The sequence below is a fragment of the Bactrocera neohumeralis genome, chromosome 4 (genome assembly GCF_024586455.1).
Source record: "Bactrocera neohumeralis isolate Rockhampton chromosome 4, APGP_CSIRO_Bneo_wtdbg2-racon-allhic-juicebox.fasta_v2, whole genome shotgun sequence".
NCBI classification, from domain to species: Eukaryota; Metazoa; Arthropoda; class Insecta; order Diptera; family Tephritidae; genus Bactrocera; species Bactrocera neohumeralis.
The window spans coordinates 38,068,719-38,212,897 of record NC_065921.1 but is presented as its reverse complement, the minus strand read 5'-3'; the positions used below and the strand labels follow the sequence as shown (position 1 = coordinate 38,212,897).

At 38.1% G+C, this 144,179-nt stretch overlaps 2 protein-coding genes and 1 long non-coding RNA gene across 4 annotated transcripts in view; 1 reads left to right on the top strand and 2 right to left on the bottom strand.

Annotated features, from left to right (window-relative positions):
• Positions 1-38,815: 38,815 nt before the first annotated feature.
• Positions 38,816-40,475, bottom strand: LOC126757152 (uncharacterized). The gene is made up of 4 exons (XR_007666697.1): positions 39,694-40,475; positions 39,447-39,519; positions 38,993-39,156; positions 38,816-38,920 (listed from the first exon to the last, which is right to left on the bottom strand). It is a non-coding gene; the product is annotated as an uncharacterized LOC126757152 (long non-coding RNA).
• Positions 40,476-73,356: 32,881 nt separating this feature from the next.
• On the top strand, positions 73,357-107,856 carry LOC126757149 (uncharacterized). Of its 2 annotated transcripts, none has more exons than XM_050470808.1 (7): positions 73,357-73,791; positions 93,239-93,360; positions 93,429-94,184; positions 94,308-94,520; positions 94,638-95,048; positions 95,113-95,275; positions 107,496-107,856. In XM_050470808.1, exons 1-7 carry the CDS (start codon positions 73,503-73,505, stop codon positions 107,507-107,509), a joined length of 1,968 nt encoding a protein of 655 aa, XP_050326765.1. In that variant the 5' UTR covers positions 73,357-73,502; the 3' UTR covers positions 107,510-107,856. The 2 variants fall into 2 exon arrangements, with proteins under 2 accessions (XP_050326765.1, XP_050326764.1); XM_050470807.1 differs by lacking the exon at positions 107,496-107,856 and adding an exon at positions 96,209-96,785.
• Positions 107,857-143,636: 35,780 nt separating this feature from the next.
• Positions 143,637-144,179, bottom strand: part of LOC126757150 (odorant receptor 59a-like) — a 4,267-nt gene continuing 3,724 nt past the window's right edge. The window contains exon 2 of the mRNA XM_050470810.1: positions 143,637-144,179. This exon is cut by the window's right edge and continues 47 nt beyond it. Within this exon, the coding sequence (XP_050326767.1) occupies positions 143,812-144,179 (368 nt within the window). The 3' untranslated portion in view covers positions 143,637-143,811.

Below are 144,179 nucleotides of genomic sequence, written 5' to 3'. Positions count from 1 at the left end.
TTCAACTGCTTCCGAATAGTTTTTTTCGGTTTCTATAAATTCGGAATGATATAGAAAAGTTATAGGAAAGTTGTTTGGATGGTCTTGTACATAAAAGTCCTCCCAGAGAATGCCATGCTGATTTTATCCATATTTTTTAAGTCATACCTTACTTTTGAAAAAGAATGGACAGATGGAAAGCATTATATTCAATGTTTGGGACAGTTGGTAGAAATTCATTGAAACTTTGAATACTACTTTATCTATGCTAAGTAGTGAAATTATCTCATTTTCCTCTTTCACGATATCAAATAGCTTCACACCCTTATTAGAAATGCTCACCTAAATCCACTTATATTTTAATAAGCACATTTTTATAACACGTCTGGACTTCAATGAGAAAATATATTTTTCGGAGTTGATCTTCTTGATAGTTGTAACTTGACGTATACTTAGCTTGCTTTGCCATTTCAAAACAAACAGACTTACTTCGAAAATTGTGCAACTTTATTATAAACACCATAGTTCGGTTCGGGAGATACTTCGACAGCTGCGTTCAATAAGCGGTAGTTCGACCATCCATGGATCGGTTTCGCCCCACTGTTTACTAGTGTGGTTAATGCGCATTCTCAGAGATGTAGTGCGTACTGAAGACGCTATTGCTCCTTTGGCCATCAAGTCGCTCTTTGGTTCCATTCCAGCACGACAGCGTTACAGGCCATAAAGCCAACGAAATAATAAATTTATTGACGAAAACTATTGATGAACGCATTACGCCGTGTCGTGGGTCTGTGGTGTGGCATCCATGATCGTTTGTATTAACAGCGCTGCAAAAGTGGTAAAAAATTTGGCCTCCTGATTGGAATTTATTCGAGCCAGCCGCGATGATCACTTGTCCGAAACATTCGTGTAATTTCTTCTTGAAAACCACCCTCTATGTATATTCTACCATGTTATAAAATATTAACAGAAGAAACTATGAATCATCAAAAAAAAATGGTTATTAAGCAAATACTCGAACAATACTCTGGGTAAAAGCAATTCGAGAGTTTTATAACCAAAAAAATCTTTTTCAACTACAAAAAGTGTGATAGGAATTTCAGGAACACATATGAGGTTATAATTTTAAACATAATATATATATTTATGTTAATTTCTAATGCAAAAATACGATTTCTCCACATTTAATTGAACTTAAAGGTATAACAGCATTTCTTAAATCTAATAGAGAAAACACTTTTGGTAACTTCTTAAAAATTTGATACAGAAAAACTTTTTCTTTCCAAAGGCGTTCACAATAAACAATAGCATTTCGAATCAATATGCAAAAAAAATAAATTTGAAGAAAGCGAGAGAATGGGACCAGCATCAAAAGAGCAAACACCCAACAAAGTTGGAAAATAACTTTTTCCCCACACCACATGTCAGATGCCAATTGTCACGGGACACGGTGGTGGGAGGGGTGTGAGAGAAAATGAATGCGCTGCAAAATGCGCGAGTGAGGTCGACGGCAGGTCCAAAAATTCAGCTGCAGCAGCTGAACTGAGCTAAGCGTTTTGCGCGCTATTGAATTGTCGAGTGCAGAGTACTTAGCGCCCAAGTGCTGTCAAAAAGCTGCAAGAGTGTGAATTTCGAAAAGCGAAGGGAAAAAAATTTCGAAAATTAGAAATGGCAGCAGAAGCAGCAGCTGAAATAAGCAGGCAGCGGTGAAATGTTCGCAAAGAAAACTTTCACAAATCGGGAAGTGGCAACAAAGTGGCAACAATAACAGCAAAACAAATAAATCAGTGCCAAAAAATAAAATAAACAACTTTTCACCGAAACCTACAGCAAGTTGAAATATTTTGCGGCAGCAAACGCGGTAGATTAGGTGGCTTTGGTGGTGGCACGAGTGGCAAGCTAAATTCATATTTCATGCACTCTCCTGCCGATGGCTGTCGCTTGCGGCAGCGCCATTGAAACCTGCAGCAGACACCAGCGCTTCGGGCGCGTGTGTTTGCGTTGAGTGCGCTCAGGGGGGTCACAGTGCTGCTCGCGTGTCAGGCTGCTGTCGCTGTTTTTGACGTACGCATTTCGGAGCTCTCGCTGAGCTCTGCAACGACAGGGGCCGTGATGAGGTGCTACGCTACTTCACGGCCAAAAAGGCGTACGGGGCAAATCAGTTACTGCCGTTGGCATTACTTAAATCGAAGCACACTTAAATGGGCTGTACGTGGGTGCTTCAAAAAAGATCTTAATTGGCTATACAATGGTGAGAGTAGGGTATACTAAGTCTTCTATGAAGTTTACAACACCAGGAAAAAACCTCGGAGACCTTACAAAACATATAAATAAATAATAATATATTAGTCAATATAAACTTGAAAAGTTTTTTTATTTAACGAGATATTTTCACGAAATTTGGATCGAATTATTAACCAATATATGTTAGCGCTTAAGTCTCCGAAGAAATTATTCAGATCGAACCACTATTGCGTTATATTATTTGCGCATCCTCCGAGGCATCGAACAGACCTTGGGTAATAGTTGCGATTCTTTTCCTACGAAAAGCCTTGTCTTCACATTTGAGATGTTCTACCCTTCTTTTTATACTTCTTGACAGCTTCTGCAATCGTCATTGGATGGTGTTCGCAGTCAAATGGTATGTCGGCCAATTAGACAGTGATCTGTTAACACTCCAACTAGAATTCTTATGTCATTCCTTTCGAATTTCAATATTGGCGCAGCCCATATTCTATTCGTGCCACGTTTGTCTGCTTGTTGACCAATTTACGGATTGATTCCTCCGATAATCAGCTTTATCTATAATAGGTTTGTTAATTAAATATCTACATATGGCATAGCCAGAAGCATATAAATCTCTTTTTTCGGAGGCTAATTGTGCCTGATACGGCTAGTTCGCCTGCTTCACAGTTGCTAAGAATATTACTACGGCCTGGAACCCATAGCAGGTTTATCATGAAAAAACATTATATTCTACAACATTATTAGATCCCTCAAGAACACTAAAGAAATTTTCACTATGCCCGACGAAGCTATAAGAGACTTTACTGATTTTAAAGCTACTTGACTATCTGTGTAGTATATATAATTCCTTGTTGTGAGCACACTCCTTGTCAGAACCACAAGGCTTTATTTATTTGCTGTGATCATCGCTTGGTCTAGAGTCGGAAAGCGTTTCTGATATCTGAATATCTCCTCATAGATGCTTATCCCTGTATCCCTGTCCGCCTCACCTCAAATCCACTATTTTCTGAAAAAGGAGGGAATATTATGAACCGAATTTAAGTTTAATTCTATAAGGTTTCGAAAATTTGTGATAAAAGGTAGAAAAGAGACTTACTATGTATCTTAGAATGCCTCTTATAACAGACGACTAATTTCTCATTCTAAGGGCTAACTTTCCTGGCAGTTTTTACAGAGCAAGTTTGTTTTCTGGTGCAGCCGAAGTAGAAATTTGTTCTGGTTAATGTTTTGAATGTTTGAAATCACAAATTACTGTTTCCGTTTATCGTGTGCGAAACGGTAGATCGGTAGTACACAAAACTCCTATTGGTGCCCGATAAAAGAGACTGTAGGAACATGATGGGTGTACTAACTGGTCTCTGTCTGGTTTCGACACACGGTCGCAGGATGAGGCTGACAGAACGAGAAGACTGCAAGAAATGTCTAGAGCAGGGCACTATGGGAAACATTGGAGCATCTCTTGTGCACTTGTCCCGCATTGGTAAGACTATGCTGTAAGCATCTGGATTTCCCACGGTAAGATACACTGGAGGAGGTATCGATAGGGAAACCGCAGAGTCTGTTAAAATTCGCTAAACGATGACTACTCCTCTTGGACTTAGAAACTGAACTGGTATCGCAAAGAATCAAAACTGGTCTCGGCGTGGCTCATTGGACTACCAGATTAACCTAACCTAACCCATCTATATAGGACAGGGTAAGAGCTTCTAAGGCAAAGTTCTTGCTTTGGGTATACAAGTTATAATAAGCACCTGCAGAGCGAATGACATTATTATTTAGACGTGACCTTGATAGTCTGGTCAGTATTACCCTCGTTGCCTCGTTTTATATACATATGTATGCATAATAACGGTACGAGTTGTTTGAGAACTCCAGCGGTTCTTGGCCCTCACAACTTAAGAAGGAAACCAATTAAATAGCATAGTTTAACCACTAAGTTCAAAAAAAATATTACCATCCCATATATTATAAGCTTTGTCTTAGGAAGAGTGCGTCGTGCGTGCCTGCGTAAAAGCTAAAGACTGCCCTCACTTGACCTTCACACATTTAAACCACATTTTCGCTTGTTCGCAAAATTTACGAGTCTAAATTCTATTGCGTTTATTTTTAATTTATTATATGCTTTTCGGTATACTACATATATTACATACAAAATATATGCATGTGTGTACGTGTGTTTGTATATATGGAAGCGTAGCTCTTCAAAAAGGCTTTGCTTTGGGTTTAAGAACTTTTTTCGTGTCCCTTTTTATTTGTGTTTGCTAAGCACTCTTAATATTCGCTTACACTTCTCAGAAGGCGATATAAAGCTCACGCACCCACACACTCCCACAATTACGCACGCACACTCACACTTAGCGGGGCATAATCGCACGTGCTATATTCATAGAAATGGCCATAAATATAGTTAAACCTTTGCGTTTGGCTTTTGTTGACGGCCTGCTAAAAAGTTACTTGCTTAACTGCTTCCTGCCGCCGCTAGTAAAAACCCCCGCCGCCGTTCGCTTGGCCCCGTTGTTTGCGTTTTTGTTTTGTTTGCGCTTTTGCGTCGAGAGATTTATGTGCCGTGGCTTATTGTCAGCAAATTTTACGCAATAATAAATAAACGACTTTTATTGTTGCAATGATAATATCGTTATTGTTGTTGTTATTGTTATGCTTGTCATTATTATAATTGTTAAGGAGCCATTTTGGCCGCTTTGAATGGCCATTTCTTAAACCGTGCGTGTTTGCAGTTTACAGAGCATTAAAAATAAATCTGTCATTTTCGCGTTATTAATGAAGTTTCGATGGAGTTTGGGATTTGTAAGGGACTTAAGGATGACAGGGAGAGTGATATGTACGAAGCATTTGCGAAGTAAAAAATTTTAAGAAAAAGGGAAGGATACTCTTGTCATATGGCATAATTGAGAATAATTGAGAATTATTGTATAATGTGCCTCTGATTGACCCTCTAAATTGAACACACAATTTTTGGGTTACATCAAAACAAATCGGAAGAAAATGCGTGAAAAAAATGTTGGCGAATATTGGTTTCAGCAAGATAAAAAATCTAAAAAATAACTATTTTACAGATACTTGTAGTATTGAGCTTGTGAGATATATTTTTCAAGTCCAGAAAAAATCTTGTGCAAACATGGGTAACATCGCGTCAATGACTCTTATAGCTTCGGCGTAACTATGACCCTGGCCTGGCCTTATTGTTTGTGGCTTCGGAATATTTGACCGCTTCAGTTGTCTAGTTGAGGATGCCGGTCTTGAGCTTTTCGACGGCTGAATCTTTAGTGCCAACCGCTGTGCTGGTTTTTGATCCGTTTTATCTACTTGGGGACTCGGCAATTTGTGAACCCACACCCTTTTCCAGACTCCTGAGGTATCTTACGATTCCTGCTCCACTCAGTTCCTGTCTTCCTGGGTCCTCTCTTGCACCAGAACGTCCCAGTTCAGAAACTTTTAGTCCTCTATGCCTCCTGTGTTTATTGTCATATCATTTACTTAAAGGCGGGGCTTGTTGCCCTCTATTTGCCTCAGCTGGCTCTTCTTCAATTTTCAGGCGGAGAGTGTTTTCACTCGAGCCGTCCAGATCGTCTACTCTGAGAGTGGTTCCTTCTTTCTTTGGATTGTTCCTTACTTCCAGGTGCGTTCCGTTCATTGCGTGACGTACGGTGGTATTTACGGTGAGATACCCAGGTCCATCGTTCTTCATTCTGACGGTGCTTTCTCGGTGAATTTCATTTTTGCGAAGATCTAAGGTCCTCAACGCTGGAAGATTCTTGCTCAGTATTGCGCTTCCTTGGGTCATTTGTTCTGTAACTTCTCGTTTGCGATATGTTCCTTAGTAGAGGTCTGAGGCCCCCAACACTGGTGATTGATCGTTCCGTTTTTGATCGGTTGTTGCCTGGAGAGTAATGTATATGTTTTGCTTCTTCATTCTCTCCGAGTTGTTTAGTTCTGAGTTATTTAGTTCGCTCCTGTCTTCGAGGTTCCCTCTTCGTCTTTTTAGTGCGAAATTGTGGAGGATAAGACACTCTTTGTGTCTTTCTCGTGTCTATATTTGCTCTAATGTTGTTCCGATTCGTGTTGGTTTGTATCGGGATATGTCCTTTTAACAGCGGCTTCCTATGACATCTCAGTCTTGAGTGTTGGTTTGTTTTTAGTGTTTCTCTTCCGAGAAAGCTCGGCAAAAGAAGGACTATTTTCTATTCTTTGTTCGGCAGACCCTTTTCTAATCGTTGTTCCTCGTATATTCAGCGAAGAGGGCTGTGGTTTCTTAGATTGTCCAGCCTGGCCGTTTCTCTGTTGGTCGTTCTTATTGGCTTGTTTTTTGTTGTTATTTTTCTTCATCTTGTTCGTACGACCATTAGCATGCCGTAGCTCACTGGTGGTCAAAAATCTCTTTAGAGGTAGTAGTACTTAGTTCTACTCGCGCTATATCACATTCCAATCAATTCAGAATTTAACAAACTAGGTTTATACTTCGCCTCTCAACTTAATCTCTTTGGATAGTACTAATGAGTTAGTGGTTAAAAATAAGCAGACTCCATCTTACGGACAGAGGAAAATAAAATAGATTTCATTTCGTCGTTTGAGCATTTCATACCTAACTTAACTATTTCAATATATGTAGAGACCCTTAGTAACAATAAAGAAAACTTTACTCTAAGCAGCACTTGAACTGATGAGTTCGAAAGCATGATACGAGATTGGCAGTGTTACCTCAGATTTGAATACTGCAACGAGATGAACGATATTTAGACGAAACAAACTAGACCAAATTAATAATACCGACGCCTGGGTTCTCTTCATACAACTAAAATAAGATTAACACAACACAGTATTCCCACGCAACAGCCTTGAGGACCGCATTCTTCATACCAGCGGAAATCGCCGATCCATGAAAAACAGATTTACTGATATAAAGAAGATTCTTTTGAGTGTTCTTTATTAAATGAAACTGGTAAAAAATGTGTGCTAAATGGTGGGTCAAAACGTAGGAGTCTAAATTGGGGTCAGATTCATATCAGACCCCAACGATTAACGTTCGTTAGTTTTTGACGGTGCTGAGATTTCTGTGGACTTACCATACACGCTAACAAAATAATTAATAGATAACTAAATATAAGCAACATTCAAAAATAAAACAGAAGCGCTACTGGCTATCTCGCCGAGGTAAAATAACCCATTAAATATAAAATCGCAGTTATTTATTTGACTTGAAATTTTCATTTCTCTCTCTCTCTCTCGGTCACATGTTTTATTTCATCAGAAAAAAATTTTAAAGTGCGCTGTCAAGCAGTTTCCATTTAAAACCTTTTAAATATTCCATAATAATACACTCGAAAGCACGCTCCACTAACTAAATACTGGTCCACTTACCAAATTACTCGCTTCTCCTCCACCCACCTCACCGCGCACTCGGCACCACACACGAGTTGTCAACGAAAACGCATTCAGTCATTCAGCAGCGCACCGCCGTCACCCTGGCAACCCGCACGACACTGTGTCGTTGCAGTTGTCGTTGTTGTTGTCGTTGTGGGTAGAGTTCGTGTGCTCATATTTTGTGCGAAAGCCACATTGATGCAGTTGGTTGAACTTTTGGTTAAATTAAAACTCCGCCATGGTGCAACTTTTGTTTAACTCTAATGAATTTTCCGACAAACAAGCGACAGTGCAACAAACGATGCGACCCGGGCACGCAACATAAAAAGGGTGTAACAATATGGCACTCATTATGTGGATTGGCATGCAGCGGAAAGCGGCGGCAAGTGTACGTGCAACATTGTGGCGGCAGTGAGGGGCCGCAACCGTTTTAAGTCTGCACTCGATTGCTGGAAAAATTAAGAATGCACGTACATATGTGTCTGTGTGTGTGTGTAGATGCATGAATTACAGCTTGTTTGTGTGTGTGTGTGAGTGTGGCTGTGCAAACACACATTTTCATTTCAAAATTAAATTTTGTTTTCTTTTTTCCTGTTTTTTTCAAGCGATTGTTGGCACAAGCAAATCATTGCAAGCGATACAAGAGCCACGCACACACTTACTAGCGCATGGCAACGCATGAATGGCAGAATGCATATGCAAGCTGTCAAAAATGCAAAAAAGGCACACACACACATACAGGCGAGCGCAAACACACTCACTTATGCGTCTGTGCAAATATACCCTTGCACTTTTCAAATTCATTTAATTGCCACTCTCCGTCCAACAATCGCTCGTCATCCCCACTTTGGCCGCCGGCGTTTTCAGCAATTCTGTTTATAAATGTGTAAGCCCGTGTCTCTGCTGGCACTTACAACCGCAGTCTGCACTCCAGTTTCGGACGGCTTGTATCGTTGTTTGCTTGCTGCTCGTTGACCCCTCGTCCGCTCGGCTGTTTGCCCGCACCGCCTATTGGCCCCTGTCTGGCTGGCTGCACGGCTCGGTCATTGCAACATTTGCAACATTTTATGCGCAACAACAGTGGTAGGTCCCGACTAGCCAGTTTACACAAATGATATACATGTCCATGGCTGCATAGAAAACATATTTACTCTTACTCATTCATCAAAAGTTGTTTGCCACACTCCGGCCGAAAGTGTTGTTGCTTTTTTGTTGACTATCATGTGCAAGGCACACACGGTGCCATATGTGTGTTTTGGTGGGGGGTTCCGGTCCGTTGCTGATCAACTCGCACTTCCACCGGAAATGGGTTCTTTGTGGCGGCGAATTGTGTGTGAGCGGTAGTAGCTTGGCATTTTTGCTATGAGTCCACACTTTTCAGAAGTCTGTAAGAGTTTATTTGCAACTAATGTAAATACTATTCAATGCAATTGGTAAAGGTCAGTGCGGCATGGAACACTGCTTACTCGGGCTTTGTAAAAGTGCTGATGAGAAATACTTCCGAAATGGCCACAGTGAGTTTAGCCGTAGCTCGTAGGGTCTGCTTACAGTTTCCATAAAAAACAAATAAATATATGTATATATTGACTCGCCACAGCAAGAATAAAGAGGCAAATAGAATGGCTCAACTACAAAGTCTTCATATTATAAAACATTATCTTGTCTTCGAACACTTTTCACCAGAAACAGCACCAAGCTGATGGATGAACATCAGTTTCCTTTAGGCGCATAGCAGAATCGCTGGTAATTGAAAAAACGGCGAGCCTCGCTCACATCTGAATGAGAACGAGTTGAATCTTCATTGTCATCATACGTTCTGGCACTGGGCCAATGGACCTTGCGGGTGCTTCGCATGCGTTAGTCGACGACCAGGCTCTGCGCGACTGCAAGATCCTTACTGTTCCTACTGGACATTATACTATAGACATTTATATTTTATGGTGTTCAAGTGAGATTCCTGTTTCGCTTTATACGTTTCGGGCTATTTGCTTCTCTTCTACTCTCTACTAGATATGCTTAATTTCAAAGTCGTATAAAGTTCTGTTTCGGGATCAAATGTTATATAATATAATAAATGGTTTCTACCACCAACCTTCTAATGGTATTTGATAAATAGAGGGACCTTTAGGTTTCAAGCCGGTTCTGAAAAGTTTTTCTGTTTTATGAAAAAGTTCTCTAAATCCAACAATTGCTTGCCGAAGGGTGGCCATAATTAAATACTTATATTGAATCTTAAGTTGAATTGCTGTACTAAATCTTTTAAGTGAACCTTGAGATTTGAAGTCCTTCGTAAAGGTTCTAACATAAGACAGTGTTTCAGCTTTATTAATTTTCTGTATAAAACAGAATTAAGATCGGAATTATTCGCTTGCTTAATGCTTTCGGATAGATTAGAACATAGATGTTAAATTTACTTATGAATACAAGGAGTTTACTTTCGGTAATCTACTGCTCCTATTATCCTTCTCGAAGGAAATATCGTTTGTAAATCTTCTTCTTAAAGCAAATAATGTCGGTTCTACGTACCTAGCCCAATGCAGCTACTGAGCTCTAAGTATTGAACTTTAGTGGAATGGACTAATATATGATTATCATTGCGAAAGCCTACTGGCCCAGAGTGGAATGGAAAAGGTCAATAGAACAACTAGCTTTTAGTAAGGTTCACATTGCCGCAATGATAGGTGTCCTAACTGGACATTGTCCCATTGACACTAAAGGTTTTGAAGGACGGAAACGGACGGACCAAAATTGAGGGGAGAAACTCCTTCACTGCCCAGCTTTTGCCACCTTAAGGATGAAGCATATTTTCTATGAACCCGGCGAATTAGCTGGTGTAGAAACATATAAACCTGCTCTATAAATTTGTGGCTGAACCTAGGGTGTTTGTAGATATATGAAGGCCTTTTCGATTCGTACTGAGGAGTTCACAATGGATAAGCGTTTCTAGAAGTCTAAGTGGGATTATCGTGGTCTGACGAATATCAGCCCATTTATCTAACGTAACCTAACTTATCAGAGTTGCCAAAATTTTTGTTTTAGATCCCAGCTTTTCCCAATAAGCTTTTTGTGTTTACACTGCAATAGAAATAAAATGGGAAACAATTTGGTAATGTACGATTTTGTATGTTATTGTTCTTCTCGAATATATTATATATGGATGATAATACTTGACATTTGAACCGTTCTCTTTTAAAAAATAATTTTTTAAATTTTCTTGGGAAATAAGTAAAACCTAGATCTTGTTACATATTTAAAGAAAATGGAAGGCTTTAAAAGTTGAAGGTTTTTTTTTAACTGCTGTTCCTAAAAGTTTTGGTAACCTACAATACTATGTTCTATCAATTCGTGTAACGGAGAACCGATTTTAGTATATTGCTTTTTAAACCTGTTAAAGAATTCGTACAAAAGAGAAATGAGAGAATTATCTGGACTCTAGACCCTGTCAAAAACTAAAACCGACTTATGTGGAACAAAATCAGCTGTAGAAGCATACGTTGTATGGTTCGGGGCGGACCCCAGAGCGAAGATCAGGGTCCATTAATCAGAACTCAGCTCTGCACCTGCTCACGTAAAATAGTTATCTGGTTCCTATTGGGCTTTAAAATGTCGTTTTCGCATGAACATTTGTATTTGCACAGAAATATGAAAATACACATTTCCGAAATAGATTCCGTGTTTGCTTTTCACTTATTCACATTTAAACATATTTACAATGCGTTGGTATTTGAATAACCGACGACATAGATTGATTCAATTTCCATTAAAACTTCAGTGCCCTCAAGCCATATGTGAATTGGTATAGAATTGACAGCGTCGAAAGCAGGGCCAGTGCGGGGGACTGCAATGCCGGCATGCTCTGGACACCAATCGAGCTATTTATTGGCCTGTAGCGTGATGGAGACAGGAGATGTGCAACGTTGCTATCGACAACGCTGCCACAACATGCTTCAGCAAATAGAATTAATAACATTTGCTGGCTGTGTGCAGCCAAGGTGAAACGTGTCCGCTTTGGACTAACAGAAATTCGCTCTGCTAATAACAACATTTTGAACACGACTGCCTGCGCCACAATAAATTTCAGCTTGCTCAGCATTTTCCTGCGGAATTTTGTCTTTGCTTTTGCCACACACATTTCTGTTCGCCTTCTCCGTTATATTTATTTCCTGTCTTTATATTGTCGTCAGTTTCCTTTGCTTTCCCTTTGTCGGTTTGTTGTGGTCGCCAACAGCGTCCACAGTTATTAGTAGGAGCGTTTGCTAGAAAGCACGCCAGCGACCACAATAGTCAGCTATAGAGCCGTTGCCAGAACTTGCTGCGAGCAAAGTCTTCTTTCGGGTGTGTTTAACGAAGTGTGCATTGCGTGCTAGCCAAAGTAGTCGAAAATAAAAGAAAGTTATACAAAAAACTTGAAAAAGAACCAAGAAATGGCAAAGTTCGTTTACAACCGAACGTTTCATTTTCAGTTTTCGGGAGAATTTTGAAAGTCTAAATTAACTATTCTGGCGATATTGAGGGAAGGCACCTCATTTGATTTATTATTATTTTTTCATTAATTTCACGGAAGCTTGAGAAAATTGTGTTTCGCAATTTCATTAAAATAGCTCACATATTGATAAAGAGAATCCACATTAAATCGATCAGAATAATGCAAATCGTTACATGTAATCCATGGGGTTGAGATATTTCAAGAGTCGGTTTCATGAGGTCTCAGCACCACACTTGCTGCAGAACGAACCACAGAAAATATGGCGCTCAATGCCTAGCTGAATACAACCGCTGCAAAGCTGCTCTCAGTCTCAATGATTTTGGGTACTTAGCTGACGCGTCTTCCAAACGTCTTCCAAACGGATATGGTTTCCTTAAAGGTAGTATTAGATCCACTGCCATAGAGCGTAGCCTCCTTCAAAGTTGTGACAATTCTCTCTAATACTAGGACAACGATGTTAACCTTGATCTCGCTAACTTTGCGCCCAAGACTAGTTAAGGATTGTCTAGATTTTTATCTCTATCATCGAATCATTACACGTTTAGACTGGTGTCGATATAGCGTCACAGAGCTACTGCAGGATACTGCAAGCTTGATGAGCTCGCAAAGACGGGTACTTCAGTCTCAAAAACTACGAAATGGGAACGGGTGGAAGCTCCGTTAACTCCTTATGGTCCGCTTCTTTAATGTTGGGTCTTCGACTAGCTCAGCAAGCGTTGGTCAACTACTAGTTGCTGTGCGAGCGCAAGGTCCTTGTGGCATAGAGAAAATCGTAAGAGGTCTAAGTCCGGATGTCAGTTATATCAGAAGTTTGGTAAATGATATAGAAAAAAACTCTCTCCTCGAACGTCTCGCCTTTGCCAGATCCTCGGATCTCATACTGTTATTCATCGAGGTCAAATAGCGGAAATAGAAATAAAGCAGCTAAGCAGATTTGTGATAGGTTCAAAGCGCTTGACCAAAGCTGATATGCCACTGCTTTCATCTGGCTTCTCAAAAGACTGGACATAACAGTCTAAGTGTGATCCCTTGCGATGCAGAGTGATCAGCCATCAAACCTAACCTAAGGCATGTCTAATATGTTATGTTCATAAAATTTTGTTAAGCTATTGTATATACCAACCGATGTATAAGGTATACCGTCAACTGCATGTAAGAACAAAGTATATGCGTTAAGAAAAAATTTTAACACCAGATTATTATCACCAAGAGTTAGTGACTTTATTTCAATAAGATGTTTCAGAAAGTTCTTAATGTTTTGTGAGTAAAGAATGACGTAGCCATTGAAGTAAACATACACGGTATTTTGTGGCTTCATTATCTTAATTGGTGATTGATTTATAAATGGTAAAAAGGAAGAATTTGTTGAAATTTATTGTTGTTTTTTTAATTTTTTTGTTTATTTTTTGAAAGTGTGGCATAAGGAGGGCAGGATGATAAATATTATCTTCCAAATTTAATCCCATGTTATGAAGAAGTTCTTGAGGTTTCCTCTAAAAGTATACGGGCCCCATCCACCAATTGACATAAAACCCGGCGTATGATCTTTCCGGATAAATGTAATGCTTCTGACACTCTCTGCTAAACAGTTTTCACACTTATAAGGAGAATTTAAAACATATGTTTCAAACTTCTTAAGGATATCTCAATTTCGTTCTAGGCATTAGATATGTATCCAGAAACCAATTATTCTCTTTCATATTTCTAAGCAAACCCCTTTATCTAGCGCGATTAGTTTAAGGCCTCACAAACAACAGTAAAATGAACAAAACTAAAGTACTCTGATGCAGCAGCCTGCGAAAGTATAAAAAGACACATTTTCGTAAAAATATAGATGTACTATATATTCATAGATCATGTATGTGTGTAAATGCGCATCTGTTTGTGATTTTGTGGTTAATACCCCCACTTTGTGGCACGCTGTTTGGTTACTGAAACCGAAATGGCCACATAAGTCGCTTTAACTCTCGTTTTTGCTCTACTCATATGATTGACTTACTTTACCACTCCCTCTGCTTCTCTTTGCTGCAGCGTTTAGCTCGTAATCTACGGACGTCGACTGTGTTGTACTGTGTTTTTAATGATTACTCGGACTGCTCGTATTTGCTCCGTCAGCTCGCTCGTAAACTGCCAATGGACATTCTTAATTTTACGTTTCAACATTACTAACTAAATAATTTAATTGCTTGGTTTGTGCTTTTCTCCTGTCGGTCTTAATTCCATTTTTAGCTTTTATTAGGTTGACTACGATTTCATTTTACCGATTTTGTTTTCTCCTCTTTGTTGACTTCTAATTGTGGCTTACATTTACACAGTGGGATTGTCTTTAAATTTATTATATGTATATTTTTAGGAGTGTGTCTCATTCATTACAGATTTAAGAAGATATTATTTAGGGAAATTAGGGGATCTTTTAGTGAAGATCAAATCTTTTTGGGAGAGAATTTATATTATTTTAATTATTGAAATTAGCTTCAATACAGGTTGACATTATGTACAGCATTGGTAAGTGTTTATACTTTAAAGATTTCTAACCTACATTGTTCCTTTAAAAATGTAAGACGTGTCCAAAAAATAACGAAGCTTTATATTTAAATCAATCAACAAGCTGAAATATCTATTGAAAACTTGCAGAATTAAATAATAGATTTATCCTCTTTCAAACGCACCTACACTACTATACACGCTATTAAATAGTTGTCCGATGTAAGTAATTTCTGCGGCTATATACTAAATTTTGTTTAGTATATGGGATTGAGTAGAATCGGTAAGTTTCTATGTCAGCTTTCCGCTATAGTTGTCCGATATCGGTGGTTCCGACAAAAGCAGTTCCTTCGTAAGAAAAGATCGTGTTTGCACACGGGCCGATAGACGGACATGGCAAAATCGACTCAGCTCGCTGATATTTTTTATTTATAAACTTTACAAAGTCTCCGACGACCTAAAAATAGTGGCGAACTTAATAGACATTGTTCAGGGTATAAAAATTGCTTAAGCATACAAGTCCCGAAGCGACTCATTGTGTTGAATTGGTGTAAAAAGTCTGTGAAATATTGGTATTGATGCAAATTTTGCTACGAAATGTTGGCTGTGGGATTAAATATGAGAAAAAACATTATATTGGTAACTTATAATAAAGCTTTGGATAAAAAAAGGCCGGCTAACGTTCTGTTTCAAATTGATTGAACGAAGACTAAACATCAATCATCCTCCAATAAAATGCTTTTGTGACTTTAAAGAAAACGTGATTATTTAATTTCATTAAAATATCTCACATTTTGAACAACCTAAATGGCTTGAAGTCAAGTCATATATAGTCATATCATTATATAGGAAAAATTAGAGGCAAAGAATTTTAAACTTTCGGCTCAAATATACACTGTTATTCAAAAAATATGCTATCTCAATTTCATTAAATAAATTCCCACATTGGTTGAGATATGTGATACAAAGTCACCTGGAATCTTTGTGTTATGTTCAAGGGAGTTTTGGGAAGTATTGACCCGAGTCAACTCACTATTGACATAAGAATATATTATTATCAAGTAAATGTTTTCCAGCAATTTCAATAATATATCTCGCAGATTGATTTTGACAACGGCTATTATAAACCCCTCTTGTATCATCTTGAATCTAAAAAATATTGCCTCTGATGGTTTTACAAGGAGCGTTCCAAAGTAAACAGGACTTTAGAAAAAATCAGAACAAAGGGGTTTTCGACAAAATCAATTTATTTTATTCAAAATAGTCTCCCTCTGCTCAATACAGCTTTTTGCACGGTCCAAAAGCATGCCGAACGAGTGTTTTAGCTCGTTGGCCGGTATGGACGCCAGTATGCCGGTGCAAGCCTTTTGAATGGCCTCTACGTCTGCATAACGCTTTCTTTTCATGGGAAAATGCATTTTTCCGAAAAGGAAGAAGTCGCACGGTGCCATATGAGCGGAATACGGGGAGTGGTTAATGCTTAAAATGTGATTTTTGGTCAAATAATCGTCCTTCGAATGTTGGATTCTAAGCAATTTTAGGTCGTCAGTCAATTTGTGCGGAACAAACCGTGCACACACCTTTCGTAAGTCCAAATGTTCGGTCAAAATGCGATAAATCGATGTTCTGGAGATGTTCAATTCCTTTTCCAGGAAATTCAGAGATGATTTCGGCTGATTTTTGATGAATTTAGGCACAGTTTCGATGGAGTTTCCGGTGATCACGGATTTTGATTGGCCCACATGTTGATTGTCATTTATGTCCTCACGAAAACGCCCCTTTGAAAACGTTGAAACCACTCGTGCACTCTGTTACGTAATAGATAATCATCGCCATAAACTTGTTTCATCAATTGAAATCTTAAAACAAAATTTAATGTTGAGTATTTGTTCGAAGCTCATATACGCACCGATAACACAAACATACTGACACTTAAAACGCAATAACTTCATTTCCAATCAATGAAGTGTCATGAAATTCTCTAGCCATTAGTGGGCGCTAGATTCCTGTTTACTTTAAAGCCCTCATTTTTTTTACCAAGAAAATCTAAAATCAAGCGTTTTGATTTTTGGGATAATCTGAACTTTAACCTCGGTGTCAAATTCCAACCCTCTGCTGCCATACTCAATCAAAATTTATTTCTGATATCTCAGGTTGAAGGAACAGAAACATTAATCGCTTAATTTTAGGGCACATCCCTACTGGCAGTATTTTTGGCGGAAATTGATATGCACACACACATGCACACCCTATAGAGCATTTAAGTACACCAAATGTAATCGCTGCACATTCATGTAGCAGATACCGACGTACCGCCGTGATTATAAAGCTCTGCATGCCATAAATTAAACGCTGGATGGACGAAATTCGCGTGCTTAATGCCGAAAATATGTACGCACGTGTGTGTCTCTCTGTGATTGAGTGCGTTAAGAGTACACCATATGCATATTAATAAAAACTATGCATATCTAAGCACTTCAGCGACTTAATATATGCAAATATAAATATTTATGTGGACTATGTGCAAGTGTACGTGGCGTTAAGCGCCGTTTTAGCGTAATTTCCTAAAGTTGAAGTTTTTGCTGCAGCTTAATTAGCCTAAATACCATTTTCTAACGTGCGTGTGTGTGTCTATGTATACGGTTGTGTGCGTGGCTTGAAAAATCAAACCAGCTAACACATAAATTCAGCATAGGAGCGGACACATCAACATCAAGTAATCAGTGCATCAGCTGTTGCAGCGCCAGCGTAGCATCTTTTTCACAAGCCTTTGCGCTGGGACCCACACACTCTCTTATGTTTGTGTGTCTGCGCGTTCGCTTGCGTGATGTTGATGAAGCCGGTGATAGTGTTGTTGTGACGACATTAGTGCAGCGATAAAATCCACTCGGTTGGAAACACTTACTCCCGCATAGCAGCGGCACACGCTTACCTCACACACACGCGAGGTAAAAAAAAAAATATCAGCCCCGGCGAATTTGCATAGTGAAAATACAGTGTGGACGGCGCAATGAAAGCACGTATACTTTTGAGATATTAGAAAGTCATTAAGAGACCTTTATGGTTAGTGGAAGTAAATGTGATGTAACAGAGTCTAAGGGTGGTGTATTATACAGTCTGCGTAGTCTTTAGTACAACCTTTACGCGTGATTCAGATATTTCACGAGTCCTTTAATCCCAAGAAGTTAAGCTCTTGAGGGCATGCATAGGACCTAACAGCAAACCTATTATTTGCAGTAAACTTCACGCATATTTACATACATATATTTTTATGTGTATGTTAGGTATGCTCTCAGAAGTTATCTCAAGATATCGTCCAATTATTCCTGCAGATTCCGTTCCTCTTATGTCAGGGTGTTTTTTTTAGACGTGTGAATTTCAGTGGACATTATATTTTTCGGAGTTGGTTGTTTTGATTGCTTTTATTATTAGGTTTATACTCAGTTTAGCTTGTAATTTCATAATGAACAGACGGAATGACCAACAAATGCGTCGCACGTTCGGTAAATGGACCCAAAATGATTTGGTTACCAATCCCGTGTTTCACAAGAAAAATTTGTTCAGCGACGAATGTTATCACATGCTTTTATCAGTGGCGGATTCCCCCATTCCGAATTTTCCAACATAATAGCCATCAAATATGATAGATGCGCTGCTTGTAACCTCTGAAATCGAAAACAAAAAGCTGAGAAACATTTTTGATCCATTTATTGACACAAAAAAATGGCGGCAGAACTAAAAGTTGACGTATGGGATCTGCGGACTATAAACAAAACGCGAAAATTACTGCATGAGAACTTGCGAAGAATACTGCAGGGTCTCAGTGTACATTCCTCTGTTGGATACAATCGGTGGAGATTTGATTTGGGTGGATTTCAACTAAGTTTGCAGTTTCTAGAATAAACATAGAAATGGAAAATCTTATCGCACGACTTAATAAAGACTACTTTATTTAATATAATATTCTACATGTGCCAAGTAAATGTTTATTTAAATAAACCCACCCACCACCCCCCTACCAAAAACTATTTCTGCATCGGCCCCTGTTTTTATCGAGACGCCGTTACATGCTCAAAAAGTCACTCTTTGGTTTGCTCCACGGGTAGAGGGAAAATAATTAGATTCATATTTCTTTAAAAATGATGCCAGTCGTAATGTTGCAGTCAATATGGATCGCTATAGAACCATTATTAACAATTTTTTCGGGCCTTTAATACCAGCAAGACGATGCCTTGTAAGATCGTGAGTTTTCGACACCGCTGGACAATCTTTTGTGTGGCTATGTGAAGTCGCTTTTCTATGCAGATATATCCGACGCAATTGACGCTTTGGAAGTGAATATTTGGGGCGTTAATTTTGTGATTCGACACCAATTGTTGTAAAAAGTGGTCGAAAATTGGACCTATCGGCTGGAATTGATTCGACTCAGCTGAGACGGTTACTTGCCCGAAATCATTTTTAAAACAAAATAGCAAATCCTTATAATTATTAGAAAGTTAAATTACTGGCCATAACATTATGTTTTATTTCGTCATGGAAACCACTTGTCTAGAGCAAATTTTCTTTGTGTAAGTCTCATTGGGTTATAGTTTTTAACGAAAATTATTATGTGAAGAAAGCTGGGATAATAATTTCTGCGAGAGTAGCAAATTTATTCAAACTTTTTCTGAATTGGATCTCTGTGCTTGTCTTTGTAAATGTTTACTGCAGCAGCCACTAATTCTAGTATTTAGTAGTGTTGGTGTGTTGAGAGGATTATATCATATGTTCAGATTAGAATAAAAAGCCAAATTCTAGCGCAGCTGGCTGCTGGAACTGAACTGACTAGCACTCATCTCTGCACATGCTTTAATGCATACATATATATACATATATCAATACGTATTTTCTAAGTTTCTCATATATATAAAAGCTCTTGGATTTCATTGAGATTAATCGAAGAATAGATTAAATGTCAAATCCTATGAATAATTTGTTTAGGAGCAAGTAATGTTGAAATATATATTTCATCATTTATAATACCAGTCAGTGCGCACATTTGGGAACATGTTCTGAGTCTTAAATTTGAACTAAGTTCTACAAAAGAGAATTCCAACCAGGGAAGAGGATAATTATAAGCAAGTAAAAATAAGTTTCCAAAAAGAGTACTGCTAGCAACCATACCGTAATTTTGAATAGAGTGTGCACAAACGTCGCGGGCTGAAAATCCGGGGTCCGGGGTATACCCAAATAATAATGATGGTAATGCTGCTTTGCAAATGGAAATTTTTCAATCATTCGGAAATATCAAAGGAACAAACATTCGTACTATATTCATTCCATTTTGAAATTTATTTTTACACTTGATTGATTTGTATTATACAGCAATTGAAATAAAATACGAATAATATGTCTATTTCACCGTGCTCTCCGTTGGAAAAGTTGATCTCACTTGGTCCTCGATTTATCTTTCTACCATAAATGCGGGATATTGAATTCTTGGCACTCTCACAATATGAGATCGATGAAAATTAAGAGCAGTATAACTTTGAAAAGCACATTTAGTACGTACTCTAACCTAATGAAGAAACGAGGAATATGAAATTTTTGAAAAACGGTCATTCCTCTATCACAGTTTGAGATTAATGAATTACTTGAGGCACTTCCTCCAACCTACACCTTACTTATCGAAATTAAATAGTATTTTCTTTAAAATTATGAAAATGGCTTTAAGTCAATAACCAACCATGAGCGGAACCAAAAGTGAGGTTAAATATGGCTATTATATTGAGGTGAAACATCATACATATATTTACTCTGATTTGAATCAAATTACGCACACTTCGGTGGCAGTTGAATAAAGAAGTAAAAAAACACAACAAAGCTTAGATGCATTACTTTGGCCAGTCTTTATATAATCTGACCTAGGGATATGGGCTTTTGAAAGCTCTTTTATATTATTACATATATAGTCTGCGGGCAAAGATCGTGTGGTTTGGGTATTCGCCTTGTCCCAATATATGTCTAAGGAAAGTTCCTAATCAACCCGGTTTTCTGGAAAGTAAGCTGCATCTTAGCAGAAACTAAACAGACTAGGTTAAGTTAATCTGGAAGGCTCGTTAGTCACGCATAGTTCAGTTTTGTTCTTTAAACACGCCGGATGGAGTGTCGTTACGAAGTTAATGAGATGTAATTATCGCTCAGGATGTCATCGCTTGATGCAAATTTCTAAAGGTTCTGCGGTCTTACTATCGTCACCTGGGGACGCCAAATGTGTGAAGTGTTGCTTTGCTAGGGAGGGACAAGTGCACAATCCATGATCAATTGTTTCCCAGATGTCTTGGTTTTGACATTTTCTGCCGCCTCCAGACTGTTACCAATGAGTGCTCTAATAATGCTCTTATAGTCTCTCCTATCAAGAGTGCCAGTGAAGCAAATCCTGATGGATCCCTCCATGTAATTATACTCTCGCAACAAAGTTGCTAAGGAGAGTATTATAGTTTTGTTCACATAACGGTTGTTTGTAAGTCCTAAAACTAAAAGAGTCAGATATAGGGTTATATATACCAAAGTGATCAGGCTGACGAGTAGAGTTGAAATCCGGATGTCTGTCTGTCCGTCCGTCCGTCTGTCCGTCCGTGCAAGCTGTAACTTGAGTAAAAATTGAGATATCATGATGAAACTTGATACACGTATTTTCTGGCTCCATAAGAAGATTAAGTTCAAAGATGGGAAAAATCGACCCACTGCCACGCCCACAAAATGGCGAAAACCTAAAACTTATAAAGGGTCATAACTAAGCCATAAATAAAGATATTAATGTGAATTTTGGCAAAAAGGATTGCATTAGGGAGAAGCATATTCGAACGTAATTTTTTTGGAAAAGTGGGCGTGGCCCCGCCCCCTGCTAATTTTTTTGTACATATCTCGGAAACTACTATAGCTATGTCAACCAAACTCTACAGAGTCGTTTTCTTCAGGTATTTCTATATACAGTTCAAAAATGGAAGAAATCGGATAATAACCACGCCCACCTCCCATACAAAGGTTATGTTGAAAATCACTAAAAGTGCGTTAACCGACTAAAAAAAAAAACGTCAGAAACATTAGATTTTACGGAAGAAATGGCAAAAGGAAGCTGCACCCAGGCTTTTTTTTAAAAATTGAAAATGGGCGTGGCCTCGCCCACTTATGGACCAAAAACCATATCTCAGGAACTACTAGACCGATTTCAATGAAATTCGGTATATAATATTTTCTTAATACCTTGATGACATGTACGAAATATGGGTGAAATCGTTTCACAACCACGCCTTCTTCCAATATAAAGCTATTTTGAATTTCATCTGATGCCTTCTCTGTATAATATGAGTATGTACATTAGGAACCAATGATGATAGCGGAATAAAACTGTACACAAATACAGTATTTAAAAAATATGTAAATGACGGATAATGAAATCTCGATTATCACTTTATCATGCGAGAGTATAAAATGTTCGGTGACACCCGAACTTAGCCCTTCCTTACTTGTTTTTACCTCACTTGCTGTGCTCTTGTTCAGGTCGTCGTAAAAAATACGTCGGTTTACTAATGTCGATAACGGATGATAACCATACACCACTCTTGACAATATCGCCTACTATCTCATTGTCGCTTATTCCTGGTGACCCTCTCCACTGCTGAACTGTTTCCCCAGACACTTCGGGCTGATATGCGACACGAGGTAATTGCCTTGATGCTTGGTTGTCCGAGTATATGTCAAATATAGGCTTGCTGATACAATAGAAGCCATATTCGCGACATTTCCCAATAGCAATAACTTTTCCGCACCGACTCTATCGTCCAGAGACCAGATATAGATTAATACAAATCACAGAAAAAATGGCAAATTTCACCGAGTCAGAAAAACTGTGAACCTCAAACAAATAATATAAAATAAATGATAATAAAATGCAGCAGTTTTTCCATAAATTTAAATTGCCATAAATATTGCAGACTTGCGAATAAAGTTCAGTGTCAATAAGCCATATTAATAATTTATTGTTATGTTTGCCAATGAGCCATCAGGCATCACCATGGCGATTGAAAAAAATAAAGTGAATTCTTGCCATATTTTCCACAGAAGTTCAGTCACTCACAACGCGAACTGGTTGACGGTGGCAATGAGAATGCAAAAGATAATAGTCCAAATGCAAAGTGACAAAAAGGAATTACTTCAATGCTGCCACATGCCACCGATTTGCCGGCAATGCCACACATACCGCGATGTTGCCAATAAGCTTACATGCTCACAACAGGTGAGTTGGCAATGGCAGTCATAACGGTGACTTTAATGTCATTGATGCTTAAAATTGCGCACGCGATGCTCTGCTCTTCCACTTTTTCCACACAATATTTTATTGCGTTTATTTTATTTTATTTGTGTGCTACTTATATTTTACCGTTATATATGATACATGCTAGGTGGCACGTAAACAATAACTTCTTTGCTGAAATGTGACACATTCGGCGATTTATTTCCTTTGCCATTTGCCGCTCCATATTTATCTCCCTTATGACAGTTGTGCTCTCTAAATGTCTGTCATTAATCACGGCGGATTTCAATAGCTCTACGCTAAGTGAATGAAAATGTCCGTGTAATGGCACAGAACGAAACAAAATGCAGACACGTTGGCAAATGTCAATGTGACACAGAACATTGTTTATTTGTTGCTCTTGCCAGCTTCTATGCCGTTATACTGGCACATCCACACATCTTCCACAGAATAGATAAATACAAATGTATGTGTTTGCCATGAAAGTCATGGAAACGCGGTTTTATTAATGATGCATACATTGAGGCGTTTAAGCGCGCATAAAGGTTTATTTTATCGATTGTGATGAAGTGATTTCATTCGGAACATTTCTTTTTCATTTATTCGCCGATAAAATTTGTTCATTGGCCATATAAATAAATTGACGAATGATGAATATCTGGACAATGGAGGTAGGTTTAAGGCCACAAAGAAGGATGGAGCCTGAGCTTTCGCACAATAAAGTCAATAGAAATTCGTTTGAAATGTCAATAAATAAGAAAGAAGAAAAAAACAAGCAGAAATATATTTCACAAATAGAAAATTCTTTACAGTAACGTGATTTCGATCGCTCAGTTTGTACCGCAGTTATATGCTATAGTGACTCGATCGGAACAATTTCTTCGGAGATTGCACAATTGCCTTAGACAGTAACTCCTGCTAAATTTGATGAAAATATCTCATCAAAAGAAAAACTCTACCATACAAGCACTTTATTCCGATCGCTCAGTTTGTATGGTAATTATATGCTATAGACCTCCGATAAATGAACAGCTTCTAAATATTCAAAGAGAGTTGAGAACGCGTTGACGCGAACTACGTCCAGGACAGCCATCAACATCAACTGATGATAAACACGTCAATAAAATAAAGGCTTGGAGCTTAAAACTCGACGACTAACAGTCAGAGATCTTACTGATATCGTTGGAATATCGAAAGGATTCGTGAAAAACATGTTGAAAGATCATATGGGCCTAAGAAAAGTAAAACCACAAATGATTCCAAAATCACTAAATTTTTTCGAAAAACAGCGTCGCGTCAACGTCGGTGAAGCGATGCTTTCTGACTACCAAGATGTCACGAAACGTATTAATACTGCCATGGGTCTTAGATTTATGCCTACAACCCGGAAACAGACGATCAATCGGCCGAATATCGTGAAAAGGTGAACTGAAGCCGAAAAAACCACGACAAAACTGATCAAAACTCAAGATTATTTTGACACTTTTCTTCGAATATCGAGGTTGTTGTGAGCATGTAAGCTCCGAATTCTTTCGAACCGGCCAAGCTTTCAACAAGGAGAACTATTGGCGTGTTGTGCGACATTTGTGCGAAGATATTCGTAGAAAGAGGCCGAAATTATGGACCGGTAGGTTTATTTTGACTTAGTTATAGTTGTGCCGTCGAGTCTTTCTACATCCATGCGAAGAGTCTACAATTATTGACGGATGTCAATTGTCGAAGTTAGAAATAGAAAAGGTAGACTTACTTTCTTCCGGGCTGTCCAGTATTTGCAAAATTTGTGCTAGGCTTTTCATGTAAAAAATCCTTATTTTGCGTTTTCATTTCTCAGCGTGGTTGGATTAGGAAATAAGAGCGGCTTAGCTGTAAATTTAAGTAAAACCAATAATGTTATTTCTTCCAGTAAATTTCTGTCCCCTTATTCGGAAGTTCAGTTAGTAAACCTGTTGAAATGGTGAAATACCTCTCGCTTATCGTTGAAAGAAATCTTTCATGAATATATTAATATTATGAAAAGAGTACAGAGAAGACTCTCTCGTCATAGCTGGTATTAACCTTAGTCAAGCCAATAATATTCTATAGTGTAATCGTCTGGTTTGCACGTGTTCTCATCAGCATGGCGTACTACACCAATAACAGAACTTCTACACATATTTCACGTAGATATTGCCAGGAGGTGTATTACTGGCCATTGCGTCGTAGAAGATACTTTTAGTATGTTTCTCCGCTCATTTACCGAAGACATAAATGTGAACCGGTGATAGGTCGCTGAAGGAGAGACGCAGTGAGTTTTTTTCGGTCAAATCAAAGCTACGATGGAAGTTGGGGAGGGATTCCTCTGTTAGGAGATCTGGGTCAAATTTGGTTTTTGGCTCTCGGATAACTATAGTGGCTCTCAGGCAGAAGAGTATCAAAGTAGAAGCGGACTCACTGGTCTGAAGTGCAGCTTCTTTCAGTAAGTTGAACATTCAATCCAACAGCAGAGCGGCAAACTGTGCGCTCAAAGTTAGTTAAACTATGCCGAACCTTATTATATATAGAGTCAAGGTAGTTTGTACTCCGCTTGCATCGGAATGGGAACAAATCGGATCTCCGTTTTTTTTTATGTTGCATTCCAGTACTGGACCTACGAAATTCGTGGACTCTTAGTAGGCGTTGGTTGATGGCCAGTCTCTCCAGAAATCCAAGATCCTTTAGGCCTAGATTATAACAAAAGTTGTCTACTGAACTACTGTCTCTTACCAAAGTTTAATCAATTGGCATTCTTGCTGTAAGGCAAAAATTCAGTCTGCCGCAAACTGTTAAAGTTCTATGGAAGAAGGTGAGGTGGAAACATATTAGCACTTCCTCCTAACGACCGGCAGAGTCAGTACCCTGTTAGATCGTTCTTCTAACCTAACCTGACCTAATCTACATAGGTATTGGTCAACTTTTTCTTACATGAACAAACCAACCACGCGTTAGTGCCACCAATTTAAGTATTCTAATACCTTTCTGATTGCTTAACCAAGTTAAAACAAATGTGCCAATTTTCGTGTATTGACTACCATATTTCCCACAAGGTATTCACAGCGGTCAGAAACTTCAAATTCTAAATCCCTGACACTGTATGGTCAAATCTTTGTTTTATAAAAAAAATATTTTTATTATTTTATAGATTTTTAAGAGCTTTGGTTCTCTTCATATGTTTGGTGCCAAAAAATAAAAATTAATACTCGAGACTTCGAAATAGGCTTACTTTGTGAAGATTACGCATCTTTTTGGACTTAAAAAGTTTTCATTTCAGCTTTGTGACTGCTTATTTAGATGCTAATACCGAGAAAAAACTCACCATGTCAACCCGTGCACCATTCTACCTGTTTCTACGTATCTCTCCTACTTATATTGGATTCCGGTCAACGGGACCGCTGCAAACTTGGCTAGGCAATTTAATTTTATTTGTTTGCAATTTTTGATGTCATAATTCAAATTTCATAAAACTTACACGAGAGGAATCTGCCTCCGGGGCTTTGGCTTTGGTTCACACCTGCTATGGCAACAAAAGTTCTGCGAAGCTGGATATTGCATCCTCAGGAGCGAAATAGAAGATTCGCTATAATCCACACAAGCTCAACTGTATGCGTGTGTGTGTGTTTTGTCTTAAATAGATAACTTTTGCCTTGCAAGCCGCAATTTGTTGGCGGTGCACCGGCGGTTATGGTTATGACTGTCACACACGTCAATGAAACGAGCAAAAATGTCAAAAGTTCAGGAGATGAAGCGATGAAGATGCTCGTTTCGGAAACTTTGCATGTAAGGCATTTATTAAATATTCAACGGTGGCGCTCCGGTGAGCTTTAACGACTTGTGCAAGGAACATACACACCCACACACTTGACGACCCAAAAGTCACCTCAACTCCCCCTCGTGCACATACGAACATTTATGCAGCAATCACATAAAGCATACCAAATTGCCAGTTGTGTGTGTCTGTGTGTGGGTTGTGGCTAATGTGGTCAAGTTCTTAATTTGTTATGCCATTCAGGTTTTATTGCAAAACTTTCCGTTCTTCATGCCATTCGCTCAGCCACCAGCCGCATTTGCTAAGGTTTTTGTTTGCTTTTGACAGACATACACGCACATACATATGCAAGAGAATATATGCTCATATTGCACGAGGCTATGAATATAAGTAACGATAGTTTGGCGACAGACCGACTCATTCCAAGTATGTACGGTTGCAGGGAGCGAGTTTTTTATGCGAAATATTAATAAAATTTTTATTGCCTCTTAATGTGGCAAGTCGGCAGCAGAAGTGACAATCCGTTATTGTAACGGCAGCTGGCCGTTGAGAACAGTTGAATTCATTTCCATTATTTATTTATGGCTTTCATCATTTCCAGTGATTAGATATTTCTCTATGTTGTGTGGGTGGAGAGAATTTATGGCCTGCTTACTATTCCAATTTGTCTCAATTCGGCGCTTCGGAAAGCAATTAACCGATGTTAAAATTAATTAAATTCAAGTCTGAATAGAGTCAAAAGTTGTTTCAAGCCAGTCATTTATCTTACAAAACGGAAATTGAATAGCTGCTTATATGACAAGTCTCATAATATAATTTATCATTTTCACGTCCCGCATGACGAATACTTCAGCTCGAATGAAAATGAACCTCCATCAATGTAAGACGTGACAGCCAGCCATTGTAACTTAACAAAACCTAATTTCGAACGTAAATGTTGGGAAAAGTTCGCGGTTATTGCGCTCCAATTAGATGAAGTGTTAAAGTGAATAAAGCTTTTATACTCTATGCAAAATTTTTCGAGAGTATAAATAGTGATGGAATTGTGTTTTTAATCGCTGAATAGAAATTCTAATACACCGCTTTAGAGTTAAAGCTGTTTCTTCCATCCGGACAACATGACATAGCCAGCGCAGCCACTTGATTCGCTCGACTATATCAATTTCGCCGTATATCTGATACAGTTCAACGTTTCATCGAATGCGGTATTCGCCGTTGCCTATGAGCAAAGGACTATATATCAGGACGGGAATAATGAGTGACTTAAAGGGTTTGGTCTTTGTTTGTCAAAAGATGACTTCACTTCTCAACTCCCTACTCAGTCCGAAGTAGCACCTCTTGGCTAGAGTGATTCTGTGTTAGACTTCGAGGGTGTTGTTCTTGTTAGTGTTAGTCCTGGTTCCAACGAAAAGATGGTGTGGGTCGATCTTCCCTTCACGAGTCTTTTTTAAGATTCCAAGATCGTCAACGATTGGGAAATCGGGTTCGCCATTTCCAAATGTTTCACTGTGTTCCTTCCATTACTTCGTGGTGTTCTGAACTTCTGATAGTACGTAAAACGAATATGACATTCAAATCGTTCTCATTCCGATGTGAGCGGGGTAAGGGTGGCCTCTCTTGCTAACTCGACTTTGCAGTTGCCAGCGATTCCGATCGAGCACCCAATCGAGTCTGATAATGAAGTACCTTGATGCTATTTCTAGTGAGAATAGACAATTCTTGATTAGTTTTGAGCACAGAGATAACGAGCTGAGCGATAATATTGCCGCTCTACTGTCAGAGTGTATGCTCATCTCCCTGAAAGAGGCCGAAAAAAACTAAACTGGTGTGGTAGCCTAAAGCTAAGATTGACGGAGTTCTGATGCAGAAAGCAAGATCTACTATACACTTGAAGCTTCAGAAAAGTTAAAATCCAATTTTTTTGAATTACTGCATATCACCATACCTAACCAAATAATTGCATAGCATTACCACGCGGTAATCAAGAACGGTGGGGCCTGCTGTGCCATTAACTTATCTAAATAGCTCTGTTTTTTTTCAAAAATAACTCTTCATAGAGGTATCCCAACGAAATAATTCAATGTGGGCTACATTTAATTCACAATATTTCTTAATTTTCCGAATAAATTTCAGACTCGCTAACCATTGCGAGACCCTAGGTATTAAACTTTTTCCTACCTGACCGGAAATTATTTTTTGTTTGTTATACAAATAATGCATTTTTTATTACATTACCTACTCGTACACAGTACCATTACCAATACAATAAGCTTAATGTTGCATAAGCGAAGAACTGCAGGAAATGCAACGAAAAAGTTGCGTGCGAGGGCGCCGTTCTGCGCCGATATGAAACGGGAAATGAAATAAAAATAAAGTAAAGCCGCTTTAAGCCACAGAAATGTTGAATTAATTTTATAATAAAGTAAGTGAGCGAGCAACAAAAACAAAGCACGCGCTCCTGTATGCTACTCACATCCCGGCCACTTCATTGTGGGGCAACAGTTGTCGGCGGTTGCCGATGGTTTGCTGCCATATGCTCCATTTAAATATTGCTACGCAACTACTATGGCTTTGTGGGCGCTTTTACGGTATTTATTTTTTAAGTTCTACTTTTTATGTTCGCATTTTTTTGATTTGGTTTTGCAAATTCTCATCTCGTTCATTTGTACAGCGTTCGGTTTAAGCAAATTTTTTCGAGAGTCGTCAAAAATTTGGAATGTAAATTGGCAATGTTGGCAATGAATGCAGCTTTACGCTCTTCGTTTTTATTACGATTGCGTAAACAAAGGGAATTAAGTAAATTAAAAAATGCACTCAGCCGTTTGCTGGACTTAACTACGACGCTTCCCAGAACATAAATATGTGCCAAGAGCATATACTAGGTACATTAATACATGCTACGTTCTTCCTCTCTGTGCTACGGTTGCGACTAGCAAATTTATGCAATGTTTGACCTTGAGATTTCAAATGGATAGGTCTGAACTACTCACTTCCGTTGCAAAACTTCAAGCATCGTTCGCTCATAGAAATGATTCGTGCATAACGGTGTAGAATGTTTGACGAGTCCAGAAGATTAAATCATAGTTTCGGTGGGGGTAGATTAAAGACGTGAAGTTCTAAACTGTTGATGTAATTTAGTTTAAATTTGTTTTATTAGTTGAATACAAGTATTGATTTGGTTATAAGAGTTCTAGGGACGTTTCAAAAGTAACTCCTTCTTTCTTCATTATTGACGTAAGCACCGGTAACGCGATTATAGCCGAGTTTACAACAGCAAGCGAGCCGTTTTTCCTGTTTGCTTTTTGGCGCCAAATGGAGTTTTCAAATGTAGTCAGGTCCTTTTCGACCTGTTCTTTCCAACGGAGTGGAGTTTTCCTTCTTCTTCCTCTGCAGCAGAACCTTTCTCTCGAAAAGTCGTAACATCGACTCATCAGATATTGTCATCGTCCATGACTCAGCACCATCTAGCAGAACGGGAATTATGAGAGACTTGTTCGGTCTTTGTTCGTCGGGAGAGGAGTTTACTTCTCTATTGCCTACTCAGTTCGAAGTAGCGCCTGTTGGCAAGAGTTATTCTGTGTTGGATTTCTAGGCTGACATTGTTGTTTGTGTTAATATTGGTTCTAAGATAAACAGAATTATCTACGACTTCAAAGTTATGACTGTCAACAGTATCTGAAGTGTAGGTCAAGCAATATCAAAGTTACATACTCTCACTGTTCTAAAACGGATCTGTACCCAATATATCCACAAAGTCCACTGTTTATGTAGAATCATAAAATATCTCTTATAGGAACTTGGTTTGATAGGTTAGTTTGTGCGGCAGGGACATGCTATAATGACACGATATAAACAATTCCTGTGGAGATTGCCTTGCAAAATAACCTATACAAAGTTTTTTTCAGAGATTTCACTTATGCCTTAGACAAACCATAACAAATTTCTTGAAGAAATCTCGTCAAAAGAAAAAGGTTTTTTACACGCACTTGATTCAGATCGTTCGGTCTGTATGACAGCCATATGTTACAGCGGTCCAATGTCGGCAACTCAAATGAGAACCTATTGCGGAGAAAAGGACGTGTGCAAAATTTCAGAACAATATCTTAGAAACTTAGTTAGCGTATATGTTTATAGACAAACGGACGGACAGAAAGACAAATATTTCTAAAATAACTTTACTCGTCATACTGATCATGTATACTTCGGAGCGACGAAGCAGTCGAGGCATGTTTAATTTCGAAACATAACCTCACAATTGATTTTGCTTAATCCAACGCATAGACACTAGCTATTCTAGAAAAATGTTCGATTTTTCGTTCAGCGAACCGCAGCTTTAAAAAAAAAATTATTGAAGTTGCTATATTTGTAAAGCGCTTAGTTGGAACAGTTATTTAAAAAACACCGGTTTAAACTTTTGAGTCTACTTGACAAAAGTTCACAAACTCGCATCTATAGATCATTGAAGATCCGCGAGATAGCTGAGATATCAGGTGTCTTCAAAAACCGCGTCTGTCATACCCCTTCATATATTATGTGACAAAGCTTTCGACTCGATATGTGGAACACCTATTCCCTCCATTCAGCAAGTGAAGATCTCTTCACAGGAGTGTTTGATGTATTTTAAGGGCAATGAGTAGGAATTTATGAATCGTTTTTAGACTGTCGCAGAAGCAAAGATCCACTGGCACTGGTACCAAAGTCCAAGGAACAGGCTTTCAACAAGCGATCCTACTCCAAAGAGAGCAATGACTATCCTAACGGACTCTAGCGCAACTATCATCGTATTGCTATGTGAAGAAGTGCGTAAAACAGCTTAATAGCAAATCTATCAGTAACCGAGTTTACCCCATTTAAATACCGGGGCACAAATCTGTAACTGGAAATGTAATGAATGATAAGCTTGCCCGATCCAGAATCCTTCGGCTGAATCAGTGGTTCGTTGGCAACACCAATAGAGAAAAAATACAAGCAACCCTCACAGCTGTAATTAATATAATATCAATAAAACTTCTATGTTATGATGCAGTTTTAAAATAATGTGTTGATATGCTTTTGTAATAAAAAATGGTTTGGTAAAAATTGGTCGGCTAACGAATGGCCTCTCAATTTTCCATCTGTTTACGACATTGCAACGACTTACCAGTTAATCCATTAACGCTTGGCTATTACATACAAATTGGTCGAACAAAGTTGAGTCGAGAATCCGCTCTCTATACTTCCTTTTGTTTCAAATCTTGGTAAAGGCGCTCGTCGAGCTGAAATTTGAGTTGAATAGACGCCACGAAGCCATTTATACTAAGGACTAAGTACTAAGACCAGATCATGTGACATCGCTGGAGCAGTGGTATTGAGCTACAAAGATTTTAAGAAATAAATGCCATTTTCCAAAACAACCGTCACCTTTCATATAGTAATATTATATTGAGTAATTATTACATGGCACCGCCCTTGTTTATAAACATATACTATATAAGTTAAGAATTTTTGAAAATTTATATACAAAATTATAGACTTCCACCCCATTAAGGTTTTAATTACACATGCAGATGCCGGATAATACGATTATGGTTGACCTCATCCCTCAGTTATCCTGACTCAAACAAACCTCATTCGTTTCGCTTCGAAACCTGCAGCCAAAACATACACTCGTAATCGCAAAAAACGTCAGAAAAAGCTCCATCTAGCACATCGTAAATACTAAGTGCGTAAATTTGCTCGCTCGCATGCATCCATAAATTTAATGGAAATGCATTTACAGAATTTATGCTATTTAATTACTGCAGCCCACCCTTAAAATCAGCAACAGCAACAACAATAATAACGGCATTGAGCAACATGTGCTCACGCATAAATTTTCTTCGACCGATCAGCAAACACAATCTAATCGATAGCAACACACATCGAACGCCCATTTAAAGGACTCGAAAAATGCAGCTTGGACACCTCGATGACGGTTGGCGGTTTTTGCGCACCGACCAGCTACTGTGCACCTTTTTACGATGCACTTGAATGCGCGCCATGCATCGGCCCAGCCCTGGCATAATGTATGGCCAGAGAACTGTTCGGTGAGTGGTCACGAATTGGCAATAACTGTCTGTTGCAGTCGGGGTACAGATACTGCTTACACAGACATGCATATATGTTTGCGGGTAGATATAGATGCCTGATAGTTGTTGCTGCTGATAGCTGTTACACGCGAGCTGACTCCTTCTGACCGGCTGTACTAGCTTCGCAGGATATTAACTAATTTCCAGTTGTAGTCTCATTAGCGGCAAAACAGCCATTCTCCCCAATACAAACATGTGCGTGCCTGTGTGTGTGTATGCGCTTCGATGAAGCCGTTTAATTGCAGCTGCCTGCCAAACTCTCCGGACACACACGTCTGCACAGTCAAAGGGTTAAGTCATAGTCGAAACGCACCGAAGCGAAGTCAAGTCAATGAAATGACGGGCCGAGGCTCCGCGGCTATAAACAATTGCAAATGGCTGAAGATGATTAGCCGTCCGTTTTTGATGAGGGGTTCGATATCGTGCGTGTAAATTATGCAAATTTGCATGTATAAAAATTAAATGTTGCAAGGCGTGGCGCAGCGTCATTAGTTTAGCGTGCTGAGGAGGGAAATTTGGTGGCATAAACACATAGGTCTCCATACAATGTCTTTGCGGTGTGGCATGCAAATTCATATGGGCTCACGAAAAAGGGTTGCAACTGGCCACAAAGTGCACCTGTTTGTCACGAAAGGGGCACAACGCTCTATTGACTGCTAATGAAATAATGAAATGCAAATTAATCCTGGAATAAGAGTTGAGTTTGAAGAAAACACTATTTGCATACCACATATTTATAAGGTTGCTTATTTATTTTGTAACGTATTTTCTTAGAAAATAATAAATATAATACCATAAAAGTTATAAAAGCCCGGCTTGTGTGTACGAGTACAATAGGAACTTATATGAATAGAGGGATATAACGGGTGATTCAAGTAGAGGATCTTTTTAATTAGCGTTTTTTTTTACAGATCACACGTGAGCCGTGTCAAGCTGTCATGTTATTTTGTTCTATTTGTTGTCTGAAATTGAAGCTCGTGATCTCGGTAACATTTAGTTTCAAAAAGACGGCGCCACTTCCAACACATCGCATCAACCAAAGGATTTATTGAGAGAACATTTCGGTGAGTAGATAATATCACGATTGGGGCCGGTCGATTGGCAAACAAGATCTTGTGATATCACACCGTTAGACTTTTTGCGGTGGGGATATGTAAAGCCTATACGGACAAACCCGCTTTTATTCAGGCCTTGGAGCATAACATCACGTGTATCATTCGCTTGTTACCAGTCGAAATGCTCGAACGTTTCATCGAAAGTTGGACTAACGATTGGACTATCTGAGTCTTAGCGGCGGCCAACATTTGAAAGATATAATCTTCAAAAAATAAATGCCAAAAAATGTTCTTTCTAATAATAATATTCATTTCCTCACTAAGATGGAAGTTTCTATGTTTTTTCTTTGGAAAAGTAGGGAACCTCGAAATGGATCACCCTTTGCAAAGTGCATAAGGCTTATTGAGAATGTCGCTTCAGGCGCAATGTTCGCATTGTTTAGCATATTACCGTATACCAGTTAGAGCAGTTGTTTGGAAGAAGAAGAAATATTATTCTCAAGTTTTTTCCTTGACCGCCCCGTGTTTGCAACATGAATGCGAAAACATGGCGGATCTCGTATCTTCAGGCATTCACTACCTTGGGAATATGAATAAAATGCCTTATCACGAGTCAAATGACAGGAGGTTTCTGGTTTCTCAAAGGTTAGTCTTTAGCAGATCCAGTGTGGTCCCTGCCTTTTGGTGTATAACAATTAATAGAAAGATTAAATATTTGCGGGTAACGCAGCGAACAACTTTCGTAGAATTGAGAAGTAATTTCTTTCTTATAATATAGACCGGAGCTTTGGAAGAAAAGTATACTGTTTGCTATAGCAACGTACACAACAATCCGACTTGCAAGATGGAGATTGAAAGCAGTTGAAAATGTAGAGCAGGAGCGCCAAACCGCAAGTGGCTGCACTTAGACCATCATCGGGCCTATCGAGCCACAGAGTGGTAACCAAATAAGTCTTATCTAGCAAATCAATGCATAAGATAAAACAGTTTTTCCAAGTTATCTTAGCAATCCCGTCTCATTCGATTATTCGGATAATAATGTTCCAGCGTTTCATTCTCCACGAATGCTCATTCATTACCACCACTTTTCCAATTTTGTGAAATTAGGATCTTAAGGGGGGTGCCCTGTTATGACCCCTACAATATTAATAAGTTTCATATTGCCTAGAAGTAGAAGCTTGATACCATCTGTTATGCCAACAATTTCGAACTGAATTGTAATTATGTAGTTTGAAGCTACGTTCTGCGATGAATTATTACATATGAAGTCCGCTCCAATCTATATTTTTCTATTTGATCCGTCTGTAGATTTTGCCGTTGGAACTGTCAGTTACAGAACTATTGGTCCATTCTTCCCCACTGGAGAATGAAACTTCAAATTAAACGTTGTGTTTAATTCCTCTTGGATTTAATTTTCTCGGCCTCATTGCAAATTTAGCCCGACTTCAATAAGAAGATCGAGTGTAATGTGACACCAAGTCTGGTTCCAAAGGTCTAAAATCATGAGCCGGCTGGCCATAAGCAATGTATCATGCTTCACTTCAATAAGCCATGGCCGGATATCGAGGAAAACCTATAGAGCTTGTGTTGATTATTTTCATTGCGCACGTAATGCCGTTGTTTCAGATAACTAATGCCGCACTTTTACGATAATGCTATCCACCACACCATATGTTAGAATGGAATGGATGAGACTTGTATAGAGCCAATAAGCCGGGCGGGGTCGTAAAGTCCAATTTTGCGAAGTTTTCTCCTGCAAAAGTTCCAGATTCGAAGGGCTTTGGAAGCCCTGCTATCAAAGTATTCACTTCAGCTCAGTTTTTTTATCTAAGTTAATTTCGAAATATTTGACAGAGCTCGAGGGTACAATAGTTCTTGTCCTTTTTGTGAAAATACAGTTGGACCGTGTTGGCGGAGATGTCAAGGGCCTTCCAATGAGCCGAGATAGACGATGAATATTCATCCCTGAACAAAGGAAAGCGAGGTCATCCACGTAGCAGACTACCTTCAAGTTCTCTCTGTCGAGTAGAAGTCATTAAGATAACCCAAAGCTACAGCCGATTGCAGTGTAGCCATACTAGCGTTGTAGTTCTTTTTCTGAAGAAATTTATCCTGTCAAATATCTTATGGCGTTGTCTTTGATGTGGTGGTCGTGGATCATATTAAGCTAATCGGTCAGCAAGGTTTTAGCTAAGAGTAGTTTTCCTTTTGTTTTCAGAGAATAACAAATTGACAACTGACAGTTCAGACTACGACAACGTGACTCAATATATAACAATACTTATTTCAAAAATAGTGAAAAATTGGCGGCCGCAGTTCGAAAATGAATGAGCCATAGTTAACCACCGTTCTGTGGAAGTGCGGGAAACTTACCATCTATACCGGCAGCTTGGAAAGGTTTGAAACTACTCAAATCTATATAAACTACCGATTTTTCTCACACACATACATTTTTAAACTGGCGGACATGATTCCGGTCGAACTACTCTAACGATTTGCTTAATTTTTTTTTATGTTCGCAAAACGCCTGGCTATCGTCCCTACTAGATTCAAAATTTTTTTATAATTTATTGACAATGTTCTGACAAAATTTATGCAAAAAATATGGGGAAAAATTAAAAAAAAAAAGTTAATTACTTTTATATTTATCAACAATTTTTCATGATTCTAGTAGGGACAATAACCATTCACGTACGTTTTAAGAATAAATTGGGTTTTTGTGTTTCAGATGATCCAAACATGAGAAATCGTGTCCGCCAGTGAAACAACGCATCTCATTCACCCAGCCATTTCTCCAACAGATGTCATCAAAAAATTCCGAAAAAAAATTGTTTACACACTCCACGATATACCTCATGATATATGAAAAAAGTTTTATTGCAGAATAAAAATTTTTATGAAAAAAGTGTCAAAAAACAGGCCAGATTACCGGGGTCAGTAAAGGGTTATATGCAGTTAGAAGCACGAAAAAGAAGAATTTTCTAGATTTTTTCTCGAAAAACGTTTAAATTTATTGATCAAAAATGTATACACATATTATGGTATCTTTTAACTGTATTTTAAGAGCAAAACAATTTATTTGGAAAGGAACTACAGCTGATCTCCGGGAGCTCCTATGAAAAAAGACGTTTTGCGGTGATATATATATATCTGAACTGAATTCTCAGAAATTAAAATCCAAATATATTTCGTTAAAATAATGTTAAATCTACTAATTTATGGAAGGAATAAGCAAAACTAAATTTTTTGACAAAAAAGCGGTTTCTCAAGAAATAATGGATTTTTGATCAAACTTTCGGCCTTAAATTGTTTATAAAAAAAAAAATACTTATTTGTGAAAAATCTTCGCTTAATTACTAAAAAATATATAAAAATATATTTTAACAAGAGCTTCTTAACTCGTGTTAAAATTTTGTACTGATCGGTTTAGCCAATATTGAGTAATGGTGCTCACCTACTTTGAAAACACCATTTTGAGAAAAACGCGTTTAAAGTTTTACCTTGCTAAAATTTACGTGTAACTTCGAAAATGTTCACCTGAACGATATTAAATTTTCTGTGTGTTAAGAAAATACAATAAAAAAATCGGTTGTTTTAAAATTTTAACTGTATATAACTGCTTAAGCGTTTACAAGATATTAATCGTTAAACATCAATGCCCATCAAAATGGGAGGACCTCCCGTTACAATTTAGAGCTCACACTTGAAGAGTGCCTTCCTTGCAGGCGTCTGTCAACCAATTTTTCAGAGTACCAAGCGAAAAAAAACATTTGATTTTTAAGACCCATCCTAATATATTGTATACTATATATACATAGATGGGCTAATATTTCCCCTAACTTATTTCTGCATCCTATCAAGAGTAGTCTGTGGGCTTATGTGCCACACACTTCATACAAAATTCCGTCCAATAAATATAACACACCGTTGTACAAGAACTGGGCGGTCGCCATACTCAAAACAAAATAAATTACATATATTTTAATATACATATGTATACGTATTCATGTAAAACTGTCACAGTGAAAGTTCTCAGAAAGGCAAATTTGTTTTCATCACACGCTAATTGAGCCAGATTTTTTCGCATAATAATGCTTACAACAATGCAACTTGATACTCGTTGCAAATTCAGGTGTGTAATTGAGCGTGAGAGTTTTAAAAACTGGAATGTCGCAGTGATTTTTACAACATGGTGAAATATGAGATCCGTTACAATAAAAAAGGCACATAATTTTGGCTGCGTTGAAAGAATTTTCACATGCTTCACTGTGAATGCTACGCACGCTCACATTACATTCACATATATGTATGTATGTATATGTACTACCCACTAGCAAAAGGTAATAGGTAGTGTATGAGTTGGTAAGAGCCAAAGTGAGGGTCTTACTGCTGAATTCATTACTGAATTTTAACACAGCGATGTCCTAGGAATTTCAGAACAGATCAACTCACATACCCAGGGATACAAATCGATCAGCTGTACGCATTGCCAAGGTATATATCTGAAGACATGAATTAGTCAATTGTAAGCATTACCGGCTCACATACCTGGGTATACGAATATATGAATCGACCGGCAGTTGTGCGCATTTCCTACTAAAACGAATCCAAAATAAATATCTTATAGTTTTATATTTTTTAATTCAATTTGAAATAATAAAGAAATCCATTTCAGTGCAAATTACTATAATTATGATTTTACATTTAAAAATAATGTCAATGTTACTTAAATTAATTGTTTTCATACTTTAATTTATTATATTTTTTTATCTTTTTGCTTTTTCAAAGAGCCCGCTTTGTGATATCGGTTTTTACCCATCTTGAAAGCTCTTTTGAGCTCCCGCTCATAATCGCCTTTAGTGAAACCTTCCACTTGCATTGCTTCTAAAAAAAATAAACAAAGTGTATCAAAACAAAGACGTATTAATTACGGAAAAGTGAAATTTACCATATACATATGGCATTATTTAGGCACTCAAACTTCTTGAATGCCACCTTGTCTTGCAGTCCATCATAATTTAACTGCACCATGAAGCTATCGCTGAGAATTTTTTTCATTCCGTTTGTAACTCCAATTGATCCAATAATGTTTTTTATAATAGACACCTGAAACACCGACTTAGTTGCTGATAATGAATATATATACATACATATATGTTGGTAAGACTTTAGACTTACGTATATATCTTTATTTTTGGAAACATCATCTTCAATTTCCGTGAGTTGCATTACGTCGCAAACTGGGAATCTTGTTTTCTTCTCCACTTTATTAAGCACTTGCTTCATCATCGAATTGTTCTGTGCCTGGCTGCTTATTAAGGTTGCAATAGATTTTGCCAGCTCTAAAATAAAAATGTTTATGTAGAAAATTATGTGCAGTCACTAACAAATTTAAGTATAAATTTGTTTTCTTATGATATTCACTCCGTTTTTCATTCTTAATTTAAAACTATTTTTATATATGTTAAAATAGTTCTACAACAACAACAAATTCAAACTTTTTACAAAATATAGAAAAATTCACAAATTTGTTTAACAAAAATTTTTAAAAATTTACGAAAATAGTTTAGCATGAATGTCGTAAGGAAAACACTTTATACTTAATCAATACTAATGGTAATATTGATTCTACCCATCCAATTTTGTTATAAGTTCGTCTATTTTTTGCTTGATTTTATTTAGTTCATTTTGAGTATTTTCCGGAACTGCAAATATACAAAAAACAATAGTGAATTAAATTACTTGTTTGGGCTGAGATTAACTTTTTTGGTTTCCGGGGTTGGAGTTTTTGGCTCGAAAAAGTGAAAAAATTTCAGTCAAAAAGTTCTACACCAAAAAGTTAATTAAATTTGTTGAAAATTTATTTAATATTAACATACCTGGACTAATGTTTTCATCGCTTAATGTAGCATTGCATCTGAATACCGGAGTTGAAGTAAATAAGTTTTGTGACATCTTTGTGTATCGACATTTACTTAAATTGAATGCAGTATAAGAATGAATAAATATTCGTTGGCATTAATTGGAAAGTAAAAAAGTTTGTAGTTAACCTGCTTTATATTAAACGTTTCTTCGTTTGCAGTGGGAGTTTTGTTCGCAGTAAAAATTCCTAAATCTGTTAGCGAATTCAAAGGTTTTTCGAAATATGCTTTACAATTTGTAAACCTTCTGCCTATAATGAAAACCTCATTTTCTTCATTCGAAAATCGAAAAATTTGGAAAGGACTATCATTAGCAAAACAAATATTGTCAGGTGGTTTGGCTTTTAGAGTGATACAATTAGAAACAAAAGATGTAATGTCACCAAATCTATTAATTTTTGAACCACTAAATTTATTTTTCCTAATAAGTTCAGAGTTTTGATCTTTGTTTTTTATTTGCTCTAAAATGTTCGTTGGCTTTTGGCAAATTTCACTTGTTCGTAATGAAAAACCTTCGTCAGTGCGTGGTAATGCCTTTGATGTGCTGTAAACTGTTCTGTTGTTTATGCGTTCTCCTTGCTGGCAACATCTAGTACAACCTTCTAATGCATTATGTCCCATAGTCTGACATAAAAATGCCTTTGCGGGTGAATCACATATGAACGCTCTGATTTTGATTTGAAATATCTTTCCACTTATGTTTATACCATTTTTAAGTAAATTGCATATTTCAGACGCAAATTCCTGTAAATAACTATTCACGCTGGATGGTTTTTTTGTGCCTAAATAAACGCCAAATTACAATACATCAGTATTTAATTGTGGAAAAAGCTTTCCCATAATAGGCCATAACGTTTGCTGTGAGCTTTTATATAGTAGAAGACCGTCAATACCGATATCTAACACTACAATTTCCATTTGTTTTATAATGTCACTTATTCTACGCAGCTTATTTTCCACTCCTAAATGCAAATATGTTCCAGGCGAAACACTTCTTATAATTGAATCCTGCCTAATAATCAGAGACTCTGCGCAAGTTGGGACATTTAAATGCCATTTATTTAAAAGTTTCAATAAACCATCAAAAGCCACACGAGTTACGTTATTTTTCACTGCCCATTGTTTTAAGTCAACTACCAAACTACTTTCATTCACATTTTCAGTTCTAGAATTTTCATTATTAATTTCAACCACATTTTCATTATCATTGTCACATTCACTAAGATTATAATTATTGTCATTTGAATTATTTATATTTAGAATTTCATTTATTTCGGCATTAATTAATCTTCTTTGATGACGTTTGCTCTACATACTTAAATAACTTTTAATACTTCACACGCGACCGCTTTCAACCGATACTTAAAATTTACTAAAAACCACAATCATTAAAATTGAAAGACAACAATTGTCGGCGTCGTGGCAGGACTAACGGTTACCAATTATTTTCAGAAAAGAACAACAACAAAAAAGCATCGGTTTTGTCAAACAACCTATTTCCTATGAAATTTAGTACTGAAGCGCTCACATACCCAGAGAGCTGGGTCGATCAGTTGTGCGGATGACCAACTCATATGAATAAAATTCGCACATTTCTTGAAGATAACAACAACGATTTTAAAGCGAAATTTTTCTCGTTTCTTGCCCCGCAACCCATTACCAACTCGCTTACTTTTTTCAGTAGTGAATTATTTTGCTACTGGGTATGTATGGGTGAGTATTTTATTCTCCTGCTGCGCGAATCAACTCAACTTAGCTACAATAATTTATTAATTTGTATTTGTTACTGATATTCAAATAAAATTGATACTTGCTCTTAATTACTTTCTACGTAAATCTTGCAATATTCAGAACTGGCAATTGCATTGAAGTTTTAGAATTAAAAGCCATTTAAAATAATTAGTTATTCTATTACTGGAAAATTGGAATATATGTCATCATAAAAAAATAATATATGTACGTTTTTTTATTTCTTATTATTTTGTTTCTCCAAAATCGCGTATGCGTGAAATGTTCGACGGATCATTCTGAACAAACTTGCCTAAGGGACTATAGATATAAAACCGTTTTTGAGCCAGCAAATTTTAAGGTGAAGTTTAAAAAAACTGAAAAATCGGTTGTATGGAGGGTATGTGATATAGTTGTGCGATCTGTCTGATTCCGGCTAATGATCAATAGAACATTAGAATACTCCCACGTATCGATATCTCAAAAAACTGACGAAAAAATTTGTACAATCCCTAAAAAAATTCGCGTTAAAAACCACAGAGCATTCAAGGAGGAGTGATGATAACGTTGAAAGAGATTGCCGATAAATTGTAGATGGCACACGAGAGCGTACGTACGATTATGCATGAAAAATTGGGCATGCAACGCGTTGCTGCAAGACTTGGTCCTATAGAGCTGAATTTCCTTCAAAAAAGGTATCGAGAGCAGGTAGTTGCAGACATGCTGGATCGAGCCAATTCGGATCCCACCTTCATGGAACGCATAATTACTGGTGACGAGACATGGGTCTATGAATATGACACACTTACGAACCAGCAATCATCCGAATGGCGGCCCAAAGGAGCGCCAAGGGTGAAAACACCACGCCAAAGCCGATCGAAAATGAAGGTAATTCTCATTGTTTTCTTCGATATTCGTGGCGTCGTCCACTATGAATACGTTCCAACTGGTGAAACCATCAACAAAGAGTATTATCTTGGTGCTATGAAGCGCTTAACTGAAATATCTACTACGGAACACGCTTCGACTCAATTGAAGACATCAAAACAAATTCGACGCGAGAGCTGAAAGCCATCCCGGAAAGTGTTTATAAAAAATGTTTTGACGATTGAAAGAAGCGTTGGCATGTGCATTCAAATGGATATTACTTTGAAGGCGATAAAATATACTTGGATGATGATTGAAAAATTTTCGTTTTATTTATAAATTCCCGATACTTTCTTGATAGGGTGTATTAACTTTGTCTCGAAATGTGTAGCAGCCAGAAGAAAACGTCGGATACCCGTCGGATTTAGCTATGTCTGTCGGTCTGTACGTGAGTATATACCCTAATTAGTCCCTTAGTTTTCGAGATATCAGTCTAAACTTTTGCACATGCCCTTTCCTTTTCAAGAAACTGTTAACTTGTCAGAACCTGTGATATCGAAAATCTGTAGCTTATAGCTATTATCCTAAAGGATAACATCTCCTCATGGGCTAAGAACCAGACTGACATAACCTAGCCTTCAACGGGTAACAGCCATTCAACAGAATACCGATTGAACTCTGGATTTTTCTTTTTTATGATTACTATCCATATTGATTATCTGTGGAATATCCTCAAGAAAATGTAATAAAAATGGTTTAAGAAGTTTAAAATAGAAATTTGACATCGTCTTACCTAGAGGAGTAGAATTAACTATTAAGAAGCGTACCAAGTATATGGGAATAATTATGGATGCGTGGCAAAGTGATGTGAAAAATCAATGGGGAGAAGAGTGGAAAAGATCCTTGGTCAACATGTAAGAAGATGCTAAAATCTAAAGTACGGGAAATGCATATGTCTTTGAAACGATACGTAATGAATTTTCCGAAAGGGCTTACAGTTGATCACATGGGAGCCGGATGGGTATTAGAAACGGCAATGTATGCAGAAAGTGAAGATAAATAGACACGAGAGAGACTTCTGTCTAGTCTCATCTAAAACTCATCTTAGATATCTAAGAGCTCCGCAGTTTAGGGAATGAGCAACTTGCTCTTAAAGTTCAGAAAAAGCGTTTGCGTCCTGTATGACATATACTTGAGCTTAAATTAAACTAAACCTCCATCTGGAGGACTTACTAGGGACCACAAGATCTATTTATGGCATAACAGCCGACCGGTATAATATAACCTAACATCCACATCGAAATCAACCAATTTTTAACAAGACCTTTTTACGGTAATTCCCACGTCCAGTTATTTTTTATTTACCATGTATATGTGCCCACTGTTGTCTTTTAATTAAAAAATAATAAGCTTCTAACCGTAAACACATTATCCTCCGTTGAAATGCCTGCGATATTTTACATAAATATATGACCGTTATTAGCATTTGATAATGCTAAAAATAATATGAAACTTGAGCTTTAACCTCATCGTGAAAATATTTAACTCACGCGCAAGTGAGTGGGCCTTTACCACGTGCAGCACTCGACCCCATTAAATATTTATAAAATTCGCAATAACTTCATAAACAATGTGTGTACGACCTTGCGAGTATATCGTCATGTATTCTTTTACCTCGGCAGCAGACAACCAACAACAAGATGCCGCAAGTGCGCTCCCATTGCCTCGCATACACCAGGTACTTACATTATGGTGCACTGTTACTGGCAGCCGGTTCAAGCGAAAATGCCATAAATTCCCAATGAGCGCCCATCGCATGCCTACACATAGTCAGCAGAGTGCCCTCAACAACCAGGCGGCTTGCCTGTCCCTCGGTGCCGTGGTCGGTCGGTCGATGCGTTTAACGGTGCGCCGGTTTGCCGGTTTGCCCCGGTCGAATAGTTTCCCACTTATGGTTGCGACCTGACCACATGTGCGGCTATCAATTTCAATTGCCAATTAATGTCTTAACGTCTTAACAGGGCTACGTTGCCACATATTGCGACTGCGAAAAGGTAGCGACTGAACATTTTGCACGCATTCAGGAGCTTGTGGGGGCCGACAGTGTTTGAACGCGGTGGGTTGAGGTTGTTAAGGCGCTGATGGTGGTGTGGTGGTGTGGTGGCTACATCATTGATGATGGTGGTAAATGTGCCTGGGTCACACTTGTCAACTTCCATAACATTCCAAACGGTGTGTGAACATTAGAGGCGCTCGTATTTGTAAGGAAAGTTTGAACAGATAACAAAATTGTTTATTTTCCTAAAATATTGAAGGATAGCTGATTTATTTCTCAAGGATTAGTGAGGTGTGGCAACTGAAGGTGCTTCATATAATAGTTTTTAAGACTATCAGTAAATTTGTTGGAACTGGACCAATTTCAATGGTTTAATAGGGGAACCTCGTTAAAATGTGATGAGGTTTTCAACGAAGTCGGTAAATAAGGTAATGAAATTAGTGTTTGATTACCCGTCTAGAAGATAGTTGAACTGAGTACGGATGCCAAGAAGCGATAAAAGGAAGAAGTAAAGACTTTGCGCATCGAACCAAAACTAAAGCTGACTGAGGATATCACTGAGATTCTCCCAAAACCAGTAGAAATATTTGTTCCAGAACAAATTCTGGATGCCTGCCTAGATAGCTTTCAAAGCTTTGACATAGTTTGCTTGGTCATGTCGTGGAAACGGTTCCACATTGTTGAGACCAGAAACTTATGGTACCGGTAGTAAGTTGAGAATGGACTTGCGCTTACTCATGATTCGACGCCAACTCTCGAAACGAAGAGATGACGGATGTTAAATGGTAGTTCAACCGTGAAGAATTTGTTTCTAAAGAACCTCCCTAACATTACAGATACTCCATATAAAAATACATATTCAGGTATCCTCTTGCTTTCATCTACATATACGTTCCACCTTTGTGACGATGTCTGTGCTGATTTGCGGCTTTGCCGTCATTTGGCGTTCCACTTACCAGTTTCATATGACTGTGTTCGGGGAAAGTGGCGAAGCGTTACAACGCTGATGTTTTTCTCTTTGTACGCTCTCCGCCGCCCAACAACACTTTGCCACACTTGGTTCGCTGGCATAGTTGCTGTGTTGATCTGGTTATTGGCTTGGTTTGCTCTCGGTTAACCGGTTGGTTAGTTAACTTATTGGCGGGACGTCTGGTTTACCGGTTCTCTAGGGCACCCTTTCTTGTGTCAGATGTTTACTCTCTGTCTCTGCAACAACTGGCGTCAGCTGCCGTAAAGTGTGCCGCCTTAATTCGTATGCGAATTGGTGTTAAATAACCTGGGAAACTATCAAATAACCTCATATTGCAAGCTCAATACTTGACATTCTTCCATAAATAAGTAAGCTCGTAAGTGCGTGTGTTTGTAAGGCCTGCAATAAATAGTTAATAAATGCGACGCAATCATTGAAACTTTAATGCGCACAAATACCCGAAGTCAATTAAAGCGGTCGCCAATAAAAATGTAATGTCCTAAGCGATAACAGTTAAACGCGTCTGGTGTCCTAGTCCGTTATATTTTATCCGATAATAAGCTTTAATTATTTGAGCAAGCATAATTACATAGCAACGCATCGGCATGCGGCAGGGCGCAGGAATTCCAATATTTCAATTAAAACAACACGAAATCCGCCATAATTATTGAATGATTAATATTCGCCCGAAACGGGGTCATTTGCGTGCGATTTATTCAATAATGTTTGTTATTGCATTTCAGCGACATGAAATATTCATTAATATTTCAGTCAGCGCGCACAACCGAACATCTGGGTCGTGAAATTAAAGCGAATACGCGGAAATTAGAAAATTAAATTTTATATAGGGATAGAAAATTTCACAGAAGTCAAAAATCTAATATGAGCTCTATTTTAATAACGTGATATGAAGATAAAAATGCCAAAATGAAAGCTAAAGAGCCTATAAATAAAAATAAATTCCTAAATGTGCTGTAAAAGATAACTCAATAATAATAAAAATAATTAGTAAAACAAAAAATTCGGATTATCTTATCAATACGATTGAAATAAAGTTTTTAAAGAGTTAGTAATCCCCTGCCCGCTGACACTGCTATCAGGACCAGGAGAAATATAACATCGCTTGTTCTCGTTAGAGATCTCATGTTCATGGCAAAATTTCTACCGTATTGAACTGGTACTTTGATTTGACCGCGTGTGCCCTGGAATTGAGAAACTTGGAAAATAGTAATACCTGTCAATGATTCGATTCATGATTTTGGAAGGGGACTCGCGCAGTAAATCAAAGAGCGTTTACATGTAAATTATATATATGAGGATTCTTCTCCTTCGATGGCATTCAAGAATAAACCGTTTAAAAAAATTTAATGTGGTTGCATGTCGGTTTTTTATGAGCCATGCTTATGTAATGCCAAAACGGATCTAAACATGAGGAAACTGTCAGCACGTTTGTTGCCGGTTTTGCTAAATCCTGACAACCAGCACAACCGTGATACGTATTTGACCCGGTTAAAATGCAATCCGAAGGAGTTTTTGCGTAGCTTCGATCACTCAGTTGACACCAAATACCAAGAAACAGTCAAAACAGTTTCCAATAAGGCGATGATTATATTTTCGAGCAGAAATTTGAAATCTGCTGACAAGTTGTGACAACATGGAAAAGACGTTCGCAAGTGTGTAGAGCTTTATTCCAAAATTTTAATTTTTGTAAGTATTTTTTCACAAGCCATATTTCCATGTAATCTTGTTAGTTTTGGGTACTACTTTATACGGATAGTAGGTCTTAGTTTTAGTTAGGATTGATTATGGGATCGCAAGCATGTTACTTTCACAACTGTGACTCTACTGACTTTTTGAATTTCGCTGGTTCGGCATATTATGGTAATTGATAATAGGTTAGTTTATCTGGCAGACTTTTAGACAGTTCAAAACGTCTGTGCATTGCGATGATCAGAACTACAACTACAAATCGACAAAACACATTAAGGATATCGAGTTATTCAGATAGTCAATATTAATAACTTCGTAGAAGATATGACAACTGAGATGCTTCACTATACTAATAAATTCTAAGTGGTTTAACTGTGAAGTTATAGTTATCTGCCATGTTGCTTAGTGTTAGTGAGGACAAAAGCTTGGAGGAAATTTTCGAGGTTTTAAATATTATAATTGTTGTGCAATATTGATCAGTCAGTCAGTTCTTTCTGAACTTGAACAATTTTATTTATTATAACCAAGTACTAGTTCTTCTTCTTCTTAATTGGCGTAGACACCGCTTACGCGATTATAGCCGAGTTAACAACAGCGCGCCAGTCGTTTCTCCTTTTCGCTACGTGGCGTCAATTGGATATTCCAAGCGAAACCAGGTCCTTCTCCACCTGGTCCTTCCAACGGAGTGGAGGTCTTCCTCTTCCTCTGCTTCCCCCGACGGGTACTGCGTCGAATACTTTCAGAGGTTGAGTGTTTTCGTCCATCCGGACAACATGACCTAGCCAGCGTAGCCGCTATCTTTTAATTGGCTGAACTATGTCAATGTCGTCGTATATCTCATATAGCTCATCGTTCCATCGAATGCGAAATTCGCCGTGGCCAACGCGCAAAGGACCATAAATCTTTCGCAGAACTTTTCTCTCGAAAACTCGCAACGTCGACTCATCAGTTGTTGACATCGTCCAAGCCTCTGCACCATATAGCAGGACGGGAATTATGAGCGACTTATAGAGTTTGGCTTTTGTTCGTCGAGAGAGGACTTTACTTTTCAATTGCCTACTCAGTCCGAAGTAGCACCTGTTGGCAAGAGCAATCCTGCGTTGGATTTCCAGGCTGACATTGTTGGTGGTGTTAATACTGGTTCCTAAATAGACGAAATTATCTACGACTTCAAAGTTATGACTGTCAACAGTGACGTGAGTGCCAAGTCGCGAGTGCGACGACTGTGTGTTTGATGACAGGAGATATTTCGTGTTGCCCTCGTTCACTGCCAGACCCATTTGTTTTGCTTCCTTGTCTAGTCTGGAGAAAGCAGAACTAACGGCGCGGGTGTTAAGGCCGATGATATCAATATCTTCAGCATACGCCAGCAGCTGTACACTCTTATAAAAGATGGTACCTTCTCTACTAAGTTCTGCAGCTCGAACTATTTTCTCCAGAAGCAGGTTGAAAAAGTCACACGATAGGGAATCGCCTTGTCTGAAACCTCGTTTGGTATCGAACGGCTCGGAGAGGTCCTTCTCGATTCTGACGGAGCTTTTGGTGTTGCTCACCGTCAGCTTACACAGCCGTATTAGTTTTGCGGGGATACCAAATTCAGACATTGCGGCATAAAGGCAGCTCCTTTTCGTGCTGCCAAAAGCAGCTTTGAAATCGACGAAGAGGTGGTGTGTGTCGATTCTCCTTTCACGGGTCTTTTCCAAGATTTGGCGCATGGTGAATATCTGGTCGGTTGTTGATTTTCCAGGTCTGAAGCCACACTGATAAGGTCCAATCAGTTTGTTGACGGTGGGCTTTAATCTTTTACACAATACGCTCGATAGAACCTTATATGCGATGTTGAGGAGGCTAATCCCACGGTAGTTGGCGCAGATTGTGGGGTCTCCTTTTTATGGATTGGGCATAGCACACTTAAATTCCAATCGTTGGGCATGCTTTCGTCCGACCATATTTTACAAAGAAGCTGATGCATGCTCCTTATCAGTTCTTCGCCGCCGTGTTTGAATAGCTCGGCCGGCAATCCATCGGCCCCCGCCGCTTTGTTGTTCTTCAGGCGGGTAATTGCTATTCGAACTTCTTCATGATCGGGTAATGGAACGTCTGCTCCATCGTCATCGATTGGGGAATCGGGTTCGCTTTCTCCTGGCGTTGTGCATTCACTGCCATTTAGCAGGCTGGAGAAGTGTTCCCTCCATAATTTAAGTATGCTCTGGGCATCGGTGACTAGATCACCTTTGGGGGTTCTACAAGAGTATGCTCCGGTCTTGAAACCTTCTGTAAGCCGCCGCATTTTTTCGTAGAATTTTCGAGCATTACCCCTGTCGGCCAGCTTATCAAGCTCTTCATACTCACGCATTTCGGCCTCTTTCTTTTTCTGTCTGCAAATGCGTCTGGCTTCCCTTTTCAACTCTCGGTATCTATCCCATCCCGCACGTGTAGTGGTCGATCGTAACGTTGCGAGGTAGGCAGCCTGTTTTCTCTCCGCTGCGACACGGCACTCTTCGTCGTACCGGTTGTTCTTTTGCACTTTCCGAAAACCAATGGTTTCGGATGCAGCTGTACGTAAGGAGTTTGAAATGCCGTCCCACAGTTCCCTTATACCGAGTTGTTGATGAGTGCTCTCAAAGAGCAGGAGTGCAAGCCGAGTAGAAAATCGTTCGCCAGTCTGTTGTGATTGCAGCTTTTCGACGTCGAACCTTCCTTGTGTTTGTTGACGTGCGTTTTTTGCTGCACAGAGGCGGGTGCGAATCTTGGCTGCAACAAGATAGTGGTCCGAGTCGATGTTAGAACCTCGGAGCACACGCACATCTAAAACACTGGAGACGTGTCTTCCGTCTATCACAACATGATCGATCTGGTTGGTAGTTTTTCGATCCGGAGACAGCCAGGTAGCTTGATGACTCTTTTTGTGCTGGAATCTAGTACTACAGATAACCATATTTCGGGCCTCGGCGAAGTCGATCAGCCTCAACCCGTTTGGGGATGTTTCCTCGTGGTAGCTGAACTTACCGACCGTAGTGCCAAAGATACCTTCTTTGCCCACCCTGGCGTTAAAGTCGCCAAGCACGATTTTGTCTCATAAGTGCGTTCCAAGCACTCATAAAAGGCACCTTTGGTCCTAACGTCCTTCTCATCCTTCGGGGCGTGGGCGCAGATTAGCGATATGTTGAAGAACCTCGCTTTGATGCGGATTGTGGCTAGACGTTCATTCACCGGAGTGAATGATAGTACTCGGCGACGGAGTCTCTCTCCCACCACGAATCCCACACCAAACTTGCGGTCCTTTATATGGCCACTGTAGTAAATGCCACAAGGACCTACTCGTCTCTGTCCTTGTCCCGTCCATCGCATTTCTTGGACGGCGGTGATGTCAGCTTTATTTTCACGAGGACATCAACCAGCTGGGCAGCGGCACCTTCCCAATTAAGAGACCGGACATTCCAGGTGCATGCCCTCAATTCGTAGTCCTTATTTCGTTTGCCAGGGTCGTCATCAAAAGAGGGGTTTCTCATCCGAGGCTGTTTGTCATTTTTCATTGGGGTAGGCTTTTTACGTGGCGGGTCCCAAACCCAGCGCACAACCCTATGCAGGGGATGTTTTTCGCCTTCAACTTTAGCTCTCACTTTGGAGTCAACGGATGTTCTTAGGCTAAAAGAATCGTCGTTTCTGGCCACTCCCAAGTGAATGGCGATCAGAGAACTTTCCTCACTTGCGTGAACTTCTACACATGACTCCATCCTCCCAAGAACTAGTTCACTTATGGATATAATATCCACATCTGATAAAGTCGTAAATATTATATGACTTTATATATGTATGTATGTAAGTGGTTGCCTTTTATATTTCGGAATTTGGCAAAACAAGTATTGCATTCTGGAAATTCATCATTTTATCATTTGACATTTTTCATGATATGCATACTCAGAAAGTTTTGACATACCAGCGCTATTTCTTAGTTTACAGTAACTTAAAATATTTTTCTCGACCAAAAAATGGAATTTAATCGCCAACATTTTCATGCGAATATTCCTTACAACTTTTGACGTGGATTAACTCATCAAGAGTGCATAGATGAACTTAATTCTTTTTTCGAAGCTCCATTAAGAACCAGTGTTTATCGATGGTATGGTTTAATGGGCATAATTGAGACTAGCATGCATTCAATATGGCATGAACATTTGACTGTAAACGTGTTTAAGTTTGTGGTTCGAATAATATTTATATTGCCCGATTGTAATATATGATATAAGTAAGAAAGGTTTGATGTTAAATCTGCTCTCATAAAAGATCTTCAGCTGAACCGTCTAAGGCTTATAAGCACTATAAATTCCCTTTACCCAACTAAGCTGTGAACAAATAACATTATTTGAGCGTTATGCATCGTTTGATAGCGACTTCTGGCTACTCAGCAAATTCAAAAAAGGATATAAAACCAAATAGTATAGGCCTTGAAGACCACTTCTGTATCAACTAATAATGCTAATGCTTTTTACACAATTTGACCATCTTTCTGACAATTTGTGAATGGTTCGTCTTTTGAAACAAACTAATCAGACACCCAATTTTCGAATTCTGCATAGGAATCGAAGTGCTCCTCAGCCAATGCGTGTCCCATAGCTGAAAACAAATGATAAAGTCTGCTGAAAACAGCGTGTGGGGTAGCAGCACCCAGCTAATTACTTCGATTGTAACCTAAACTGATTTTGCTTTGTGTGCAGGTGCATTGTCGTGTCTTCTGGCCCATTCTGGACGTTTATCGATCAAAACATGATACAAATTTATCACTTTCAGTCTATAGCGGTTAATTTTAATTGTTTCATCAGGTTCTGGAAGCTCACGATATACCACACAGGCCTGATCCCACCAAACACAGCATTGCCTTCTCACCGAATCGATCGGTTTTTGTACATCAATTTTCCCGTATTAATCCATGGTTTTCACCGTCAAAAATTCTTAAATTAAATCCATTTTTTACTTAAAATTCGACATTAGTTGAGGTTTAACTCAAGTCTTTATTTCTCTCATGCCCTGATTATATTCTACATAGCACTTTAGAGACAGCAAGATACCATTATAGCTGGAGATAGCGGGAGCATGAGTGTAATAATAATAGACATTGTAAAGGATACAGCAATGTTATCAAGTGGCGCTGACTGCATTGAGCAAATATTTTGGCAACCAATTAACGCAAACACATCTAGACGCGTCAATGGCAGCCAACCAGTCAACTGCACACAAGCAGTGTAAACAAGCAAACAAGGTGGCTAACCAAAGCAATCAAACAGACTGCTTACGGCGGCTGTCCGACAGACAGGTCGAAAATCGTTCAGATGTGGTTGAGCAAGCTGAAATTTGGTTCGCATTCACCTTTTTGGTCAGCATTTATTTTTAATAATTTGATCTTTTCCATTCATTTATCAAAACATAAAAGACTAAGGCCACAGCTGAGGCGAGTTGTGGTTGTTGTCATCAACGTTACGCATTGTTGGGTCTTTCGACGTCTGTTTTTCGGCAGCTTTTTGAATAACCAGCTTTTTTGTTGAACTTGTCTCTTTAGTTTGGCTTTTTCATTCTTTTTCGCGCTTGTTGCTTTTGAGGCAAATAATTTCCAAAACAGCAGCTGTTTTAGCTGTATAATATCTGCAGTACAAAAATGAATTGACGCGTCTCGAACTTATAATAATACGTACAAAAATAATGAAGAGCTTATAAATATTTCCATTTATAAAGGTCTGACCTTCTTATTCAAAGAAGGTGTCGTACTGCCTTTTCTCAAAGTTATTTCAAATAATTCAGAAACGTATAGGCTAAGAATGAAATTTGGCTTTATGCAGTCAATATCCTCGAGTGATATGTGTAGAGTGGCATACAGTGCTTATGCAGTGCACCGCAGTTGTCGAAGAGAGCCTTTTGACACGTTCAAGCTTCTTAGCGAGTGTAGTTTTTGCGATTCTCCTCCACCAGACAAATACACCAATGAACATTGTTTACTTGACTGTGGTTTCGTAGAACTTACCTCCAACCACTACTTTTCGTCTATATCAGTATAAGACAACCGATGCTTATTAAATTATAAGTCATACTGGCTTTTTAAATATACATACAGTAATGATTCTCATTGTCGACTTTATCTGATCGTTTTCTCTCACTTAGTCTTTGGCTATAAGCCTTACTAGCATATTTCAGGTAATTTTTAAGGTCATCTTGCCGGTTGGCCTCTCAAAGGCTTAGTATACGTATCGTTATTATTGTAGCGGTTATCCAAACATTGTCTGCGAGAATTGTAGGCGTTCTGTTTTGACGTCGTCTGACCATAGGAAAAGTGGCTTTTGGATGAGTAGGCTTAAGAGGTGGTAAGTAGGTAGGTAGGCACGGTGGATACCTGACTATGTATAGACTAGGGGGCACATTGTCAAAGCACCTTTCTTGCCAAGGAACCGTCAACCGATAGTTGCGATTCTTTTTTTAAATGAAGCCTTTCATTATCTATCCATAATATACTTCACAGTGGAGAAGAATATTATTATGTCTTATCACTTTATCGTGAAATGAGATGTTAAAACCACTAAGAGATCAATGCACTCTTTCATTATTTTCGGTGAAACACTAAGGAACTTTAATGCTTTCAAAGTCGTTTGCCTATCTGAATATTTAAATATACTTCAGAACAAGAATGTTTTCTTTAATTTCTGTAATCTTCGTTATTAGACACTAAAGTGGTCTGATAGTCGGAAGTTGATTCTGGTACCTAGTTTTGCAGAAAAGATGCCACCCTCCATTCGATTATATAGCTTGCACCCAACTGTATATATACTTATCTCTGTGTTCCTTTCTAGCTCATCCTATTCCGCTCGTTTCTGGAAGCGAAGGCGAAATTGGTACTCAATTCCAACTTTATTTCTAAATGATTCCGAAAATCTGTGTTATTAGGTAGAAATAGGAACTTTCTATCTATGAATGCCCTTTATTATAGATGAAAAATATGGTGGAGTCCCTCAATGTATGAGCCGATTTCACTGCCAGTTACGTACTTACAGCACAAGTATGTCGAGAGTAAATACAAAATAGTGAGAGGTGGTTATCAGTTTATACGTTGCAGACATTCGATCGCAGCAACTGATTTGAAGTGTTCCATAAATCTTCGTAAAAAAAGAAATAATTTCACCGTTAATCATCGCTGAGCCACAGCGCCTGCTGTATCTCGCATGAAATTGTATGAAAGCTGCAATTAACATTTGTTAATTATTCATTCTTCCAACGACCAGCCCGTTTTGCTTCACTACGCTTAAGTCTCTTACTTAGTTGCACATTTTCCATTCATGGCCGCTTATCACGACAACTGCATTAAAATTGTGCCCACATAAAATCAATCATACCGATCTACAAGTGGTCGTGCCTGCCCAGACACACTCACAAAGGGGCACACACATGCAGACAGACATGCGTGGACAAATGAATATTCCATCTGCTTTTGCTCGCACTGGCATTTATATAACTCTTTATATCCTGTGGATTTTTCGCGTGTGTAAATGCCACTAACATCTGCCCGCCGCACATTTATATCGGCTTTAATCGCCAGTCCAATGTGCGGTGCACTGAGGAGGCGGTGAGTGCGGAGAGCAAGGCAAAAATTGTTAAGGATATTTGTAGGGATTCTTTGCGCAGCAATTTTATTACATTTTTTTATTTATTTGTTCCACTCAATTTGGGCTGTTGTGATACACCTTTCGCCGGCAGACAGCTGTTGCGGTTTTATGCATCCTTTCATTTCCTGGCTCTTCCGCTTGCTTATTAGTTATTTCTTTGAAAACAAAAACACAGCTGCTTTCACAAGAGCTTTGACTCACGCACGCACACACACACAGGCACATGACAGTTCATACACATTCTTGATGAAAGCGCTTCTATCAGACAGCTGCGTAGCCAAGCAACTGCGGGAGCGCTCGCACGCATATACACACCTATACGTATGTAGAGCGGTATCTGGGCGTGCGTGCCAAATAAAAGCTGTTGTTGTTTTCATGTTAACACGACTTTCTTAAGTAATTAAGCATGATGTATTGGCATGCAGCTTAAAAGTTAAAATAAATTTAAGAGAATAAATGGCTTTTGCCGATTGCCTGAAAATACCTCCTGCGGTCCTGCAGCTAAGTGGAACAAAAGATATCTAATTAGCTGAAAAAATGTTCTGAAAGCAAGCTGCTTTGCGAAATTGTTTTAATAACCGCTAATTATTGCCAAATAGTAAAAGTAAGACAAATAATTTGAGCTTTTGTTAGTAGAAGTTATTTTTCAAGTCGCTGAATGCAAAAATTTCTCTGAAAGTTGTATAAATCTCATTGAAAGGAAAGAAGGCTTTACGTTATAGTCAAGATGCGTCTAAGTATTCATGAATGAGTTAAGGTGTAGTCTACTACACTAGACAAGGAATGCCAGGAGGTGGCAAAAGTCAACCCTCAAACTGTTCTGAACCGTTCTTCTTGTTTTCACCTAATTTTAGATCGTAAACACCACAAAAACCACTTTTGTGATAATTTCTTATCGATGTGTCCAAGGTTTTATCTATCTATCTATCAGTGAGATCCCTAATTATCAGTCGCCAATTTTCAGACAACAAATCTTTAATTTTTTTGACGTATCCTTCGTCAGAGGTTGACAACAGCCTAGGGCGCGGTTCGTATTTAACGGGTTTACAGCCTACTTTGAACTCATTGTACCACTTATAAATCTTTTTTTATCTCCGAGATTTTATGAGAGGGCTTTATGGGAGCCGTCTTTTTTCATAAGCAATTAATATTACGGGATAAACGGGATCCAAATTTTAAAGCGCCTAGGTGCCAAATATGTGGACCCCAGTATCGATAGCTGACTTTTGACCGAGAATATCGGTCAATGTGCGAGATGTATAATTGAAATTCTGAGAGAATCTTTTCCTGATAATAATATCTCTGTGTATCAAAAATGGATTGAATCGGGTCAATACTTCCCTGAGCCCCCGTATGACTATTATCAGGATTTTCGAGCATCCGGCTGACTTTACTCCATGTGATTGGTGATTGTATGTTAGGTACCTTAATGAAACCCAGGAAACATTTTTTTAGTGTGTGTCACGATAATAGTTAATGATATTCCTTTTTCTAATAAATCTTATGCCGAATAAGTCGGTCAGTGTATGAGTTCCAAAGTAAACAAGAGTTTTTGAATCTATATGTCGACTGATGCGTTAGAATCTGCTATCTTTTTCGATTGTCTAATGAAAATTTTATGACATTCCATCAATTGGAAGTGAAGTTATTGCGTTTTAAGTGTCAGTATGTATGTGTTATCGGTGCGAATGAGCTTCGAACAAAGAGCCAACATTAAATTTTGTTTTGAAATTGATAAAAGTTATTAATATAACGAAACGTTTCACTTGATGAAACACGAATTTAGAATATAGCAATTTCTTACTGAGCATTAATATGTTCGCAATAATAAAGCATTAATATGTTCGCAATAATAAATTCAATAACTTCGAAAATGTACTTGTTATATGTAGAAATAATAAGTTTATAAACATACATATATACATATATGTATGTAAGTGAATTCGAACTCACGTAACACAGTGACCTGAATATTGACCTGTGATCCTACAACAATATTACCTTTTGTAATTAATTACAAATATTTTCATTGCTGTGAATTGCGACTAGTCAATGAAGGGAAACGGTTATTGATTTATCACCCCAATCGGGCGTTGAACACGCGGCAATAATTTACGCCTGAATAATTACAACAAAACTGTAATAATTTGACGACAAAAAAATGAACTGGTTCTATGTTTATTTTGTTCACTTTCCAGAAAAAACTGCAAAGAAATTAATAATTTGTGTATCGTGATATTAATTTCAATATTATAGCAGGTGTTACAAAAGGTTCAAAAGGCAGACAGTTCTTGGCTGCGATTTGTTTGGGTAGAATACACCGTTGCTATCGGCATGACATTTAATAGCACATCAGCACTGTAGACTATACCTGTACCTAACGGCTTCTATTTATACATACATACATAGGTACAAAAAGTGTCCAAAAAATAAACAGAAAAGCTTAAAGCTTTGCGGCGAAGCAGTTGTGCTGCACTTTCATATTAAAACGTCGCCAAGCACGTGTAGGTCATTCCCCAAGTAATTTCCACTGCTATTAAGTACGCGGTCCTACAATTGCCATGATTACGAGTATGTTTGAGTGAGTTTATGATCAGACATGGCGCGACGACTAAATGGCTTTGGCTCTACTAATTATTACCGTCATAACTTCGCTTCTTACTGCCAAAAGTAAGCAAGTAAAGTAGAAAATACAATGAATTCGTGGGTCATGTCACACTTGTGTTGCTGAGTGGTCGAAGAGCTTAAAATGGTTTTCACAAAAGCAATGTGATTCTTCTTTTGTTTTGTTGTTTATGTTCAAAGTAACGCTCTTCTTCTTCTTTATTGGCGTAGACAACACTTATGCGGTTACAGCCGAGTTTATAACAGCACGCCAGTCGTTCTTCCTTCGTCTGGTGGCAACCATTTGCTTCGTTTCCTTATCCAGTCTGGAGAAAGCAGAACTAACGGCGCGGTTGTTGAGGCCAGTGATATCAATATAATCGGCGTACTCCAGTAGCTGTACACTCTTACAGAAGATTACACAGTCAGCTCTACAGCTCGAACTTTTTTTTCCAGCAACATATTGAAGAAATCGCAAGCAGTGAGGACGACTGTTTTAAAGCCTAGTTGGTATCGAATGCCGCGGAGAAGCCCTTCCCGATACTGATCGAGGTCTTTTGTGTTGCTCAACGTCAGTTTACACAGCCGTATTAGTTTTGCGGTTAGTAAACGCAACTCCTCTTCGTGCTTTCAAAACCACCTTTTAAAGTGACGAAGATGCGTGTCGATTCTCTTTTCACGGGTATTTTCTAAGATTTGGCGCATGGTGAATATCCGATCAGTTGTTGATTTCCAGGCCTAAAGCCACACTGATAAGGTCCAATCAGATTTTTGACGGTGGGCTTTAATCTTTCACACAATACGCTCTTTAGAATCTTATATGCGATGTTGTGGAAGCTTAACTCATGGTAGTTGGCGCTTATTGTGCGGTCTCTTTTTTTGTGGATTGGGCAGAGCACACTAAAATTCCAATCGTTGGGTATGCTTTCATCCGACCATATTCTACAAAGAAGTTTATGCATGCTCCTTATCAGTTCTTTGACAGCAGTGTTTGAATAGCTCGGCCGGCAATCTTGGAATCGGCCTGACCATCTCTTGGCGTTATGCTTTCACTGTCATTCAGCAGGTTGGAGAAGAGTTTCCTCCATAATTTCAAGTTCGCGTATTAACAGATACACAGTTAGAGGGACATGGCTTCCTTTTGTGTATTGCAAACATCGTGGCAAACTTAATATTCACTTTTCAAGGCATGAAAAGGACAGAAATTTTTACACCAACCATATAGTTACACCATCCACCTCACCACCCACCTCACCTCAGCACATTATTATACCCAGCCCTGCCAACGCAATTAATCCAGTACTATAAAATTATAAGAATATAAATAAATGAATACAAGAAGCAGACTTCGCACAAGCAACATAACAGCGAACACACAATTAAACACAAAAGAACTATTAACATAACATTACTGGAGCAGCGAACACTCAAGTACACATACGGGAGCAGCAATCACATAAGCATACTAATTGGAGTAATATTTATTCATATTTTCGGTACGCATCATTTATCAAAATCGTAAAATGATCATTTTTACAATTAAAAGAAATTAAAATGATCATATTTACAACCTGAGGAAATACGGTGCCAGACGAAATAAGATCTTCGACTTTAGATCACGCCACACAGTGAGACAGCCCAATAGTAACCGCGGCAAAAAATGGTTTTTGACGTGTCGTCCAATTTGGATGAAATTTTCACAGTATATTAACAGATTTATGAGTAACAATTCCCTGAAATTTCAGCCTCATAACTTCATTACTTTTTGGTCTAGAGCAAGTCAAAGTTGAGGTATGCCAACGCGCTTGAAATATGTTAGTTCAATATGTAATAATCAAAAGCTTATTAAAATAAAAATACATAATAAATGCAACTTTCAAGTATTTTTTTAATTAATTTAGTTATTGTAGAATGAGTAAATGAAAAAATAAATTAAAAAAAAAAAACACAATTTTTTTTTTCTTAACAAGAGAACTGTGGTGCAAAAATTGAATATTTTGCATTTTCAATGGCCTAGGAAATATAGAGCAGCCCCTCGCCCTAGGTGCAGACTTATACCAAATGAAAGTTTGAAATCTCAGCTTTAACTTAACAAAAGCAAAAGCACATTAAACATACAAAAAACTACAAAAAGTACATAACGCGCACATTCTGTCGCTATACGTATGTTAGCATGCAATAGCATGTTTACAACTTTTTACTTTTATTTTTTTTAATTGTTTACTATTCTCTTATTGTGCAAGAGAATAGTAATAAATTACATTTGTTTTTTGTTAGTTATTCAGAATTATGCTTTAAAGATCATTTATGTTTTAATAAAAATATTCTTGTTTAAATAAATTTACGTTATTAATTTGATAGATAATTTTGTTGAAGGTCATTGACTTTGGGTTAGATAGTTGCATAATTTTTAATTTAAATTGATAGTGCAAGACATTGTTCTTATCTAAGTTGTGTTATGATCACTTTCTAATGTGGTTAGTTTAATTGTTATATTGTAGTGCCGCTTGTCGCCTGGCAGGAAAATAGAAAATAGTCTCTTGCATTATAATTATTTTTGTTGTCCAAAGCTCATAAGCAGCCTAATATTGTGAGCATAATTTTTGGTTGTTGTTGGTTTTTGGGCATTTTTTCCATCCGCTGAGCCAAACCAGTTTTTGTTTTGCTCAAACATATGTACATTTTGTGTACTCGTGTACTTTTTTTTTGCTACAGGAATGTTATCCGAAGAAGCGCAAGAAGCAATGAATAAGGAGTATAGAAACTGTAGGCTATTCCATTCTCGTAAAAATTCACATTTTTCTACGAATGAAGATGTAATGCACTATTTGCAAATATAATCAGATCCTTATATTAATTCATTTAGAATGAGAAACAAATTGAAAAAATTAAATACCATGATGATGTTAAAAAATTGATTGAATGAAAAAAAAAATATTGTTTTATTTTATTGCATTTCAATGGGAGGTGGGCGTTTTAGTGAGCGTGTTATTGTAATTTTTGCATGAAACATTTTAAATGATATAAATTACAGTAATATAGAATTTGAAGGTCGTATTTAATACATTTTAGAAAATATGGCACTTTTTATGTTGAGGTAGTATGGGTGATGGGGTTAAAAGTGGGCCAAAGTTCAATTTTTATTTCAAATAATGTTTGTAACTATATAACATTCAAGTATACCAAAATTGAAAGTTATACCTAAAGTATTACGGACAATACGGCATTTTACAAATTTCGACTGTATGACAAAAATAACCTGTGCAAAATTTCAGAGCTCTACAATGACTCCTTGTATTTAATGCCGGCGTTGTCTCACTGTGCGCCACTGCTCAAATGCAGTATAAAAGAGTTAGCACCACCAATGCATCAGTTCAGTTCAATTCAGTAAATTCAGTTGGAGTTACAAGTAAGAAGGCGACATCATCACTATCATCAAGGAGACCTGAAGGACCAGCGATACAACCGGTATATTTATTTAATATTATATACTAACATTTTATTTCTTCTATTTACGGCACAATAAAGAATTGTAAAGCACGAAACTGCAAGGGTTTTAATTAAAAATATATATTATACATATATATATATAACAACCTCCCTTAATATATAATTATATGGATATACAACGAGTTTGCCATTGAATCAGTAAAAAAAAATAGGCAATATCTCACATTCAGTCGTCTTATCTTATCTCAGGACATTCTGAGGGCAATCGTATGAATTCGGATATAATATATGTATATATCAATAAAGTTGTCGGAGTAAAAGTTAAGTATATTGAATAAGTGTGGCATCTTTCATCTAAAAATTGTAGAATAGTTCTACATATATAAAATTTTTCAAGCACCCGGATACCGTCTGGCTGCTAGATGTTTTAATGTAATTCAGATGTAAATGTGTGTCCTGGTTCAAAAAACGATTAAAATCGGTTTTTAACTTCCGCTTGTCGCGGCTACATAATATCCTGATTTTCGAAGTTCCAGTTGACCTTATACCATACTATTATATATTCACTATATGATTATATTGATATGTGCGATTTCTTTGAAATTGTGTGAGTGTATTGTGACTACTTTGCTATTCTGATTTGGTATTTACAGTTGCAGAACAAACGCACTTCAAAAGTAATAAACAGTTAGTGGGACTCGCTTTGCATTCACCTTTCCTTTGTCTAAGCAAACCATTTCGCAGTGACATTATTGTAATCCTTCCATCTGCCATCTGTCAGATCGTTTTGCATTAGTTGCGCACTGCATTTGGCGAACCGCCAGAGCCAATATTGCTTTTGTTCCTTATGCTGGCGGAAATCGTAAATATTGTACAAATCAGGCGCGAAGCTGGACGCCAGCTGTGCATCAACGCGAGCATCTCTTAATCAAATCCAATAAGTGCTGCACTCACACAAGCCTTTCAGCAGCACTTTTTCTCTATTTTCCGCCTTCATCTATGTTATAGAGCGCCTTGCGCCACCCCAGCAATTTATTCCCATTAATTCTAATTTTATTTGCGCCCGCTGCATCAAAGCAGATTGTATTTGTCGGATTATTATGCTGTTATTTTCACAGCGTCAGCGTCATTGCGAAACAGACACAGCGCTAACTCGAACTATTGCTCTTCTGCTGGTAGCTCATCTTTTGCGGCCCCTTCCGCCTTGGCATGTGGCAGCGCATCCTTCTGCAAGTCATTCCCAGCCTTGTTGTTATTTACCATTGTTTTTGGTCTTCGCTTCCTTGCGGTCGCTCGGTTACGTTGGCACGATTCGGTGGGGCTGGTTACTCGGCCACCGCAATCGCTTGCGCAGCTCTCGGTAATAACGGGATAAACTATTTGCTGTGCTGAAATAATTGTGGCTTGTTGTTTTTACTGCATTTGTTGTTGTTGTTGTTGCTCTGGTTGAAATGTTGAAGTGGCGTAAAAGTAAATTAAATACTTTCACTTTGTCGGCCATCAGCTGCAAAGAGAATTCGTTCGTATTTACAAATTTCAGCTTTGTTTGCGAATGTTTTGAATTGGCACGAAGCTTTGGCAACCGCAAAGAGGCGGGACGCACGCTGCGGCAGTGTAAACAGATATTGGACTATTCCGTGAGGAATTCTCAAACAAATTGTGGTGATTATTTAGCAAAGGTGAGTGTAATGATTTAATTTTGTTACAACTTTATCGCAGCGAAATTCCCAAAGGAGATGGGGGAGGGTGATGATGAGAATATTCATGGAGTGATCATTTTAAAGAACATTAATCATTTTGTGAAGTATGTTTGTGAAGATTCATTTAAATAGGGATATCTGAGCGGCTGTATGTCCGTCCGGCTATCTGACCTTGAAAGCGTTCTTAGTAAAGCTTGATAAGACGTATTCCATGAAACTCGTAGAAGGTCCGCATTGCAAATAGCTGGATTATTTGACCATTGCTAGGCCCGCAGCACTTAAATTGTGCTTCTTAATAGGTTTTATAACGTAACTATAAGATCCATCTCAACCAAATTTAATGGAAATCCATAAGAATTTCAGTCTTCCATATATCCTTTTATTTTAAACTACTAAGAAAAACCTATGTATATAATAAAATATGATGATGAAGACTTGTAGAGTTTAGGGTTTGTTCGTCGAGAGAGGACTTTACTTCTCAAATGCCTATTCAGTCCGAAGTAGCACCTGTTGGCAAGAGCTATTCTGCGTTGGATTGCGAGGATGACGTTGTTGTTGTTGATCCTGGTTCCAAAAAAGACGAAATTATCTACGACTTCGAAGTTATGACTGTCAACAGTGACGTGGGAGCCAAGTCGCGAGTGCGACGACTGTTTGTTTGATAACAGGAGATATTTTCATCTCGCCCTCGTTCACTACCAAACCCATTTGCTTCGCTTCCTTGTCCAGTTTTAAACAAAACTAATGGCGCAATTGTTGGGACAAATGTCATCAACATCATCGGCGTACGCCAGCAGCTGTACACTCTTATAGAAGATCGTACCTTCTCTATTTAGTTCTGCAGCTGGAATTATTTTCTCCAAAAGCCGCACGATAGGGAGTCGCCTTGTCTGAATCGAACAGTTCGGAGAGGTCATTCCCGATCGATCGGAGCTTTTGGTATTGCTCAACGTCAGTTTACACAGCCGTATTAGTTTTGCATGGATAACCTATTTTAGCCATCGCGCCATAAAATCAAATCCTTTTCGTGCTGTCAAAAGCAGCCTTGAAATCGACGAAGATGTGGTGTATCGATTCTCTTTTCACGCGTCTTTTCCAAGATTTGGCGCCTGGTGAATAACCGGTCAATTACTGATTTTCCAGGCCTAAAGCTACGCTGGTAAGGTCCAATCAGTTTGTTGACGGTGGGTTTCAGTCTTTCGCACAGTATGTTCGATAGAACCTTTTAAGCGGTGTTGAGGAGGCTTATCTCACGATAGTTGGTGCAGACTTTCCCTTTTTTGTGCATTGGGTAGAGCGCACTTAAATTCCAATCGTTGGGCATGCTTTCGTTCGACATTCTACAAAGAAGCGGATGCATGCTCCTTATCAGTTCTTCGCCGTCGTGCTTGAATAGCTCGCCCGCAATCCATCTTGTCCCGCCGCTTTGTTGTTCTTTAGACGGGTAATTGCTATTCGAACTTCTTCATTGCCGAGCAATGGAATGTCCGCTTCATCGTCATCGATTTTTGCAACTTAGCTTTAAATGAAAAATATTAAAACAAGCAAGGAAGCGCTAAGTTCGGACATAACCGAGCATTTTATACTCGCTCAATTCACCGGTCGAAATATCTTTAGGTGTCGAAAAAAACTGTATAATATCTGTTGCCTAATGAACTTTGAAAATCCGTGCATTAAATACTTATATGGGAGCTTTGAAAATAATTGTCCCGATTTTACTTATTACCAAAAAAAGGCGTTCCCTAAGTTTCATTGTTATGTTTGTCATTTTCGTTATAAAGTTCACATATGGTATCTGTGTTCTTGATAAATTACAATCCGATTTCGACCAATTTTAGCCCTTTGCATTTTCCTTTTATTATTGTTGCCTCAATGACGTTATTCACCAGCTTTTTCACAGCCAATTTGTTCCATTGCACAGTCGACGTTGAGTAATGTTTCGCAGCATGTTGACAACTGATCCTACTTTTAACTGCGAATTGTGAGGTGATAATCTAGGCAATTATGTAGAGTGGATTTAAAAATTACGTGGGATAGTTGACTACGTCATCCTGGTTCATGACGGTGTCGACTCATTTGAAAGAAACCAACTGTCCTGGAAGAAAATTCTGAATGGAAATATGTAGTTATTAGATGACAGCACTTTTATTAATTTTTAACAAAACAATTATATGGGAATTGGGTCCGATTTTATCTATTTTTACACTATCAGAGAGCTATCTAAAATATATTTATGTTATATGCAGTTAGAAGGCCGAGTAAATGAGTTTTCTAAAACTTTTTATGAAAAAACTTTTAAATTTATTGATCCAAATATTATGGTATTTTTTAACTGTATTTTAAGACTTAGTATTAATAAAAATATTTGTTTGTAAAGGAAGTACAGCTGATTTCCGAAAGATTCTCTCAAAAAAGATGCTTTGCGGTGATCACTATATCTCTTAGTTGAATCCTCTGATATTTAAAAAACCACATATTTTGTTAAAGTAATGTTAAATATAGTAATTAGTTGGAGGAATAAGCAAAATATTTTTTGTTTTGACAAAATAGCGATTTAAAAAAATATTGAAAAAGAATTGACCAAACAAAAACAATAAAAGATTTATTGACTAAAACAAAATGATATTAAATAATGGAAAATATACTTAAGGAGCTCGTGTTAAAATTTGAGTCTAATCGGCTTAGCCGTTTTCGAGTAATATTGGTCATCGACTTTGGAAACACTATTTTGAGAAAAACGCGTTTAAAGTTTAGAATGCACTTCCAAGCACTCTGTGTGTAACTTTGAAAATATTCACCTAAACGATAATAAATTTTCTGTGTGTATTCTTAAATATATTTGCATTAAGAAAATAGAATAAAAAAATCGATTTTTTGAAAACCCTTTAAGCCTGTTAGACAGCGAGACCACGCCCATTTTTTAAATATTTTCAAACCACAGGTGCCCCTTAATGCGATTCGTTGTACCAAATTAAAGCTTTATACAAATCTTAATTTACGACATTGTTATAATGCCGTTAGAATACCGAGCTTTTTATGGTGCCAAGGAACATGTACAACAAGTTTTATGACGGTATCTTAGTTTTTACTCTAAGTCCAGCTTGCATAGATGGACAAACAGACAGACTCCATTCTGAGTACAACTTTTCAATTGGTCAAATTAATGTGATTCATAAAAGCACTTAAACACACTAACGCCTGTAGATATTTGATATAAATCAACTAAGTCGAACAGAACTTTTAGAGAAAACATAACTTGAATACCACTCTCGACAATAAGTAAATGTTTAACAATTCGTTTACACTTGGCATTCTTTTCATGGCTTATTTTAATATCTTTTTATTTGAGTTTGTTCTTATTTTGTCAGTACCAGAAATATTGGGTTGTCCACAAAGTCTTGCGGTATTTTTATTGAATTTTTTTTTTATTGAAATTGAAATGAATTTTTGATGACTCACGCCCAGCTCTTGACCGATGCTACGGCTGCTACTATGCCGGTCTTTTTCGACCAATTCAGCGATTTTATCGCAATTTTATCGCAATTTTCGACGACAGGCCTTCCGGAGCGTGGCGCATCTTCGACAACCTCTACACCAGAACGAAAACGTTTAAACCATCGTTGTGCGGTGGAAATGGAAACTGTATCGGGTCCATAAACTGCACAAATTTTATTGGCGGCTTGAGATGCATTTTTGCCTTTATCGTAGTAGTAATATAAAATATGCCGTAATTTCTCTTTATTTTGCTCCATGTTTGCGACGCTATAACTCACGAACGACTTAAAAGAAACGACAATCAATCAAACACGTGTTAGCGCGTGAAATGAGGTTTCCTGAAAAGGTATAGCATGACCCGATGCGACGAATAAAACTAGAACTACATGCGCACTTTCAGCGCCTACTAGCGAAAATACCGCAAGACTTTTTTGACAACCCATGATAAGGAGCACTCGCCTTAAAAACCAAAATTATCAAAAAGGTAAGCTGACATGACTATAGCAAAACCTGTCAAAAGGCCTTTTCAGGACGTATAAATAGTTTTTCTACGTTCACTTGATCTTATGGACTACGTTTTAATTATTATCCCTACTATTTAATTGCGGATGATCTTTTTCCTTACATTTAATTATAGGACTTATTTCTGTTTTCATTCTAAAACAAGAATAAACGCTAACTTCGGCTGCACCGAAACTAATATACCCCTCATAGGTGCATTTCTTTAAGTAACTTTATTTAGGTAACTATGGAAGCTATATGTATGTAATAATGGTAATCAGATCTGACAATTTCTTATTACATTGTTGCCTTAGAAAATAATCTATACCAAATTTCGTGAAGATATATAGTCAAGTGAAGAAGTTTCACATGCAAGCATTTGATTCCGATCGTTCGTTTGTATGGCAGCTATATGTTATAGTGGTCCGATATCGGCAGTTCCGACAAATGAGCAGCTTCTTGAAGTGAAAATGACGTTTGCAATTTCAAAACGTTATCTTAAAAACTGAGGGACTATTGTCACATTACACATCGTACAAAATTAAGTCACATCACCTGCTATCATGTGATATGTTTCAATTCCATCATTTCACACCACTTTACAGCAAAATAAAGTCACATCACAGTGTAGCATATCTAGCAAAAAACAAGGCAAGTGTGCTGCGGTCGATGCCTGTTGCTTCCACAGGTGGTGTTCTGTTTCTTCGTCATTTCATGTGTGCATACTCTCCGCTCGTGTACATTTTGCCCAGAGAGCGATTGGCAGCATACATATTGAGCGCGTATAACAGTTAAGCGATAGGAAGTATTCTTCAGATATTAAAGGCGACAATATTGTTCACACGAATTAAGTATCTTGTCTAAAGTGCGGTTTTGTCAGTAAAGTCCATATTTTCGTTGTTTGCCAGCAACCACTGGCGTTATACAAATACTCATAAATTTGGTGTTGTAAATGAGTACATTTTCCATTTACACTTAATATTGTTCCTGTTTTTTAGGTTTTTTCAGAATTTTTTATAGTGAAATCAGAAAACTTAGAGCTTCCAAATTTTTGCTAAATTTTATTTAAGTTTTCAACTGTAATTAAGAATTTTTCTTAAGTAAAAACATTTTGCTAATTGCGAGATTTATCGCTTTAATGGCACCCATGAAGAAAAAAGGTAGACTGGCTAACCTAAAATCAAACCGACATCCAATGTGTCATGTAGATGGCTATAAGGCTCTAAAGACCTTACTTTCTCACCCTTGTAATTTTCGAACTACATTCAATTTCGGAAAATTACTTAATCATCACATTCCTTGAATGCTCTAGATTGGATTTATGCAAAAAATAAAATAAATTTTTTGAAAGCGTCACACCCGATGGGCACGTTCTGTAGGACGTGCTTATACGAGGTAACCTTTCGTGCTCTTTTTCGGACTAGCTGATTTTTTTTTTATCGATTTGAGGACTTTTAGGACTTTTGAAAGATGATATCTCTCTTATTGTTTAAGTTGTCCATCTTATGAGAAATGGTATTGACTGTTCTCACTTATTTGTAAACTGTGGTGCAATGATAATGGGATTTGCATATTCAATATATGTTATCTGATATAAAATCCGTTTTATGAATTAATCCAAATAAAGACGATAAAATATCATTATATATTATTATGAAGGAACATGAGTGCCATGTTTCGCCATGGAATTTCAAACTTTACTTCAGTTAACGGCAGCACAGCTGAAAGGATATTTGTATTGAGAACTCACCTCTATACACATATAGTGCCACTTACTCCTAGCTGAAATTGTTCTGACATTTTTTTGATATAAGCACTATTCGAAAAATTTTTCCAACAAAGTAGTCGGAATTCATTGAATCATCTGAATGAAATTAATTACAAAAGCAAGTGCAGCAGTTCTACAAGGTGCTTTCCAAAGTAAACAGGACGTAAAAAAATATTAAACAGAACAAATGGTTTTTCGGCAAAATCAATTTATTTTATTCAAAATAGTCTCCTTCTGCTTCAATACAGTTTTTTGCACGGTCCAAAAGCATGTCGAATGAGTGTTTTAGCTCATTGGCCGGTATGGCTGGAAGTTGCAAGCCTTTTGAATGGCCTCTACGTCTGTATAACGCTTTCCTTTCATGGGCAAATGCATTTTTCCGAAAAGGAAGAAGTCGCACGGTGCCATATCAGGTGAATACGGGGAATAGTTAATGATTAAAATATGATTTTTGGTCAAAGAATCGTCCTTTGAATATTGGATTCTGAGCAATTTTTGGCGGAACAAACCGTGCACACATCTTTCGTAAGCTCAAATGTTCGGTCAAAATACGATAAATCGATGTTGTGGAGATGTGCAATTCCATTTCCATGAACTTCAATGATGATTTCGGCTGATTTTCGATGAGTTCACGCACAGTTCCGATGGAATTTCCGGTGATCACGGATTTTGATTGGCCCACATGTTGATCGTCATTTATGTCCTCACGACCACTTTGAAAACGTTGAAACCACTCGTGCACTCTGCTACGGGATAGGCAATCATCGCCAAATACTTGTTTCATCAAGTGAAACGTTTCGGTAAAGTTTTATCAATTTCAAAACAAAATTTAATGTTGGCTCTTTGTTCGAAGCTCATTTTCGCACCGATAACACAAACATACTGACACTTAAAACTTCCAATCAATGAAATGTCATGAAATTCTCACTGGACAATCGATAAAGATAGCAGATTCTATGTTCACTAGTCGACATATAGATGGCTCCACCAAGGAACGACAGATTCAAAAACTTACTTTTAAACGCACCTTGTATCCGCTATATTGTATTCATTGTGAAAACTGACTGACCAAACCAAAGTCCTTGTATGGAATTTTTTTTAATTTGACAGGGTTTCTACGCGAAGATCGGCATAGGTTAAGGTCGAATTCAAGATAAATGTCTTCAGGAACGAACTTTTTACTCTACAGTTTTGAAAATTGAAAATTTTATCTAATTAAAAATTTAACTTTTTATTTAATGTATCTAATTTATTGGCGTTAACAATTAAATTTTCAATAAAAATGAAATTTTAAATTTTTGATCGCAGACAACGGAATTAAGAATTGAAAATATTTTTTGTATGTACATACGCGGCTCGGCACTCGAAGTGTAACCAATTAAAAAAACCATAAATTCGGCTTGGAAAATTATTTTTATTTATTTCAAAGTACAAGAAGTGTGAAAATAATCATTAATTCAGGACCAAGTCACTTTTGCTCGATGTGACCACTTTTTGCCTTAACTATGACCTTGATACAGTAAAAAAACGAATCGCAAGCTGCCCGAATGTGACTTGCCGGTATTTTGGCTCACTCACGGACAATGGCTTTCTTCAGCATCTCGAGACTGGTGTATTTTTTACTTCGGACCTTGCCTCCAAAATGGTTCAGAGAGAATAATCCATTGGATTCGCATCTGGTGAATTCGAGAGCCATTGTGTGGTCGTACTGAAGTTCGGAACCTTGTTTTTCAGCCATTCTTGGTTCCCTCGCGCTTTGTGAGACGGTGCTGAGTCTAGTTGAAACGTACATGGTTGGCGACCGAAATGTTTGCTTGCCCACGGCTGCAAAACAACCTCCAGAACACTTTCCCGATAATACGTCGCATTTACTTTGACGCCAGGCTCGATGAAAACAATTGGAGAGCGCCCCTCTGCGGTGACAGAGGCCCAAACCATTATTTGTGACGGGTGCTGCCTCCTGGTGGCCAACCGATCACTTAGATTCTGGTATGAATGGTCGGTCAAGTAAACACTGTCGTTTTGAGAGTTTACGAATTGCTCAGTTGGAAAAATTTTTTCGTCAGAAAACACATTGTTCGGAATTTGACCGCTTTCGGTCAAGCGAAACAACTGCTCTCTCAAGTCTTACTTGTTGCTGCTTCGGTGTGAGAGCATGGGCCTTTTGGAACTTGTAAGGCTTGACCGTGAGCTCATTTTTCAATATGCGTCGGATGCTGCGGTCGGATATTTTCAGTTCTTTAGCCAAACGTTTGAGCTCACGCACAATTGCTGGCAGTGATTTTCCAGCTAAATATAAAGCAATCCACTATTACGTTTGAATTAAATCGCTGACCACTATTACGTTTGAATTAAATCGCTGATCACTTTTTTTGCGTTCACTTTTGGCAAAACGCGTTTGTACACTTGTGAACAATACTCCGAACTGTCATTCAACCAATTTATAAACAGCTGATTCCAGTGCGACAGCCCCGATTTACGACGGGGTGCTAAGAATTCATCAACCAAAAAATGTTGAATCAATGGCATATCCGGATGATGGTAATGGTAGCTAAACATCTACATGACCTCCGGCTCAAATGCAATGACTGCATAAATGGTCTGCGTCTGCGAGATTACTTCAAAGCCACAGCTGAAGTATTTGGGAGTAATATTGGACTCCAAGTTAAAATTTAAATAACACATGGCGTACACTTTCGGCAAAGCAAACGAAATGTAAAATTTTTTTTCGAGAATGACACCAATACCAGGCTGCGTGAGTTCCAGCCGGTGATTTTTAATAGAAAAGCAATGACTTCCGTGATATTGTATGCAGGACCGACATGTATACAGGCGTTGGACATAAAATCATAGGCAAAACCAATAAAATTAGTGCATAGGCTTTCTACAATACGAGCGATATAAGCGCTTTCCGAACGATGTCAAGCGATGCTGCTGACGTACTAGCCAGCATGCCGCCCGATGACAACCAAGTTGACGAACTTGCGCAACTATACCAACTATCAGAGCCGTCTACAAGGTGAAAAGAAACGAAAATAACCAATAGCCTCCCAATATGGTAGCAGCGGTCGCAAACCTCATTCAAAGAACCCACAGACAGATCCCAGACATTCATTCGTGGATAGACAGACGACATGGAGACCTGAATTTCAACCTAACCCAAATACAGAGTTGCCATGGATGTTGCAGAAAGTATTTGTTTGAAATTAATAATGACGTTAGTCCGTATTGTCCGACGTGTACAGAGTGCAAAAAAGACTCTGAACCCGTATGTTTCCAGTGCCCCCCTTTGTCAAACATAAGGAAAAGCTAAATTCTACACTCGGCGGTGGTGTAACGGTGGAACATTTTCAACATATATGTGTCAGTCTTTTGATAAATGGAAAGCTGTCAGCTCTAATTATGACAAAACTAAGAAACTTACAATAGATTAAGGGTCAGTCAGTCCGTACAACTTATTTTTCTCTCCCATGAAATAATTCCTAATCCGGTGGTTCCGTGGAAGAGACATCCGTTGAGGTTTAGCGGATTAAAGTACCGCTCTCCGGCTTTTGATGTTTACCTCTACCTTAAAAAAAAAATAGTTCTTATAAGAAATTCGCCTGTGAAAGGTATTATAGCTTCGATGCAGCCGAAGTGATCACATTGTCGCGAATTTGAATCATATACAAATCTAAGAGCATTCACCGATACAACGTTTTATTGCAAATAAGGCACCATTTTTTTATTAGGACCAGTCATCTGACAACAAAAATTTGATGACGTATGTCCTTAAATGCGGTAAAATGTAATTTATATAACCTAATATGATTTGTAAACTCACTCACCATTGAGCAATTAAAGCCTCCAAAACATATTTCAATTTCACTTAATTTGTTTTCTGCACTTTAGTAATTCTTTTGTGACGAATTTATTATTGTTTTTGCTGTTATTTACACACATGGCTATAAGAATAAACATTTCCCTTTGTACTTACACAAATTCCCACGCCAATTTTTGTACATATTTAATAACTGCATTTAAGTGCATGCGAGTATGTATGTATATATGTATGTATGTCTATATGTCCATGCATTTGTGTGTAAGTATAAGCGCTTTGTATCAAACTTCAAAAAAATGCCTAAGCTTCGCTACACAACAGCGCACATATCGGCCTACAAGCGTAAACTGTGCATATGTATGTATGTATGTATGTAAATATGTCTGCTGGCATTCACGTTCAAACATACATATGTATGTATGTGCGTTTGCCAACAACAATCACCACTACAACACTTTTGCAATTTTCCTTTTACACTCTCATTCACAGACGCCACAACGCATCGCATGCCCTTCCAATTCACCTCAACCACCAACACGAAATTGCAAACTGTTGGCAGCTCTATGCCGAGCAACCAACAGCCGACCATTATGTATCCATTGGCTGCGCAGAGCCACTTGCTGCGCAGCACAAGACCAAAAACGAAACACAACAGCGACGACGAGTGAACGTGTGTCTGTATGTATGAATGCCAGCAGCAGGAGCGAGAAGCGCCTGTGCAAAAGGCTGTCACCAACACCAACGCACAAAGCCCGTACTCACTCACACTCTGCATTGTGTGCTATTATATGTTTGTATGTATGCTGCATGGGATGTTGCTTGTTTAACAGCAAAGCTGGCTGGCTGGCTGGCTAACTGGCGGGCAGGCAGCAGGTGGCATGTTAGTAAGCTTCGTATGAAAGCGAAAAAGTATACGAGGCATCAGTGCGCGCGCACACAAACAAATATATGCGAGGTGTGGTGTGGTTGGCAGGGGGTGGTGTGTGTGGTATTGGGCGCTGGGCTGAGGTAGGTCGGCTTGGGTTGCGTGCTTTTTATTGTTGTGCACACATACACATACATATACATATGTATAGATATTTATGTAGATATGTTTATTTGGTTGCGTTGTTGTTGAATTTTAGTTGCTGTACACGCAGACACTCTCATACACACACACACATGCGCGTTACTATGCGCTTATATACATACATATACATATTTCCGTATACATATAAGGGGAAGCCAGGGTGTAGCGGCGTGTTGGCGGCAGTGCGGCAGCAATCGATAAGTCGCACTGAAGTTGCCAGTAGTATTTTGGCTTTCGCACGGTGCATGTTGGCTTTTTAGTGATGAATAGAAGTGTTTAGACTGAATTTTTCGCGCTTGCAGCAAAGCAAACGGCTAGTGGTGTATTGATTTTTCGCATAACTGCTTGTAGCTGCAGTGTTTCAGCACATTTGCATTGGTGAAATGATGGATACGCCTGAGATTGTGGTTAAAACTGAGATGGACTTCGACTTCATTGCCAATTACACGGGCGAAGGCGACACGCAGAACTCGCACAACTCACAGGCCGATGCGTGCAACACAAAGGCAGCGTGCTTCAGTGCCGGCGTGCAACATATTGGCGCACGGTTGGACACAGTGCATGGTGAACAAGCGGCTTCGGGTGCGGCAAACGTTGGTGAGAGTGATGACGTTAGTTTAATGAAGCTGCTGAAGCAGTTCGATTTGGAGATACTATATACAACGCTTAAATGTAAGTGGTTCACAGAAATATAGTACTTATACAAATATAAGAGACAGATATAAGAGACAATATTATTATCTATACATATCTTTACATGTGTTTATATGTATGTATTTATATTTTTTTGCATACACAGTTTAAAGAAACCCTGTATATGTACATATGTTAGAGCAAAAAATAGTAAGACTTTGCTCATAATTTTAAAATTCTTAATTTATTCTTCAAAAGCTATGTCGTTCCTCAAAGTAATCCCCCTTGAACCCAATACATTTCCGCCAACTTTTTTTCCAATCCTCGAAACAGTTTTTAAGTCAATTTCCGGAATAGACTCCAATGTGTGTTGCGATTCACATTTAATGTCTTCAATTGACCCTAAACGGTTTCCCGTGAGGCGTCGTTTGAGTTTGCTGAGCCAGAAGCCACACGGCGCTAAATCAAGCGAATACGATGGTTGTGGCACGATATTGGTTGAAAATTTGCCGAACAATTCACAAGGAATCAAAACAGTATGCAACTCTTCTTCTAAGAATAGTTCCTGGTATTCCTCGTTAACAGCTTGGCCTGTCGGCAGGTATTCCGACTGCACCACAGCTCAATAATCAAAGAAAACTGTCAACATAAGCTTGATTTTTGACCTGCTTTGGCGTGTTTTTTCGGCTTGGCTCACCTTTGCCACGAAATTCAGACGATTGATCGTCTGTTTCTGGGTCGTAAGCATAGTAATAATACATTTCATGGCATTCTGGTAGTCGGAAAGCATTTCACAGACGTTAACGCGACGCTGTTTTTCGAAAAAAATAGTCATTTTGGAACCAATTCGTGCTTTCACTTTTCTTAGGGTCAAATTATTATTCAAAATGGTCTTCAGTGAACCATCCCATATTCCAACTATGACTGATAGTCGTCGTTTTCAAGCACAAATTCCTTAATTATACCCTGAACAGGGTATATTAAGTTTGTCACGAAGTTTGTAACACCCAGAAGGAAGTGTCGGAGACCCTATAAAGTCTATATATAAATGATCAGTGTGTTGAGCTGAGTCGATTTAGCCATGTCCGTCTGTCTGTCTGTCTGTCTGTCTGTCTGTCTGTCTGTCTGTATATATACGAACTAGTCTCTCAATTTTTAAGATATCGTTTTGAAACTTTGCAAACGTCTTTTTTTCTCTTCAAGAAGCTGCACATTTTTCGGAACTGCCGATATCGGGACACTATAACATATAGCTGCCATACAAACTGAACGGTCGGAATCAATTTCCTGTATGGAAAACTTTTACATTTGTCAACGTATCTTCACAAAATTTGGTGTGAGATATTTATCATAGAAATAATGTAATCTCCGAAAAAATTGTTAAGATCGGATTACTATAGCATACAGCTTCCATACAAACTTAATGATCGGAATTAAATGCTTATATATAAAACTTTGGCATTTGACATGGATTACTGCTTAAGGTAATAATGTAATATCGGAAGAAATTGTTCAGATCGGCTCACTATAGGCAAAGAAATGCACACCTGTGAATGGTATATTAGCTTCGGTGCAGCTGAAGTTAACGTTTTTCTTGCTTTATTTATGTGTTGATGTTGATGGCCGTCCTGGACGTGGTTCATCGTCAACGTGTTCTCGACCTCTTTAAATAATTTGTGTCATTGAAAAGCACTTATTCGTGACATACAATAATAACCGAAGGTCTTTTTCAACATTCTGAACGTTTTGGCACCAGAAATTTTTTTTCGCACACAAAAGCACTTTATGTTCTTCAGAAAGACAAGCGTATACTAAACACTAATTATTACTATTATTCTCTGACATTTGACACAGATGTTATTTACAGTAATACCAATCTAAATATTTCCTCGAATGGGGTTTGTCGTGAAATTTAAATTAAAAATCTTACTATTTTTTGCCCACAGTAGTATGTTCGCACATACTTGCATCAACAATAGCATGCTAAGCACTGTCATACTTCATTTATATCGCTTAGGAATTTGAGAACATATTTACAACATATGTATATATATGCAATTTGTATATATGAATATGTAAGTACATAGTATGTATACCCATACCCCTGAAAGTATGCATAAAAGTAAGAAAAAGTTAACTTCGCTTGCATCGAAGCTATAATACCCCTCACAAATACAAAAGATTCCTTACAAAACCTTGATTTTGATTGTTCATATAGTACAGCAGCTAGCATATAGCTATCCGATCTGAACAATTGAACAATTTTTTCGAAGACTCCTATTGTCTTGCAGAATGAAAAATGGTTTATTGAAGATATATTGAGGATATCGCGTCCAATGGAAAAGCATTCCATAAAATTGTTTGATTCTGATCGTTCAGTATGTATGACAGCTATATGCTATAGGGGTCCATTAAATGAGCAGCTTCTTGGGAAAAAGAAGGTGGTAGCAGAATAACAGATCGATATATCAAAAGCTGAGAGACTAGTTCGCATATCTGAGTCAGACGGACATTGCTAAATCGACTCAGTTGGCCATGCTGATCATTTATTTATATACTAGTGGATCCTTCCACGCGTTGCTGTGGTATACATTTTATACTATTATTCATATAATAAAATATTCAATACAGTGAATGTTTTATTTACGAATAAAGGCGAAAACGATTTTTCGGTACCTGCTTTCTCAATGTCTGGTTACCAGCCTTTCTGTCCAGTTAATAGAGTTGCTCACTTAATAGATTGTACATACATCATTCACAAATTGGGGAACCGGCCAATGTACATAGTTAATGGAGATGACCGCTTAATAGAGCGTCCATTTAATAGAGCTTTCACTGTATTATTTAGTTATGAATTATTCTATCCTATCCTATCTTCTAAGTTGGTTCGAACTGGACACAGTGTGCTAAATTTTGCTGAAATCGGTTCAGTAGTTTCGAATTCCATCGCGGACAAACAACGTGACATGCATTTTTTATATACTTATAAAGATATACATACATATGTTTAGTCTATAGGATCCCCAGTGTTTCCTTCTGGGTGTTACAAAGTTCGTGGCAAGCGTCGTATACCCTGTTATCTTATATGCATATGTATACTATGGATATACAATTACAGCATGATGCTTATAAATATGTATGTATGTATATGTCTAAAAAAATGTTTACAGATTTCTGCCCCAACATAGGTATAAGCCTGAAAAAACCTCAAATATCCACATAAGTACATACTTTTCCGTATCCTTTCGCCTACATACATATGTATGTATGTACATATGTATGTATACCCAACGCTAACTTCATCTACTCACACGCCTAAACACCGCCTTTTCGTCATAGAAGCGAGTGGAAGAAATAAAGGAATCAAAAAGCCCAACAATAACTAAAAAAAATGCACATAAAAACCATAACAACACAACACGCTTAAATACACACATACTCACACGCACATAAACATGCACACATACTTACCTGCAAAAAAATGCTGCTAAATACTATGCGCGCATGTATGTATGTGTTTGCATTTTTTATTGAAGTCTAAATATGCGCACAAACAGACAAACATAGACTAATTCATATACATACATACATGCATGTGCGTGTGTTTGTTTGCTTGTCTGTTTGCAAAAGCATAAAAAAAAATTCGCTCATGCCAATATTTGCTATTTTTGCCTTTGCTCTTATCATGCCTTTGCATTTCGTTTTGCCTTTGGCATGCGCCAGCCAACCACCGCCCCAACATACATACAGACAGTGCCATGCTCAGGCTTGCCAATGCACGCCACCATTGTGTGCGTGTGTTTATGTGGCGCATTACTTGGGGAGAGTGTAGTGGTGACTCTGTTATTGTTTGCGCCGGCGTTGTTGTGCTGCGTCGCTCACTTACTTGCTGTTGTGTGGTGTGGTGGGTGTGTTGGTGCGCTCCTTGGCCGCTTAGCATTCAAGCGATTTCGCTTAATTCCTGCTATACGAGCGCCGTTACGAGATGCCAGTTCTCTGCGTGTGTGTGTGTGTGGCACTCTACGGCACATAGCTGTAACTGTTATACATACATTCCAAAAGAGAGAGAGAGAGTGGTAATGCAGTGCGCGCTTGTGAGAGTCTTTTGTTTAGAATCGAAAACGGGTTGTCGTTTGCTCGTTTCGTGATTTGTTGTGTTCCAGCGCGTGCAACAGGGCAACGGAATGCGTTGGAAATTTGAACAGTCGTACATAACGGTATGCCTGTTGAGTAGGTTAGGACGACATTGAGTAGGCTGTTAGTGAAAAGTTGCACATGTGATGTTAAGGTCACGGAATGACCTAGTCGGAGTTTTGTAAGGGTATCCTATAAAAACCTTATGATTTTAGTTTTTTGTCTAATATTTCTTAATTTTGCTGACTACAAATTAAGTTTAAATTTAGCATTTCATAGTTGTATTGATTATAATTTTATTTTGTTCTTAACATTTCTTAGATTTTTTTTGAATATAAATGAATGCGGAGCCACCTGAATTGTTTTTCTCTTTTTTAGAGCGTTTTCTACGAGTTATTTCACCCTGAACAAGGTATAGGCCAAGTTTTTCGAGAATATCTTGCGCTTATATGTTTTTGACGCATTCCAATTAGAGTGAATTTCTGTCCATAAAACCTAGGCATTTAGCGCCGAGAAGACAGCTAAGGGCCAATGATTAGTTTGTCTCTTGCACGTATAAGTTTTTACTAATTGGTCAATTGTGTCTACTCCAGATTTTGTAGAATTATAAAAATCTTTTATTTCCGGCAACTTCTTGGGATGGTTTTCAATAAGATTTTTGTTATGATGAATAGTGCTCAATTCACTAACCATTTTACAAGTATACTTTATAGCAATGCATCGAACAATGATGATATCCAAAGAAGAAACAACTGTTTAGTAGTGGTAATTGTCTTATTATTCCTCATAGTGCCCATCAATGTTATGTTATTATTCAGTAAAAGTAATGCCAAATCTCGAGTTGTAAAAAAGTTATCTGTTTGTTATGTTCCGTCATCCCTACCCACTTACTACATCCAACCCTACCCGTTGGTCTTGGTTTCGTCGAAGTTCTGCTGAATCTTTTCCCAAAAATATTTCAAAATTTAGGCAAAATTTTGTTCGCATATCCGCAGCTATCCATACCTTTATACCGTATTTACTTGGCTTGTTTGGCATGTAAGGTAAGAATGGGCATCTGCCTCTAAAAGAAATTAAACGCTCATTGACTGTTACGTTTTCATAGGGAACAAACAGTAGTGGTACGTTAGCTACCCTTTTCCCGTAAAAATCCCGAATTGGAGCAAGTTTATCATATACTCTCGCTCTGCGATTATCTCTGTTAACGAACCTCAGCACACAGGTTAGTTCCAAAAATCTTGTAAGTGACATTACAAAGCAAAATATTAGTCGACCGATAAACGCCTGTTCTAAATTATATGTATTTTAGCAATTACATATTGTATAAATACGCAATTTGAAGAACCTCCTAATATCAAAATACCCAAATATCCATTAAATTCTATTTCATCAATTGGTTTATATTTCTCTCCAATTTTTCATCGCCCTTGATGTTGGTCAACTCTAACACAGATCAAATGTTTCTTTTATATTTCATATTCGGCCAACTGAATATACTGTAACCGGGGTGTTGTCGAATTATATTTTCTGTTCTGCCTCTGGTGCTATTGGTTGATGTCGGTGAAAAGTACACGGGAATGTTACTTATATCAGCTTCAGCAATACTGTCTTCTTCTTCACTAGCAATGTACCATACTTTTCAGAAGATTCGTCATCTGGCAATTCTTCCAATACATTCTCATCGTCCTCAAATCACTATACTTATCAATATCCACAATGTCTTCCATTATTGTCTGTATTTGGGTTTCTGTCAGACGACAAATTTGCTGAATCAGATAATACTCCATCGAAATCAATCAAAACACTCACCGATGCTCGGTTATGTTTCATTTTATAAAATATCTACAATGTCTGTCATTTTACACAAAAATTAATTGGCAAAAATGACGCGAAACTTCCTCTTGCCACTTTGAACAGTAGATGGTCACTGAATGACCTTATGCTGCCCACACGTTAGTTTTGATTCTGCCATGTTTTTTTTATCAAATCATAAAAAATACTTTGCACTTTTTCAAAGCGATTTCACTCAATGCAGGAATTCGTAAAAGGAAATCCCAAAATTGTGTATCTTTAATGAAATACATTATAAGCAAAAATAACATAAAAAGGTCACGAGAAGACCTTAAGGTAACAGAAGGGTTAAAGAATAAACAATTTTTTGCGATATTATGGTTTTTAACTCCACATAGTTGAATTGACGTTAAACTTAACTTCAAATCAACTAAACTCTTTTTTGGTATTACGAACTTCAACTATTCTCTGTCAAAGTTTCATTGGTGTTTCAAAACTGAAAAGTTAAGATTTGACAATTAAGACTTAACCGAAAAATCGAAATAATTCAAATCTGTTATTGCTCACAAACAGGTGAAAAATAGCTATTAAAAGGGACATTACTTTTGATTTATATTACGATGACAAAAATGTTGGAGCCAAAACAGATGTGCAGCACAAACGAAAAAGCCTTAGTCATCACTAAAATCTTTTGGGACTTCCTAGAACCAAGTATAGTAAATAAAGTAAAAAATGGCTTTTAAAAGTTGCTTGCACGTCCCCTTTATTTAATGTCTAGGTCCAGTTTCGGGTTGGTTTTTCACGAGCTCGACAAAATGTTTACCTTATTATGCATTTTTATCTTAATTATTATATAAAATAGTTTATTTTCCCGTTTTCCATTTTCTACTAATATTTTTCCTAAATAAACTCAGTAATATTTAGCTACAAATGCTTTGTAGCAGTTGCAACTTTCTTATATTCTAGTCAACCCCACTGACACGGGATTAAAACCATTATGTCAAAAAAAAGTTGAAGTTTGCCTACGCCTCAAACGAAAGTTGTTTTTTTGTGTTGATGTCAACAATACCGCAATTGAAAACTCCAACCAAAATCCATTCGAAAAACGATATAGTGTCAGAAAATCTGCGGTTCCGGAAGAGTCTGATAGCATTTTTCGCGACCATACCCCTTCGTGCTGTATCTATGGTCAGTATAAGCCATAGTTGGAGGGAACTTTAGTGCAATACTTATGTTGATGGGCGCCGCTCGTTGGACGCTTTCAAGCTTCCTTGAAAGTGACTCCATTTATAAGATGTTTTAGGTTCGATTCAGCGCCAAAACCGTCCAAAGCTGCTATGACTTCTGGCGTTGAAGGCACCCTCAATATCTAGGAAGGCCATAATTCAGTTGCATGACAACTTAACAGCATGTTCCAGCTGCGCTGGTTCGGTCCCGAGAACTTGATAGGTTTGAACAATTTTTTCGTCTAACTCATATTGCATACGTCCAAAAGTTCGTTAAAGGGTGTGCAATCTTCTTGCAGTACTCCGAGAGGTACCTCTCCATATTGCTTGGGAAGTGAGCATCAAAGACTATCTTAAGCGTATCTGCCCTAATCAAGACTCACCTTACATCTCCAACGTGGATGGCGAGGACACGCCTAAACCTAGAGGATTCATGATAGCTCACTCAAGTTGGCTCTGTTGAATAACCTGTGCAAGATGTACTAATTTTCTATGTTCTATGGTCCGCTATAAGGGTTTGTCTTTGGTCTGGTAAAGTCTCTGTTTGTATTTATAAGATATTGAAAAGAGTTTCTAGAACATTTTACATTTTGACTGAACCCGTTGTACGTGTAGTGAGAGAAGAAGTGATCATTAAGAATCCTCCAGTCAGAGATCAGATATACAATTGCCTTCGATTTTAGCGGAAGGTCAAGAACTTCTTCTCTGCCACATTCACAAAAATAATATAGTTTATCCGACTACAAATAAAACAAATTTGCGATTACAATGAATTCAAAGAACGACTCGCCTCTATGATTAATATCCCAATTACCCCAAAATGATTGCCGTTAATTCGCCTCGGCACCAATTATTACACTGGTTCCTATTCACAATGCTTCCGACAAGACATCGCAGCCGATTGGAAGTTGCATCACGACAACGCCCCGGCCCACACCGCCTTTCTTGTGAACAGCTACCTAATCAAGGCATCCCTGCGCTTCCGGAGTCTCCCTAAAGCCCTGATGAGGCCCCTGGAACTTTTATTTGTTCCCTTGGGTTAAAAGTCCGATAAAAGGGCATCCAAGCAGCATGCACTTCGGCTCTCAAAGCTATTCCATAGAATGCCTTCCGTGACGCCTTCAATGCTTGGAAATCGCGCTGGCAGCGCTCTATTCGGCCACGATTCCTGGATCAGGACGACATCGGTTCCGTCTTGTTCCGAACTTAACAGTTAATAGGCGGAGACCACACTTGCATATTTCGTTTTTTTTTGTTTTCAAGGAACCATCGCCCATCCTGGGATCACATTTGCATAACTTCAACCATATTGATAGACCTTGATTACTCTCTTCTGTTTATCTTGTCCATAATGATCTTTTATTAGCTGCTGTAATCCATCTGCCACGACTTTCATTCTCCCATCGTCGTTGCCATGTTGTTATTGTATCTTTTCTTATTTGTTGTATTGCGTTCTTGTTTTTATTATCGGATGATAGCTTTAGTTCCACACCTTATTAATTTCTGTGCTAGAAGGTCAATTGGATAATATTGCATCGCCTGATACTGTTCGTCTTATGCCTAGGTAGTTTACTGCTTTTTGTGTCCTAAGATTATCCGTAGTGGTGTGTATGCTTATCTCGAGGGGTATGTGCTTTTTTATTAGTAATGGTAGCTCTGTTTTCTGCGTAGCGAACAGGAGGTTGTGTGAGTGGAGCCATGTTGCGTCCGTATTATGACCTGTTTCAGCTTTCTTCGCACTTCTTCTGTGTATCTTGCTGTAATATCGTCCGCGTAGCAAATTAAGTTTGATTCATCTGGCATTTCTGGTTTTTATATAGCGTCGTAGCTGATGTTCCACAGGTCTGTGTCTAGAATGGATCATTGTGCTGCCCCTGACGTAACCGCTATTTGTCGTGAACCCTCTCTAGTTTCGTACAGCAGTTTTCTGTTGCTAAGGTAGCTCCGCATCACAGCTCTGAGGTAGTCGGGGATCTTAAAGCTTTTTTCGAGAGCGTCGAACATGTCGACCCATCTAGCGCTGTTGAAGGCGTTTCGGACATCTAAAGTCGCCACGGAACTAAAGCCGTGTTTGGATAGTCCTCAAGCTTCGTTGATAGCCACTTCGAGTCTGGGTTTAAGTAGTCTTTCATAGAGCTTTCTCGCTGTGTCAAGCAAGCATAGTGGACGGTATGCTGATGGCAAGTTGGGGTCTCCTTTTCCCTTACTGATTAGCACAAACCGTTGTTTTTTCCAGGATTCAGGGAATAATCAAGCAGGTGTTGTTCATGTTCAGTAGTACTGCCGGCCGCTCTGCAGCGATTATTTTGAGCATTTCTGCTGGGATCTCGTCCGGCCCGGGTGGATCAGTACTCCTTTTTTCGTGTGTGGGGAATAGTGCGTTAACGATGTGATCCATTTTGGAAGCAGTTAAGTCAGGTGGCTTTGCTCGAGCACAAAATTTCTTCACTACTATTTTATACTCGAGTCCCTAGACGTTTCTGTTAATACCCTCGCGTAGTTCCTTCCATTTTTCCTTTTTGCTATTGTCGATGGCGTGCTTCAGCTCCTTTTTTGCTGCTTTGTATTGGAATTAATTTCGAAGTATTCGGTTTCGAAATGTTCCACTTTCGTGTTCCAGTGTTTTTCCTGTGCTGGTTAGCGTTTGTTCCGGTATCGATCGTGAAGGAAATGTACTGATGATCGCTGCCAGTGTAATCCTCCAGGACTTTCCATTTTTTTTATTTACCTGCCATGCGTTCTGATGATAGGATAATGTCTGGTGTAGTTTCCTCGCATCCCGGTCTTCTAAACGTGGTTGCATTTCCCGTATTGAGCACTATTAGACCTAGCCGCACAGCTATTTCTAAAATGTTTCCGGCGATAATTAGTTGACCCTCTATAAACCTGGCTATGCCCTCAATATTGCCGAGCTTTTCTTGGAATTACTGTATGCTATCGCTTGGCGTCAAGTAGCAGCTTATTACTGTAAATAGGTCACTTTTGGCCGAGACTAAACCGTTGCCGTTCCCTTTGTTTACGGTGATGACATTACTGCTTGGTGGTAACCATATAGCGGCGGTCGAGCTGCTATCTTCTAGCCAGATACCTCTACCTTTTTTTTATACTGCTCGCTTATGATGATTAACTCGTAGTCGTTCTCCATCACCATTTGCGAGAGTAGTGCATCAGCAGCCTTGCATCTATGCATATTGGCCTGAAGGATATTAATTTGTTTTGGTATTTCCTGTATACCATACATTTTGCGGAGCCCGGAATATGGTCGACTTTTTCGTTTTTAGCCTATACCCAAAGGCAGCATGAAGGGGGCTTTGTGCACTCTTTCAATTTGTGGCCTGGTTAGCCGCATTTTATGCAAGCACCTTGTGCTCTCCTATTGGGCCCTTTGCAGTCCCAGGTTATGTGCCCTGGTCGAGAGCAGCGAAAGCTCCTTTTGCGGGTTTCTTTCAGTCGCAGCTTGCAGTTAACTCAGCCAATTTTAATGCGTGCCTGTCGCATCAGTACGTCAGCCTTATCCTCATCGAGCGTTATATATGCCTTGACCTGCTCTCTTGTGTAAGATGCTGTTATATTTATGGTGGAGTCTTCGACTATTCTGTGCGGTGGTCTTGAGTGCCTAGCATAAACTGGTTTTTGTGTGCCTCTTTAAGATTTACCTTGTTACGGATATTCTTAAGGACCTCGGAAAAGCTATTTCCTTCTACTGGGTTTATGATCACGGTCTCTGATTTGCTCTCTGATTTACCGCCATATTCCTCCCTTGTTGTCTCTCTTTTGCGTTTTTGTGTTTTGTTAATTATTTTGCGGGGGTCTTCTTTGCTTTTTTAGGCAAGACTTTTTGCCACTGGCCATCCATTTCATTTCGTAGTCGCACTGTTTGTCAAGACTCCACCGGACTTATCGCCCGCCGTTTCGCGGTTATTGCCTCTGGGGTTGTGATGCGTCTGCTTAGATGTCCGCGTCTTTTCTCGTTTTCTGTGATCAGCCAGTTTCTGCGGTAACTCTTGATTACGTCGAAGAGTTCATCTAACTGTGCCGCACCGTTCTTGACATCCATGCTGATGTTCTTTTGCTTTGACATTGCCGGCTTCATAATTTGCACGATACCCTTGGATTTTTCCAAGGATTGCTCTTCCTCCCGTCGCAGTTGAGTAATGTACTCCTGCTTCGGTAAGTTTTGATGCCCTTCTTTAGTGGAAACGGTTCTTCCCTTCTCTTTGTTTTGCTGGTGGTGCTTGTGTGGCCGGAGTTTCCTTTGAGGCTATCTTTTATCCAGTTTTGTAGGGTTGTTTAGGAAGTGAGTGTAAACTTCACAAAATATCATCGATTTATCTCTAGTAGTTTATAAGAAAAAACTTTTACAATTTTATCATGCTCTAAATTTCAACCTTCAATAAATTAAACAAAAAAAAAAGGTTTGACGAAATATTTGTATCAGTGGGTATGCGTTTGGTCCCCTTCCTAATGAACTGCTAATTTTCCAAATCGGTGATAACCACTTGACGTGGTTTGACCAACGTGTCTTTTTTCTAACATTCCTATGTTACAGTGTGAAAATAGGCGAAAACGGACTACAACCAAGCCTACTTCTCAAATAACACAATTTAGGATTCCATTTGATTCTTTCCCTTTTCAATACACAAATCAAGAAGGTGTTTATATAACGGAATAAAATTTTGAAGTAATAAGTAATCTCCTTAAGTACCAAAAATTGTCCAAATCCAACCAAACTGTTCAAGACCATGGGTACCGAATATGTGAGCCCCGGTATCTGTAGTTGACTTTTGACAGAAATTCAGGGAAAATCCATCTTTCACAATGGTATGTCTGTGTATCAAAAATTAGTCGAATCGGGCCAATACTTGCCTTAGCCCCCATATACCTAATGTAAAGATTTTCGAACTTCCATGTAACTTTATACTGGATATATCGGCCAATATTTGAGTTACCTCAATGAAAATGGGAAAGCGTGCTTTACTCGAAACATTGTAGCTTTGTGCCAAAAATGGATAAATTTGAGAGAAAAATTGACCTAGCCTCCTTATAACGATTACCAGGATTTTCGAATATCTGGCTGACTTTGCTCCACATGATTGGTGATTGTTTGTGAGGTACCTAATTAATAATAGTTAATGGATAATATCGGGTGGATACTTACCCTACTCTTATATATTACATATAATGACTTTCGTTTTTCTAACAAATCTTATGCCGAATTTGTCGGCCAGTATATGAGTTATATAGTGTATATGTACTTGCATATATATGTATTGTTAGATTCCTATTCTCTGGTTGACGTTTTTTTTTACATCTTAAGGTATTTCCCCGCCTTTAACTCTTGCTAGTTGCAAGAGTATAAAATGTACGGTTGCACTCGAACTTAGCCCTTCCTTACTTGTTTGACTATAGTTTTTCTGTTTTCCCAATAAATTAGATACGAAGTCAGAGAAAAAGTGTTGTAGATTTGGCTAGCACTAATATCATCATTGACTTGTAGATCTTCGAACCATTTCATCCTTACTATAAACGACAGTTTTATATATATTTTTTTTTATATTGCATATCTTTATTTACAATCTGTCGTAAAACAATAAGTAAATGTAATTGACTGATATATGTAATTCACATTGATGCATTAAGTGCAATTTGGCCTTAAAGTAAGGGTGTTCAGTAAATGTATCGTATGATTATTTTTGCATTAACTACTTAATTAGTTCTTACGATCTAAAGGGCAGGTCTAGAGGATGCAGTCTTTGAAGTCGTCGTGTGTCTTCACTGTTGTCTAATAAGTTTATGGCGTGTGTGTTGGGATGGGAATTTAGTCTTGTGATGTATTTAGAGCTGTATCTTTTTATTTCGTCAATCAACGTAGATGTGTTCAGATCCTTGTGGAGATGGATATTTTTGATATACCACGGAGCCTTAGCAATCAGTCTAAGAGTTTTTGACTGGTATCTTTGAATAATATTTATATTGGATTTACTTGCAGTACCCCAAATTTGAATGCCATAAGACCATACAGGTTTTAACACAGCTTTGTAGAGAAGCATTTTGTTTTTCAGACTAAGTTTAGACTTGGGGCCAAGCAACCAATACATTTTTCTTGTTTTAATTTTGAGCTGTGCTCTCTTGGCTCTGATATGTTCACGCCAAGTAAGTCTTTTATCTAAATGTAATCCGAGGTATCTTACACTATTGGATTTAGGAATTATGACTCCATTAAGATTTACGCTGGGGCACTCTTCTTTTCTCAATGTGAAGGTGATTTGAGCAGATTTTGAGGCGTTTACCGAGATATTCCAGTTTCTTAGCCAGGATTGCAATTGATCTAGCTGTGCTTGTGCGGTTTCAGCAGCTTCACTAGCCGAGTAGGAGGATGAAAGTATAGCAGTGTCGTCTGCGTAGGTGGCAACTATTAATTTATCGTCTTCTAGTATTGGCATGTCTGCGGTAAAAACTGTGTAGAGCGTTGGTCCCAGAACACTGCCTTGGGGGACTCCTGCTTTTATCTCGTGTATGTCCGAGATTTCGTCTTGAATTTTAACGTAGAAATGCCTGAAACTCAGATAGGATCTGAGGAGGAGATAGAGCGGGGTAGGTAGTATCTTTTTAATTTTGTACAGTAGGCCAGACTCTGTCAAATGCCTGCTGAATGTCTAGGAAAATCGCACAACAATCTTCTCTTCCAGGCTACAAAGTATAGATTTCACAATACTATGGCATTGTTCCGGTGTGCCGCGCATTTGTCTGAAACCAAATTGGTGATCTGGGATGATCGATTGCCTTTCCAGCTCTGGCAGTAATCTTCGAAGAAATATTCTTTCGAGTATTTTCGAGAATATTGTCAGTAGGCTTATTGGTCTATATGAAGATAACTAATTTTCCGGCTTGTTCGGCTTAGGTATCATAGTTATTTCAGCACATTTCCACTGCGTAGGGAAATGACTTAGCCTGAAGCTACAGTTAAAAAGCAACACTAAAAATAACAGGCATTTCTTGGGAAGATTTTTGATTGTCCATGCGTCGATATTGTCGTGACTTGGAGACTTTGAATTTTTTATCCGCGAAATTTCCGACTGAACTTCTGAGAGTCTTACGCTTGTTAGAGGTTTATCCATTGGGCATGGACTGTCGATGTATTCTTCAACGTCCCGACGTTGGCTGGTACTGTTGAAGTTAAATGGCTCAAATGAAGCTTTAAGATGGTTGGCAAAAGCATGAGCTTTGCTTGTGTTTGATCTACACCAAGAATTGTTGGCATCTTTTACCGGAACCTGTCTTAAATCGATTAAATCAGGTATCTTGTTAGGATCAGTGGGCCAGTAAGTGGGCCTGCCGGTAGAAAGAACGTTAAGATTTTTTTCCGTTATACATTTGTATAGTTCGCGACCTTTCGGATTAGTAAGACATCCCCACCATGAATGTTTGGCATTGAAATCACCACCAGCCAGAAATCGACTGCCCAGTTTGTTGAAAAACGTAATAAATGACTTTTTATCTATTTTGAAACGCGGAGGTAGATAAAGTGCGGTTATGGCGATTCCTCCATTAACGCTTGTGATTTCAATAGAGGCTGCTTGAACTGAAGGCAACGAGATTGGTTCTAGTATCTTATATTTTAAAGCGGACTTAACAATAATAGCAGATCCGCCATGTGCTTTACCATCAGGATGGTTGCAAATAATAAGGTCGTAACCATTAATTTATAAAAAAGACTTGATAGTGAAATGAGTTTCGGATATCATAAGTATATCTATGTTTTTTGTTACAATGAAATGTTCGACTTCCGAATTACTTAGTCCATTGGCGTTCCAGATAGCCATCTTTAGACTTAATTGCATAATTTTGAAACAAGGGAAGACATCATGGTTAATAGCGCTGAGGTCAGCTCAATTTGTTTAGAGATCAGAGCTTCTAGCTTTTCTTAATTATTGTGACTGCATGCAGCAGTGCTTTGTTGTCCTCTTGTGATATGTGCGTAGCTTAAGTTGTTGTAAAGTGGTTGCTCGGTATTTAAACTAATACCGACTTTAGGCCTTGGATTATTATTAGTCGACTTAGTTGGATCTCTTTTGCATACAAGTGCCTGATAGACTTGACAACCCTTGTAATTGGCAGTATGATTTTGCAAGCAGTGTATACATTTTGGTGGAGTACCGACGTCTTTTTCGCATTGAGCGGTGGAATGGTTCACACACCTGAATGGCTTTTTATACTCTCGCAACAATGTTGCTAAGGAGAGTATTATAGTTTTGTTCACATAACGGTTGTTTGTAAGTCCTAAAACTAAAAGAGTCAGATATAGAGTTATATGTATATACCAAAGTGATCAGGGTGACGAGTAGAGTTGAAATCCGGATGTCTGTCTGTCCGTCCGTCTGTCCGTCCGTCCGTGGAAACTTGGTACACGTATTCCTTGGTTCCATAAGAAGGTTAAGTTCGAAGATGGGCAAAATCGGCCCACTGCCACGTCCACAAAATGGCGGAAACCGAAAACCTATAAAGTGTCATAACTAGGCCATAAATAAATATATTAAAGTGAAATTTGGCACAAGGGTCGCATTAGGGAGGGGCATATTTGGACGTAATTTTTTTGGAAAAGTGGGCGTGGTCCCGCCCCCTACTAAGTTTTTTGTACATATCTCGGAAACTACTATAGCTATGTCAACCAAACTCTACAGAGTTGCTTTCTTCAGGCATTTCCATATACAGTTCAAAAATGGAAGAAATCGGATAATAACCACGCCCACCGCCCATACAAAGGTTATGTTCAAAATCACTAAAAGTGCGTTAACCGACTAACAAAAAACGTCAGAAACACTAAATTTTACGGAAGAAGTGGCAGAAGGAAGCTGCACCCAGCCTTTTTTTAAAAATGGGCGTGGCGCCGCCCACTTATGGACCAAGAACCATATCTCATGAGCTACTAGACCGATTTCAATGAAATTCGGTATATAATATTTTCTTAACACCCTGATGACATGTACGAAATATGGGTGAAATCGTTTCACAGCCACGCCTTCTTCCAATATAACGCTATTTTGAATTCCATCTGATGCCTTTTCTGTATAATACGAGTATATACATTAGGAACCAATGATGATAGCGGAATAAAACTTTACAAAAATACGGTATTTGAAAAATATGTAAATGACGTATAATGAAATCTCGATTATCACTTTATCATGCGAGAGTATAAAGTGTTCGGTGACACCCGAACTTAGCCCTTCCTTACTTGTTACAATAGCGTTTGGTATGTCCAAACTCCTGGCAACGATGGCACTGAACTAAGTCATTAAATTTTCGAGGAGGCTCAATTTTGACTTCTGCATTACATAAGCGATTAATGTCGAATGCACTTTTGTTGTTTGCTGATGGCTCTAGGTCAGCAAAAAATATTGACATTGGCATTTTTGTTGCTTTACTTTTAGCATTAACAATGTTTCTCACAATGTGGCCTTGTTGAGCTAAGCCAAGTTTCATGTCATCTATCGGTGTGGAAAAATGAATATTTTTAAAAACAATTCTATAGTGCTTATCTTCTTTTAGCTGATAAGTGTGAAAAATTTTATTTTCAGAGTCTAAATAATTAACAAGCTTTCTATAAGAGTCGCTGTTTGCAGGCATAACTCTGGCTTGTCCGTCTCTACCGGACTTGTACGAAAAATTTTCTCTGCCAATTAGAGCTGAGAAACTAATAATCATTTTATTTATGTCGTTAACTTGTGGTATGAAAATTGGTGGTGGTTTGTGAACACTCGTAGTTGTCTCTATTTGTTGCTCACTGTTGTTATCACTGATATTGATGTCGCTTTGTGTGTTTGTGTCCAAGACTGAAAACCGGTTTGATGTGTTTAGAGTAATGTTTGTCTTTAGTTGTTTTTTTAATACTTTTGGAGATTCAATAGTTTTGCGCTTCATTGCTTTATGCTGGTATGTGCTTTGCCGGCCTCCGCTGTTATCACACATTCCGCCCGCCACAACGTCCTCCTCATCCATTAGGTAGAGGTTTTGTTTGTGCAGATTTGTCGCGTTTTATTTCACACGATTTTTTGTTTACTAAAATAATGCAAGTGCACTTTTCCAAATGAAATCAAAAGTTCTGCCTATGATTGCACTCACTGAGTTTTGTCTATGACCGCACTCATTGAATTCACGATAGGAACTGTTTTATATTTAACTGACTGAATTTTAGGTGTTCACTAGATTTATGCAACTGGACTAGATCTAAGCTACGTAAACTTTAAGCATTTCCGACGAATAAAAAGTTATAATAATATGGAACCCATTTGGACTTACTACTTACATCGGCCAAGAACTTAAATGTTAATATCAAACGAATGATCAGTTTATCGATTACAGTGTGGAACATTTTTGGGATTATTGTCTGGGGGGTGAGAAATTCCAAGTCAGGGTGATGGTACTAGGTCAGTATAGTAAAACCCTCAAAGGGTTTGGCGTTCGTATTTGTCAGTTTTTCGTCGTTATATTTTTATACTCTCGCAACAAAGTTGCTAAAGAGAGTATTATAGTTTTGTTCACATAACGGTTGTTTGTAAGTCCTAAAACTAAAAGAGTCAGATATAGGGTTATATATACCAAAGTGATCAGGGTGACGAATAGAGTTGAAATCCGGATGTCTGTCTGTCCGTCCGTCCGTCCGTCCGTCTGTCCCGTCCGTCCGTGCAAAGCTGTAACTTGAATAAAAATTGGGATATCATGATGAAACTTGGTACACGTATTTCTTGGTTCCATAAGAAGGTTAAATTCGAAGATGGGCAAAATCGGCCCACTGCCACGCCCATAAAATGGCGGAAACCGAAAACCTATAAAGTGTCATAACTAAGCCATAAATAAATATATTAAAGTGAAATTTGGCAGAAAGGATCGCATTAGGGAGGGGCATATTTGGACGCAATTTTTTTGGAAAAGTGGGCGTGGCCCCGCCCCCTACTAAGTTTTTTGTACATATCTTGGAAACTACTATAGCTATGTCAACCAAACTCTACAGAGTTGTTTTCTTCAGGCATTTCCATATACAGTTCAAAAATGGAAGAAATCGGATAATAACCACGCCCACCTCCCATACAAAGGTTATGTTGAAAATCACTAAAAGTGCGTTAACCGACTAACAAAAAACGTCAGAAACACTAAATTTTACGGAAGAAATTGCAGAAGGAAGTTGCGCCCAGGCTTTTTTTAAAAATTGAAAATGGGCGTGGCGCCGCCCACTTATGGACCAAAAACCATATCTCAGGAACTACTAGACCGATTTCAATGAAATTCGGTATATAATAGTTTCTTAACACCCTGATGACATGTACGAAATATGGGTGAAATCGGTTCACAACCACGCCTTCTTCCAATATAACGCTATTTTGAATTCCATCTGATGCCTTCTCTGTATAATATACGTATATATTAGGAACCAATGATGATAGTGGAATAAAACTTTACACAAATACGGTATTTGAAAAATATTTAAATGACGGATAATGAAATCTCGATTATCACTTTATCGTGCGAGAGTATAAAATGTTCGGTGACACCCGAACTTAGCGCTTCCTTACTTGTTGATAAGTAACTTCAGCTTTTGTGGTAGTAACTCTCGCGCTTCTCTACAAAATTTCTACATAACGATGATGCCTACTTCACTCATGTGAAACATTATGCGAGAACATAAAAAACGTCTATTTTCACCGAAAACTGTCAACATACCAAGAAAAAATGGTCGCTTCGTGTGCGGTGATAGAAAATAATGAAGCCATGCTGACCTTTCTCACTCAAGTGGCAGCTATTCTAAAAATGGGTTGGGTTGTCCTAAACTAACTTCAGAATTTTTAAAATCTCTTTTGTCTCAAAACGACCAATAACTATTTATATTTAAAAAAAATATTCAAAATTGTCAATTTTAGGGTCCCTGAGCTCCGGTAACCGCTAGCTAAAAGATGTCGATAAAGTTGACTATTAACATAAGGCTTAAGTAGGCATTCTTAGACACTATGTGGTTCAGCATGCTCCGTTGACTTACTTACCGAAATATGGCTAATAAGATATGTTTTTCACGAATTGAATTGAGTTCGAATTACAATCATACAAGCATAAATTGAGATTTATTTAGTGAGATTTATTTAGTATAACAAATATAGAATCCGATTATGAACTGTCCTGAATCTTAAATGCAATAAAATTGTTCAGTCTGAAAATACAAATAAAATACCTAATTAATATTGTGATATCGTAAATACCGAGTTGGACTTCATTTATAAATGAACGAAATTACACAAAAACATAGATTCTGAAATTTTTATTTTTCTGTTTTTACCTTTGCCCAGTGAATGACATCACTTTTCGCAGCTTAAAATATCTCACAGCGGACGACATAAACACTGCCATACGCCACATAGGCTATCGTGCTGAGTTCCGGGAAAAACTCTTCGCATGGTGCAAAGAAAAGGTGAATCAAGGTTTCATAAGACTTTGAGCAATGAAATATTCCCTTTGTTTATCTTCTTCACATAACAGTTTCCGACAGCCGACAAAAGCAGCATAGCGCGGGAAGTCTCCCCACGGCACACGGCTGCAACCATTAATGGGACAGTCAAAAAACCACCCACATCCATTGTCGTGCCTGCGATTTCCATGCAGCCACTGCAACAACTACAAACTGCGGCGAGCGGCTTGCAAACAATCCCAGCTAATATGGCGACCAATAATGCCATAGCAACACTCACCGTTATACCGAGCTACACAGCCACTACAACCACCGGCACCATCGCCGCCACAATATCCACCACAGCAACAACCGGCTCTGCCACCATTATCAAACGCAACAGGGCACCTGCTGAGGATTTTCTAAGCCTGCTGCCGGGTGTCAGCAGCGCCACAGCGCGCATGGGCCATAATATGCCAGCTGTTGTGCTGGAGCCAACATTAGATTTGCGCGGCGCGTTCAGCTTCATGCCACAAAATGCCAAATCACCTAAACGACACGCAATGGCAACGATAACTGCTGCGGCGGTGGGGGCAGTGACAACAACAACGACCGCATCGACAGCAGCCGCAATGACGACCAGAGCCGCGATGATAAAGACCATAAATGCCGAGGAGCAGTTTATGACGGCGAGTGGCAGCGGCAGTGGTGGCACCGGCGGTGGCGATTCAAATGGCAACAGAGGGGCGAACGCAGAGATTGTTATAGGTGTGGGTGGAGGCGGAAGTTGCAGCGGCGGCGATGGCTATGCGCCTAAGGGACCATTGATTATGCAATGCCCCAAAGTGGTAGGTAGACATGCGTGGGAAGGGAGAGAGGCGGGTCTTTAAAGGGCTAGACTGTTATTTTCATGAAATTTTATGACATTTGCTTTATATTCGTCCATTTTTGTGTAAAATTTTTTTTTCCAGGATACCGGCAAGGTACTGCAAAGCTCGCACATCGGACAGCGCATTAAGCAGTTTTACAATAAAAACGGCTACCTGGAAAACAGCCAACGTAACGAAATCGTGCGCCTCATTGTTTCTGATGTAATGCGCCAGGGGGAGTCTCTGAGCCCGAAGGATCTGCGTGCGATTTTAAGTGACATCATAACACTATTCCCCAATGAACAAGCCGCAGCGGTAAGTACATACACACATATATGCCTTCTTGAGTGCGAGTGTGTGGCTGCTCTTGAAAAATACGCTAACACATGCTGAAGAATTTACGATCTCCATTTTATCTCGCTGTGATTGCAGGATTACTACTTTATTTATCGCGGCGGTAAAGGCAACCCGCTGGGTCGGCTCTATCAGCGCTACTCCAATGAGAATGTCAAGCGTCGCCGCATGATACGTCTCAGCGATGACGAAGATTGTATGTTTGACGTTGATATGACACAGCCGATGAGCACCGGCAGCAGTTTAATGGACGATGATGACACCATGTCCACGTATCCACACGACTTGCCCGGCCATGTGCCACGTGTGGACGAGATGACGGCGCTGGCCCTGAAGCAACTGCTGACTACGGACCATTTTAGCTGGGAGGAAGTGTGTGATAAATGGATTCAGACCTGGGCGCTGCGGCAGAAGGAATTACAACAGAGCGGTTTGGCTGAACTGCTCACCAACTGGTCAAAGCTGGCCGATCCACGTGCCGCCGAGTTGGTATGTGCGACCGTCGCGTGCAGTTGTTTGTTTGAGTGCGTTTTGTAAAGTAATTTGTTTGCAGTATAAAATCGATTTTCGTCACGTCTTTCCGGATAAGGAAAATCTGCTGGTGTCCAAGTGGGATGACTACATGAAAAAGGTCACACCGCAATTTGATAAGAAGCTCCATCATGACGACATCAAAAAGTTATACAAGTACTGCAAAATGGGCATGGCAAGTAAAGGTATGTAAAGAAGAGATGTAGAGACAGTTATGGGAAGGTATCAATGAAAATATTGAACGGGGCTTTTGCGTAGAGAAGGGCGAAAGTTGATCCGTTGTTCACGTCTTTATTCGATATGATTCAGGTTGAATCAAAAAATATATTTAGTGAAGTAAGTGCAACGAAATTGCGTTATGCAACAAATTATCATCACGTTTAAAGTATACATGGTATTACCACAGTAAATGCCGAATCGATAGAATAATTTAAATTTTTTGATTCCTTGATTTTCCTAAAAATTTTGATTCCTACTCTGTAGTCTCATCAAAAAAAACTGAAGGTTGCCACCTTTACTAAATATTTTAGTTGAAAAAATTTGATAAGTATACTCCATTATAATTGAAAATTTGAAATAAAATAGAAATAATAAAAATGATTTTCAGAAAGGTTGCAACCTGACTAAAATCTTTGAAATACAAAAAATTAATAAGAACAATTCGATTTGAATGAAACTGAAAAAAAGTTTAAATATTTTTTTATTAAGCGTTGCCACCTGACTAAAATTTTTTAAATAAGAAAAATTTGTAAGCAGAATTCGATTAAATTGAAAGTGGAAAGAAAAATTAAAAAATGTTTAAATAATTTTTTTTAAGCGTTGCCACCTGATTAAAATAGTTTAAATACGAAAAATTTACAGTTCGATAAAATTAAAGTGAAAAGAAATATAGCTTTAAATATTTTTGTGTTAAAGGTTGCCACCTGTTTAAAAATTGATATAAATAATTCAATATTCCTATATCATTGCCATATAAGAAACAATTGAAAAATTATTGACAGACATGGAAATATTGTTAATAGAGACGTCATATTCCTTATAATAATTTCTCTCCTTATGGATCTCATTAACACATCAATCTTTTAACACTTCCATTTCAACTCTCTCACACATTTCAGACGAAAAGGACTTCATTTACGCCGTTGGTTTGACTGCGCTGCTGCCCTGTACGAGCCGCTTCAAGGATCACTATGGCAAGTTGAGCATACGCGCCAATCTGACTGACAGCATTGATGCATTTGTGATGCGTCTCAATACGCTCGAATCATACGAATCACGCTTGGATCTGTATAATCGCAAATATGGCCCGGTCAATCGCACCACACACCCTTTTCTGGTCGTAATTATGCCCAATGAATGCACAATTTCGAAAATCTACGTTGCTTTGGAGAATCACTTCTATTGCATGCAATCATTCCTGCAAGCGCTCGACTTGTGCTTCAAGATTTACCACACATGCAATCTGAAGTATCCAACGATGTGTGAAAATGTGTGGACTTTCATACAACGGTACTTTTACGATATGACCGTACCGTGGGAGGCACGAAATGCGAACTTAGTTTCATTGATGGTGTCGCTGACCATGCAGAATTAAGGACGAGGAAGGAGAATTAAATTTTACGCTCATTTTATGTGATTTTATGTGATTTTTTAAGTAACTAAATATAATTTAATTAAAGTAAACTTCATTTCAGACGGCTCTGTGATTCATTTACAATGGATAATGGGGTTTTTAGATGTGTGGTTTCCAATGAGGAAATAGTTTTTCGGAATTGGTCTTTCTGACAGTTGTCAACTGAACCACACTCAGTTTTGTTTGCCCGCAGGGCTGGGATTTGCACATAAGTTGAAGAGATTTAAATTGCGATGAAAGTTTCAGGTTGAGATAGAGATTGAAGCTGCAATTGAGGTTGATATTGAGAATGAGATTGGTAATGAAAATGAGATTCATATTATTATGTTATTATATTCAGTAGGTTAGGTTTAGAGGATTAAAGTCCCGCACTCCGGCTTTCGATGCTTCCTCTTACTACAAAAAAAAGAAATAAAAATACTGTAACTGCAGAACTGCATAATTTAATAATTTCCTTGAGTATTACTAAACTGGTTTCCATTTGTTTGAAATATCCACTAATAACTGGTTAGGTCATTGGGTTGATTCAAAATTGAGGTATCTACCGATATATTTCAAAATCAGTTCCTCGAAAGCCAGGATTATTAGCTTGACATTGAGGTTAAGAGAAAGACTCGGATTTAGATGAGAATTGGGACTGATATATTGAGACTACAATTAGGGATTGGATTTGAGATGCAGATTGAGATTGAAAATGAAATATTAATCTCAATATAAGTGCGCTTGAGGGTAAGACTGGGATTAAAGTTTTGTGATTTAGATTGATATTGATATTGATATATATATATATATTAGGGTGTGTCATTCTGAGGCAACCTTTTTTTTCAACTGAAAAACAGGCTGAATGTCAAGAATCGATTCTTAATCGACTTCGACTACTGAAGATCGATTCGATTAGAATTAAGTTTACCATCCCTACTGGCAGCCATCGCATGCACATATAATAACCTCCGCACAATAACCACCTCAAAAAAAATGAGTTTTTTCCATGTGATTTATATGGAAAACAGAAAATTTGAATATGCACCTCTTAATATTAATATTAAGAGCTCATATTTTGAGTGACTTTCTTTTTCACATTTTCGAAAGTTTTCAGCCTGTTTTTCAGTTGAAAAAAAAAAGGTTGCCTCAGAATGACACACCCTAATATATATATATTATTAAAAATATTATATATTAAAAATTTATTTCTACCGAAAAGACAATTCAAGGAAGTTGACTTTTCCAGATATCCATTACAATTTCAGGTCAATAAATGATATGTAAATATATAACTTAATTCAATGTCCTGAAATACTTATATTTGCAATAAAAGTAGTTTTGCAAAAAAGGAATGCATATATTTTTTGCAAGTCTCTTTCGGAAAAATAACAAATATTTGTGAACTGAGAAGAGGAAAAACTTAAAAGTTTATATTTTCCTAAGTGACATCTGCCTTCGTTTGAACTCTCGAACATTGTTTCAAACTAGACTACTCACCTTTCGGCTGCTACAACAGCATTGATATAAAAATGGAAGCAAACACACACACAGGCATGCACTTATAAATTCACATATTGCATTTCAATAGCAAACACTTGACTGAAAAGCGCAGCTAAATGAAAGAGCAAAGTAACCAAAGACAATGGCAATATAAGGGCGGGGGGGTAATGTGTCAAGAATACTTGCTGCCTGCAATTCAATTGAAAGTTTCTAAGTGCAGAGCAAACAAAGCGAATCATCTTTGCAGTTTTAACGCTACAAGCTCACACACACACACACACAGACACACTAATACAAACAACACAATGGCAAAGTTCAACAAAGTGCAACAGGCAACAACAAACAGCTAAACAACAGCAGCAACAACAAAACCAAAACAATAAAGTGAAAGAGCGAGCAAATATGCGAAAAGTTAAGTAAGTAAGTAAAAGAAAAATTGTAAACTCGCACAAAAGTTCAGAAAAAATGAGAGAAACATAAAATAAAATGGAAAATATGAATTAAAAATACGGCAAAAGCAAACAGCCCAAGTGAAAAATCAAGAAAAAGTAAACGTGAGTATATCACTGTGCAACCAAACAAGGCAAGCAGCCGGCAGAGAGAGAGAGGAGGTGGGGGAAACAAGAGAAAGTTCGCTCTTGAAGAAGCTGTCGTCGAAGAAATTTATAGCAGGTGCACGGCGCTGCTTTCAGCGAGCGCGGCACAACTTCTGCTTGCCACCAAAAAGTGCAACAAAACAACAACAAGGCAAACAACGAGAGGCGCAGGATTAAATAAAGAAAATATAAAAACTTCGCCTTTCTGTGTATGTCGGTGTGTCTGTTTTGTAATAAAGAAAAGCTACTGATGCATTTGCATTTTATATGAACGAGCTGCAGCTTGTTGCAAGTGGCAAGTAGTAAGTGGCAGGCGGCTTTTCATGCCATATTTGCCACACAGCCACAAGGCAAACAGGAAACATGCAAGCATATGGTTCATATGGTTGCACAACAAATGCAAAATGCATACGAATTCAAATAAAAGTTATGGCTGGAACTCAGCCTCAGCCTCAGCCTCATCCTCAGACCTTCTTGCCACGCTTGTGGCGGCGAAGAAAAATCTGTGGCGAAAGCAGCAAATGTGTAAAAGTAAATGTCTAAAAGCTAATGTGAGCACAAGTCAAACAGAAATCTTACACAAAATACACAAACACACACGCACATACACATACCGCCACGTAACGGAGCCATGTGGCAGTGTCTGTGTTGTAAATATAAACACTTTATCTTCAGTTTCTTGATTGTGTGCGCACAATGAAATGAGATTAGAATGCTCGGTATTGAGGTCAGACGAAAAGTTCCGTAATAAAGCAAAAGCCGAAGTTGGCTAAAATTCACTTTCAGCATCAACATTCATATGTGTTTGGCCAAATAAGTGTGTGTTTGCGTTGCTTAGACTTAAGAGTGGCGTCTTGCCCTGTAAGAAAGTGAAAATTATGAAGAAGAAGCACAGAAAATGCAAATATTTTCAACTCATTAGAGACAACCCTGACAATTTAAGTTGAATTTTATTAATTTCTTTAGAAATATTTGTGAAAACTGCCAAATGCAACGAAATGGAGTGACATAACAAATCTCAAAGTATAAATACTGCAGCGAAGCAGCTGAAGTACTAGCTAGTAAGCCGCCATAGACATCCAGGGTGACGAGTTTACGGGATTATTTGAGCTATCAGCGCCAATTAAAGAAATCCAAAAGAGAGAAGAGAGAAAGAAGAGCATAACTATATGGTAGCAACGATGGCAAACCTCAACAACCCACCCACAGACTTATACCTGACATCCATACGTGGATAAGTAGACAACATGGGGACCTGGATTTCCACCTGATCCAAATATGAAGCCGGCATGGATGCTTCAGAGGCTATTTATACAAATTTCAAAATGACGTCAGTCCGTATTGTTCGATGTGTACGGAGGCAATAGAAGACTCTGAACACGTGTTTTTCCATTGTCCTCAGTTTCTAAATATAAGGGAGAAGATGAAAACAGCACTAGGTGATAGTTCAACGATGGAAAGTTTGACTACACTTATATGTCAATCCTCTGGGAAGTGGAAAGCTGTTCGCGAAGCGGCAATATCTATTACGACAATACTAAGACGGCTACAGAAGAATAGGCGTCAGCCCGTCCGTGAAGTAATCCCTTATCTGGTGGTTCCGTGAGAGAGTCTTGAGTTGGCAGTATGTTAGGTTTAGCGGATTAAAGTTCCGCACTTCGGCTTTCGATGCTTCCTCCAACTACAAAAAAAAAAAAAATAAAAATACTGTAACAACAGAACTGCATAATTGAATTATTTCCTTGAGTATTACTAAACTGGTTTCCACTTGTTTGAAATATCCACTAATAACTGGTAAGGTCGCTGGGTTGGTTCAAAATTTAGGTATCTATTTCAATTTATTCTTTTTTCAAAATAAGTTCGTTGAAAGCCAGGTTATAGAGAAGAAAGGGACAACGTGTTTTAGCCTCGCCTTCCTCCATACAGCTTTAGCCGTGGGAACACCTAAAAGTGTGGCGAGATTTGCTGAATAAAAGTAGTTCGGAGAATCGGTGCACTCTGGGCCAGAAAAATGTCGAAGTCGTACCAGTTCTGGTTGTTCACCAGCGCTTGCTGAGCTGACTGGAGGTCCATAGGTCCAGCGCTTGAACACAAGAGAACATCGGAAAACCGACTTGCTTTCAATCGGTTGAAAAAAGCCATTGCACCTCTTCTTCAACGTATTAGCCCCGCCCACAAATCCCCAAGCAGATGTGTGAGCAAAGAAGGAACCGTCGCAAGACGATTCCGCGATGCAGTGATCTAGATTGTAAGACATATAATCGAAGTCGTTGAGGACTTCAATGTTTCCGTGCCCGGGAGCCTAACAACGGATAGGTTAAAGAAAGACTTAAATGTAGTGAAAATTTAAATATGGATAATAAAGCCAATGACTGTTAAAATGCTGTAAAAAATATTTTTTTATGGCGAGCTACTAATCAAAAAGGGCATTCAATAAAACTACTAGTAATATGAAACAAGATACACGATGAGTGAAATGGGCGAGCAGTCATCCACAAAAATAATGTAATGAAATATAATAAAATTAATTCAAAATAAGATTTAGATAAATTAGTGAGTGAAATATATCCGGTGACAGCTTTTTTTTAAGTCCAAATGGCACACATACTGACAGTTATACCAAATATGGAGGCCAATAACACTTGAAAGCCTATTGCTACCTCTAAAATATTATGTACATGGTCAGTATATTACAAGTGCTCATTTTCCGACGTAATTTAGATTGCAGTCTGAATTTTATAAGACGTTAACAATTAGGCACCTAATTTTAATATCAGGAAATAGCAAACGGACGTTTGATAACCCTGTGTCGCTTGTTTATAATTACTGCGATTTGATTATTTTGGTTAAGCCAGGTTTTTTAAAGTGACAACGAGATTTTCTGAAAAATGCCACTGAACTTGATGACATTCTTTTTCTTCTTTCTTCTTCTTCTTAATTGGCGTAGACACCGCTTACGCGATTATAGCCGAATTAACAACAACGCGGCAGTCGTTTCTTCTTTTCGCTACATGGCGCCAATTGGATATTCCAAGCGTAGCCAGGTCCTTCTCCACTTGGTCCTTCCAACGGAGTGGAGGTCTTCCTCTTCCTCTGCTTCCCCCGGCGGGTACAGCGTCGAATACTTTCAGAGCTGGAGTGTTTTCGTCCATTCGGACAACATGACCTAGCCAGCGTAGCCGCTGTCTTTTAATTCGCTGAACTATGTCAATGTCGTCGTATATCTCGTACAGCTCATCGTTCCATCGAATGCGATATTCGCCGTGGCCAACGCGCAAAGGACCATAAATCTTTCGCAGAACTTTTCTCTCGAAAACTCGCAACGTCGACTCATCAGTTGTTGACATCGTCCAAGCCTCTGCACCATATAGCAGGACGGGAATTATGAGTGACTTATAGAGTTTGGTTTTTGTTTGTCGAGAGAGGACTTTGCTTCTCAATTGAGTACTCAGTCCGAAGTAGCACCTGTTGGCAAGAGTTATCCTGTGTTGGATTTCCAGGCTGACATTGTTGGTGGTGTTTACGCTGGTTCCAAGTTAGACGAAATTGTCTACAACTTCAAAGTTATGACTGTCAACAGTGACGTGAGTGCCAAGTCGCGAGTGCGACGACTATTTGTTTGCTGACAGGAGATATTTCGTCTTGCCCTCGTTCACTGTCAGACCCATTTCTTTTGCTTCCTTGTCCAGCCTGGAGAAAGCAGAACTAACGGCGTGGGTGTTGAGGCCGATGATATCAATATTTCGTCGTCATCGATTGGGGAATCAGATTCGCCTTCTCCTAGTGTTGTGCGTTCACTGCCATTCAGCAGGCTGGAGAAGTGTTCCCTCCATAATCTAAGTATGCTCTGGGCATCGGTGACTAGATCACCTTTGGGGGTTTTACAAGAGTATACTCCGGTATTGAAACCTTCTGTAACCCGCGGCATTTTTTCGTAGAATTTTCGAGCATTACCCCTGTCGGCCAGCTTATCAAGCTCTTCGTACTCACGCATTTCGGCCTCTTTCTTCTTCTGTCTGCAAATGCATCTCGCTTCCCTCCTCAACTCTCGGTCCCATGTGTTTTTCTTCTTTACTGACGTAAAAACCGCTAACGCGTTCGTCGAGAGAAGACTTTACTTCTCCATTGGCTACTTAGTACAAAGTAACACCTGTTGGCAAGAGATATTCCGCTTTGGATTTGGAGGCTGACGTTGTTGTTGGTGTTGATAGTTGTTGGTTCAAGGATAGACGAAATTATCTACGACTTCGAAATTATGACTGTCAACAGTGACGTGAGAGCCAAGTCGCGAGTGCGACGACTGTTTGTTTGATGACAGAAGATATTTCGTCTTGTCCTCGTTCATCACCAGACCCCTTGATAACATTAGCTTACTAAAATTTCCAAAAGAACAATGAATGAAGTACAGTCTTGGCTCATATTAAGAAATTTACAAATAGTTTCTAAGAACGTTAATTTCTCTGCAAAGTTGTTGTTAGATGCAAAATAAGCTTTCGACCCAGCAGCCGATTAAGGGGTTATATGCAGTTAGAAGGTCGAAAAAAAGCGAATTTTCCAAATTTTTTTTTTTATAAACTTTTAAATTTATTGATCCCAAAATTTGTACACATAATGTGGTATCTGTTTGGTCAGAAGCGTGTCACTGTGCAAAATCGGATGGCCATGAATTAGGCTTCTTTGTGAGAGCACATTCTGCGTAAGCGCAGATAGCAATTCTTGCTAACATCATCGTACTTGCCGTTGTAAGCATACATCCAGATTACACGTGATTTTATCAACATACGTTCGAGAACTTCTCATCAACATCCGTCGAAGTTACCGACAGTTTGTCAACTCCTCGCAGTCTCAGTGCAATTACACGGGACTCTTTACAGTACAGTTTCATCGAATTGCTGATCTGCTTTTGTTACATCTACAACAACAGCATCACATTCATCACTGCTGAGGTACTCGTATATATATATTTTATTTCGTGCCTTTGCATGCCTAATAACAGTAAAGTCAATGTGTCTAACATGGCTGGCGAGGAACAATCGTCTTTGTCCACGCTAATGCAAACGCGTTCAACGATTCTTCGCAACCTACATAGTATAAAGCAACGAATTGCTTGTGAAGAAGTCGATAGTGATACAGACGTTCTAAAATGTCGATTACAAATTGTTTAGTCCTGTTTTCATTTACGCGCACACCGTATCTAAATGCCCATCAAAATCTTGTTGCCGTGTATGTCATCAATCGCACCACTTTCATCTTCATTTCGTCACCGTTGGAACTACAAATTATCCATTTGCACAAACATTAGAACTTAAAGGAAAAGACCAAACATCTGTGACATTTATTTCACCGAACCCATCGCATCTGTAAGCAAATATTCGTTCCTTTTCAAAATACATATGTATGCAGTAAATGCGAAAATCAAATCTCGCATTGGAGAACTTACTTGCATGTCGCTATTCGTTATAACTAAACAGATGGCAACACAAATTCTTTGTATTTTTATCCATACTTCTAAATGGAATATTCCTGAAAATCCTCAACTTGGGGATCCATACTTCTACAAACCGCAACGTATAGATTTATTGCTCAATGTAGATTTTTGAGAGCCTTCAAGAGAGCATAATTTCACTTGGAAACGGCTTACTACGCCTTCATAACAGCAAATTAGGTTGGATTGTAAAAACCCATCAGTTGTTGACATCGTCCAAGCCTCTGCACCATATAGCAGGACGGGAATTATGAGTGACTTATAGAGTTTGGTTTTTGTTTGTCGAGAGAGGACTATCAATATGAACGCATTATCTTCTTTAAGGGGTCAATAGGGTAATCTGGCCTGTTTTTTTGACATTTTTTTCATAGAAATTTTGATTCTACAATAGAACTTTTTTCACATATCATGAGGTATATCGAGGAGTGTATAAATAAATTTTTTTCGGAATTTTTGATGACAACTGTCGGAGAAATGGCTGGGTAAATGAGATGCGATAGATTTTTTGAAAACTCTAACAGTATATAACCCTTAAAGAAATTGTATCAACATTCTCATTTATATTAATCCAGATCTTTACTATCGCCTTAAAAAATACTTCTTGCGCCAATAAAATCATTCTATGCTCATTTTCTGGGCGTCATTCGCTATATTGCTGGACAACTTTATAAGCCCACGTCTCGTCACCAGTATGACGCATTTGATGAATATACGGTTCGGAACCACATTATCGAGCTTCTCTTTCGGGTCCTCTACTAGACGTCGTTTTTCCAAAAAACTCAAGTCTTTTGGTACGAATCTAACACTGACACGTTTTATACCATAAACATTAACCAACAAATATAAGAGATGCTGAGATCCGCTGCTACTTCTCCGATGCCATCCTTATTTTCATGCATTTTTTTATGTAATAATCATTAACAGAGTCGGAGGAACGAGTCGCATGAAACAAGTTTTCGTTGACTTCACCATCTTCACTGAACGTTTTATGAAGAAGTAAGTTCTTAAAATACATCTGATTTATTTTCTTTTCTTTGCCAATGCGCAAAGGACCGTAAATATTTCGGAGAACCTTTCTCCCGAAAACTCGTAACGTCGACTCATCAGATGTTGTCATTGCCCATGCCTCTGCACCATTTTCAGAACGGGAATAATGAGTGACTTATAGAAATTGGTCTCGTCGAGAGAGAAGTTGACTTCTCAATTGCCTACTCAGTCCAAAGTAGCACCTGTTGGCAAGAGTTATTCTGCGTGGGATTCCAATGCTGACATTGCTGTTGGTGTTAATGCTGGTTCCAAGATAGACGAAATTATTTACAACTTCAAAGTTATGACTGTCAACACTGACGTGAGAGCCAAGTCGCGAGTACGATGACTGTTTGTTTGATAACAGGAGATATTTCGTCTCGTCCTCATTCACTGCCAGACCCATTTGCTTCGCTTCCTTGTCCAGTTTGAAACAAAACTAATGGCGCAGTTGTTGAGACAAATGTTATCAATATCATCGCCATACGCCAGCAGCTGTACACTCTTACATATAGAAGATCATACCTTCTCTATTTAGCTCTGCAGCTCAAATCATTTTCTCCAAAAGCCGCACAATAGGGAGTCGCCTTGTCTGATTCGAACAGTCCGGAGAGGTCATTCCCGATCGATCGGAGCTTTTGGTATTGCTCAACGTCAGTTTACACAGCCGTATTAGTTTTGCATGGATAACATATTTTAACCATCGCGCCATAAAATCAAATCTTTTTCGTACTGTCAAAAGCAGCTTTGAAATCGACGAAGATATGGTGTGTGTCGATTCTCTTTTCACGCGTCACGCGTCAGGATTTGGCGCCTGGTGAATAACCGGTCAATTGCTGATTTTCCAGGCCTAAAGCTACACTGATAAGGTCCAATCAGTTTGTTGCCGGTGGGCTTCAGCCTTTCGCGCAGTATGTTCGATAGAACCTTTTAAGCGATGTTGAGGAGGCTTATCTCACGATAGTTGGTGCAGACTCTCCCTTTTTTGTGCATTGGGTAGAGCGCACTTAAATTCCAATCGTTGGGCATGCTTTCGTTCGACATTCTACAAAGAAGCGGATGCATGCTCCTTATCAGTTCTTCGCCGCCGTATTTGAATAGCTCGACCGGCAATCCATTGGCCCTGCCGCTTGTTGTTCTTCAGGTAGGTAATTGCTATTCAAAATTTTTTATGGTCGGGCTGCTCCGTCATTATCGATTGGGGAATCGGCTTCGCCTTCTCCTGGCGTTATGGTTTAACTGAAATTCAGCAGGCTAAAGAAGTTTTCGCTTCATAATTTTTGTATGTTCTGTGCGGTCACTAGATCACCTTTGGGGGTTCTACAAAAGTATTTTCTGTCGGCCAGCTTGTCAAGCGCTTCATACTCACGCATTTCGGCCTCAATATTTTTCTGTCTGCAAAGGCGTCTCGCACCTCAAACAAAAAGTTACGTTTTTGCTTTAGAATGCTAATACCTTCAAAACCTCTTAAAATTTAATGCACCGATAAGTTAATGCTCTCGAAGTGACGCTATTTCTGTTATATTTTGCTTATATTGGAATCAAACCAAAAAGCGCTGAAATGAAAAAGATGAGACGAGAACAATCGCAAATTTTGGAAGGCCACGAAGCTTCAATTGAATCAACAGGTACCGAAATGTTGGAAGCACGTAACAACGACAATGAATCTAGTTAAAGATTATGTCAAAGAATAATCTTATATTCCCGCAAAAAAAATTCTCTCAGTGATCAAAGGTTTTTCCGCCATATACCGGTGATACAAAAAATTGCATGATAAGATCTGTCATTGAAAATGAATGTTTTGATTTATAATTTAAATATGATTTCATTGAAAATTCCTAGTTCTGCAACGCATGTTCAACCCTCCGATTACAAGAAATGGTTCTAATCTGTTGTTAGAAATATATTTTCAATCATTTCTAAAATCACAATTTCAAATTAATTTTCAACGTTTCATGCAATGGCATACAAATTAAAATCACAGCAATTCTGCGAATTGCACATTGACCGCTTCAGATGCGTTGGCTGCTTCAAAAGTTACTCATACGCCATGTATCCGCTATATGCAATTATAGAATTTATAAATTTATAGGCTCTAAATTTGTTTATTTTTGTACAAATTATTTGATTATTTATTCCCAATAAAAACATGTTATTTTATCGTAACTTTTATTTATTTTTAGCTTTTGAATATTGATTGCTCAGAGCAAATTTCAACAATGAATTGTTAACGCCATTTAAAGGTAATATTTAACGCAGATAATTCCCTTTAAAAATTATGGCTTACATCGAACGGAGGCAAATATTTAAATGCGATGGTGATGTTTAATTAATGTGGATTATTTTTCAACGTTTGCAAAAATATTTGGTTGCTGAAATCAAAGCTTCTGTTTGCAATGGAATGTGATTTATGCTGAGTTAACAAAAAAGTCAGAAAATTATTAATAACATTTATTTTTATAACAATACAAATAAGTCAAAGAAAGTGTGTGTATGTGTGCTGGAGCAAATAAAAAAAGTTTTATAAAAAAATATGAAAATAAATATAGCTTTTTGTTTGCGCTTTTAGGGCTCATTCATGTTACCAACAAAAAAACAACGAAATTTATTAAAAGCTTGTGTAATTATGTTCTTTGTTGTAGAAAATATTAAATTTAATATAAATTAAGCAGTTCACTGCTACATATTAATTAAATAATTTCTTTATGCTCTGTTATATCGTAACTTTTAATTTCATTTATATACATACATTTAATTTACATCTGTCAATTTTTTGTTTATTTGTGAAAAAATTAATTTTGTTTGAGGTTCAACGAGCAGAAAATATTAATTAGAGAACTTTGAAATTTTACTAATGGTAAATTGGTTAGTATTATAACTTACCAACAACAAAAGACAATATCTATTTGGAGGATAAGAGGATTTTTGAGATTTAAATCGCAAGTATACAACAAATAATACAAAATTACTGTCGAACTCACAAAGGGCGAATTACAAGGGGACTAAAATAACTCCGTCTCCGCCTCAACTTCTTCATTTCGCCACGATCGTTCTAAATCTACTCTACCTTCGCGATGAACACAATCCTAACTTACCTCCATAATAATAAAATGCAGTTCGCATAGATGAGTACAAGACAGTTGCACGAAAGCATGACTGCACTGGCATCCTGACCAGTGGACTCAAATGATTGAATGAGTTGATCGCCCACGGTAGGTGAGGTTCAAAACATTATCCTATGAGCTTTGTTGTTGAGCCGTCATAAGCCTTGATATCCGAGAGTTCCTCTGCAAGCTAGAAGGGTTTCCCTCTATAGCTTGGTATGTTATTGCACGAAAACTCTTTAGGAAAGCTTTACAAACTGTGCTGAAGAATTTGACGGCTTATTCACCACGTAAAGAGAGAGCATGGAATTTCTCCTGTTGCATCTGGAAAAGAAACCCTGGGCTACCTGAAGTATAGGTACAGTTCGTTTTTCTGATGTCCCAAGGGGAAAAAAACTTATAGTTCGTTATGGCAAGCTGTCAATCAAGCTCTCATTTTACTTGTGTCACTGGTTGGTTGCAGCTTATGACTTTTCGTCCCCAATCCAGAAATTTCATAGCTGCTCAGCCACGGCTCTTGGATGAGGTTGAGATTGACTTCGTCTCGTTTCAAACGAGCAGTAAGTTTGCGTAAACCGCTTTTGCATGTTGAAGGTTAACCTGAAGAAACTTCTGCAACAGCGCTAGTTCAGCGCCTGCTCCGTAACATGTTATTCCTCCTCGAAAAGCCATTCCAAACTGATGACGGATTCCCTAACTACCGATCCGCCCCATTTCTGGATAGGTATAATAGGACCGGATCTACCTGCATAGTCCCTAGGTCGTCTCCTTCCTTTTCTCTGCCATACTCGGCGGTTGAGGGCCATCCGCCCAGGATTCCGTAGGGATGGTCCATAGAGTACCCTCTTAAATGCATAGCTTATGGCGTCGGTTGACTCCATGAAAGGACTACGCATTGAGCAATAAAGTCTTGTCTATAAAGTCCTTCGTTTCTCTCGAGCAATATATAAACCGCCAGGCGCATGTGGGCAGCGATCGATTATAATATCTAATAATCATCAAAATTTTTCCTGCGGAGGAAGGTTCGGCAAGGAGTCAGGCCCACAACCAAAGGCAAAGAAGAAGACCCACTTTGTCCAGCCTCTCAATCTTATCCTTTCCATACTAGAAATCTTTTAGTCCTATCTTTAAGTTAGCATGGTTTCGAGAAGCTAACCAACTTAAAATGATTAGGAACTCGATGAGGAATCAACTACTATGGGCTACTCCCATACGTCAGAGCACACACATCGATAGCGACTCGTCAAAAGCACCGGAAGCTTGACTGGGAGGTTTTTATGCATCAACCTAATAGACCTAACTTAGTGTCAAGTTATTACCACCGATTTCTTTCTATGGCGAAAGGTTTTGCTGGTGACAAATTTCACTCAACAGAAGCTTGTGAAATTGTACTGCTCTAGTGTTTTGGCAATAGGGATGAGGGTTTATGTAAGAGCAGCCTTTTAAAATGATCTTCAAAATGACAACAAGTTATTAAAATAAAAAACAGGGCATATTTGATCTAAATCGGTTTGTTCCAACTATGTTAAATAAAGCCATTAATTGAATGCGAAAAAATAGCTTTTTTTTATTAGACCTTTATAAGGAATATTTTCTAGGCGCTTGGTTTTTAATGATACAGCACTTTTAACGGGGTTAGTCTTTTTGACACCTGTTACAAGTTTTATATTCAGTTTGGCTTGCCATTTCATAATAAATATATTTATTCTAGAATAACGTTTGCAAATCGTGTAAATTTGTGATCAAACTAATGATTAAATTCGCCCGACGCACCCAAGACTTGGAGGACATAATCACCCAGCAGATGAGTAATTCGCGTAGCACGATTGTAAATGCGGCAGAAATAAGATGGCCACCGATCTGGAATTTCAAAAAGGAATTTTTGTTTAGTCAATAATTTTGCCTGTAATTTATTCGGGCCATCTGCGTCGGTCACTTGTCCGCAGTAATTTTTCAAAAATGATCTCGAACCGTTTTCTTTAAAATAAAGGTAAATTCTTGGCAATAACCATAAATTATATGCTCTAAATTACTGCTTGAATAACTCATACATATCTGAACAAACACCCTGTACAAAGGGTTTAATGATATTGTAAGTTCTAGCGTACTTCAATGTCTTAAAAAAGTCATTTGCGAAGCCAACAATTTGCGCTTGTAAACTTTTAATGCGAATATTTGGCGTATTTTTCCACAACATTTCGGCACTAAAATTTATTTGGAGGAAAATTTTTAATGCTCCTTAGACAAAAGCATTTATCAAACGACCGCAACAAATTTCCGAAATTTTACTAAGTTGCTGGCACACATACTCGTAAGCACCAAACTGTAAGCAGCTGCGCAGCAACTCTGGAGTGCCCAATAATTTGCCTGCATCGCAATCAAGAGTTATGAACAGCAAAGAGAAAAAAGAAAAAAAAAAGAGTGAAGGAGCAACTGCCACCCTCCGAAGCGGCAAATATCGAGAAGATAAGGAGTTAGTTAAATGCTTGCCAATGCCATGTTAAACAAATTATGGACGGCTTTGAGTTTTACGGACAGCGAGCAATGCACGCTATGCATTGACAAGCAGCAGGAACGTGCAACATGCCAGCAAGCTTTATGTTTATGTAGACAACAATAGCACAACAACAATATATGTACATTAAAATAGCTATTGCCAGTTTAGCAGCATAAATGCAGTCTTAGAATGTTGTAAGGAAAGTTTTATAGCTGCTCATGAGCGGAAAGGGGGGACAGACGGCTTTTGTGGACGCTTCAAAGTTGACTGCTGTTGAAATATGCGTTGCAACATTATTGTTGCGTGGCAGCCACGTCGACAACGATTAAACGATGAACAAGTGTAGCGCATAAAAACGTCTTCTTTACAAGCTGATGTGTGCGTGTGTGTGTGTGTGTGAGTATGTCTGCTTGTCCAACTAATGGCTGGTAGCAAACTGTATCGGTGACAAAGTTAGTTCTTGGAATGCAGCAGCGTGTCGTTTGCTGCGTGGAATTTTCTGGAAGAAGAAGAAGCAGAGCAGAGCACGCTTCAAGTGGGAACTGATGCAGTTGGTGTAGCCCGAACGTCTATAGTATGTCCACATTAATGTTGCCTGATTGCCACAGTAAAATGTTTAGTGCAGATACAACAAAAAATGGAGGGGAAAACAAGTGAAAAGAGTAAATGACACCGCAGCGTAAAGTTTGTGGCTGCCGTTAAGCATGTGCTGTCGCAAATTGTGGTCAATGCAGTAAAGTAAAACGCTGCCGTAGAATAATGGCGCTGGTCGCAACAGCTGCAGCAACATGCGTAAGAATTTCGAGCAACAAAAATGCATGAGGAATGGCGGCAGAACAAGTTTCTGTACTTGTTAGTGCGGCGAAGTGGGAAATGGTGGTGTTCTCTTGTTGTTGCATGGTTGCTCTTTTGTTTTTCGCTGCTGGCGCACAGCCGGCGACAAATAACACCGACAAAGTTTGCTCGAAGTAGTGCACAAGAAACAGTGGTAAGCTGGCGAAAGCTTAGAAAGTGAAATGGCATGTCCAATGCAACTTATTAAAGTGAGATTTATGGTGCTCAAAAAGCGAGAAAAGAGAAGACAGAAGAGGCATTTTGCAAGACATAAATACATTTTGGTGGGCATCTTATTTTACTGAAATATGACTGTTTGACTTACCACTTGCTTTTCTTTAGATAATAAATATTATGTGTGTAAATTTATTACGTGGGTTGCCTTTTACGTTTCTAAGTTTGGAACTTTTCTGCCAAATATTGCTGATTCATTTCTTTCAGCGGATTGTCATCGCAGCTTGCCCAGTCATCATTCCTTTCACCCTGTTTCGCTAATTGGAGATATCAAGTGTTGCCAGGTCTTTCAGTGACCTTTCCAATGTAATGGAGGTCTTCCACTGGCGAGTACTGCGTCGAATACTCTCAGAGCTGGAGTGTTTTCATCCATTCCGTCGTCATGACCTTGTCAGCGTAGCCGCTATCTCTTAATTCGCTGAGCTATGTCAATATCGTCGTATATCTCCTCTGCATCATATTGCAGGACGAGGATGATAAGTGACTTGTGGGATTTGATCTCTGTTCGTCGAGAGAGACCTGCACTCAGTCCGAAGTAGCACCTGTTGACAAGAGTTATTCTGCGTTGAACTCGTCTTGCCATATTATACAACAAATGCATATCGCATTTCAATAGCTCGGCCATCGGCCCCCGCTGCTTTGTTGTTCTTCAGACGGGTAATTGCTATTCGAACTTTTTCATGGTCGGGCAATGAAACGTCTGCTCCATAGTCATCGATTGGGGAATCGGGTTCGCCTTCTGCTGGTCTTATATCTTCACTGCTATTCAGCAGTCTTGTGAAGTATAAAAATATATAACGATAATATTTCAATATATATTTCTGGCCTAATAATGTAAATAGGCAAATAGAAAATGGTTTTTTTTATTTTTTTTTATTTTTTTCTTTTTTGAGTTCAGATTTGTCACCTGTGACGATCTTATAAACGTCTTTTGAAGCACCGCGATCGTATTTTTTCAGCATTTTCTTACACCAATCCACACGAGCCTTTTTTTGGACTGACGGAAGAGAGCAAACCTTTTTTAAGGTGTTCAAATATCGAATGTATGCTAGTGGGAGAAATTCAAAAGGTATGTTACATGTCTTGTATTATCAGTTCACGTTGTATGTTTTTGGACGATGTTCACGGAATTCGTCTTTGAGCGATCGCACGAAAATGTTCACGATTATTCCATTTTTTGGCCGAGATGAATTTTTTAATTAAAACAATTCACTATTAAATGACAAAACGTTCTGAGGGATGTTATAGTAAAAAATGAAACTTTCCAATGGAAATGTCAGATTGCTCAACACTTAGTGTTGCCCTATATATATAGGCAGATGGATGTACAGGGTAGGAGTGCTACCACTTGCTATCCCGTTTTTTCTATACATTCATAGGATAATACTTCACATTACCTAAGACTTTACCTTAAAGTTTACCTTAAAATTTACCTCGTACTTAATACTCTCATTATTGAAGCGCTGTTTATCATGCTCACGAGGAAGCTTTTCCTCTGTCATTTAATTTTACAGTACATCGAATATTTCCAGAACAGAATTCTAGCAAATTTCAAAATAAATACTACAAGTATGTATTTGCATAAAATATTATAAAATTATTTTAACAACCAAAGTACATATTTTTTGATATCTGCAAAGTCATATGAAAAACCATGGAATATTTTACATTATTTACTTTGCATTTACTCTGTTTATTTAAAATTTAATGCCACATGCGTATTTACTCATATACACATTGCCGATGTTTCATAATTTCTTCAAATATACGCTCAGGCGATTGAGCAGGCACTTGCATTATAAGAGCACAACTCTCGGATAAATTATGATGAAGTTTTTGACTCCGTATGGATTTAAGCAGCACAATAGCAGTATTTGCTTATGTCGGAAGATGCTGGCGCAAATTCTCCGAACAAAATTTGAGATTTTTGCTGAAATTCCAATACAAAAATTTGCAAAATGCAAGGAAATGGAAATTTGAAATGGTACGAGTAAAAAGCCTCTGCCAGCCAGCTGATAATTCCGTATTTCATGCCAGAGTTGCGTTGTTTCAGCAAACATATCCCTTAATGATAGTGTGTACGCATGATGACTACGTAATTGCAAGTTGTCAATAACACCGAAATCAGAGACTGGACTTTAACATTCCTGCACACACACATACATATGAAGCAATATTTACAATGATTTTTACCCTCTGTAATGCCACAGCAAACCACATTTTCAGATTGCAGTGAATGAAATCACAATGCCTCAATTTGCTGTTGATCGATACATGCCGTTACATGCTAGACAAGTCACATTGAATTGATTATGTGCACTGGGGTTTTTGCCTTCACAACAAGTTAAGAAAATTTCAGATTTTTCTAACTCTCACTTCGTGGTCTAAAAATCACATTTTATTTATAATTTAAGATTATGAAATAATTAAGAAGTTATTGCTATTTTGGAAAGTCGACCTTTTTTTACTGGAACATATATTGGCATAGAGTATAATAGTTTTTTTTACCTAACGGTTATGCCTATCACCTAAAACTAATCAAGATCCATAGATGTAATGTTTTATAAATGGTATATATGGTAAATGATCAGGATGATGAGATGAATTGAAATCCGAGTTACTGAGCTTCTTCTCTTGTTGGAACTTAGCATACGAAATACTTGGAAGGTTGATACTACTGATGATGATGTTATAAACTGCCATAACAAAGCTTAAAATTAAAATACAAGACAAAATGTTTCAAAAGTGGCTTGATCCCACCGACTAAGAAAAATCAAAAAAATGTTTTAGAGCGAATTTTAATCCTCGAAAATCGCTTTGAACCAATTCTCAAAGCTCTTTGGGCACTTTGATTGAGGTATCTTCAAAATATGTATTCTGAATGCATCAATCTTACCTTCAGATGCCCAAAAACGTTGATCCTTTAGTTTCCATTTTTTTTCTTATAGGAATAAAACGAAGTAATTTGGTACCAAGTCAATACTTTACGATGATTTAATAATTAAAAAGTACAGTTGTTTCAGTCGACGTGTGAGAGTTTGCATGGTCATTTTGAAGAGAGATCCGACTTCGGTGGTTAGATCTTCTGATTTTAGGAAAGACAACAGGCAAGTAAATAGTGCTGCTTTGTACTGTAGTAGTGATATGGTTGTGGCATGTTCAGTTTTTCTAAAAAAAAGCCAACCATATGCTTGGTGCGCGAACAGTTTTTTTGGATTCGGCTCATTTTGAAACGACTGCTGTTTGCTTGTTGTCATAGACGAGTTTTATTATTGTGTGAAATCCACCGAGAAAAAAATTCTTCTACAATGGAATGCTCATACAATCTTGAATGTATGCTAGTCCCACTAATGCCCTTTGTTGTCTAAATATCACGATATACTAGGTTCGCCAAATCCCGAATCATAAAAGGCAACGTACGTATGGTATAACAGTTATGCAAAAAACCACTTAAAGTACAATAAATTACTATGTAAATGCCTTAGAACATTATGTTTTATACCGGAGAAGGCACGAGGAACTTTTTACGAACAAAATATATTTTTATTTTGGATATCTAAACAGCGAAATAACTTATGTGAGTTGCAATTTCAGTTTTCTTGAGATTCCAGCCCTTCATCATTGCATAGCAGTGCGTTACTTGGAAATATGATGGTTCGAGTCTGGTGGAATCTAAACATTGATCATTGTTTTCGAAAGGATTTGACAAAAACCTTATATTAATGGTGTATACAAGCGGTATGCAAGAGATTGCAGATGGAGAATAGTGTTTGGGTTTCCATGTAGTTTGTCACTGAGTGCAATTCGGAACTTCATTCAAGATCTAGTCTCATGTGTTCACGAACCACATTTAAGTTTGAGCTCTCAGAAGTGATCGCCTGTATTCCCTGACAAAGTAACTTTCTCAATAAAAAGATTCCCCCTTTAGTCTGCCAAATGCATACCAGCAGCCAAAACACAAAATATCTCGTAGTAGATTCCTAAGTATATCTGAACTGTTCAGCTTTCACTGAAGTTCTTGGTTAATCGATTATTTTTTAAAAATTGGTCAATATATTTTAGATGATCGAAAGACACACTGAAATATCAAAAGGCACTTCAAGACAGAGTTATATTCAAATTGTCGAAGTATTAATCACCTAAGATTGGTTTTTAAGGTTTTTGATTAACCTGCGTGTTAAGTTGAGTAGATTTAGCCAAGCATGTCCATCTGTATGCACCATGCAAACTGGCTTCTACGCTTTTGCGATATCGATCTGTAATTTCGTATGCTTCTTTTCTTTGCAAGAAGCTTCTCATTCTTTGGAAACGCTGATATTGTTGCCCGATCAAAATCAAGTTTCTGTAAGAAAACTTCAACCTGAGGAGGGTATTAGTGAGTTCATGTAGAAGAAGTTTACGTTTTTCTTCTAATAAATTATAATAGCTAACGGAAGGATTATTGAAGACATACATTGTGACAAAAAATTGTGCAATTAAAACGCAAAATATTTCATAAATTTTCAATATTTATTGTGTTGAAGTCAAAGGAGTAATCACCGGTGTATTATACACTTATGCCATCGATTTTTCCAGTGTTCGAAAAACTTTTCATAAGCACTTTACCTTATCGATTGAGTGAAAAAGGGTTTCATGGGCCAGAACTTCAGTTTGGGGAAGAAGAAAAAATCACACGACGTCAAATCTGGTGAATACCAGGTTATTCAATAAGTTTTGTCGTTCGATAAAAGAGGGCGTTGCTACTAGCCCAATTTTGTTTCGTTGGTACATTCTTCATATTAAGTTATGTGAAGTTTCATTTCAATCTGTCAATTCATTCTTTGTTTACAAGCCATTTAGTGTCGCCGTGTCCCAGTACTTTTTAACAATGGAAAAAATTTAATATCATGCAGTGATAAAAGTCTTATTTTTGGAAGGTGTTGCACTAAAAGATATTTACGAACAAGTGTCAAAAGTGTATAGCGATTATTCAGCTACGATTAGAATAGTAGAAAGATGGGTTGCTGAATTTAAACGTGGCAATACAAGCCTTGAAGACGATCCACGTAAAGGACGTCCAAAAAGCGCATCAACACCAGAAATCATAGCCAAAATAGAGAATATGGTTTTGAAAGATCGTCGATTGACTGAGAGAGATTTTAGTAGAGCTCTACTTGGGTCTATCACCATGATCCCGAATCAAAACAAAAAGCTAAAGAGTGGTGTGAACCTGGTTGTTCTGCTTCTAAACGAGTTCGTGTCCGGAAATAAGCCAAGAAGGTTTTGGCATCAAGTTTTTTTGGATGCGAGAGAAATTTTGTTTGTGGATTACTGGCAAACTGGTAAACTGGTATTAATTCAGAATATTTTTGTAACCTTTAGAACCTATTGAACAAAAAAATTCTTGAAAAAAGACCAGGTTTGCAATCCACCAGCACAATGCAATTAAAGTTCGAATTGTTGGTGCATTCATCTTATTCACTAGATTTGGCCCCCAGAGATTTCCATTTGTTTCCAGGGCTCATAAAATTTAAGCGTGGCAAGCGTTTTTCATCAAATAAAGCGGTCATAATGACTGTTTAAGCGTATTTGGCAGACCTTCCGGATTCTCACTTCAAGGATGGCATCCACAAATTGGAAGATCGTTGGAACAAGTGTAATAATGTTCAGGGAGATTACTATGTACTGAATGATAAAGTGCATTTTGAATCATAAAATTTTGTTTTTCTTATCAAACAACGAAACTTATAGAACAACCTGGTACGATGTTTTAACGACGATATTCATTGCGTTTTGCCTTTAAATTCAGTCATAATCGTGGCTCGATGCGCAAAATCAGCTTTATCGTGCCGACTGGAGCAAGAACGCGTTTCATAGCCGAAATATCCACCAAAATCATTTGAGTGGACTGCCGAGAGACGTCGATCTCTTCTGCCATTTCTTCTGATGATTTTAAAGCACAGTATCCTTCACTTTTTTTTAATATTTTCAGCAGTCGAAGAGGTCGAAGGTCGTTCAGAAAGAGGCATGTCTTAAACGACCTCTCGACCGTCTCTGAAGGCTTTGTACCACTCGTTGGATTGTGGTATTAATAAAATTTAATCACTGAAAGCCTCTTCGAATAATTTCGCTCACTAACTAAACTTGCTAAAAAATACAAAATTTGCGACTAATTCTTTGTTTGATACTTTTATCCATTGTAAAAATCGCAACGCACTACTGAGGTGTAACGACTTAATCGGCTGCTGTAAACAAACTGATCGGAAGACACCAACTTAGCAAAATATTTTTTTTTTGAACTATCATTTACTCGGGGAATGTAGCTTCAAATCTAACAGTTCCTCCTTTCTCTACAACATACCTTAGCAAATTTGTGAGGGTATTTTTTCCAAATAAGAGAGTAGTTTCGAGCTAAAAAATTATTAAATTCGTAGATCTCCTCCCCCAACCTCTATATTAATGATCATGCATATGGTGATTGGCAACCTTCTGGTTATTTATTACTGTAGTTTTAATTAAGAATGTTTTATATCTTAAGCGACAATAGAATTACGATAGTATGATTTGCACGGAACTACAACAGTCGTTTTATACTCATTGAAACCTGGAAGCGCCACCTCGACCACGGCTAATACCTTCAAATTCGCATAAAAGCGTAATTGCGGTCTGATAGGCCACACAGCATCATATGCGTGCATTTACTAAAACAAAGCAATTTACTAAGCCGATAATTCTACGCTGTTCATGAAATTTTAATGAAGCTGCCAGTATATGGGTCAAATGAAATATGGATGAATTTATTGAATTCTAGCGAAGATGAGCTATTTGGGGTAATGCCTACACTTAGCACTACTACACTGTCAGTGGAACGATTTCACTTAAGCCGGTCGAAAATCTGACAGGTTCGATTGCGCAGTTGTAGCTACAGAACCATTGAAGTTATTTAATAAGAACTCTTTATTAACTACACTAACAGACTTTCCTCTGGTGTCTTTTTATTGGCGATTCACGCACGACTAAGACTATAATTAGTGCATAACAAATAAAAAGAAACTCTCCTAACACTTCCCTTGGAATTGGTAATACACAACTATAACCCGCAACACCCGCGAAAGAACAAGTTGCTAACCAGCAATAGAGTACAGTGCTCTACCAACACATACCGATTCTATGAAGTATACTTAGACATATGGAAATACAGGCGTCCTTACATAGAAACAAGCTTGCATATATGTGCGAAAAATGCCAGCAACAATTGCCTTAATTAAGAATAAAATATATGCGCCCAACAGCAATAACAATGCAAACAAGAAATGAACAAGTAATTAACCCTGTTTTGAATGCGGCAATTGTGTTACGTATACGCACGGGTGGCCAGTCATTCAACACACATTCAAGCGCAACGCCATGCAACCAACCAAGCTGAGGCGAAGGTAAGCGAGTGCAATTCGTGTGTATGTGCGTGCGAGTTAGGTGTAAATAGTGGTGTAAGTCATGTGAAAAACGCAATGCGAATGGAAGGTGAAGTGTAAATGAAAGGTCAGCACGATAATTTGTGGCCGACAAAGAGCCAGGTGGGCCATGCTAATTTGATAATTTCCGTTATGGAAGTAAGCTGAGGTAAGCTGGCTATATATACATATATGTACATTATATATAATTGTACATACGTACAAGCGTATGTGCAAATAGACGAAAGCATGTGTGAAAGAAAAATGAAGAATTCAGAAGGACATCCAATAAGCGACTAACAAATGCGCTTCAGTGCAACAAAAGTGTAATAAAGGTGAATGTCACACGCACTAAACAACAGTTAGGTGAGTAAAAGTTGTAACCAAACGAAGTACAAGTAAATAGAAGAAACGAAAAGCACCAATAAAGGATGTGAAACATTTTAAATTGCTTTTATAACAGCAACTGGTGTGAATATGAAAGCAGCAAGAATGAAGTAGACACCGCAAAGCGAAAAAAAACGTAAAATAAAATTTCAAGAAATGGTTGGTAACGAGTTTGGGTTGTGCAGGAAAGCAGAACAATATGCTTGTTACTTAAAACTACTGAGCACGAAGAAAAAACTGTGTTGCCGCACAATGGAGAAAAGTGAACAGGAAAAGAGCTGTAGGTTATGGCTGGTGGACTTAATTCATAGCACGATGACTATGAAAAAATTAAGAAGCTTAACACTAATGGCATGAGCAATCCCCGAAACGACCTTAGGTCATAACAGTTAAGCGTTTATGAGGCAGCGACGGAGATTTCAAGCAAAAAAGAAGAGACATGGAATATAAATATACAAGAATTCCACATTATATTTGACGTTTTTCACAGTGTTATTATCAAAGTGTTGAATTAGGTAACTGGCGGGTTCAATTTTTTTTTAGCTAAATCATCATCTTTATTTTAAATATTTTCATAGTTTTGGCTTACACAAAAAGTGTTCACCCATCAAATGTTTAAAATCAACACCGCAAGGTTGCACAGTGGTCGAAACAAATATCGAAACTATTTCTTAAGAGAGCAATCATACAAACAGTAAATTTACTTTTTGGTCTATTCCGGTCGGACGTTCTACGAAATAAGTAAGAAAAGGGACAGTAAAACCAAGCGGACGGCGCAGTGAACGGAGCTTTAAATTTGGTCTTCATAAGAAAACTAACTTTTAATGTTGAAACGCGTTTAATTGAGTTGACTTATATTTAATATTAAGCAGAAAGGTAAAGAGTCTATAACTAATTGAATTTATGTGATAATACTACTGGAAGCAAAATATAGTAAGACTTTGTTCATTTCAAAATTCTTGCTTATTCCTCAAAAACTAAATGTAGATTTGTCGACCCTTAATTCCGGTATCTTCCGGTACGAATAGCTTTGCGCAAGCAATGCTTAACACTCAAATAGTATTGCTTGTTGTCTGTTATGCTGGTCGGAAGGAATTCGGAGATCTTTCAAAATGGTTTCCATAGCCCCTTCCGATATTCCATTGATGCCAGGAAGATCTCTGACTGTTAGTTTTCGATATTAAAGAACCAATTCCTTTATTTTGTTTATGTGTTGATCATTAGTTGATTTTGACGGCCGTCCTCGACGTCCTGGTTCTTCGTTGTCAATGCGTTTTCATTCCTTTTGAGGTATTATGTACAGTTAGAATTATCAAAAAATCTATGTTTCTACTAGATAATACACACAGTAAATTGTATATCGTTGCAGTGAATATTTTCGAAGTTACACGCAAATTTAAAGAGGCGTTTCAGAGTGCTTGGAAGTACAAAGTCAAACTTTAAACACATTTTTCTCAAAACCAACAGTACTCGAAAACGGGTAAGCCTATTAGTCTCAAATTTTGACACGAGCTTCTTAAATATATATATATAGTAACTAATTGAATATTTTTATCTCACCGATAAGTATTTTTTTATAAATAATTTAAGGAGTTACATGGGTTTCCTCGGCTAAAAAACAGCCTTTTTTCATCTATTTTTTTCACATATAAAAATAAAATATTGAAATGTTATATATAAAGAAATTCGAAATTTTTGAAAAAATACTTTAAACTCGTCCATTGGTGAGCCATCACAAAATATGCTCCCCCGTTGGCAGGATAACTCTAACGTGAAAAAACGTGTTACAGTTAAAACCGTAATTTAGAACTTATGCGAAGGTAAAAAAATGGAATTATGGAATTTACCCTCGAGTACACAAGTTCTCAAGGTTGTATCTCCGAAACTCGGATCAACTTTAAAATTTAGGACAATGTTCTAGAAGTGTTGTTGAATTCAATAACACAATAAAAAACTCGTTTCTAAGAAACCCATGTAAGCCCTTAAAGTCGAAATTTTGGTCAAAAATCTATTATATTTTTTGAGAAACCGCCATTTTGTCAAAAAATTTAATTTTGCTTTTTCCTTCCATTTCAGTTACTAGATTTAACATTACTTTAACGAAATATGTTTTCAGAATTCAGTGAACAAGAATATTTTGAAGTTATTATACTCTTGTAACCAGTTGCTACAGAGTATTAAACTACATAGTTTTGTTCACCTAACGGTTGTACGTATCACCTTAAACTAATTGAGATAGATATAGGGTTATATACATATATATAAATGATCAGAATGACGAGAAAAGTTGAAATCCAGGTTGACTGTCTGTCTGTCCGTCCGTCCGTGCAAACTGTAACTTGAGTAAAAATTGAGATATCTTAATGAAACTTGGTATGCAGATTTCTTAGTACAAAGAAATGTTCGAGTTCGTAGATGGGTGTAATCGGTCCACTGCCACGCCCACAAATCGCCATTAACCGAAAACATATAAAGTGTCAAACTTAGCACCCAATTAAGATATAAAACTGTAATTGGATACACAGGATCGCAGTAGCCAGGGCAAAACTTTTTGAAAAAGTTGGCATGGCCCCGCTCTCTAACAAGTTTAATGTACATATCTCCTAAACCACTTAAGCTACAATAACCAAGTTTGCTGAGTACAAATCTTATAAGTTCTTCTACCGACGGTGTGAAAACTGATAAAATCGGAGTATAACCTGATCAATAAATAACTACTCAAGAGACATTAAATCTTACCACCTGGGTGGTATAAGGAATTTCTATGAGAGCCGGTATGCAAATTTGATAATGGGCGTGACGCCGCCCACTTTTTGTTGAAATCCCATATCTCGGGATCCGTTCAACCGATTTCGTCAAAACTTAGTACTTAGTACAAATGCGCTTACTTCCCATTTAGCACAATTTTAAATTCCACTTGATTCATTCAGTTTCCAGTACACAAATCAAGAACCAATAAATATAATGGGATACAACTTTGCACGAATAATGTCTTCAATGTTTGCCACCTTGTGGAAATTTTTTAAATCCAATAAAAACTGTCCAAACTCCTAGGTATCGAATATTTAGTCCCTATAGTTGAGTTTTGTTAGATACATTTGGGCGAAACTGGGTCTATCAGGATTTTCGAAAATTCGACTGACCTTACTCTATATGATTGGCTATGCAACTTAAAGTACTCCCCTGGCCTTGATACTTTTTAGTTGCAAGAGTATAAAATGTTCGATAGCCCCGAACTTAGCCCTTCCTCACTTGGTTTTATTTATGCAAAAATATCACCAATTAATTGAATTTACGGTAGTTCTGTTTATGGATTAACAATGACATCATCACAGAGAAGCTAATTGAACAAAGATTTCTATATTTTATATATATTGTTGTTTGCCCCCATTTTACAGCCACTGCTATTATGTAGTAAATCTACTATATGACGAATTTGTATTATCTACTCCATGGGCTGAAAAGTCCATGGAATAAAAACAACCGCTAACTGCGATCTCGATTTTCAATGAATCCAACAACGCACTGTAACATTTATTACTGATTGTCTGCCATGTTCGAAAAAGACAATCGATGGATCTAATTCCGTTCAAATCCTAAAAAAAAGCCTTACCGGCCCCGCTCGACTTTTGTAATTTACAAGACTGTGGAGAATATTTTACCAAACAAGAAGCACTGTGTGTAGTGAATTATCTTGTTCCATATCTTGCTCCATATCTTGCCACAAACCGACTCAAACTCGTTCTAATTGCGCTTGAATAACGCCAGATGGATCTCTCCGAAAGTGGTTTTTTCTCGATATTGCCTTTAGTGGCTTTCATGAGCAGGGTAGACCATTAGTTCCTTTTCATATACGTCGGCACTCAACAAATTTAATATATTGCGGCAGTTTTGCCCAATTTTTGCTTTCTTTAACAACTGTGAATTCAAAATAAGCATTGATAGTGTTAGTATTTGTCCCGAATCGTCGGACTCCATTTTTGTAATTTGTCATCGGGATATACCTTGATTGTTGAAAATGACGGCTGTACACTAACTCCTTCCGAGAAAACCGCATTGAGACGTTTCAATCTTGTAGCTTCGTTTCTACTAATCTGAAAAGGCAAAATTATTTGTTTGCATACTAATGTCATAGATTCAAAATGAACCCAAAAATAAATGAAATTTTTTTACCTTATTTTACTGTTTTTGCTTCAATAAACTATTTTTTTAACTATGTTTCCAAAAAACGTCTCTGTTCATATGCGTAAAATTTCAGGAACATCGATTAATAACTTTTTGAGTTATCGTGACAACAGATTCCAAAAAGTATAGTTTTGAGCAAAACGCGTTTAAATTTGAAAGTCCCGCAAACACAAACAAAAGAGACGCCACAGTTAATTACCTATTATGTGAGAAAAACATGAAATCATATTCCAAAATTAGTGTGACATATATTTAAAAAAACTTTATTTTCCTTAACATGAGGCAAGTGTCAGAAAAATGGCAAGAGAGCTCGACATCTCTCTTAAGTCTTTTCAAATCATTTTGGTGGATATACGCGGTGGTATGAATCGCGTTTTTGCTCGACTCATCCCGAAAAAGCTGGATTTTTTCCAAAAAGAGTACCGTAAACAGATCTTTTGGACATGCGGGATTGTGCGAATTCTGGTCCCATATTCATGGAGAGAGTTATAACTGCCGATGAGGCATGAATTTATGAGTTTGACATTCAAATAAGTCAACCATTATCGGAATGGAGGGAAAATCCCCAAAAATAACACCAAAGTCGCTCAAAATTCAAGGTGGTGGTCATTGTTGTTTCGATATTCGTGGTTTTGTGGATAATGAGTTCAGGGGTTTGCGTGAGAACATCATCGAAAATAGCCGGGATTGGGCTCCATCACTTCAAGACATGATTGTGACCGAAATTAAAGCCAAAAACGCAATGAATGCCAAAATAAGTATTTTGCGTTGATTTATATTTTCCGGTTACTGTTTTGTCTTCTTACCATTTTAGGAAAAAAACTGATTTTTCCCCTCTAAACTTCAATAATTCTAAATAACGGGTATTTTCTACACATATGCTTTTAAATAAAGCAATACATTTTTCAGGGTTGATTTTTTTAACAACGGTTACTTGATTTATATTCAGTTTGGTTTGATATTTCGTAACGAATAGACTTACTCAATATCTAAGAAAATCCAATTTAGCCTATACGTCAGCGAAGCGGTGCCCATTAGGGTGGGTCGATTCTGGACTTTTTTCGATTCGGGATTTCTAATAGTGCGGAAAAGTTGCCTTAGTACTTCCTGATTCCAATGCAACTTTTTGTTTTGAGATCGGATTGCATCTTCAACCCCAACTCCGGCCTTGAAATTTCGGAAATTCGCCTAAAATCGTGAAATTGTCTACCTAGCGCCTGAAATACGCATCTTATGGCAAAATGTATAAAACAAAAGTTATTTGTCACGTCATTTGCTACCGAAATTGTATGATCATGGCCGTAGGACGAACCGTTCCCGAGATACGAGCAAAAATGCGGCACGCCACAGCGCAAGGTGAAAATTGTTGCAGCTCTCAGCTAACCTGTATTGGTCACCCAGAACCCACCGCGTGGAGGTGGCTGCTCTTCGGGTTCCTCCCAAGCCCAACCCAACCAACCAACCATATGTCAGGCTTGTTTTAGTCTGAATCTGTGTCAAATTTATTGATAAAATCAGATTTTGTACTAAACTTTGGCACTTGTTGCCTAGATTTCAGTGTAGAGCGTATGACACGATCACCAGATTGGGGGCCAATAACTTTAGAAGACGCCTCTGTCACCAGTTTGACGGTTCTTTCGACTGCCACAGTGTGAGAGGGGAATTCACTAAATTTCCATACCTCTGCAGTGTCTCCCGACAGCCCTTTTATGAGTTCTTCGTTAGAAACTGAACAAAGAACTGGTGGAACAGTCAAGGTAATAGTCTTCCAGTTAATCATATCGTAATAATTATTAGCTTTGAAATTCGGCTTTGGCACTTTATTACATCTAACCCTTCCATTTACAGTATCAGACTCTACTTCTCTGGCTGCCAGAAGACGGTCAAGGGCCAACTTTCTGACTTCTATCCGTTCGTCAGTCATCATACTAAGGAGAATGTTTTCTGGAAGAGCAAAGAAAGCATTCTGTTGAATGGATGAATCGACAACCTTGCGCAGTTTAGCAGGTAAATATCTCGACCTTTGAATTGCAGCATAGAGATGGCGCGAGCCATCTTTGATTGAACTTTTGAATCTTATTGAGAACCACAAAGGTGAGTAAACTGTAAGTATGTACTTGACCAAAATCTTTATCTCCTTTGTTGGTTTGTCAGTTGAAATGTATAATCTCAGAATTCTATTTGCACAGGTGAGCCAGCGAAATTTACACATGTTACCTGGATGCATCGACGTTAAATCTGAGGAACATTGACCGGAAATAACAGCTTCTGATATTTTATAGAGATAAGCTTGGTCTGTGCTAAGTTGGGTTGGATTAATAACCTCAGAAGGTAATTGGCAGGATGGAAAACTTTCAAATTTGACAACAGGCAACTTCTCACAATCAGGGAGCAGTTTACCTATGTCGCCACAGAATGTATTTGGACTCTTTGAGACACCATCTTTGTGTTCGAAAAGAGCACGAGATGGAAGTTCGTTGAAATGTAGAACACAAACAACCCACTGTAATGGCCTACTTATTCTTTCTTCTAGTTTCCGAATGATTCCACCTTTCCAACCTGTGTTCGTGTTGGTGCCATCAGTACTGACAACTTCTAGATGTTCCACATCAACTGAATTGTCTTGTAAATGTTGCCATATAGCTTGCGTCTCATCCTCAGCTAACCCGGAAGGAGAGGTGACGTGGCCAAAGTAATGACAACCAGGTTCCGCTATAAGAGAAATATGTTCCTCTTTGACAGTGTCGCGGTAGTACTTTTCACCTTCGCTGACTTGTGTAAGTGTATTGTCTTTGCGGCCGTCAAAATACAGCCCATATACAGAGTCAATACTTTCGGTGTTTTGGAGCTTAACTCCAACACTTTTTTTGCCCGACTAATCTTGCATTAGTCAGTGACAAAGCTAGCCTGATCCTCTGTTATCAAACCTGCTTTTTTGGCATCCAGAAAAGCAGATGAAACAATCAAGGCCGCTGCTCTATCACTTACTCCAAATCTTGGGCAGATAAAGCAGTGTGTTCTAATACTAGTGTGTTTTGTTTGGTTTTAGAGGATGGAAGAGAAAATTCATCATCAGCATCGTTTTTGGAAGAATCCATGTGCGACGCACCTACATTGTTGTCGTCTGTATGAGAGTCTGGCTGATCTGAATGGTCATGTGTTCTAGCTGATACTTTTCTGGTAAGTGCTGATGTTGAATGACGTTTTGAAAGCTCTTCTTTACGTTCATTTTTCTTTGTAATCTTTTTTGTTTCAGGTAGATCAACACTTCCAATGCGACCAATTCTTCTGGTTCTCTGGTCCAAGAGAAATGGTTGTTCATTGATAGGAACTTTCCTTTCATTTAGACAAGTGCAAGAAGAAAAATAAATGCATTTACAAGCAGCGATGTCAAGTAATTTTCCGGCAGAAGAGACAAAGTCGTCTCTTTTAGAGCTCAAACCTATTGGGTTCCTTAAAAATATTTGTTTAAGAGTCAAAAATTTCTTATGTTATGTGGTGAGCATTCGTACAACTCTGGTGTGTGAAACTATCGGAATAGATGACTTTTTGAAAGAATTTTCAACCTTTTTTGCAACTATATCTGTAACCACTTTACTCCTAGGTTCATAATTGTCGCCTCGGAGTCGCCCTATACGAAATCTTTCAAACTGATAACACAAAAGAACATCCTGGTAAGTAGGTAACTGGGACTCAGAGAGATTGTACGGATATATGCCAAACACAGGATATTTCTGTCTAAATTTAAATTTAGATACAGACATTTTGAGTTCTGTGTTCTGTTGAGAGAATATAAGTGATAGCACTCGGCGAAATCAACGACAAAAGTGAAGGAACTCGATGAAAAAATATTTGTGTGGAGACCTATCCGAACGTGTCCTTTGGCGTAGGTGAATGAATGTGAGTGATAGCACTCGGCGAAATCAACGTCAAGAAGTGTGGCCGCAAGCCGATTTTTACCTTGCGCTGTGGCGCGCCGCATTTTCGCTCGTATCTCGGGAACGGTTCGTCCTACGGCCATGATCATACCATTTCGGTAGCAAATGATGTGACAAATAACTTTTGTTTTATACATTTTGAAATGAGATGCGTATTTCAGGCGCTAGGTAGACAATTTCACGATTTTAGGCGAATTTCCGAAATTTCAAGGCCGGAGTTGGGGTTGAAGATGCAATCCGATCTCAAAACAAAAAGTTGGATTAGAATCAGGAAGTACTAAGGCAACTTTTCCGCACTATTAGAAATCCCGAATCGAAAAAAGTCCGGAATCGACCCACCCTAGTGCCCATCCACTTTACGGGGTATTTTTCGGAAGATCTTGGATCTTGGATTTTGCAGAAGATCCGAATGACCATCAAGCGAGTCGCAAGTCCGGTGAGTAGGCCTTAATCGAGATAGCCACTGATCTCGATTTTCACAAGAACATTTTGTTCAGCGATTAAGATCGTTTTTGGTTGAATGGTGCTTTAATAAACACAATTTTCACATCTGAAATTATGATAATCCACAAGCCATTGTTGAAACGCCATTACATTCAAAGAGTCACTGTTCGGTGTACTCTGTGGAAAGAAGGAATTATTGGTTCATATTTTTTTAAAAGTGCTTTAGAAGCAGTATTATTAACTTTTTCTTGCCTGAATTGGAAGATGTTGATGCGAGCGACCTTAGGTTCCTACAAGATGGCGATACATGCCTTATAGCCAACGAGACAACCAATTTATTGGAGGAAACTTTTGGTGAACGCGTTATCTTGCGTCGCTGGTTTATGACGTTTCATCCAAGATCGTGCTATTTAAGACCGCTCAACTATTTTTTGTGGGACTGTGTGGAGTCGCTTGTCAACAGAGATGAATTCGAGACGATTAATGGCGTGGAAAACAATATTTGGCGCGTCGTTGCTGACTTATAGGCTCAATTGTTGAAAAAAGTAGTCGAAAACGTGGCCTCTTGGCTGGAGTTTTTTTGATTCAGCCACGGTAGTCGTATGCCTGTAGTGTTTTTTTTAAATATAATGGCGAGCATTTACAATAAAGCTAAAATCTGGTCATAATATTAAATTACTTTTTTAACTTAATGTGAATGTGTATATGTTCTTTCCCATAACTTTAGAGAAGATGAAATTAACTCTATATAACGGGTAACACAACATCAGTGTTGACGTTTAAATTCTACCCACGCGTCTAAATTCTTTTTATGTTTTAGCAAGTTAGTAGAGACGTTTAGGTGGCTCATTGGCTTGCGAAAACTGTCGGATGACTTGAAAATTCCACTCACTTCCGCTGGCGTTGCCTGGCAAAAGTTTGCCTGCACTGCATTTTCGATGATGATTTCTGCGAGTAGCAAAATAGCGCATTAAATGCACTCACAAGCATACACGGAAGCAGACGAATTTATTAAAAAGCAAATACATGCTTGTAGCGCTTGTAGCTGTCTGTCGCTGCAAGTTTCAAAGGCTCCGCTGCTACCGGCTGATAAACTTTAGCAAATTCCAAAAATACAAAAAACCGAAAAAGAAGAAAAGAAGTCATCAACGAAATAAAATCCTGACGTTTACACACGCATGCACACTTACATACATATCTGTATATGTGTATATATGTACATAGGTGCGTGTAGGTCGTGGAAGTGGATCTGGTCGCAACTGCGTGAGCATTCAAGTTTGCCAACTGTAGTTGACCCATGACACTGAGCATTTTTCAGCGACATTAAATTCCTCACTGAGTCCCATAATAAACTCAAGTAAAGCAAAATTGTTATGTGCTGGAAAATCAAAGTACCGAAGTACAGCAAAGCAGGGTTCTGCCTCGTGCAGCGTCCGCCGTAAAGCACAGCGAGAGCAGATAACTTAAGCAATGACATTTTTCATTTTCACGCCAGCACGCTATCTCAATTTTTTCACTCTTCAATCCGCGCTCCCCTCCTCTTACCAAAGGCGCACCCTCACACATATACTGGTACACCAAGTTAAAGGGTATGTGTGTGTGTGTGGCATACTCGTTCATTTCTTTCAGCTCTCGACTGCACGGACATTGAATTATTGCGTTACCGTACTTTATTGCCAAAGCGGTAATGTGCTCAGTGGAGTGTTTAAAATTTCCTGATTGTCGGCGGGTTGACAGTGTTGCTTTCAATTTTCCTTTTAAAATAGTGAGTGCTTGCTTTGGCATTAAGCTGGAATTACTATATGTCTGCAATGGGAGGATAGCGAAGTAGGAAATCTAATAATTGCTGCCAATTTTAGTTAAACTCGTTGACTTTGCCTAAGTAGTCAAGTCATTTGATAATAGTATGCCGATAATGGATATGGAAGCAATTGAGTAGCAATAGCGAATAATTTCTTTTCCATATTATTGCTTTGAGCTTATTCAGAGCTGAGCTCCCTATTTTAACTTTAAGTCGTTATATTGGTTAACATTTTCTCTTGGAAACAATTGAGAGGAAATCTCATTTCATTTGAAGAAGCGCTAACCAAATTGAAGAAAGATTTAGAGATAGAGTATAGCAAAATCAATACTCGACTTTGAAACTTTGGAAGCTGCTTCAGCTTGATATATTAAAAAATAAATTTCCTATTTACATTTTCAAAACGTACCACTGACAAACCACTTTTCTCTGTTACTATCTATATTTTCAAAACACGGTTATAGTCAAAGTTGAAACCCGGGTGACCGATTAAATCAGATGGTAACCCCCCTCACTCCTCATATAACGGTACTGTTAAAATCAACCAAAAGCGCTATAAATTTTGACCTTCTTCGTGCATTTTTAAGTCACATTGTGAAAATGGGCGAAATCGGACTAAAGTCGCGCCTACTTCCCATATAGCAGAACTTTAAATTCCACTTGACACTTTCAGATTCCAGTACACAAATCGAGAAATAATTAATATGGCTTGATAACATTTTACAATAATAATTCCTTTAAAGTATGTCATCTCGGTTATTTGTCTTCGTCCATCTAGGCCAACACGTGTTTATGGATTTGTGAACCACACCACATCATAATGCATATTCCACTATGCTTGACAGTACAATTCGAATTTTTATCTCACAGCACTTATACTTCCCTAGGCATTCAAATCGACGACTATCACATCCAAACAAATTGAACTTGGACTCATTTGGAACAAATACAGAATTTCAAAATTCGTTATCGCGATGGATTTATTCTTTAGAATATAATAGGTCAATTGAAAGGCCTACTATAGTAAAAAGTATTTTTTTGACAAAGTTCGAGAGATCTGAGAAAACAGAAAATAGTTGCTGGGGCCACGTCTGTAGAAGCCCAATTCACGTTTTTTGCCATCGTTTTCACTAGTTTATGGTAGAGTACTTTCTTTTGCTTCAAATGCAGCCATTTTTTGGTGATTTCGTCCTTCACATGATCCAATAACATATTTAATAGTCACTGTTTATGGTCTTTCTTTTTTTAAGGTAGTCAATAAAAATATTCCATGCGCTTCCTAAAATACAGACGCCATAACTTTGCCACCCGAATGTTGAGGTTTTCACGCTTTGGAGCGAGATCACCGCGTGCCGTTCACTCAAATTACTGTCGATTTTATTTCTGAGTGAAATGATGGAGCCACGTTTCACCCATTATCACATATCGACGCAAAACTTTTTATTACACTTGAAGGTTTCCAAACACTGTCTTGAATCATCAATTCATCGTTGTTTTAGGTAAAAAAAATAGCTCGCGCGGCATCCACTTTGCACAGAGCTTTCTCATACCCAAATATTAGTGAGTGATGTAATGAATACATTCAGTTGATATGTATCTTAAGAGTGCCTGCCATCACGAACAACTTCACTTTTCGGTCCCTCAAAATTATTTCATGGACTTTTGTGAAGTTTTCGGTAACAACCTCTTTTGGGCGTCCACTGCGTTCACCGTCCTCCGTGCACATTTCACCACGTCTTAACTTAGCATACCAATCCCTGATGTTTGATTTTCATGGGGCAGTTTTAGAAAACTCGTTCTGAAGCCAATTTTTTTTTAACTGTTTTTTCCTTCAAAAATCTGTATTTTATCAACACGCGAAGTTCCTTTTTATAATTTTTTTTTACAATAACAGCACTTGCTTCACAAGACAAGGCCTTCCTTGGTCAAACTTACAAATGCTGAACAACAAGTTCACCATAAAAACGCTAGCTATGCTGACGTAACAAGAGGACAAGATTGACAACCTCGAAGAATTGATTGCCAAACAAATTGAGTTAACCACAACGTTAATAAATATGATGTCTTCTCTCTTAACTAAGTTAAGTCTAACAAGTAAGGAAGGGCTAAGTTCGGGTGTCACCGAACATTTTATACTCTCGCATGGTAAAGTGATAATCGAGATTTCATAATACGTCATTTACATATTTTTCAAATACCGTATTTTTGTAAAGTTTTATTCCGCTATCATCATTGGTTCCTAATGTTTATACTCGTATTATACAAAGAAGGCATCAGATGGAATTCAAAATAGCTTTATATTGGAAGAAGGCGTGGTTGTGAACCGATTTCAGCCATATTTCGTACATGTCATCAGGGTGTTAAGAAAACATTATATACCGAATTTCATTGAAATCGGTATAGTAGCTCCTGAGATATGGTTCTTGGTCCATAAGTGGGCGGCGCCACGCCCATTTTCAATTTTTAAAAAAAGCCTGGGTGCAGCTTCCTTCTGCCACTTCTTCCGTAAAATTTCGTGTTTCTGACGTTTTTTGTTAGTCGAGTAACGCACTTTTAGTGATTTTCAACATAACCTTTGTATGGGAGGTGGGCGTGGTTATTATCCGATTTCTTCCATTTTTAAACTGTATATGGAAATGCCTTAAGGAAACGACTCTGTAGAGTTTGGTTGACATAGCTATAGCACTTTCCGAGATATGTACAAAAAACTTAGTAGGGGGCGGGGCCACGCCCACTTTTCCAAAAAAATTACTTCCAAATATGTCCCTCCCTAATGCGATCCTTTGTGCCAAATTTCACTTTAATATATTTATTTATGGCTTAGTTATGACACTTTATAGGTTTTCGGTTTCCGCCATTTTATGGGCGTGGCAGTGGGCCGATTTTGCCCATCTTCGAATTTAACCTTCTTATGGAACCAAGGAATACGTGTACCAAGTTTCATCATGATATCTCAATTTTTACTCAAGTTACAGCTTGCACGGACGGACGGACAGACGGACGCACAGACGGACGGACGGACGGACAGACAGACATCCGGATTTCGACTCTACTCGTCGCCCTGATCACTTTGGTATATATAACCCTATATCTGACTCTTTTAGTTTTAGGACTTACAAACAACCGTTATGTGAACAAAACTATAATACTCTCGTTAGCAACATTGTTGCGAGAGTATAAAAATAGCGATTTGGAATGCCAATGGACTAAGCAGCCATAGACAGGAAGTTGAGTATTTTATAAAAACTAACAATATATAAATATATTACTGATTTCAGAAACCCACTTTACCGCAAAGTCCTATTTTAAAATTAATGGATTCGATCTCATTACTTCAAACCATTCAAGTCTTATAAAATCATCACTAAAGCACATTGTTTTAGAGCCAGCTTCAATTCAAGCAGCTTCTTTGAAAACTCAGACCGGCAGTGGAGCGATTGTTATAATGTCTTTATATCTTCCACCTCAATTCGATATAAGCAAAGAAACTTGTAAATCGCTTTTCGTCAAAATGGGTCCCAGATTTTTAGCCGCAGGTGATTTCAATGCCAATCATCCATGGTGGGGTCAACGCCTTACGAATCTCAAAGGCCGCGAACTGTACAATTGCGTTTCTTCTGTTTTTTCTGCTGGCAGACCAACATACTGGCTGACCGATCCCAACAAAATTCCAGATCTAATTGACTTCGCAATTTATACCGGAAGATATGAGCTCAAATCATTCCGCTCTCATTATCAATATGAATATGCCTGTTAAGTGTTAAGTAAAAGATCGAACATACGATTTTTCCAAACTTGGCTGGAGTCCCACGTAAACCTAAACATGGAAATAACAACAAAACGAGATTTAGACAATTTGCCATATTCAGATGAAGTAGCGCAGATGATATAATATAAAAGGCGATTTCAAAGGATCTGGCAGAATATCAGAAATCCGGTTGACAAAACCAGGCTAAACAAAGCAATTAAAGAATTAAAATCCAAGTTGGCAGAGGTGTAAGAAGAATCTATTGCATAATTTCTTAAGAATGCTGATCCAAATAAAAACGATGAATATAATCTGTGGAAAGCTACTAAATACATACCTGCAACGTCCTCCGAAGCAACAAGTACCGATAAAAGATGAAAACAACTCTTGGTGTAGATCTGACAAAAGAAAAGCCCACGTTTTTGGCAACCACCTTGTGAATACTTTCAAGCATTTTGCTCTCAATACTGACCATCAGCGCCAAATGGTTCAGACCTTTCTTGAAAGTCCATGTCAAATGGATAAACTAATACATTAAGTAAAACTGGCTGAAGTACAATCAGAAGTGTCACAGTTGAAAATTTCTAAATCGCCTGGCCCAAATAATATTGATGCATGGACAACCAAACAATTACCAAGGAAATGCCTGCTCTTCTTAGTTTTAATCTTTAATTGTGGTTATAGGCTAAGTCATTTTCCTACGCAATGGAAATGTGCCAAAATTATAATGATTACGAAGCCAAACAAGCCCGAGAACGAAATAACCTCTTATAGACCAATAAGTTTGCTGACAATATTCTCTTAAATATTAGAAAAGATTATTTCTTCGTCGATTATTGCCAGTTTTGGAATCCTTATCCGTTATCCCAGACCATCAATTTGGATTCAGGCCACTACAGGCATTAAATAAAAAAAAAATGATGTACATAATTCACAAACTCAAGACTTTCCCTCGGAACCACCAGATAAGGTATTACTTCATGGGAGTGACAAGACATTTTACGTCTGACGTCTATTCTGCTGTAACTGTCTTAACTTAGTCATGAAGGAAGTTGCCGCTTCGCGAGCAGCTATCCACTTGTCAGAGGGCTGACACATAAATGCAGTCAAATTTTCCACCTTTAGGCTACCACCTAGTGCAGTTTCTATATTTTTCCTTATGTTTAGAAACCGAGGACAATGGAAAAACACGTGTTCAGAGTCTTCTATGGACTCCGCACATATCGAACAATACGGACTGACATCATTTTGAAATTTGTATAGGTAGGCTCTGAAGAACCCATGCCTGCTTAATATTTGTGTCCCCATATTGTCTAGTTATCAACATATGGATGACTGGTATAAGTGTGTGGGTCCACCGTCCTTCGGTTGAGGTTTGCCACCGTTGCTACCATATAGTTATGCTCTTCGTTCTCTCTCTCTTTTTTTGATTTCTGTGATTGGCGTGGATAGCTCATATAATCTCGTGAACTCGTCACCCTGGATGTCTATGGGCGGCATACCAGCTAGTACTTCAGCTGCTTCGCTGGAAATAGTTCGGAAAGCGCTTGTTACTCTTATTGCTGTGAGTCTATGTACCGCATTTATTGGTCTGGCATACGCTTTAATGTTTAGTGCTTGTATCCATACTGGAGCTGCATATAATGTAACTAAGCTCATCGCTTTTGCTATTAGAAGTCGACGGCTGATAAGGCATTATGAATCTTATTCGTTTTATTTGCAATGCTTGCCAAGTGCTGCTTAAATTTCAGTTTGGAGTCCAATATTACCCCTAAATACTTCAACTATGGCTGTGAAGTAATCACGCACTCTCCTATAGAGAGAGTTATTTTTTCTTCTATTTTCCTGGTGCTTATGAGCAATACCTCAGTTTTGTGCTCAGCCAGCTCAAAACTTATGGAAGGAAACCATTGCCGCAGACTATTTATGCATTCATTACATTTATTTTGGAGGTCATCGAGTTGTTTATTCTGAGCACCCCATCATACACGAGATTCCATAAGAGGGGACCTAACACTGAACTTTGTGGCACTCCACTTGAAATAGGGTAGCTCTTGATGCCTTCGGTGGTGTCGTAGATCAGCCTTCTATTTTCAAAATAACTCATATAGATATTTATGAGGTACTGAGGGGCGCGTATTTCATATAAGCCTTCGAATATATTTGTCCAGTTAGCAGAGTTGAATACATTCTTCATATCCAGGGTGATCAGCGCACAATATTTTTTTGTACCACCTTTCCATCTTTTGCCACTTACTGCATTTTTCGCAGTGTCGACAATTTCTTTCAGCGCATCGATAGTGGACCTCTGTTTTTTGAAGCCGTATTGTCTTTCTGATAGTCCGCCGGCTTCCTGGATTGTAGACTCCAAGCGGTTTCTTATTATGCTTTCATACACTTTGCCCATTGTGTCGAGCATACACAGAGGTCGATACGAAGAAGGTTCATCTGGTGTTTTTTTTGGTTTTGGGATTAAGACCAGGTGCTGGACTTTCCAGGGATCGGGGAACATCCTTCTTTTATACACATCCTTCTTTTATACACGCATTGTACATTTTTGCAAAAAGAGTGGACTTTGAAATTATGGCTACCTTTAGACCTTTGTTTGGTATTCCGTCGATACCAGGCGCTTTGTTGTTTTTGATTTTTTTGGCTATGGTCATTAGCTCTTCTTCTATAACCAGTGGGGGTAATTCCGCAGCTTTGTTTCGTTGCTCAGCGTTAGTAATCGGTTCGTGCGTCGGGGACGTTAAAAGTGTATGTGTACGTATGTCAGTTCAAATAATCTGTTATTAGTCTCTTCTGTAAGATGAATTTAAACCTTAGCAAAGCAAGTTTCCTGCAACTTTTTGGCGTTAGCGACAGTCGATATTTTGGGGAGTTCCTTGATACTCTGAGGTACTTTACTTTTAGCTTGCTTCGTGTATATATTTTTGGGATTTCCGCAAGTACTTTTGTTCTCTTCACTCAAAAGTGAGTTACTTGAATTCTTATAATGGTTAACATCAGTTCCGACATTTTTATGAAAACCAAAAATTACATAGGATTCCAAAGTTGTTACTCTTTGTTACAGCTTAGAAGCTAAAGTAGTTCAAGAGAAAAGTCAAGTCGAAGTCAAAACATCTATCTCTACAAGTTTTGTTTGGGTTCACGTATACCAACAGAGTGTATATTCACAGCCGTCGACAAATGTTTTAAACGTCTTCAAAAATCATTACTTGCATCAGCTCAAATATTAAAAGATTTCTTACCTAAATGTTATATATGAAATTTTAGGAATCTGCCAACTAAAGCTGGCAAAACAAACTTCTAAAACTTTAACTAAACTATATTTAACATGTTTTTTTTTTTATTTTAGTCCTACTCCTTGAGATAAACGAGCGTGTGTTTGTACTTACATACTATATAAATATGTATGTTTGTTAATATAACTGTGTGAATTTGTCATGTGTACTTAGTGACAAAAGTCTAAGTCGCTCCAGACTTGTCGCACACTTGTCGCATTTCACTTAAAGTTCTCATATTTGTTAACAAACGAGTCTATAAAATAAATGCGCATGTATATCTTGAACACCCTGTAGGGAAAATAAGCTAATGTATGTAAGTAGATAGCATGTAATAACTACGAAAATAATTTTCGAAATTGAGATATTTTTACTTTCGCAAAAAATCAAGAACAAGTCTGCAAATGTTCTGAATTCCTCTAAAACATTCTCTGAATCCATCCATTGAATCTTTAAATTTCATTCATTGGGTTTCCAACCGGGCTTATTATATGGAAATCGTAAAATATACTTCTGTCTTGCCGACAATCGTCATTTGTTTTGTGAAGCGATTGAGAGGTGACTGTGCATTGTCGTCGGCAAAATTTTACAATCTCAACTTCGCACAACACTCTCTGCATTACATATAGGAGCGCATGTGAAAATGAAGAAGCCAAACATATTAGCAGATGTGCACATATAACAACAAGTCTCATAAGACGCAAAACAAAGTGTAAAGTAGGTAACAGAGCTAAGCAGTTGCGCAGTTAGAATTTATTCTGGAATTTCAAATTGTTGTTGGAAAAGTTTTGGGAGTTGCGGCTTGTGAAAAGTTCGTTTGTATTTGTGTTTAATTAGTATAATATGCTTTTATACCTTAAATGTGGTACATGGCGTATACGCAACTTTTATCTTACTTGAAAATTTAAAGAAAATATTGTAATAAGTGACAACAGAAATGCGGAAAGTGAGAGAAATCGAGAACATTTTGAAAAAATTCTTTTTTATAAGAATATAGGGGGTGACTGGGTTAGGGTTAATATTAAAAATATATTCAACGCAGAGTATAAAATCAATGTTAGGTTCCACATAAGCTTTTATAGTCTCGCAACATGTTAGAACAGAAAGTACAAACAATAATACCTATAACTGATCGACATTATATTATTATAGGTATAGAGTTATGTATATGTAAATTAGCAGGATGACGAAGCGAGTTAAATTCTGAGTGAGCGTCTGCCAATCCATCTGTACTGCGCAAGCGACTTGAGTAAAAATTAATATAACTGAATGAAACTTGGTACATATGGTTATTAGCACGCCTACTCCTCAAACAACATAATTTTAAATTCTCATTTTACAGCTTATATGTCAAGAGTAAATTAATATATCGGGATAAAAAAGTGTCTTTAAAGTTTGCCATCTCAACTGGAAACGGTCGAAATTTAACCATCTATTTTCAAGCCTCCGAATGCTGAATTGGTGAACCTTAGTGCTTAGGTCTGGCTTTATGCCCAAAATATCAGAGACATGTTTTTAAAATACTTGTATGGAAAATGTGTAAAATCGAGCTACTAGGTCCACTACTTCCGTAGACCAAATTAAAATTCAATATTTTGAACTTCCAAATGACTTAACGGGGTGTGTTCAAAAATAACTGAAGTTTTCGGCACTAAAAATATAATATATATCCTTTCGTCTGTACGGAGGCTGCTATACATATTTCTGGCCTAGGCAACACTAGGTGTTGCCAGGTGCAATCTGACATTTCCATTGGAAAGTTTGACATTTTTTAGCATAACATCACTCAGAACGTTTTGTCATTTAATCGTGAATTGTTTTATTTACAGGGAATTAAAAAATTTATCTCGGCCAAAAAATGGTATTAACTCGTGAACATTTTCGTGCGATCGCTCAAAGACGAATTCCGTGAAGGTCGTCCAAAAACAGCCGTTGTGCCAGAAAACATCGATGCCGTACGTGAACTGATAATGCAAGACAATCATGTAACATACCTTCAGATAGAGGCATGCCTATGCATTTCTCCCACCAGCATACATTCGGTATTGCATGAACACCTGGCCGTAAAAAGGTTTGTTCTCGTTGGATCTCGCACAATTTGACCATCGCTCAAAAAAAGGCTCGTGTGGATTGGTGTAAAGAAATGCTGAAAAAATACGATCGCGGTGCTTCAAAAGACGTTTATAAGATCGTCACAGGTGACGAATCATGGATCTATGCGTATGAGCCCAAACAAAACAGCAATCGACCGTGTGGGTCTTCCAAGACTAGCCAAATCCAACGAAAGTTGTTCGTGGAAGAAGCACTTCGAGGCAAATGGTCGCCTGTTTCTTCGGCAAAGCTGGTCATGTGGCGACTGTTCCGCTTGAGCAACGTAGGACGGTCAATTCTGAGTGGTACACCACCATTTGTTTGCCTGAAGTCTTCGGAGAAATTCGAAAAACGAACAAGAAAAGACGAATCATTGTGCACCATGACAATGCGAGCTCTCACATATCGGCTCAAACCAGCGCCTTTTTGACCGGCCAAACCGTCGAATTGATGGGTCATCCGCCGTACAGCCCTGACTTGGCACCCAATGACTTCTTTTTGTGGGGTCAACGATTTTCGTCGCCAGAAGATGCTGTTGAAGCATTCAAAAACCATGTTTTGGAGGTGTCTCAATCGGAGTGGAAAAAGTGCTTCGAAAATTGGTTTGAGCGCATGCAAAAGTGTATAAATCTTGATGGAGAATATTTTGAAAAACAATAAAACCATTTTCGTTGATAAATATTCCTATTTTCATTACTAGGCCGGAAATATTTATAGCAGCCCTCGTATTAATGTTAAGGTTTTCAAAATAGTCCCCATGCAATATTACGCACACGATGCCTGTGCTTCTTTTTTCATTGAAATATGAACACAGAAAAGTCGATTTTTGGAAAAGCCTTTAGCTTTTCAACGATTTTCATCTTGTAAAACGAGGTTCTCTTTATTTTTGCAAGCAGTTGTAAGTGACATGCAGTCATGTCTGCTGACTATGAAGGCGGGGACGTAGCAACATTATTTTTTTCTGGCTTCGAATTCTCGCACGAATTCTTTGGTTAATTTCATTTAAAGGCCTAAACCAGTGTGACACTTTCAAAAAAAAATTTTTTGTTTTTGTTTTTTTCGATAGTTTATATTTCCAAAAATTTCTTGTGAAATCGGAGAGGTCGTAGCTTGAATAGTTTTTGGATGGCAGCGTTCTAAAGAGCGAACGCTCGCAAGTATAATCATATATGAGCCAAACTTTAAACGCGTTTTTCTCGAAACGACATTTTCCAAAATTGCTGACATCATTACTCAACGAGAAATTAAGCGATCGACCGATCAAATTAAAACTGAGTATTGCTGAATACATTTACTATACAATGACCTACGATCTTTTTGATTGGTTGAAAATTGTCAATTTGGCATTAAAAAAGATAATTTTTTACCTAAAAAAACGAAATTTTTTACAAAATTACGTCATCTTATTAATTTTTGATATTTTTCAAAGATCGTAGGTTATTGTATAGGATATATCTTTAAGTTTATAAGACTTTTTGGTTTTTTTTTTGTTTCAGCCACTCACTCGGCGCGAATCATGTCAGCAGTTGTGGCCTTTTTTTTTTGGCACCTCCGAAGACAGCCCATAACTCCGTTATTTTTCAACATTTTTGTAAAAATAAGAATCTTAAAATATAGCTGAAAATATACCTTATTACGTTCAAAGAAGTTCGAAATATTCAATCGCATACTTTTTCTTAAAAAAATTCACGAAAATTGCTTAATTTTTCATGCGTTACACTGGTATAGTCCCTTAACAAACGAAAATAGCTGGGCCAACAACAACATGCCTAAGCGTAGTGGTTGTAGCAGACAAAGTACGCAATGAATACTCGTACTTCGCTAACAAGCGTGGACTCAGAGATAGCGCGAATAAATTTTTAGCTAAATTTTGAAGTGAAAAATACAGTTTAAGCAATAACTTGGTTTCACAACCAAAGCGACAAAGTGGGTGCCGCGCGAGTTCACTTTTGACCAAAAACAACGTTGATGATTAGGAACAGTGATTGGAGATATTCAAGCGCACCAAAGCCGATTTATTGAGCTGATATGTGTCAGTGGATGAAAATTTTCCACAAAAATATGTTTACCGTGTGATGGTGGGATTTTTTAAATTAACCTGTTATGCTTAGATGATAAAAAATTGACAAATATACTCCGTAAACGTGAATTTTAAAATTTGAAAGTTTCCGTTATTTTCTGAACATAACTTGTACATACTTGTATATCTAATTTTTTCAGTCAATATATAGGTTATCTAAATTTCAGAGACATTTTTCCTATGATAAGTGTCCGTATTTGTGCCGATAATGGATGTAATGTGATCAATACTAGGACTTTTCACTTGTGTGTAAAGAATCTAAGAAAATGTAGATCATGTGCAAGATTTTAATGAAATTAAGTATTCTCTCTCTCTTTTGTATAAATGAAGTCGGTATAATTCATCATAGAACGGTATCGGCTCCACGTATTATTTTTCCCATGTGTGAATAGAAGATATCTCAATTAAAATAAGCATTATCTCACTCTGTAATCGGTATGTAAAGGACATAAAATCGTCCTTTATGTTTTAAAAATGATTTCGGACAAGTATTTACCAATTTTCTTTCATTATTGGAGCAATTGTGGCTCTTTGGCAGCAACAACTCGCTGAATATTTTATTACTAAGACTAAAGACTTCACAAAATCACTATGAAAATCGGGAAAGGTCAACTCAGATATATGGTTTCTTATAAATTAGATTATAATTTAGTTCGGATATAAAAGAATCATGGCAAATTGTTCATAAATTACCAAATCCATCTAAATTAGTAGCTATAAAATATATTCAAAATCCAGCTTAAAATATAAAACATTAATGTGAGTGCGCACACGCTCTCATTGCCAATATGCGTTAGGTTAGGTTGTTACGTTGTTACGTTGACTACACGTTCTACTTGCACTGCGTCATTTTAATCCGAGTGATATTCTTTTAGGTAAATGTGACTAACTCAGTGCGCTGACCCAATAACTCGTCTGTTATCTGCAATAAGCGACAAAGAACAGGTGAACCATTTCACCTGAATGCGCACAAAAGTGGTGTGCTGTTTAATATTACACGTAAAATGTTGAAATGAAACATCTGCAGCTTTGAACAGCTTTGCATGGCTGCACCAACAGCCGAACTCTCACAACGCGCATATTACTGACTTAATCGAAAATTGTGAAAATATGTGTGAAAGAATGCTCATGCATACATATGTGTTCATTACTTATCCACCAAAAGCCTTTGACTCTCTGGAGAAAATGTGTGAACGCAGAGATATCAAATAAGTACGAAATCGACAACCCAAAGGAAATATCACGAGGCGAGGTGGTAATATGTTTGGCTCTGTGAGTGTATTCAAATGACTATGTTCACACGAGTGCTCTTTTGTCGCCCAAACAAAGGGACACAAATTAGGTAATCAAAAATGTTTTGCACTCTGCATGAAGCCTAAAAGAATCTTGAACATTGATCGTCATAAATTGTAAACATTTGCATTGGCTCAAGAGAGAATTTGCTGATAATTAGCACAAAAAGTTCTCGCCTGAACGCAGTCTAACATTGATGTCGTAAAAAGGTACATTTGCATTGGCCAAAATATTACATTACTAGCGAATTCACTGCAGCCAGCAAAAAGAGGACATCGAAATGCGGATTCTTAAATTTAAGAAATCCTACCTTATGACTTAAATATAGAAACTTAGAGATTTTATTTCCAATAAAAACAAGAGGTCCGATAAAAATTGGTCCAACCAAAATGAGAATTGTACATTTCTAACTCGATACACTTGACTCAACCACGTTCCAACTTATATAAACCGTCCGAGAATAAGTTTTCCAGTAGTTTGTAGAGTAGATCCACCATAACTTTACCTTGTATCTAAAATTTTGTCTCTTTCAAATATCAGATATCAGAGAATATCATCGTTAGTCGATGACGTGTCGAGAATTCGTGAAAATGGTGGAAAGACAAGTCTTCTTCAAAGCTGACACCAGTGTGGTCAGTGTGTGTTTGAGTGGTCCTTAAACACAGTCAAATATTGCTGCGAAGTCGTCTCAGCGCAATTGTTCTGAAAAAGTAGACGCGGTACCCATCGCAAAGACAGCTTTCTCTTGCTGAATACATTATACACAATATGAAAGCAGAGATCATTTAGCTTACTGTCGTAGCTACATAAGTATATCGTGCCAGTCTATTAAGTGGAGACGAGGCGTTGCATGTTTATTATTCTAGAACAAATACCAGAAACAACTTATTATATAACATCGATTTTTTACTTATAGAACGGCATCTGCATCTTTCTCAGCCAATACTCCACTGACCTTTACAAAATTACTGACGTTTTTCATTTTCATAAATTTATTTTGCTCAAAGAATGTTGTGCATACAAAAATTCTGATAGATCTCATAGATATCACACTACAGCTATAGTACATAAACCTAGTATACATATGTATGTTTATAGAAGAAGCATAAGCTCATATGCAGAAATTCCGTTCACCAGGTACTTGTTGGTTTATTCATTCATCTTCATTATGACAGCCAACAGGGAGTAAGCTGTCTTACAGATGGAGACGAAAGTATCCAGATGAATGCGTATGATACCACCGGCCGTGGCTGTTTCACTCTTCAACGAACGCTCACAGAATAGTACCATATGTTTGCGAAATTTGTGCGTCTGCTCCACCCAGTTGCTGCAGAACATCTCAACGTGCAGCTTATCGAAAAGTAATTGAAATGTTGTGCCATAGTAACAGATGGGAAAGATTTCCAACGGCACCGCGAGCAAATATACCACAAAGTACAAGCGATCGAACGGTGCATCCACATAGAGTAGTAATGCAGCCACAGGTAGGCATATGTTGACAGCTGTAACGGTGAACT

Excerpts from the sequence above, each read along its gene's own strand:
- LOC126757149 (XM_050470807.1), top strand. The coding sequence starts at position 73,503 with ATGATGGATACGCCTGAGATTGTGGTTAAAACTGAGATGGACTTCGAC. Across the intron at positions 94,185-94,307 it reads TTATGCAATGCCCCAAAGTG|GATACCGGCAAGGTACTGCA; the intron begins GTAGGTAGACAT and ends TTTTTTTTCCAG. Across the intron at positions 95,049-95,112 it reads ATCCACGTGCCGCCGAGTTG|TATAAAATCGATTTTCGTCA; the intron begins GTATGTGCGACC and ends ATTTGTTTGCAG.